The sequence below is a fragment of the Scyliorhinus torazame genome, chromosome 11, assembly GCF_047496885.1.
Source record: "Scyliorhinus torazame isolate Kashiwa2021f chromosome 11, sScyTor2.1, whole genome shotgun sequence".
Lineage (NCBI taxonomy): Eukaryota > Metazoa > Chordata > Chondrichthyes > Carcharhiniformes > Scyliorhinidae > Scyliorhinus > Scyliorhinus torazame.
In genome coordinates, this window is record NC_092717.1 from 57803310 (window position 1) to 57947488 (window position 144179).

At 52.7% G+C, this 144179-nt stretch overlaps 1 long non-coding RNA gene across 5 annotated transcripts; it reads right to left on the minus strand.

Moving 5' to 3' along the window:
• Positions 1 to 10397: 10397 nt before the first annotated feature.
• On the minus strand, positions 10398 to 77417 carry LOC140385992 (uncharacterized). 5 transcript variants are annotated; one of them, XR_011933514.1, is made up of 2 exons: positions 77394 to 77417; positions 10398 to 10648 (listed from the first exon to the last, which is right to left on the minus strand). It is a non-coding gene; the product is annotated as an uncharacterized lncRNA (long non-coding RNA). The 5 variants fall into 5 exon arrangements; XR_011933513.1 differs by lacking the exon at positions 77394 to 77417 and adding an exon at positions 77284 to 77306; XR_011933510.1 differs by lacking the exon at positions 77394 to 77417 and adding an exon at positions 36341 to 36402.
• Between the last annotated feature and the right edge of the window lie 66762 nt (positions 77418 to 144179).

Consider the following 144179-nt stretch of genomic DNA (forward strand, 5'->3'; position numbering starts at 1 on the left):
GGGTACCTCAAATGTGGGATGGCCCGCGATCGGTGCCCACCGATCGTCTGGCCGCCTTCTCTGAAGGAGGACCTCCTCCCTTCCGCGGCCCCGCAAGATCCGTCAGCCATCTTCTTGCGGGGCGGACTCGGAGAGGACGGCAACCACGCATGCGTGGGTTGGTGCCGGCCAACCCGCGCATGCGCGGGTGACGCCAGTTATGCTGCGCCGGCCGCGTCATGTATGCGGCGCCGCCTTTATGCGGCGACAAGGCCTGGCGCGTGTAGATGACGCGGCCCCACTCCTAGCCCATTGTCGGGCCCTGAATCGGTCGGGACAGGGGCCGTTTTGCGCCGTCGTGAACGGCGTAGGCACTTCGGCGCGGGAGTGGAGAATCCCGCCCTCTGTGCCTGTGTATAGTTTACCTTTGCCTGTTACAAAATAAACTCTTATTCGGTTTATACCGGAGGTCACCCTAGTATTGCCTCAAAACACCGTCTGGAAATTCACTATCACTGAGCTGGATGGTCAAACTGTCAGAAATTAGGAGAGAAGGTAAGGGAGCTTGTTACTGCTTCATTGACAACTTTTCCAGATGACTGTTTCAGCCGTGTATGTGCTGTATTAAATATATTTCAAAATGATTACTTTGCTCACATGATATTTATCTCCCCAAATGAATTCAGAAAGTATTTGTTTTGTTGATGTCTGAACCAAGTGCAACTTTTGTTTCTCGCTGGGATGATTAGATTCTGAAATATTCCATTGATTAACTTCTGAATATTCATTATCCATCTTGATGAGATATGATAGCACCTTTCCATGTAGCTGTTGTCCCAGTAGATTTTGTCTCTGCTTGAAAGGTACCCTTACAGTAATGCAAATGTGAGATCCAATACCAGTAAACCTTTCAGTAAACCCATTTTGAAGTACTTCTTGACACCATCAAGTATGAAATTCTAGAGAAGGATGTCGTGGCATGTCTGAATTATAATTCACATCAGAATTTTCCAGAAGTTGGTCATCTTGCAGTACCAGATGTCAGGTGACTCATGGCAGCCATTTTAACTCAGCCATAGAACCACCAGCTGTCTCCAAGCCCTGCCTTTCTTGCTTTTTAAAAGTCCTTTTAAATGTCCTTTTAAAAAGTTCAATATATGTTTCATCAGCCGGATAAATTAAAAATTGATTTCCCTCATGCACAAGTCACACCATTATGGCAACAGTGGTGTGACCTGGGAAACATCGGCAGAAGAAGTTTCCGCCTTTGCAGTCTCAGATATATCCTTGCCATCCCTTGGCAGGACAAAGACACCAGGTTAACGGTCCTGGAATATGCTGATTCCATCATCATCATGTCTGCACTGTCTAGGCAAGTTCATCAAATGGATGACTGCCGTACACCCAAAGACTTTCTGTGTGATGAACTGGCCACTGGGTCACAATTTGATAGATGCCCATACATCCACAACAAGGACACCTGTCAGTGAGTTGAGAACATGGTGAACACTGACACAGACAACAGGGAGACAATGGCATATGGCCATGACATCTGCAAGCTGACTGTTTAGAAGGCACTCAAAGAGGAACGGAGGAAGAGTAAGCTCAGCTGGTCAAGAGGAGGGCGTAGAGAAAGCAAATGCCAGCAGATCCTGCACCCCTCAGCCCACTGTTGATCATCTAAAACAAATGTGGCAACTGAGCCTCATCGAGTATTTTTTCTAAAGATAAATTTAGAGTACCCAATTTATTTTTTCCAATTAAGGGGCAATTTAGCTTGGCCAATCCAGCTCCCCTGCACATCTTTGGGTTGTGGGCGCGATACCCACACAAACACAGGGAGACTGTGCAAACTCCACACGGACAGTGACCCAGAGCTGGGATCGAACCTGGGACCTCGGCTCCGTGAGGCAGCAGTGCTAACCACTGCACCACCGTGCCCTACCTCGAGTAGTTTTTAACACAGAATTGACCACCAAGGCACAGAACATCGCCTCATGAGACTTACAGTGGTTGAATGTTACATAACTGAAAGCTTGCTCCCTGTGAGTACAGGTTTTCTAACCTACGGGGACCCTGAATGAATAACTCTGCAAGGAAGACCATTACCAGCTGTACACCAGAGACTTTGCTCAGCCAGCGTGCTGTGAGGAAAGCGTGCAAAAGAATCAGCATCTGAAGTTGACCTTCATCCTGATTATTTTTGCCCCTTTCCAACCCTCTGTGTTTGTCTGCCTTGTGTGTGTGGGTAAAGGATGGAACAGTTAAAGGGGGTGGGTAGGTATTAGCTTGTTGTATTTCCTGCATATTTCATGATAGTTCCTGGTGCAAATAAACAGTAATTGTGTTTCAACCTACAAACCTGGTGATTATTATGATTGGGCATCCAAGGGCCGCAGACGCCGGGAATATTTAGAAGAATTATTGGTTCATTCACTTGTGTTGTGACTCCGGGGCACTGGAGTTGGAATTCCATGGGACTGGAATTGACCGCGCACTTGTCCAGGGTTGTGCAACAACATGCACTGTGGCCTTTGGCACCCTCCCTGGCACATTGTCTCTCTCAGGGCAGAGGCCTCAACTATAACACTATCAGCTAGCCCACTCCATAGGACGCCAGATGTCGCCAAGCCCTGCCTGCCCGCAGCGCCCCTGCTCCCCTTCATCCTACCCCTGTGGGATTGTCACAACCTGTGTGTCACACCCAGGACCCACATCACACTGCAGCTATGCTGCCAGCAGACGCACACTTCCTGCCTCACCCCCATCCGTAGGACCTTCCCACAAGCCTCTAAGCTTGGAGGAGGTTGGTAGCAAATAGTGATCCTCTCCACCGCACAATCAGGTGCCACCCTGTTGGTGGGATAACACATGGCCCAGTCAACAAGGACACCCACGGTAGACCCCACTGAAGGAACAGGGCAGGGGCTGCAGAGCCTATCGCTGACATGGGCTGCTGCAGCCACCGTTACCCCATAGACAGGGATGGGTGATGAGAATAGAGGCTCCATGGTGCCATTTTCTGATAGGGACAGGGGTGCAGTGCGGACGACAACATATCAGGAGGAAAGGCTGAGGGGCGGAGGTGGGTTTGAAGGCACATGTCGAGGGTAGAGCTGAAGTGCAACTCAGGGCACCATGTAGCCTGTTGGATCTGGATGAGCAAGGGAATATTCATCTTGCTGACATGTCTTTTCTCCTCCTGCAGAGAATGAATTTTGGAGTACAGCCAGCAATGCTGGCTATCTGCCTGGCCACAGCTGGAGGCGCAGGGTCTGCTTGGGAAGGATCCTGCACAAGAGGAACCTGTCCCAGAAGAGCAGGGGCCAGCTGTTGAGGGTCACGTGCCAGCGATCCAACAGACCGTGGAGGAGGTGTGTAGGAGGCGAAGCATCACATGTATACCATCAGCACCTGTCCTTTGAGGAGGTGCCGGTCCATGTGTGTGGCCAAAGACTTTGGTTAGCCAGGGAGACAGTGCACAACCTGTGCCAGATGGTGGTATACCTGACATGGTGGGGTTACGGAGGAGAATAGTGGCTGTTGGTGGCCATCAAGGTAACGGTCGCCCTGAACGTTTATGCCTCTGGGTCTTTCCAGGGGCCAAGCGGGGGCCTGCCTCGGATCTGCCAGACATCCTCACACAGGTACATCCATGCTGTGATGGATGCCCTATGCACCCGGGCAGCAGACTATATAACCTTCGGTCTGGACCAGGCACACCAGGATGCACATGCAGCAGAATTTGCTTCTGCCATTGCTGGCATGTCCCAGGTTCAGGGAATGATCAATGGCATGTAAGTCCCCCTACGAGCACCGGTTCATCAGGGGGTGCCCTTCATCAATCCACTCCCTGGATGTGCAGTGTGTATGTGGCCACCAGCTGCACATCTTGCACGGCTGAGCCTAATACCTAGACAGCATGCATGATGCATACATCCTGGCGCACTTGTCGGTTCCCGGCATTTCCGAGGCACTCCCTCAGGTGAGGGGTTGGCTCTTGGGTGACAAGGGATATGGTAGCACAGTGGTTGGCATTGTTGCTTCGCAGCGCCAGGGACCCGGGTTCATTTCCCAGCATGGGTCACTGTCTGTGCGGAGTATGAACGTTCTCTCCGTGTCTGCGTGGGTTTCCTCCGGGAGCTCCGGTTTCCTCCCATAAGTCTCGAAAGATGTGGGGCGAAATTCTCCTACCCGCCCCGCCACATTTCTGCGCTGACCGGCCGGCGGGAGTCTCCGTAACGCTGGCCGGTCAATGGGGTTTCCCATTGTGGGGCAGCCCCACGCCGTCGGGAAACCCCCGGGCGCCGGCAGAACGGAGACTCCCGCCAGCGGAGAATGACGCCCGTGCTGTTAGTTGGACATTCTGAATTCTCCCTCTGTGTTCTCAAACAGGTGCTGGAATGTGGCAACTAGGGACTTTTCACAGTAACTTCATTGCAGTGTTAATGTAAGCCTACATGTGACTATAAAGATTATTTTAAAAAGTTTGTCAAAGAGAAGCATTTTTCAAAATGGTGCAAAGTTTATTCCTTCGTGAAGGGAAGTGGCCGTGCTTATATCCAACACAAAGGAAGGTGGTTGTGGTTTTCGAGGTCAATGATCTCAACCCTAGGTCATCATTGCAATAGTTCCTCAAGTTAGTGTCTGAGGTCCAACCATTTTCAATTGCTTCATCAATGACCTTCCCTTCAAAATTAGATTGTTCACCAATGTTTGCACAGTCTTCTGTACCATTTACAACACCTAGGCCATTGATGCAGCCATGCCCACATGCAAATTGTCCTGAACAACATGAAGGCTTTGGCTAATGTGTGGCGGGAATGTTGTTTGCTACTTAAGTCCTGGAAATGAAGATCTCTCACAAAAGAGAATTGAACAATATTCTCTTGACATTCAACAGATAAATTTCCAGCCATCGACCATCAATATCCTGGGGGTTATCACTGACCAGAAACTTAATTGGACCAGTTTATAAATACTCCAACTTCAAGAGCAGATCAGAGGCTGGGAATTCTACAGACAGTAGCCCACCTGCTGACTCCCCCTAGCCTGCCCACCATCTACAAGGCACAAGTCAGGAATGTGATGGAATACTCTCCATGTGACTGGATGACACCATGCATGAGAAAGAAAATCTCTTGATAGGCATCTCATCCACCATCTTAATCATTCACCCCTCCACCACTGGTACACACTTGCAGCAGTGTGTGCCATCTACAGGATGAACTGCAGTAACTTGTCATGTGAGGGTACCTTTAAGACATGGATGTTTAAGCAATGTACCTTTAAGAACACAGTGATGTCAGAGAGTGGGTGGAGCTGGGCTTTAGGTCAGCCATTTTGCAGGTTTTTAGTTTCAGTTTAAAAAGCAGCTTGTGTGTGTCTGTGTGTTTCCAGAGAGCTGCAAGTTTGAAAAGAGCTTGGGAGTGTCTGTGTTTGCAGGGAGCTGGATCTCTGCCATGAAAGACTATCTCTGGATCATTTGGGTGATTTAAAGTAAAGCTTTAACCTGATGTGATTTTGTTTAAAGGTGTTAAGTCTCTTGGAAGTTTGAAGGAACATTTTAAGGAATTATTTACTGTTGCACTATTTTCTGAGTTATCTTTGAAGTAAGGGGTGTTAAGGGATCCAATGTATATTTAAGATGTTAAGTTGAGTTCATGGAATAAACAGTGTTTTGTGTTTAAAAACCCACGTGTCCATAATTGTAATCCCACCCCTCGGGAACAAGCCGTGTGCTAGGAAAAGCAACAAATCCATTAAAGGGAGAGGTTGGTTGAACTCCATGATATATTTTGGGGTTCTGAAAACGCCTCGCCCATAACAAACTCAACATGGCTTCTTCAGCAGCAACTTCCAAATCCACAACCGCTACCCCTTAGGAGGTCAAAGGCAGCAGATGCATCGTGTAGTGATCTGCATATCTGTGTGTATAGGAGTGCCTATTCATGTTAGGAGTGACTAGTGATCAGAGGTAGAGAGAGATAGCTTAGTGTGCAGGTACAGTCAGTCATTATTATATATATTTAATCTAGTTAACCTAATCTATAGTTTTAGATCTTGAAGAGTGAACAAACTCATAGTTACATTATTATCGTTACTCAATAAACAGTATTTGCTTTTTTTGAAGACTTCAAGTGTTACTGAACATCCCACAAATAACCATTCTGGCAGTAGGCAAAGGAGTAACAAGATATTACACAAGGTAATATAACACATAGGAACACCAACACCTGCAAGTTCCCCTCCAAGCCCTGCACCATCCTGACTTCGAACTCCGTTCCTTCACTATCGCTGGGTCAAAATCCTGGAGCCCCCTCCCAACAGCACTGTGGGTGTACCTACACCACATGGACTACAATGGTTCAAGAAGGCAGCTCACCACCACCTTCTCAAGGGTAGTTAATGATGGGGAAAACAATGTTGGCCTAGCCAGTGACACTCAAATTCCATGAAATAATAAAAGGAAAGGAGAGGAACCTCGATGCATACATGGTGATCGGGAAGAGAGGAGATTGGTGGTTAGGAGCAGGCAGATCATGGATCTGAATTGGGAGATATTTGGGTTTGAAAGTGGGAGACTGGAGATCAAAGGTTGGACAGATCAGAAGTTATGATTGAGGGAGATCGGCATGGGAGGACTTCAGGTTGGAAATGAACAGATCATGAGTCACTGCCAAGATATTGGGAGTTGGGGCTGGGATTGGGAGCAAGGTGATTGGATGTCGGCATTGGAATGGTGACAATCAGTTTCTGTAATGCTGCGCTGGGAGTAACACTCCTGCTTTCCCAGGCTCCCCATTCAAGTAAGTTATTTACCCTTTTTGGTTGGGCCGAGCAGGCAATTCCTAGGCCTCATGTACCTAGGTGCGCCAGCACTGTGTCATCAGCCTTGGAGTCACTGCTTTCACGGTAACTTCATTTGAAGCCTACTTGTGACAATAAGCGATTTTCATTTCATTTCATTTCAAATAGGCTCAAAGGCCTTTCGTTACGTATAAAAAGGGTCTAAGGCCTGTTTCAAGTGTTGGCAAATGTTAAGTATTATTTTGCCTTTGCCCCAAGCTGGCAAGTACTATACCTCGGGCCAGAAATATACGTGCACTTCCTCCTGCCATACTGAGAGCAATTGCAGCTGAAAAACAGACATACTTTTAAGCCAGAAATTCTTATTATCACGCCAATAAGTAAGGTATTTATCAAGTGTTTGACATGTGTGGATGTAAGAAACTAATTTAATTAAACTGAGTTTGCACTATCTATTATTCAAGTGCAAGTTTAAATATAATCCAATGTAAACAACACCATCAATAATTCTTGGAAGCCAGCATTATATTTCTGTAAATAAGATATTAGAGATAAAATTGGTTGCTGAGCATACACATGTGAAAATAATTTCTGTCATGAAGATTCACTCACTGCCTATTACAGGAAAAAAAGCAACAAATTTATTGTCGCCGCTACAGATTTTAGATTACTTGTTTCTTCCTGAAGTCATTCAGGACACATGGTAAATCCAACAGCAATTGTGCCCTGGGCTCAGTGAGCAAGTCAAGCAAACACCTGAAGGGAACCTTCTCAAAGTAATAAGTTTATATTGGCTAGCAGCTGATGTCAACTTGATTTGGTTGTAACGTTCTCATCTCTGAGTCAGAAGATTGTAGGTTGAAGCATGTAGAAGGGACTTTAGTTGGCGGATTAGTTGCCTTTAATACCCTGTATTCATTTTAACCAGCTGCTTGACTATATTTCATGGAAATAGGCACTTGGCAAAGCATGATGGATATTTAGCCTTATTTCAGTCAAGAAGTTCTGTATGAAATAGACAGAAGGTCAGACCATATAAACAAGCGCACAGCTGCACATTGTTGCTGAGAGCAGACAATTGTTATTTTCCTTAGACTAGGAATTCAAGGCCTGTTGTTTAACTCTGCTAATGAAAACAGTCCAAGTTGATTCAGTCTCGCTGCATAGCTAACACCCTCCAGACCAGGCATCATCCTGGTAAACCTCCTCTGTACCCTCTACAAAGCCTCCACATCCTTCTGGTAGTGTATGGGCTGTTAGTCTCAATGGGCTGTTAGTCTTTGGAATTAGCTTCTGGGTCATTGAATTGATTCCAGGCTGAGGTAGGAAGATTTTTGATCTATAAGGTAAACAAGCATAATGGAGGCAGGCATAGTGGAGTTCAGGCCTCAATCAGATCAGCCATGATCTTATTGAAAGACAGAGCAGCCTCAAGAGGTCCAATGGCCTACACTTGCTCCTGTTCCTCATGATCCTATGATTCCTATAATGTTCATTCGGTTTGCTAGCCACCGCTCCCCCCTGCCCCTCCCCCCACTACCCCCATCCACAATGTACAAGGCACAAGTCAAGTGTGTGATGGAATACTCTCCGCTTGCCTGGATGTATGCAGGCCCGACAACACTCGAGAAGCTTGATACCATCCAAGAAAAAGCAGTTAGCTTGACTGGCACCCCTTCTACAACGCTCAACATTCACTCCCTCCACAACCCTCACACAGTGGCAGCAGTGGGCATCCTCTACAAGACTTCAAGGATTACAGCAACATCTCACCAAGGTTCCTTCAACAGCACCTTCAAAACCTGTGATCCCCACCACCTAGAAGAACAAGCGCAGCAGATGCATTGTAGTAACAGCACCGGTTCCCCATCAAGTCGCTCACCATCCTGACCTGGAACTATAATCGCTGTTCCTTCACTGTGGCTGGGTCAAAATTCTGTAACACCCTCCCTGACGGCACTGCAGGTGAACTTACATAACATGGACTGCAGCGATTCAAGAAGGTAGCTCACGATCTCAAGGGCAGTTAGGGCTGGGTAATAGGCGCTAGCCTAGCCAGGGTTGCCCACATCCCATAGAAGACTAGCATGAACCAAATGCCACTGTTACTTTGCTGGCTCCCCACCTACCAGCTGTTAATTGACTCTTCCTTGCAAAATTGCCCAGGAAAACCTGTCACTCATCCATGCGTGTCTCTGAACCACATATCCCCCCAACATCAGATCATCAACCAATTGGTAAAATTCAGTCAGAAGAGTTGGTATTGAGTACTGCAGTAGAGACCTCTCAGCAGCGATAAAACTACATCCCAGCAGGGAGTCAACACATTCCGGATGGAAGAGAACGTTGGTGGGGAGTTGAAGAAAGTGGCAGATCATTTTTCCAGAATTTTGAAATGAATCTGCATCAGAGGAAATACGTTCCCTTTCCTTCATTGTTTCTTTCCAACCTGGAACGTTTCGTAATGCTTAAGTGCAAGACTTACAGTAGGAGCACAGACATATTGAATAAAAGCAAAATACTGCAGATGCTGGAAATCTGAAACAAAACAGGAAGTGCTGGAAAAACGCAGCAGGTCTGGCAGTATCTGTGGAGAGAGCGACAGAGTTCACGTTTCGAGTGCATATGACTCTTTTTCAGAACGTATTGAGTGTTCCGTTACGACAAAGGATTCCATCAACTATAGTTAGATTAACTTTAATTTTGTAAGTAGTGCTAGGTTTGATAAGGAATTTAGTTAAAATGTGTTGTGTTTAAGAACTGCATATATTACCATTTAATTAAGAAGCCGATCTTAGAACATTGGTAAGCATTGACAGAAGTAGCTTGAACCAATAGGCGTTCATTTTAATCTCCGGCAAGTATATACAGCATGCAAATTAATCCCGACTCAGCAGGGGGAGAGTGGCCCAAAATAGAAAGATAGAAGCTGCTCTTTCATAGGCAGTTAATTATTCCTTTGAGAAAATGCCACTTCCTGGCCCCCTCTACTTCATACAGCTGCTTAATTGCTGATGAACTGATGTGAAAACGTGGACATCTTTCATGTTATTCCTACTCTGAGCTCTATTCTTTACACGGCCTGTCACGAAAAGAACACCTGCTCTTTAATATTACCAATTGGACCTTTTCAAAAACATGATTCTGTCTGAACACCCACGCAATATTTGTCATCTGTTTTTAACAGGAGAATATCAACTATCTTTCTTTCCCAGCATATCTTGACTAGCGAGTGAGAGTGGGAGACACCATTAGGTGTCATTTTCTGAAGTTTATTTGACTAACTATATAAGTTCTGTCAGCAGCTATGTGCAAAATGGAGCAACATGAATGGGGAGAGAAATGGACTTGGGTTCAGGGGATTGCCATTATTCACCATTGTGCCCAGATGACGAAAAGGGATAAAAAGTCAATTTTGATCACGTCACAGATAATGGAAAGCCCATCAAATGAACACGGGCTCAACACCTCAAAGACAAGCAATCTGTTGTTACCTGGTTACCAGACCTTAAAAGCAAAATGATTGATTTGTCAATGAACTCCCAGGGCCCTGATGTAGAAATAAAGTTGTTTTTTTGATGCCTTGCACAAAATTAGATTGGTAGCCCTTGACATTTTTGAGACTTTAATAGGTTAAGTGATGGCAGCCGCACTGACGTGCTGGTCTCTTTTGACATATTTCTTGAGATTGTGAACGGGATAGATGACTTCCTCAGCGGAGACAAATATCAGTGACAATAATTTGACATCTACCTTCTATTTGCAACAACATGATCAATTCATGCTTGCCTCCATTTTGTTTCTCATAAGTTCCATCAAAAGGGAATCTGGGGATCAGCCTGTCTGAATTTTGAACGATCTGAAAGACATGCAATAACCATACCACTGTCAGCAAACATGTAGAATTGTTCAATAATGCAAAGCAACATAGGAACAGGAGGAGGCCATTCAGCCCCTTGAGCCTGTTCTGCCATTCAATCCGATCATGACTGATCTGCGACCTAACTCCATATACCTGCCTTTGGCCCATATCTCTTAATATCTTTGCTAAACAAAAATGTATCTCTCTCAGGTTTAAAATTAAAAACCGTTCTAGTTTCAATTACCATTTGTGGAAGAGAGTTCCAAACCTCTACCACTCTCAGTGTGGAGAAATGCTTCTTAACTTCTCTCCAGGACAGTCCGGCCCTAACTTGTAGACTATGCCCCCTAGTTCTAAAATCTCCAACCAGTGGAAACAGTTTATCTTTATCTTCCCTGTCTTTTCCTGACAATATCTTGAAGACTTTGATCAGATCACTCCCTTGGGCTGGTTCTCCAATCCTGTGGCTATGTCCGCAGGATCTGTCTGGTCATACGACCAGAAAGTCGACGCTGCCCCGCACCGGACCTCCGCCCGGTGGGGGGATAGCAGCCACGCCACGTAAATTCCCCAGCTTTACCTGCGGGTACGGATGCAGAATGGCCGGGTCCGTGGCTGCGCCTGCGCACGGCGGTGGCCTGCGGCGGCCACGCTGTACAACATGGTGGCGGCCGCATGCGAACCCGGCCTGCCAAAACCTGCCCCCCGTATCAGCCTCGTCACCAGCCGACCACCCCCCACCAGTCCCTCCAGCCTACGCTGAAGCCCCCCCTGCCAGCGGAACAGCCCCCCCCCCCCGACTGTGGTGGCGCTGGACACAGTCCGCGAGGTCCCTGAAAGTTGTGAGGACATGTGTCCCACGCCTTCGGGGATTCGGCCCATCGGGGGTGGAGCATCCGGGGAGGGCCTCAGGTGACGTCCTGAGGCTGTCCTGACAGTGTGTGGTGTACTCCTCGAATATGCCGTTTTTGAGGGGATGGAGCATCGGGAAAAGGGTGCCGCCCTCAATTCCAGCATAAAAATGGATTCTCTGGCCGATTGCCGAACGCAATTTCAGTGTCGGCAATCGGTGAATCCAGCCCCTTAACTTTCTAAATTCCAGAAAATACAGGCCTAATTTGTATAATCTCTCCTCATAACCTAATCCCAAATGTCCAGAAAGCAGTCTTGTAAACCTATGTTGCACTCCCTCCAAGGTCAAAATATCCTTCCTAAGCAGAATTTTGTAAAGCTGCAGCATATCCTCTGCGTCCCTATATTCCCGTCCTCTAGATATAAAAGCTTGCATTCCATTAGCCTTCTTGATTACTTTCTGATATGCCATCAATGAACACACGACGAGTGGTGAACGTAACTGAGGCTTTAATACACTGAACAGAAATCCTCCTGGCCTCTGATCCCGAACTGAAGGAGAGGCGGAGACCAGCCACCTTTATACATGAGCCCGAGGGGAGGAGCCACAGGCGGAGTCAGCAGGGACAAGCCCAGGCATGTAACAATACAATACAATGCAATACAGTGGTTTACCACATTCACCCCCTATTAAAGAAAGAGTCCAGCGGGGGTGAAGTGGACTTAAAGATCAAGTCTGTCAGGGGCCTTGACCTTCCGCCGTGATCGCCTCAGTCCCAGCTGTGGTGTGGGCACCAGTGTCGAGACCTGCGGGTCCAGGAGCGTATTGTCCTCTTCTTCACCCAGTTGTTGAGTCGGTGGAGGGGGGGGGGGGGGGGGCGGGGGCGGTGTATGGGCGGGGGTGGTGGTGATGGTCGCCGGTGGGCCTGCGGGTGCCAATTCTTGAGGTAAGTGGGTAGAGGTGCAGGAAGACGGTGTAGGGTCGGGGGTGGTGGTGATGGTCGCTGGGGAACCTGCAGGTGCCAAATCCCAATGGCTTGGGCTTCCTTTTCGACGGAGGAGTGTCGAATATCGGAGGCATGGAGGGTACAAGAGAAGAAAGCCACGGGCCTGCCCGCCTGGTTGAGGGTAGCGGCCAGCGCAAAGTCCGACGCATTGCTCTCCACCTGGAATGGAATGGACTCGTCCACAGCGTGCAATATCTGCCTTGATGCAGTTTGTGGTAGTCACCTCTGTTGTATATAGTGCATTGCATGTGTGAGATGTAATACGGTAAGGCTCCTACAGGTACGGGGGTAGATCCCTGCCTGCTGGCTCCGCCCAGTAGGCGGAGTATAAATGTGTGTGCTCACCGAGCTGCAGCCATTTCGGCAGCAGCTGTAGGAGGCCACACATCTCTGCGTAATACAGCCTCGATTACTCTCCACTCTCGTCTCGTCGTAATTGATTGTGCATCAATTTATTACGCACAGATTTTACAGCGATGGACCTTCGCATCAAGCCAGATCACCTGCAGCTGCACCCTCAAGCAGACAATGCCACGTCGGCCTTCAACCACTGGCTAGCTTGCTTTGAAGCCTACATCGGACCAGCCACAGAACCACCCTCAGAGGCACAGAAACTACAGATCCTGTACACACAGTTGAGCTCCGATATTTTTCCTCTTATCCGGGACGAGCCCAACTACACTGAGGCCATGGCGCTTCTGAAAGAGAGCTACACACGGCCAAGCAACACACTCTACGCCAGGCACCTCCTGTCCACGCAGCACCAACTCACCGGTTGGAAGATTTCTGGCGTGCGCTGCACGCCCTGGCGAGGAACTGCGTTTGCCAGGCAGTTTCGGCCGTTCAGCATTTCGAACTCTTAATCAGGGACGCTTTTGTTACGGGCTGTTATTGAAAATATGGAAAGATGTGTCATTTGAAACATGGAAGTCTGGCAATATCTGGTCTGAGAGAAACATGAGAGGATACAGGGAAAGACCCCACAAAGAGTTAACAGCAGCTGCAAAGAGCAGGATTGTAAAATGCAGATAGCCTTGTTCATCAGGCTTAGCAAACAAGACAGACAGGATTTTGAATGAAGCCAAAAACAATGGCTCACACCTTCATTGAAAGTAACTATCTTAGTAAGCATCTGGAAAGGAAAGGATGAGGTTCAGTTGAATTAGGTGATAATTCTAGGTGTGAAACTTTGCTAATACCAGGTAAATTAAAGAAAACTGGAGACTATCAGTCTACGAGAAACATAATTCAAAGCCAAAATCAAAGTCAAAATTATGAGCAGAGGACTCAATTGGAAAATAAAACTATAGAAATGACAGGAATTAAAAGTAACACCTCTTGAAGCCAAAGCATTTTTGAATATCACAAAGGAACTTTGAACATCATAAAGAACACAATGTAATCAGATCTATGTTGTATTAGAATGTTTAGATCAAAGATACTTTTTACAATCAAAGAAAATAAGAGTTACTTTGCAATAAAGTCATAAAAACCTAATACCTGTTAGAAAGAGAATATAAACATAGAGACCAGACCAGAACCAGAACTCAGAAAGAGAAGCAAAGAAGGAACAAGCAGCTCAGAGTCAGATTACAGTCAGCTCGGCCATGGGAAAGATAAGGCATAGCAGCTGAGCTAAAATAGCTAAGGAAGACTAGAATTTAAAGAGTAGGCAGAGTCAGCTCAGAGATAGCTCTCACAGCTCGGTACATGGGAAAGATAGGACACAGCAACCGAGCTCATCAGCGAATACATCTAAAGAAGACCAGATTTTAAAAAGAAGATTGATTGTCAAGTTGGGCCTGAAGGTCCCTTCAACCAACCAGAAGGATCCAGAAGCAAGATCTTTGCACCTTTCTGTAAAGAAAGTAATTGCAGCTTTTAAAAGAAAAAATATAATAATAAAATAACTTAATTTAACCTGAAATAGTGGTTATTCCAACGTCTACTTTACTTACTTAGCAATGCGGGACCCAGGATCAATGCTACTAAGTGGTAAGTAGATGGAATCTTCTGTGAAGATATGGGTTATACTGGGGATAACTTGAAAATATAGTTTGACCTGAATAGCACCCACTGAAGCCTGCAATCCCTGTTCACCATTTAGAATGTCGGCACTTTTTGGTATAGGGGGACTTCTAAGAATAGTGGTGAGTTTTCAACAACAGGGCGTACATCCGCCAGCGCCTCTTAGAAGGGGGTACGCTCGACCTCGCGGCGATCAAGAAACTCGCGACCTCGCTAACGGTCGCCTCCCGTAATGTGCAAGCGTATGCCCCCGACCGCACGGCGACTCCCTCCTGGACATCATGGACCCCACCAGCGACCGTCCCCAGCCAACCCCAAGCCTGCGCCGCGCGGCAGCCAGCCAACCCCGGGGGGGCCCCAAGTGCTACTTCTGCGGGCAGAAAAAACACCCCCGCGAGCGCTGCCCGGCATGGAGTGCACTCTGCAAGGCCTGCGGGAAGAAAGGACATTTTGCTGCAGTGTGCCAGGCCCGGTCCTTCGCCACTGTAACCAGCCCCATTGTTCCTGCACCCCCCATGTGTGACCCGTGGGCGCCGCCATTTTCGTCCCCGCAACCCACGTGTGGCCCGTGGGCGCCGCCATCTTCCCCTCATCAGTCCTCGTGCGGCCTATGGGCGCCGCCATCTTCCCCCCATCCGACCTCGTGTGGCCCGTGGGCGCCGCAATCTTTAACAGCACCATCTTCGGCGCCATTTTGGACAGCGCCTCAGGACCCATGCTCGTCGGGCTCCTCATCGGGCCACTCATCGCCCGCAACCGCCGCTGACCAGCCCGGGGCCCACTAACACCAGCCGCAGCTCGCCTCCATCATGCTCGACCAGTCCCGGCCATACAACCTCGCAACCGCGACAACGATGGTGAAAGTCGATGGCCACAAGACACCTTGCCTTCTCGACTCCGGGAGCACGGAGAGCTTCATCCACCCCGATATGATAAGGTGCTGCTCCCTCATGGTACACCCCGCTAACCAAAGCATCTCCCTGGCCTCCGGATCCCACTCCGTGGACATCCGGGGTTACTGCGCCGCCACCCTGACCGTCCAGAGCGTAGAGTTCAACAACTTCCGGCTTTACGTCCTCCCCAACCTCTGCGCTGCATTGCTACTCGGCCTGGAGTTCTAGTGCAACATCCAAAGTCTGACCCTGAAATTCGGCGGGCCCCTATCACCCTTTACTGTATGCGCCTCATGACCCTTAAGGTCGACCCACCTTCCCTGTTTGCGAACCTCACCCCGGATTGCAAACCCGTTGCCACCAGGAGCAGACGGTACAGTGCCCAGGACAGGACCTTCATCAAGTCTGAGGTCCAGCGGATACTGCAGGAAAGCATTATCGAGGCCAGCAACAGGCCCTGGAGAGCCCAAGTGGTAGTTGGAAAAACTGGGGAGAAACACAGGATGATCATTGACTACAGTCAGACCATCAATCGGTACATGCAGCTCGACGCGTACCCCCTCCCATGCATATCTGATATGGTCAATCAGATTGCACAGTACCGGGTCTTTTCTCCAGTGGACCTAAAATCTGCCTACCACCAGCTCCCCATCCGCAAGGCGGACCGCCAATATACGTCGTACGAAGCTGACGGCCGCCTTTACCACTTCCTTAGGGTTCCCTTCGCCGTCACTGTCATAATATCCACTCATGTATATAATGAGATGCAGACAGGCAGTGATTGACACACAGGATGACCAGTAAGCATACAACACAGCGCAGCCAATCACCAGACAGGACACGACTACTAAAAAGCCAGAGGGCACTAGGTTTCCCGCTCTCTCGGGACCCAGCCACTGAGACAGTCAGAGTCCACGAGCCAACAAGTGCAAACACCATGCGGTAGCTAGTAAGTCTGGTCAGGCTACTACAAGATCTCCAGTCAGTTCAGTATGGTGTCGACCCACAGCTGAATATGTATATCAGTTCTATCGTTGAATAAAACAATGTTGGATCTTCCAGTGTTAGACGTCTGTTTCTAGCTTCCCTGCATCGAGTGCAGTCCACATCGAACCTACCTGCCTAACACATCATGGTAACAGAGTGATACTGATCTTGACGGACCTACCTCGAGTGAATCAGCATTGACCAGCAAGCAGCCATCCGGTGAAATGGAAAACATCCAGCCTCCTCCGCAGCTCCGCATCTCCGGCAACCTCGGCGCCAATTGGAAAATCTTCAAGCAAAAGTTCCTCTTGTACATCGAGCCCTCCGACCTCGAATCAGCATCGGATGCCAGGAAGATCGCGCTATTTCTCCCCACCGCGGGGGATCACGCCATCCACATCTACAACTCCCTTACGTTCGCTGACGGCGAAGACAAAACTAAATTCAAAACAGTCCTGCTGAAGTTTGACAGCCACTGTGACATTGAGGTGGATGAGAGCTTTGAATGGTACGTATTCCAGCAAAGGCTTCAGGGTAAGGATGAACCTTTTCAGTCCTTTGTGACCCATCTCCGCATCCCAGCGCAGTCATGTAACTATGACTCGACGGCTGATTCCATGATCCGGGATCAGATCGTTTTCGGGGTCCACTCCGACTCCCTTCGGCACCAGATCCTGAAAGTCAAACAGTTGACCCTCTCTGTCGCTATCGAGACGTGCGTTGTCCATGAGCATGCTAACAATCGTTACTCCCACATCAGGGCGGCAGAAACTGCAAAGCTGGCCTCCCACGAGGCGGAACGGGTGCAGGCCATTGCACAAATGCAGGGCCTGAGCATCGAGGAGTGTGGCCGTTTCACGTGCTTTTCCCAGGTCCCTGCGCATGCGCGCCACAACTGAGCGGACGACGAGCCCGACAACCCGACTGCGCAGGTTCTTACGTTGACCGATCGCACAGCGCATGCGCGATGGCACAAGGAACGCGCTGACGTCGGCGTCATGACGTGTCCAAATTGTGGCTCCGCCCATTTAAAGCGGCAATGTCCGGCAAAAGGACGTCGGTGTCTACAGTGTGGCAAGCTTGGCCACTACGCAGCCCTTTGCAGATCTGCTCCACCGCTCAGCAGCCAGCAATCCCAGCTGCAGCGCAGAAGTGTCCGCCCAATACAACAAGGCATGCCAGATTCCGATCCCGACAGCCCAACATACCCTGATGCTGAGTGCCTCAAGTCCCCATACCGGGTGGGCATCATAACTACACATGCGCTGCTTTCCACCACAGCGGCGAAACGCCTCTCGATCCTCAGTGTGGATCCCGACGACGAGTGGTGTGCTGTCCTCACAGTTAACAAGGCTCGCATCCGATTTAAACTGGACACCAGCGCATCAGCGAACCTCATCTCAATATCCGACCTCGACACTATCCGCGACAGACCAAGCATTCTTCCACTGGCCTGCCAGCTCCTTGACTACAATTGCAACGCCATTGCTGCCAGTGGCTCGTGTCAACTAGGTGTATCCAATAAGGCGATCAAGGCGACGCAGCGGTTTGAAATTGTCGGACCTGACAGGGCGTCCCTGCTCGGTGCTCGAGCCTGCAAGCTCCTGAACCTGGTTCAGCGAGTCCACACCATGTCATCATCACCGGCGACGGCCTCGCCTGATGGAAACTTGCAAGCCGACATAGATGACATTATCATGCAGTACCACAGCGTATTCGATGGGGTGGGCATGCCCCCATACCGATATAAAATCCTGCTCAAGCCAAACGCCACCCCTGTAATTCATGCACTACGCCGGGTGCCGGCACCCCTCAAGGATCGTCTGAAGAAGCAATTACAGGACCTCCAAGACCAGGGCATCATATCGAAGGTCACAGAGCCAACAGACTGGGTCAGCTCCATGGTCTACGTAAAGAAGCCGTCAGGGGAGCTTCGCATTTGCATTGACCCTAAGGATCTAAACTGCAACATCATGCGGGAGAATTACCCAATACCAAAACGTGAAGAGTTGACCAGTGAGATGGCTTACGCCAAATTCTTTACTAAGCTGGACGCCACCAAGGGTTTTTGGCAAAAAGAGCTGGACGCATCCAGTCGCAAGCTGTGCACGTTCAACACCCTGTTTGGTCATTACTGTTACAACCGGATGCCTTTTGGGATCATATCTGCCTCCGAAGTATTTCACCGCATCAAGGAGCAGATGATGGAGGGCATCGAGGGGGTACGAGTATACGTTGACGACGTAATTATCTGGTCCACAAAGCCCCAGGAACACAATCGCTCGCCTCAAGAAGGTATTCCAGAGAATTCATGAACATGGTCTCCAGCTCAACAGGGCCAAGCGCTCATTTGGTCAATCGGATATTAAGTTCCTGGGTGACCACATCTCGCAGCAGGGTGTGCGGCCAGATGCCGATAAGGTCTCGGCGATCAATGCCATGAAGACCCCGGAGGACAAGAAGGCAGTCCTCCGCTTCCTCGGGATGGTCAACTTCCTCGGGAAATTCATTCCCAATATAGCATCCCACACCACGGCCCTCCGCCATCTCGTCAAAAAGTCGACGGAATTCCAGTGGCTGCCCACACATGAAGAGGAATGGAGTGAGCTGAAAGCAAAGCTCACCACAGCCCCGGTTCTAGCGTTCTTCGACCCAACAAAGGAAACCAAGATACTGACTGATGCAGGCCAGGACGGCATTAGGGCGGTGCTCCTTCAGCGAGATGACTCCTTGTCCTGGGCTCCAGTGGCGTATGCCTGCAGGGCCATGATGCCCACTGAACAACGGTATGCTCAGATTGAGAAGGAGTGTCTGGGCCTCCTGACAGCGATAGTCAATTTTCACGACTACGTTTACGGCCTGCCAAAATTCACGGTAGAAACAGACCACAGGCCTCTAGTCCATATAATCCAGAAGGATTTAAATGACATGACACCTTGGTTACAAAGAATACTTCTTTAGCTACGCCGCTACGACCTCGAACTTGTCTACACGCCAGGCAAGAGCTGATCGTTGCAGAATTCCCTATCCAGGTCCATTACCACACCGTGTGAACCAAGTGACTTCATCTGCCACATAGAAGCGCAAGGGCACCAACCATCCGGCCTCTGACGAAGGGGTAGTCTAAATTCATGAGGAGACGGCCAAGGATCCTCTGCTGCAGCGTGTGATGCAGCACCTTACCAATGGCTGGCAGAAGGAACAATGTTCCCAGTTCTATAACGTAAAAGACGACCTGACGGTGGTGGAGGGAATCCTTCTGAAACTCGACAGGATCGTAATTCCTCAGAGCATGCGGGCTATGGTGCTAGGCCAACTCCATGAGGGTCACCTTGGGGTCGAGAAATGCCGAACCAGAGCTCAGGAGGCGGTCTATTGGCCGGGCATCAGCCAGGACATTGCCAACACAGTCCTCATCTGCCCTACTTGTCAGGAGTTTCAACCAGCTCAATCCAAGGAAACGCTGCAACAGCACGAGATTGTGACCTCTCCGTGGTCCAAAGTAGGTGTAGACCTTTTCCACGCCAAGGGGCGTGACTACGTACTCCTGGTCGACTACTTCTCCAGTTACCCAGAAGTAGTGAAACTGTCCGACCTCACGTCGAAGGCGGTAATCAAAGCCTGCAAAGAAACGTTCACCAGGCATGGGATTCCGCACACGGTAATGAGCGACAACGGTCCATGCTTTTACAGCCAGGAATGGTCTGATTTTGCACAGTCCTACAACTTCTGTCACGTAACCTCCAGTCCCCACTACCCGCAGTCAAACGGGAAGGCCGAGAAAGGGGTCTATATTGTAAAGCGGTTGCTGTGCAAAGCTGCAGACGCAGGCTCCGACTTCAACCTGGCGATGCTGGCGTACAGGGCAACCCCACTGTCCACTGGGTTGTCTCCAGCGCAGATGCTCATGAATCGCACTGTGAGGACCACAGTTCCAGCCATCCATGTTCCAAACCTTGACCACCTCACGGTCTTACAGAAAATGCAGCAGTCACGGGCCCAACAAAAGGCCACATACGATGCTCATGCCACAGATCGACCCGAGCTGGCCCCAACTGATAATGTTCGCGTACAGTTGCCTGAGGGCGGCTGGTCAGCCACAGCTGTTGTGATCAAACAAGTGGCTCCAAGATCGTTCCTTTTCCTTTCGTTCACCTTAGTAGCTTCCAGACCCAGTACGATAAAGCCTCCCAATATACACAGTGCGCAGTCCTGGTAAGAGAAGAAACAGAACACCAGGTCGCCCAGCTAACTAGTCAATGCGCAGATTTAAAAGCAGCTTTGAGAGCGCTCCACTAAGGAACAGAGGCAGAGTACCGTTGACCATGGCAAATGGCGACAGAAGATAGAAAAGTTACAGTCGCTACTCTCAGTACAAAATGGCTTCAGGTGCACTTCGGGCAGGATTTAGATGAGGAAGATGCCCCCGATTGGCAAGAATTAAATGAAAGTGCCCAAAGATACGTAGAGGACATGGGAAATCAAAATCGAGACCCCCATGCCCCAAAACGAAAAGCACCCGCGTGACCGACTGCACAGGCAGCACACCCCCACTCACAATTTGACCCCCATGAATCCGATTACCACACAATGCAAGTCATCGGATCAGGAGGAGCCTGATATCGTTTTCACCACCCCACTATCCATAACCCAATTAAAAGAAGCTTGCACGAAAATTAGTCCATTCCAGCCCATCACAGACCTGCCAGCTTCTTTGAGGAGGTGCGCCAACAAAACGTTATGTACGGCCTAGACGAGAGAGAGCAAGTAAAGCTAATAGTTATGAGCCTCAGCCAGTCCGTAAGATCTGCTTTGCCCAAACTCCAAAATGTAGCAGGAGGAACCCTGCAGGAAATGAAAACAGCCATATTAGATGCCATCGGGTATAACATAGAACATAGAAAAATACAGCACAGAACAGGCCCTTCGGCCCACGATGTTGTGCCGGACCTTTGTCCTAGATTAATCAGAGATTATCATTGAATTTACAGTGCAGAAGGAGGCCATTCGGCCCATCGAGTCTGCACCGGCTCCTGGAAAGAGCACCCTACCCAAAGTCAACACCTCCACCCAACACTCAGGGCAATTTTGGACACTAAGGGCAATTTATCATAGCCAATCCACCTAACCTGCACATCTTTGGACTGTGGGAGGAAACCGGAGCACCCGGAGGAAACCCACGCAGACACGGGGAGGATGTGCAGACTCCGCACAGACAGTGACCCAAGCCGGAATCAAACCTGGGACCCTGGAGCTGTGAAGCAATTGTGCTATCCACAATGCTACCGTGAATGAACGCTAGCACATCAGAGGCCTTCTTCACAGCTCTATCCACTTGAACGGCAACTTTCAAAGATGTATGAACATAGACCCCAAGATCTCTCTGCTCCTCCACATTGCCAAGAACTCTACCGTTAACTCTGTATTCCGCATTCATATTTCTCCTTCCAAAATGGACAACCTCACACTTTTCAGGGTTAAACTCCATCTGCCACTTCTCAGCCCAGCTCTGCATCCTATCTATGTCTCTTTGCAGCCGACAACAGCCCTCCTCACTATCCACAACTCCACCAATCTTCGTATCGTCTGTAAATTTACTGACCCACCCTTCAACTCCCTCATCCAAGTCATTAATGAAAATCACAAACAGCAGAGGACCCAGAACTGATCCCTGCGGTACACCACTGGTAACTGGGATCCAGACTGAATATTTGCCATCCACCACCACTCTCTGACTTCTATCGGTGAGCCAGTTCATTATCCAACTGGCCAAATTTCCCACTATCCCATGCCTCCTTACTTTCTGCAGAAGCCTACCATGGGGAACCTTATCAAATGCCTTACTAAAATCCATGTACACTACATCCATTGCTTTACCTTCATCCACATGCTTGGTCACCTCCTCAAAGAATTCAATAAGACTTGTAAGGCAAGACCTACCCCTCACAAATCCGTGCTGACTATCCCTAATCAAGCAGTGTCTTTCCAGATGCTCAGAAATCCTATCCTTCAGTACCCTTTCCATTACTTTGCCTACCACCGAAGTAAGACTAACAGGCCTGTAATTCCCAGGGTTATCCCTATTCCCTTTTTTGAACAGGGGTACGACATTCGCCACTCTCCAATCCCCTGGTACCACCCCTGTTGACAGTGAGGACGAAAAGATCATTGCCAACGCCTCTGCAATTTCATCTCTTGCTTCCCATAGAATCCTTGGATATATCCCGTCAGGCCCGGGGGACTTGTCTATCCACAAGTTTTTCAAAATGCCCAACACATCTTCCTTCCTACAAGTATTTCCTCGAGCTTACCAGTCTGTTTCACACTGTCCTCTCCAACAATATCGCCCCTCTCATTTGTAAATACAGAAGAAAAGTACTCGTTCAAGACCTCTCCTATCTCTTCAGACTCAATACACAATCTCCCGATACTGTCCTTGAACGGACCTACCCTCGCTCTAGTCATTCTCATTTTTCTCACATATGTGTAAAAGGCCTTGGGGTTTTCCTTGATCCTACCCGCCAAAGATTGTTCATGCCCTCTCTTAGCTCTCCTAATCCCTTTCTTCAGTTCCCTCCTGGCTATCTTGTATCCCTCCAACGCCTTGTCTGAACCTTGTTTCCTCAGCCTTACATAAGTCTCCTTCTTCCTCTTAACAAGACATTCAACCTCTCTTGTCAACCATGGTTCCCTCACTCGACCATCTCTTCCCTACCTGACAGGGACATACATATCAAGGACACGTAGTACCTGTTCCTTGAACAAGTTCCACATTTCACTTGTGTCCTTCCCTGACAGCCTATGTTCCCAACTTATGCACTTCAATTCTTGTCTGACAACATCGTATTTACCCTTCCCCCAATTGTAAACCTTGCCCTGTTGCACGCACCTATCCCTCTCCATTACTAAAGTGAAAGTCACAGAATTGTGGTCACTATCTCCAAAATGCTCCCCCACTAACAAATCTATCACTTGCCCTGGTTCATTACCAAGTACTAAATCCAATATTGCCCCTCCTCTGGTCGGACAATCTACATACTGTGTTAGAAAAGCTTCCGGGACAAACACCACCCCATCCAAACTATTTGATCTAAAGAGTTTCCACTCAACGTTTGGGAAGTTAGAGTCACCCCTGACGACTACCCTGTGACTTCTGCACCTTTCCAAAATCTGTTTTCCAATCTGTTCCTCCACATCTCTGCTACTATTGGGGGGCCTATAGAAAACTCCTAACAAGGTGACTGCTCCTTTCCTATTTCTGACTTCAACCCATACTACCTCAGTAGGCTGATACTCCTCGAACTGCCTTTCTGCAGCTGTTATACTATCTCTAATTAACAATGCCACCGCCCCCCCCCCCCAACCTCTTTTACCACCCTCCCTAATCTTATTGAAACATCTATAACCAGGGACCTCCAACAATCATTTTTGCCCCTCTTCTATCCAAGTTTCCGTGATGGCCACCACATCGTAGTCCCAAGTACCGATCCATGCCTTAAGTTTACCCACCTTATTCCTGATGCTTCTTGCATTGAAGTATGCACACTTCAACCCATCTCCGTGCCTGCAAGTACTCTCCTTTGTCAGTGTTCCCTTCCCCACTGCCTCATTACACGCTTTGGCGTCCTGAATATCGGCTACCTTAGTTGCTGGACTACAAATCCGGTTCCCATTCCCCTGCCAAATTAGTTTAAACCCTCCTGAAGAGTACTAGAAAACCTCCCTCCCAGGATATTGGTGCCCCTCTGGTTCAGATGCAACCCGTCCTGCTTGTACAGGTCCCACCTTCCCCAGAATGCGCTCCAATTATCCAAATACCTGAAGCCCTCCCTCCTACACCATTCCTGCAGCCACGTGTTCAGCTGCACTCTCTCCCTATTCCTAGCCTCGCTATCACGTGGCACCGGCAACAAACCAGAGATGACAACTCTGTCTGTCCTGGCTTTTAACTTCCAGCCTAACTCCCTAAACTCGTTTATTACCTCCACACCCCTTTACCTACCTACGTCGTTGGTACCAATGTGCACCATGACTTCTGGCTGCTCCCCCTCCCCCTTAAGGATCCTGAAGACACTATCCGAGACATCCCTGGCCCTGGCATCCAGGAGGCAACATACCTTCCGGGAGTCTCGCTCGCGACCACAGAATCTCCTATCTATTCCCCTAACCATTGAATCTCCTACAACTATTGCTTTTCTATTCTCCCCCCTTCCCTTCTGAGCCCCAGAGCCATACTCAGTGCCAGAGACCTGGCCGCTAGGGCCTCCCCCCAGTAGGTCATCCCCCCCAACAGCATCCAAAACGGTATACTTGTTTTGAAGGGGAACGGCCATGAGGGATCCCTGCACTGTCTGCCTGTTTGGTTTTTTCCCCCTGACTGTAACCCAGCTATTCTTGTCCTGTACCTTGGGTGTGGTTACCTCCCTGTAACTCTTCTCTATCACCCCCTCTGCGTCCTGGATGATCCGAAGTTCATCCAGCTTCAGCTCCAGTTCCCTAACACGGTCTTCGAGGAGCTGGAGTTGGGTGCACTTCCCGCAGGTATAGTCAGCGGGGACACCAGTGGTATCCCTCACCACCCACATCCTACAGGAGGATCATGCAACTGGCCTAGCCTCCATCCCCTCTTACCTTGCAGAATATAGCTGCCCTGTGGACCAACTGGATCTCCGTCCTCCGACTCTGCTCCCAGTCAGCTGCACTCTCTGTAAACTCCTGGCTCTCTTCTCACTCTTTGCGGAAATGTAGGAAACAAAATGAAAGGAGCACCTTACTCCCTCCTCACCTAACTCCCTCAGTCACCAAACTCTCACTTTAGCACTCAAATGCACCAAATTCAGCACTCCCTCAGTCACCAAACTCTCACTATAGCACTCAAATGCACCAAATTCAGCACTCCCTCAGTCACCAAACTCTCACTATCGCACTCAAATGCACCAAATTCAGCACTCAGTGCAAACAAAGTCTGCACTGTAGGGGATCACTTTTATACTGAATCTAGCCTCTGAAAACTGGCCTAATCCAATTAACTAATTAACAAGCTCCAGCTGCAAGTGCCTACAAGTAGAAACTTTGTTTAAAGCTGATTGAAAATTCACCTTCTTCTAAACCAAACAGCAACTTTTAAGTTAATTAACTAAATAAAAGAAAGACTAGACTTTAGATAAAAATGAAGCCTTATACTCCCTCGGTCACCAAACTCTCACTATAGCACTCAAATGCACCAAATTCAGCACTCAGTGCACTCATAACAAAGGAGATCCAGTCAAGGATTTAAATCACTGCAGGCAAAAAAAGGGAGAACATCCGACCGCATTTGCTGGTCGTCTATGGATTCATTTCATGGCAGTCTACGGACAATTGAACCGCGCACACCTAAATGAGGAGGACACCACTAAATGGTCCCGCACCTTAGTCTCGCATGCCACAGAAGCAGGTCAAAAGGCTTGTGTAAACTACGACCCCGCAGACCACACACACAATGAAGTTTGGGTATTGAAACGACTTTCTAGAGCATGGGAACAAACCCTACACCGACAGACAGATCAGGACGATATAGGAGCAAACATGCATCCAGTTAGGACTAGTCAGGGACCCGCATGGATAAACGAGGGTAGAGGAGAAGTCCAATATCCCAGGGAACCATACCCAAGGGAGTAATACACCAGAGAGCCTGCTCCACCATACGTGCCCCGGGGGTCATGTTACAACTGTGGGCAGTCAGGACACTTCGCCCGAGATTGCAGGAGACCCCCACCACCAGCTAGACTAGCCCCCAGATATGAAAGAGAACACCACCACAGCAGCTACAAGGTCCCAGCTGCCCCATGCAAATTGTGGGCGTTTACTCGCCACTTCTCATGGCAGGGACACCTCAGCAAGGCCACTTCATTTTTGTTTCACTCCTCCTTCCTCTCTCCTTCGGTCACACAACTCCATTTGCTAGTTACACCCCAGGCCAAATGTGATCGCGACTAACAAATATATAAAACTGGCCTCCCTAAATTCGGCTGGTTAAGATAAGCCTCAACCTCCCATTGTTGTGATTTAGGAAAAGACTGCGCGAGGAAATTATCATGCCACTCCCCGCCGATCACAAGCTGTGAGAATCTCTGCACTTAAAAATCGATATTTCTTGTCTTTCAAAACATTATTTCAAAAAAAAAAAATGAGTGAGTCACACATGGTGACAATCATAACGGATAATTGGAGTAAGGAGAGAAATACAAATAAAACGAGATATTAACCGAAGATAATAACAGATATTATGCTTGCAACCCCAGAAATACACGGAAGACGGAAGACAGAAGACAGGATGAAGCAGGGACTGCTGACATGCGTTTTGATCATCGTGGACTTCTGCAACTGTGCACGCAATGGACTATTTTAATGGACACCACACCAGGCCCGAACACTACCACACAACATGACACCCCTAGCCCTGACACCACACACAAAGACAGACACCGAAACCCCCACTTGGTGTGAAAACATTGCCAAATGGTACCCCCTTTCATACATAGTAGAGGCCCTTCTAGTAATTGCAATAATCTGCAGTGTCATTCAGACATTCCGACTCTGCAAATGGCGAGCAAAAGGCACCCGCTCCCCAATATAAACAGTCCGAGCCCCCTTCTTCGGAATTCAACAAAACTGAACAAATGTATTAACTGTTGCTAAGAATTAAAACCATGTACCTTTTGTGAGGGCCACGAAGAATCCAGCACGAGTTTTAAGGATACAAAGAATTAACATTTATTTACAATAACATATTGTAGCGCACAAAGACTCCGTGAGACGAATAGAGTGAAGTCGATGAGGCTTTATTAAGCGTGTCTGTTCCCCCGCAGCTCGATAGTAGAATGGCCTGCGGGGGAGGACTCCGGCTTCTAATACTCCACCTTCAGGGCGAAGCTAGAGGTCAACGGCCAACCAGGACCCGGGATCTGTCAGCCAATGACATTAGGGCTTCCAGTCCCACATGACCCCCAATACATGCTACCACATTCACCCCTTGTCAAAAATGAACCCGGCGGGGTGATGCTTCGTATGGTGGTAAGGGTTTACAGGGCTGGTCCTGGGAGGAAAAAAAACATTCACATGGCAATAGAGTATTGTACAATTTTGTCCTGTTTCAACTATTTACAGAGGGTATAGGGAGAAAAGCAAAATGTTCTTGTGAAAAGTCCATATTTTGATTTAGATCGACGCCACGAGTCGGTCGGGCGGTCTGGTCGTCCGTGTCGATCGCCTCGGCCCCGGTGGTGGTGGTGGTGCTTGTACCGGTGTTGTCGTCTCCGGGAGCCTTATGGTTTCAGCTTGGGCTTTATTCTTGGTCGGGCCTGAGGGGAGGGGAACCGATCCTCCTGGGAAGGGGGCGGTCGCGGGGTGCGGCGGTGGCAGGAAGGGTGAATGGTGTCGGGGGGGTGTGTGTGTTGCCGGCGGGCGCCAGATCCCGCAGGGAGACCGTGTCCTGTCGGCCGTCGGGGTACTCCACGTAAGCGTACTGCGGGTTCGCGTGGAGGAGGTGAACCCTTTCGACCAACGGGACCGCCTTATGTGCCCGCACATGCTTTCGGAGCAAGATGGGTCCTGGGGCCGCCAGCCAGGTCGGCAGCGACGTTCCAGAGGAAGACAAGGAGACGCTCATGAGGCGTTTGATTAGTGCTCGTACATAATAACGACCGGATGGAGTGGAGAGCGTCCGGGAGGACCTCCTGCCACCGTGAAACTGGGAGGTCCCTGGACCGTAGGGCCAGTAGGACGGTCTTCCAGACCGTGCCGTTCTCCCTCTCTACTTGCCCGTTCCCCCGGGGGTTGTAGCTGGTCGTCCTGCTTGAGGCTATGCCCTTACTGAGCAGGAACTGGCGCAGCTCGTCACTCATGAAAGAGGAACCCCTGTCGCTGTGGACGTATGCGGGGCAACCGAACAGTGTGAAGATGGTGTTCAGGGCTTTAATGACTGTGGCCGCGGTCATGTCAGAGCAGGGAATGGCGAATGGGAAGCGGGAGTATTCGTCCACCACATTAAGAAAATATGTGTTGCGGTCGGTGGAGGGGAGGGGCCCTTTGAAATCGAGACTAAGGCGTTCAAAGGGGCGGGAAGCCTTAAACAGGTGCGCACCATCCGGCCTGAAAAAATGCGGTTTGCATTCCGCGCAGATGTGGCAGTCCCTTATGACTGTACGGACCTCCTCTAAAGAGTATGGGAGATTGCGGGACTTGATGAAGTGGAAAAACCGAGTGACCCCCGGGTGGCAGAGGTCCTCGTGGAGGGTTTGGAGGCGGTTAATTTGTGCGTTGGCACATGTGCCGCGGGATAGGGCATCGGACGGCTCGTTCAGCTTTCCGGGACTATACAAAATCTCGTAGTTGAAGGTGGAGAGCTCGATCCTCCACCTTAAGATCTTGTCGTTTTTGATTTTGCCCCGCAGTGCATTATCGAACATGAAGGCTACCGACCGTTGGTCAGTGAGGAGAGTGAATCTCCTGCCGGCCAGGTAATGCCTCCAATGTCGCATAGCTTCCACTATGGCTTGGGCTTCCTTTTCCACTGAGGAGTGGCGGATTTCTGAGGCGTGGAGGGTCCGGGAGAAAAAAGCCACGGGTCTGCCCGCTTGGTTAAGGGTGGCCGCTAGAGCTACGTCGGAGGCGTCGCTCTCGACCTGGAAGGGGAGGGACTCGTCGATGGCGCGCATCGTGGCCTTTGCGATATCCGCTTTGATGCGGCTGAAGGCCTGGCAAGCCTCTGTTCACAGAGGGAAGGTCGTGGTCTGTATTAGGGGGCGGGCCTTGTCTGCGTACTGGGGGACCCACTGGGCGTAGTATGAAAAGAACCCCAGGCAGCGTTTCAGGGCTTTTGGGCAGTGCGGGAGGGGGAATTCCATGAGGGCGCGCATACGTTCGGGGTCGGGGCCTATTATCCCATTGCGCACTACGTAGCCCAGAATGGCTAGCCGATTGGTGCTAAAAACGCACTTGTCCTCGTTGTACGTGAGGTTCAAGGCTTTGGCGGTCTGGAGGAATTTTTGGAGGTTGGCGTCGTGGTCCTGCTGGTCGTGGCCACAGATGGTTACATTGTCGAGAAACGGGAACGTGGCCCGCAACCCATGTTGATCAACCATTCGGTCCATCTCCCGTTGGAAGACCGAGACCCCGTTTGTGACGCCAAATGGGACCCTTAGGAAATGGTATAATCGCCCGTCTGCCTCGAAGGCTGTGTACTTGCGGTCACTTGGGCGGATGGGGAGCTGATGGTAGGCGGACTTGAGGTCCACGGTGGAGAAGACTTTATATTGGGCAATCCGATTGACCATGTCGGATATGCGGGGGAGAGGGTACGCGTCTAGTTGTGTGTACCTATTGATGGTCTGGCTATAGTCTATGACCATCCTTTGTTTCTCCCCTGTCTTCACTACTACCACCTGCGCTCTCCAGGGACTATTGCTGGCCTGGATTATGCCCTCCTTTAGTAGCCGCTGGACTTCGGAGCGAATGAAGGTCCGGTCCTGGGCGCTGTACCGTCTGCTCCTAGTGGCGACGGGTTTGCAATCCGGGGTGAGGTTCGCAAACAAGGACGGGGGTTGCACCTTGAGGGTTGCGAGGCCGCAGATAGTGAGTGGGCGTATTGGGCCGCCGAATTTGAACGTAAGGCTCTGTAGATTGCATTGGAAATCTAATCCCAGTAAGGTGGGGGCGCAGAGTTCGGGAAGGACGTTTAGTTTGTAGTTTTTGAACTCCCTCCCCTGCACCGTTAGGATAACTATGCAGAATCCTTGGATCTGTACGGAGTGGGATCCTGCAGCTAGGGAACTCTTTTGTGCGCTGGGGTAGGTGGTCAAGGAACAGCGTCTTACCGTGTCGGGGTGGATAAAGCTCTCCGTGCTCCCGGAGTCGACTAGGCATGGTGTCTCGTGGCCGTTTATTAGCACCGTTGTCGTCGTCGTCTGGAGTGTCCGGGGCCGAGCTTGATCGAGCGTAATTGAAGCGAGACGTGGTTGTAGTAGTGGAGTGGGGTCCGTTGTTGCCGTTATCCGTGACCAGCACCTCGGGGAGGCCATGTGTACTAAAAGACAAACGCATCTTTTCAATTGTTGCGCAGGACGTTGTGCCCAGCATCTTATGCACCTCTAGCCATTTAGACTGGGCGTCGATTAATAAAAGCAACATGGATCCTTGAAAAGGGCCGGTGAAATCCGCAGACAAGCGTGCCCAAGGTCGCTTGGCCATTCCCAGTAATGTAGGGGCGTGGCCGGCGGAAGTTTCTGATGCTCCTGACAAATGGAGCTGTTTTGGGCCACCTTCTCAATGTCGGTGTCGAGGCCTGGCCACCAAACATGACTCCGGGCCAACATTTTCATTTTGGTCACATCTGGATGCCCATTGAGCAAGTCTCTTAGTATCAGCTCCTGTCCTTTTTCCGGGACAATCACACACGCCCCCACAAGAGGATGCCGTCTTCCACGCTGAATTCTGACAGCTTGGAGGAAAATGCCCACAACTCGCCTGGGAGCTGTCTATGCTGCCCACCATACAGGACTATGTGCCGAACCTTTGACAGGATTGGCTCCGTCTGGGTCCTCGCACGGATCTGTGATGCCGTGACAGGCAAGGTGTCCATAAAATTTAGGGTTGCAACCACCTCACCGGTCGTGGGGGTCGACATGGGGCAGGTCAATAAAGGCAATCGGCTCAGTGCGTCGGCACTTGCTATCTGCGTTCCTGGTTTGTGCTCCAGAGAATACTCGTATGCAGCAAGCAACAAAGCCCAGCGCTGGATCCGTGCGGAAGCAATGGGCGGTATTGGCTTATCCTCTCTGAAAAGTCCCAGCAGAGGCTTATGATCAGTCACGATAGTGAAGTGGCGGCCATACACTGCAGTCAATGTGCGGGAGGCGAAAGCTATCGGCCGTTCGGCCCCGTTCTCCATCTTGTGGGACAGGACGGCCCCAATACCATACGGGGATGCATCACATGTGACGAACAAAGGCTTTCCAGGATCATAGTGGGTTACTAACCCAGACGACGACAATTGTTGTTTTACCCGCCGGAAAGCGGTTTCTTGCGGCTGACCCCAAACCCAGGTGTGATTTTTCTTTAGCAGAAGATGCAATGGGGCCAACGTAATTGCCAGATTGGGGAGGAACTTCCTGTAATAGTTTACGAGGCCGAGAAAAGAACGAAGATGCGAAGTGTCAGTCCAGGCGGGGGCCTGTTGAATCGCGCGCACCTTCTCTGCGACGGGGTGCAAACCTTCGCGGTCCACCCGATAACCCAGGTCGACTACTTCCTTCGCCTGAAAGACGCACTTTGTGCAACGTAAACGGACTCCAGCCTCTGAAAAGCGTCTAAGGACAGCCTCCAGATTTTCCAAATGTTCCTGCTCCGACGTCCCTGTGATCAAAATGTCATCTAAGTAGACAGCGACACGTGGTAAACCTCTCAAAATGCCCTCCAGAACGCGATGAAAAATAGTGCAGGCAGAGGATACTCCAAAGGGCAAACGTGTATATTTATACATGCCCCGGTGTGTATTAATCGTTACATATGGTCGGGAGGCAGGGTCCAGCTCCAACTGTATGTAGGTAGGTGGGACTCATATCTAATTTTGTGAACGAGAGTCCACCTGCAAGCTTTGCGTAGAGATCCTCTATGCGAGGCATTGGATATCAGTCGAGTCGGGAAGCCGTATTCACTGTCAGTTTATAGTCGCCACACAAGCAAACAAGCACAGGTACAATTGGTGCTGCCCAGTCAGCGAAACAGACGGGCCTGATAATACCCAAAATTTCCAAACGAGTGAGCTCCCCTTCTACCTTCTCGAGCAAGGCGTAAGGCACTGGGCGCGCCCGGAAATAGCGCGGCGTGGCTCCTGGTTCGACTTGGATACGGGCTATTTTCCCCAAACCGGGCTGGAATACATCTGGGTATCGTCCTAGCACCACAGTCAACCCTCCAGAAACTGTTTGGAGGATGTGCTGCCACTGCAAGCGCAAATGGCGCAACCAGTCCCGACCCAACAGGCTGGGCCCATGGCCGCGCACCACGATAAGTGGGAAACGCCCCTCCTGGCGTCCATAAACAACAGAGGTCATCGTAGTTCCTGCAATGTCCAATGGTTCCCCCGTGTAGGTGGCCAACCTGGCCTGTGTGTCGGTTAATGTAAGGGTCTGTATACCCTGCTTGATGCGGTCGAATGTCATCTGGGCGATCACGGAGACCGCTGCACCAGTGCCAACTCCATCTCAAGCGGGTGACCATTGACCCGTACTGTCACCTTAATGGGAGCCACACGGGGAGCTACCACACAATGCAGCTGCAGGCAGTTGTCCTCTGTCTCCACCTCCTCAGGAGTAGTCGCCGCAGGTTCATCCACATGGAAGGTACGGCCCCTGGGCTGGTCCCAGTTTTGGTCGGAACGACGGCACCTCTGGCAGCCCCAGGGCCGGCGTCCACGAACGGGGTCGGCGCCTACAAGTCTGACACGGACATGGCTCCTCATCCATCGGTTATGGAGAAGGCTCCCTGCGGGGAGGAATGTCCGACGGCCACTGGCATCGATCCGGACGTCGTCTCAAGGTTCCGCTTTCGGATGGATGGGGTTGCGCCCCAAGGCATGCACGTCCATTCCCTGTATCTCCTGCACTCCTCGTTCTGTGCTCTCTCGGGACAATACTATTTGAATGGCCTGTTGAAAAGTCAATGTTGGCTGAGCTAACAACTTTCTCTGGGTGGCTGCATTGTTAATACCGCAAACCAAACGGTCACGTAACATTTCTGACAAGGTCTCACCATAGTTACAGTACTCCGCAATCCTGCGTAGCCTGGACAGAAAGTCGGCAAGGGATTCTCCTGGGGTCCTCTCAGCGGTATTAAACCGGTAATGTTGGACTATCGTGGATGGGGTTGGGTTAAAATGCTGCCCCACTAAATTCACAAGTTCATCAAACGTTTTGGTGACCGGCGCAGCTGGGTACGTAAGGCTCCTAATCACCCCAAACGTATGCGGGCCGCAGGCGGTGAGCAATATGACCACCTGGCTCTCGTTTTCGGTGATATTGTTTGCCCGGAAATAGTAACGCATCACTTGTGCGTACTGGTTCCAGCTTTCCAGCGCAGCATCAAAAACATCCAAACGTCCGTACAGAGGCATGGTATAATAGAAAACAACTTCCAACCTGTATCCACAAAAATCCAGGGAGGTGGCTTCAGCAGTGTAGACAGCTATTCACTTTAACCCTCGTCACCAGTTTTGTAAGGGCCACGAAGAATCCAGCATGAGTTTCAAGGATACAAAGAAATAACATTTATTTATAATAACATATGTACACACAACAGCAGCAACCTCGCTTGCTGCTTACTCCTTCCTGCTGGTTCCAAACTGGCCAGCTTTATTGAGACAGGGAGTCTGCTAATGATTTATCCGCCCCCCTCATTGGGGAAGCTCATACTCCCACAGGATTGTGGGATTGTCATTAGTCCCCAGCCAATGGTAAGCAGGCAGGTTATAACAGTACCTTTGTAAATGTTACCAGAATTAAGTAGAAATGTGATGCTGCTGTTTTAAAATTTTTGTACTGTACTTAAGTTCTTTTTGATATTTGCCAGCAGCATGAGAGTAGCTTAGATAGTGTTAGTTAGTAATCAACAGTACGGATAAGTTAAATGATTAATAGTGAAATGTTTTATAGTGACCCGTTAGAGAATAATTAATGTATGATGTGTTAATAAATATCAGGTAAATGCACCAAAACATAGCAGAGGATCGAGTAGAACCTGGCCTTGACCAAGGGTGACCGGTACACCAAGGATGGATAGGGATCAATAGTGTGAACTACCACGATTCACGTTCAGGATCAAGAGGATGGGATGTAGCCATCTAAGATGGCCACCTGCAAAGGACAATGGGAATTATGGCCAACCCAGGACTCAGACAGACACAGAGCTTATGTGTATCTGAAACACAGGTAGCGAGAGCTGATCGAAATCCCCGCTCGTTTGCATTCTTAATAGCCTGTTTCCCAGGACAATAGGACTCTAATCAAGAAACCGATACAGCCACAGACGGATCGGCGCCACTCCCTTTACTCAGAGAGCCCAACTGCCAAGGTCAATGACCGCTAAGGACCCGCCCAGCCTCCAAGGCACCCGCCCCTTTATTGGCCGACATCAACGGCAGTGGTCAGAGCCCAGTCGGACTATGGGGTCCAAGGTGAAGGAACGCTCCAAAGAACGCAAAATCCCAGAGGGATAAAACAGGACACAGCCATGTGTTCTGTCTCTTTTGGATCCGGCCTGTGCCAGCAAACTGTAGCAAGAACAGCCAGTCAAGTTCAAGACAAACGATCGCTACCTGACGGCTGAGCCCAGCAGAGACAGAGCCAGCTTCTTCGAACCAGCCAAGTGAACTCCAGATAAAGGCCTTATCCATTTGCAAAGTGCCGGTCGCCCTGAAGTTAAGTATAGGTTATTGGAGCTGATAGGTGTAGCTTAACTCGTAGTAGATATTGTGTTTGCATGTCGAGGTAAATACACAATCTTTTAAACTAACTGACTGGTTGTGTGGTCATTTGATCGATATGAGGAAAGGCCTGTGGTTCATCACAGAGGGCAGTCTCCATTATCAGAGAGAGCAGAATAACGTACCACAGGGACAGCAGCACCGGTATCCCAGAGAGCAGACTTCCGTACCACAGAGAGCAGACTCCCGTACCACAGAGAGCAGACTCCCGTATCACAGAGAGCAGACTCCCGTATCACAGAGAGCAGATACCAGTACCACAGAGAGCAGGCTCCCGTATCACAGAGAGCAGAATCCTTTACCACAGAGAGCAGTCTCCCGTATCACAGAGAGCAGACTCCCGTATCACAGAGAGCAGAATCCCGTATCACAGAGAGCAGACTCCCGTATCACAGAGAGCAGACTCCCGTATCACAGAGAGCAGACTCCCGTATCACAGAGAGCAGACTGCTTTACCAGAGAGAGCAGACTGCCGTACCACAGAGAGCAGACACCCGTGTCACAGAGAGCAGACTCCCGTATCACAGAGAGCAGACTCCCGTATCACAGAGAGCAGACACCCGTATCACAGAGAGCAGACTCCCGTATCACAGAGAGCAGACTCCCGTACCAGAGAGAGCAGACTCCCGTATCACAGAGAGCAGACTCCCGTATCACAGAGAGCAGACTCCCGTATCACAGCGAGCAGACTCCCGTATCACAGCGAGCAGACTCCCGTATCACAGCGAGCAGACTCCCGTATCACAGAGAGCAGACTCCCGTATCACAGAGAGCAGACTCCCATATCACAGAGAGCAGATACCAGTACCACAGAGAGCAGGCTCCCGTATCACAGAGAGCAGAATCCTTTACCACAGAGAGCAGTCTCCCGTATCACAGAGAGCAGACTCCCGTATCACAGAGAGCAGAATCCCGTATCACAGAGAGCAGACTCCCGTATCACAGAGAGCAGACTCCCGTATCACAGAGAGCAGACTCCCGTATCACAGAGAGCAGACTGCTTTACCAGAGAGAGCAGACTGCCGTACCACAGAGAGCAGACTCCCGTGTCACAGAGAGCAGACTCCCGTATCACAGAGAGCAGACTCCCGTATCACAGAGAGCAGACACCCGTATCACAGAGAGCAGACTCCCGTATCACAGAGAGCAGACTCCCGTACCAGAGAGAGCAGACTCCCGTATCACAGAGAGCAGACTCCCGTATCACAGAGAGCAGACTCCCGTATCACAGCGAGCAGACTCCCGTATCACAGCGAGCAGACTCCCGTATCACAGCGAGCAGACTCCCGTATCACAGCGAGCAGACTCCAGTATCACAGAGAGCAGACTCCCGTATCACAGAGAGCAGACTCCCGTATCACAGAGAGCAGACTCCCGTATCCCAGAGAGCAGACTCGCGTACCAAAGAGAGCAGACTCCCGTATCAAAGAGAGCAGACTCCCGTATCACAGAGAGCAGACTCCCGTATCACAGAGAGCAGACTCACGTATCAGAGAGAGCAGATTCCCATACCACAGAGAGCAGACTCCCGCATCACAGAGAGCAGACTCCCGCATCACAGAGAGCAGACTCCCGCATCACAGAGAGCAGACTCCCGCATCACAGAGAGCAGACTCCCGTACCCAAGAGAGCAGACTCCCGTACCCAAGAGAGCAGACTCCCGTATCAAAGAGAGCAGACTCCCGTATCACAGAGAGCAGACTCCCGTATCACAGAGAGCAGACTCCCGTATCACAGAGAGCAGACTCCCGTATCACAGAGAGCAGGCTCCCGTACCACAGAGAGCAGACTCCCGCATCACAGAGAGCAGACTCCCGCATCACAGAGAGCAGACTTCCGTCTCACAGAGAGCAGAATCCCGTATCACAGAGAGCAGAATCCCGTATCACAGAGAGCAGACTCCCGTACCACAGAGAGCAGACTCCCGCATCACAGAGAGCGGACTCCCGCATCACAGAGAGCAGACTCCCGTATCACAGAGAGCAGACTCACGTACCACAGAGAGCAGACTCCCGTACCACAGAGAGCAGACTCCCGTACCACAGAGAGCAGACTCCCGCACCACAGAGAGCAGACCCCCGTATCACAGAGAGCAGACTCCCGTATCACAGAGTGCAGACACCCGTATCACAGAGAGCAGACACCCGTATAACAGAGAGTAGACTCACGTATCACAGAGAGCAGACTCCCGCATTACAGAGCGTAGACTCACGTATCACAGAGAGCAGACTCCCATATCACAGAGAGCAGACTCCCGTATCACAGACAGCAGACTCCCATCTCACAGAGAGCAGACACAGATACCACAGAAAGAAGACTCCCGTATCACATAGAGCAGACTCCCGTATCACAGAGAGCAGACTCCCGTATCACAGAGAGCAGACTCCCGTACCACAGAGAGCAGATCCAGTATCACAGAGAGTAGAATCACATATCACAGAGAGCAGTCTCCCGTACCACAGGGAGCAGGCTCCCGTATCACAGAGAGCAGATCCAGTATCACAGAGAGTAGACTCACGTATCACAGAGAGCAGACTCCCGTATCACAGAGAGTAGACTCACGTATCACAGAGAGCAGACTCCCGCATCACAGAGAGTAGACTCCCGCATCACAGAGAGCAGACTCCCGTATCACAGAGAGCAGACTCCCGTACCACAGAGAGCAGTATCCCATATCACAGAGAGCAGACCCCCGTACCACAGAGAGCAGAGTCACGTACAACAGAGAGCAGAATCCCGTATCACAGAGAGCGGAATCCTGTATCACAGAGAGCAGACTCCCGTACCACTGAGAGCAGACTCCCGTACCACAGAGAGCAGACTCCCGTATCACAGAGAGCAAACTCCTGTACCACAGAGACCAGACTCACGTACCACAGAGATCAGATCCCGTATCACAGAGAGCAGACTCCCGTATCACAGAGAGCAGACTCCCGTATCACAGAGAGCAGAATCCCGTATCACAGAGAGCAGACCCCCGTACCCCGAGAGCAGACTCACGTACCACAGAGGGCAGACTCCCGTACCACAGAGAGCAGAATCCCGTATCACAGAGAGCAGACTCCCGTACGACAGAGAGCAGAGTCACGTACCACAGAGATCAGATCCCGTATCACATAGAGCAGACTACCGTAACACAGAGAGCAGACTCCCGTACCACAGAGAGCCGAATCCCGTATCAAAGAGAGCAGACTCCCATACCAGAGAGATCAGAGTCACGAACCACAGAGAGCAGAATCCCGTATCACAGAGAGCGGTATCCCGTATCACAGAGAGCGGAATCCTGTATCACAGAGAGCAGACTCCCGTACCACAGAGAGCAGACTCCCGTATCACAGAGAGCAGACTCCCATATCACAGAGAGCACACTCCCATATCACAGAGAGCAGACTCCCGAATCACAGATAGCAGACTCCAGTATCACAGAGAGCAGACTCCCGTATCACAGAGAGCAGACTCCCGTATCACAGACAGCAGACTCACGTACCCCAGAGAGCAGACTCACGTACCACAGAGAGCAGACTCACGTATCACAGAGAGCAGACTCCCGTACCATAGATAGAAGACTCCCGTATCACAGAGAGCAGACTCCCGTATCACAGAGAGCAGACTCCCGTACCACAGAGAGCAGACTCCCGCATCACAGAGTGCAGACTCCCGTATCACAGAGAGCAGACTCCTGTACCACAGAGAGCAGAGTTACGTACCACAGAGAGAAGAATCCCGTATCACAGAGAGCGGAATGCTGTATCATAGAGAGCAGAATCCCGTACCACAGAGAGCAGACCCCCGTACCACAGAGAGCAGGCTCACGTATCACAGAGAGCAGACTCCCGTACCACAGAGAGCAGACTCCCGCCTCACAGCGTGCAGACTCACGCATCACAGAGAGCAGACTCCCATATCACAGAGAGCAGACTCCCGTACCACAGAGAGCAGACTACCGTATCACAGAGAGCAGACTCCCGTATCACAGAGAGCAGACTCCCGTACCACAGAGAGCAGACTCCCGCATCACAGAGTGCAGACTCCCATATCACAGAGAGCAGACTCCTGTACCACAGAGAGCAGAGTCACGTACCACAGAGAGAAGAATCCCGTATCACAGAGAGCGGAATGCTGTATCATAGAGAGCAGAATCCCGTACCACAGAGAGCAGACCCCCGTACCACAGAGAGCAGACTCCCGTCTCACAGAGAGCAGACACCGGTACCACAGAAAGAAGACTCCCGTATCACAGAGAGCACACTCCCGTACCACAGAGAGCAGACTCCCGTATCACAGAGAGCAGACTCCCGTATCACAGAGAGCAGACTCCCGTTTCACAGAGAGCAGACTCCTGTACCACAGAGAGCAGATTCCCATACCACAGAGAGCAGACTCCCATATCACAGAGAGCAGACTCCCGTATCACAGAGAGCAGACTCCAGTATCACAGAGAGCAGACTCCCGTATCACAGAGAGCAGACTCCCGTATCACAGACAGCAGACTCCCGTACCCCAGAGAGCAGACTCACGTACCACAGACAGCAGACTCCCATCTCACAGAGAGCAGACACAGATACCACAGAAAGAAGACTCCCGTATCACATAGAGCAGGCTCCCGTATCACAGAGAGCAGACTCCCGTATCACAGAGAGCAGACTCCCGTACCACAGAGAGCAGACACCCGCATCACAGAGTGCAGACTCCCGCATCACAGAGAGTAGAATCACATATCACAGAGAGCAGTCTCCCGTACCACAGGGAGCAGGCTCCCGTATCACAGAGAGCAGATCCAGTATCACAGAGAGTAGACTCACGTATCACAGAGAGCAGACTCCCGTATCACAGAGAGTAGACTCACGTATCACAGAGAGCAGACTCCCGCATCACAGAGAGTAGACTCACGTATCACAGAGAGCAGACTCCCGTATCACAGAGAGCAGACTCCCGCATCACAGAGAGTAGAATCACATATCACAGAGAGCAGTCTCCCGTACCACAGGGAGCAGGCTCCCGTATCACAGAGAGCAGATCCAGTATCACAGAGAGTAGACTCACGTATCACAGAGAGCAGACTCCCGTATCACAGAGAGTAGACTCACGTATCACAGAGAGCAGACTCCCGCATCACAGAGAGTAGACTCACGTATCACAGAGAGCAGACTCCCGTATCACAGAGAGCAGACTCCCGTACCACAGAGAGCGGTATCCCGTATCACAGAGAGCGGAATCCTGTATCACAGAGAGCAGACTCCCGTACCACAGAGAGCAGACTCCCGTACCACAGAGAGCAGACTCCCGTATCACAGAGAGCAAACTCCTGTACCACAGAGACCAGACTCACGTACCACAGAGATCAGATCCCGTATCACAGAGAGCAGACTCCCGTATCAATGAGAGCAGACTCCCGTATCACAGAGAGCAGAATCCCGTATCACAGAGAGCAGAATCCCGTATCACAGAGAGCAGACTCCCGTACGACAGAGAGCAGAGTCACGTACCACAGAGATCAGATCCCGTATCACATAGAGCAGACTACCGTAACACAGAGAGCAGACTCCCGTACCACAGAGAGCCGAATCCCGTATCAAAGAGAGCAGACTCCCATACCAGAGAGATCAGAGTCACGAACCACAGAGAGCAGAATCCCGTATCACAGAGAGCGGTATCCCGTATCACAGAGAGCGGAATCCTGTATCACAGAGAGCAGACTCCCGTACCACAGAGAGCAGACTCCCGTATCACAGAGAGCAGACTCCCATATCACAGAGAGCACACTCCCGTATCACAGAGAGCAGACTCCAGTATCACAGAGAGCAGACTCCCGTATCACAGAGAGCAGACTCCCGTATCACAGACAGCAGACTCCCGTACCCCAGAGAGCAGACTCACGTACCACAGACAGCAGACTCCCATCTCACAGAGAGCAGACACAGATACCACAGAAAGAAGACTCCCGTATCACATAGAGCAGACTCCCGTATCACAGAGAGCAGACTCCCGTATCACAGAGAGCAGACTCCCGTACCACAGAGAGCAGACACCCGCATCACAGAGTGCAGACTCCCGCATCACAGAGAGTAGAATCACATATCACAGAGAGCAGTCTCCCGTACCACAGGGAGCAGGCTCCCGTATCACAGAGAGCAGATCCAGTATCACAGAGAGTAGACTCACGTATCACAGAGAGCAGACTCCCGTATCACAGAGAGTAGACTCACGTATCACAGAGAGCAGACTCCCGCATCACAGAGAGTAGACTCACGTATCACAGAGAGCAGACTCCCGTATCACAGAGAGCAGACTCCCGTACCACAGAGAGCAGTATCCCATATCACAGAGAGCAGACCGCCGTACCACAGAGAGCAGAGTCACGTACAACAGAGAGCAGTATCCCGTATCACAGAGAGCGGAATCCTGTATCACAGAGAGCAGACTCCCGTACCACTGAGAGCAGACTCACGTACCACAGAGATCAGATCCCGTATCACAGAGAGCAGACTCCCGTATCACAGAGAGCAGACTCCCGTATCACAGAGAGCAGAATCCCGTATCACAGAGAGCAGACCCCCGTACCCCGAGAGCAGACTCACGTACCACAGAGGGCAGACTCCCGTACCACAGAGAGCAGAATCCCGTATCACAGAGAGCAGACTCCCGTTTCACAGAGAGCAGACTCCTGTACCACAGAGAGCAGATTCCCATACCACAGAGAGCAGACTCCCATATCACAGAGAGCAGACTCCCGTATCACAGAGAGCAGACTCCAGTATCACAGAGAGCAGACTCCCGTATCACAGAGAGCAGACTCCCGTATCACAGACAGCAGACTCCCGTACCCCAGAGAGCAGACTCACGTACCACAGACAGCAGACTCCCATCTCACAGAGAGCAGACACAGATACCACAGAAAGAAGACTCCCGTATCACATAGAGCAGGCTCCCGTATCACAGAGAGCAGACTCCCGTATCACAGAGAGCAGACTCCCGTACCACAGAGAGCAGACACCCGCATCACAGAGTGCAGACTCCCGCATCACAGAGAGTAGAATCACATATCACAGAGAGCAGTCTCCCGTACCACAGGGAGCAGGCTCCCGTATCACAGAGAGCAGATCCAGTATCACAGAGAGTAGACTCACGTATCACAGAGAGCAGACTCCCGTATCACAGAGAGTAGACTCACGTATCACAGAGAGCAGACTCCCGCATCACAGAGAGTAGACTCACGTATCACAGAGAGCAGACTCCCGTATCACAGAGAGCAGACTCCCGCATCACAGAGAGTAGAATCACATATCACAGAGAGCAGTCTCCCGTACCACAGGGAGCAGGCTCCCGTATCACAGAGAGCAGATCCAGTATCACAGAGAGTAGACTCACGTATCACAGAGAGCAGACTCCCGTATCACAGAGAGTAGACTCACGTATCACAGAGAGCAGACTCCCGCATCACAGAGAGTAGACTCACGTATCACAGAGAGCAGACTCCCGTATCACAGAGAGCAGACTCCCGTACCACAGAGAGCAGAATCCCATATCACAGAGAGCAGACCCCCGTACCACAGAGAGCAGAGTCACGTACAACAGAGAGCAGTATCCCGTATCACAGAGAGCGGAATCCTGTATCACAGAGAGCAGACTCCCGTACCACTGAGAGCAGACTCCCGTACCACAGAGAGCAGACTCCCGTATCACAGAGAGCAAACTCCTGTACCACAGAGACCAGACTCACGTACCACAGAGATCAGATCCCGTATCACAGAGAGCAGACTCCCGTATCAATGAGAGCAGACTCCCGTATCACAGAGAGCAGAATCCCGTATCACAGAGAGCAGACCCCCGTACCCCGAGAGCAGACTCACGTACCACAGAGGGCAGACTCCCGTACCACAGAGAGCAGAATCCCGTATCACAGAGAGCAGACTCCCGTACGACAGAGAGCAGAGTCACGTACCACAGAGATCAGATCCCGTATCACATAGAGCAGACTACCGTAACACAGAGAGCAGACTCCCGTACCACAGAGAGCCGAATCCCGTATCAAAGAGAGCAGACTCCCATACCAGAGAGATCAGAGTCACGAACCACAGAGAGCAGAATCCCGTATCACAGAGAGCGGTATCCCGTATCACAGAGAGCGGAATCCTGTATCACAGAGAGCAGACTCCCGTACCACAGAGAGCAGACTCCCGTATCACAGAGAGCAGACTCCCATATCACAGAGAGCACACTCCCGTATCACAGAGAGCAGACTCCAGTATCACAGAGAGCAGACTCCCGTATCACAGAGAGCAGACTCCCGTATCACAGACAGCAGACTCCCGTACCCCAGAGAGCAGACTCACGTACCACAGACAGCAGACTCCCATCTCACAGAGAGCAGACACAGATACCACAGAAAGAAGACTCCCGTATCACATAGAGCAGACTCCCGTATCACAGAGAGCAGACTCCCGTATCACAGAGAGCAGACTCCCGTACCACAGAGAGCAGACACCCGCATCACAGAGTGCAGACTCCCGCATCACAGAGAGTAGAATCACATATCACAGAGAGCAGTCTCCCGTACCACAGGGAGCAGGCTCCCGTATCACAGAGAGCAGATCCAGTATCACAGAGAGTAGACTCACGTATCACAGAGAGCAGACTCCCGTATCACAGAGAGTAGACTCACATATCACAGAGAGCAGACTCCCGCATCACAGAGAGTAGACTCACGTATCACAGAGAGCAGACTCCCGTATCACAGAGAGCAGACTCCCGTACCACAGAGAGCAGTATCCCATATCACAGAGAGCAGACCCCCGTACCACAGAGAGCAGAGTCACGTACAACAGAGAGCAGTATCCCGTATCACAGAGAGCGGAATCCTGTATCACAGAGAGCAGACTCCCGTACCACTGAGAGCAGACTCCCGTACCACAGAGAGCAGACTCCCGTATCACAGAGAGCAAACTCCTGTACCACAGAGACCAGACTCACGTACCACAGAGAGCAGACTCCCGTATCACAGAGAGCAGACTCCCATATCACAGAGAGCACACTCCCGTATCACAGAGAGCAGACTCCAGTATCACAGAGAGCAGACTCCCGTATCACAGAGAGCAGACTCCCGTATCACAGACAGCAGACTCCCGTACCCCAGAGAGCAGACTCACGTACCACAGACAGCAGACTCCCATCTCACAGAGAGCAGACACAGATACCACAGAAAGAAGACTCCCGTATCACATAGAGCAGACTCCCGTATCACAGAGAGCAGACTCCCGTATCACAGAGAGCAGCCTCCCGTACCACAGAGAGCAGACACCCGCATCACAGAGTGCAGACTCCCGCATCACAGAGAGTAGAATCACATATCACAGAGAGCAGTCTCCCGTACCACAGGGAGCAGGCTCCCGTATCACAGAGAGCAGATCCAGTATCACAGAGAGTAGACTCACGTATCACAGAGAGCAGACTCCCGTATCACAGAGAGTAGACTCACGTATCACAGAGAGCAGACTCCCGCATCACAGAGAGTAGACTCACGTATCACAGAGAGCAGACTCCCGTATCACAGAGAGCAGACTCCCGTACCACAGAGAGCAGTATCCCATATCACAGAGAGCAGACCCCCGTACCACAGAGAGCAGAGTCACGTACAACAGAGAGCAGTATCCCGTATCACAGAGAGCGGAATCCTGTATCACAGAGAGCAGACTCCCGTACCACTGAGAGCAGACTCACGTACCACAGAGATCAGATCCCGTATCACAGAGAGCAGACTCCCGTATCACAGAGAGCAGACTCCCGTATCACAGAGAGCAGAATCCCGTATCACAGAGAGCAGACCCCCGTACCCCGAGAGCAGACTCACGTACCACAGAGGGCAGACTCCCGTACCACAGAGAGCAGAATCCCGTATCACAGAGAGCAGACTCCCGTTTCACAGAGAGCAGACTCCTGTACCACAGAGAGCAGATTCCCATACCACAGAGAGCAGACTCCCATATCACAGAGAGCAGACTCCCGTATCACAGAGAGCAGACTCCAGTATCACAGAGAGCAGACTCCCGTATCACAGAGAGCAGACTCCCGTATCACAGACAGCAGACTCCCGTACCCCAGAGAGCAGACTCACGTACCACAGACAGCAGACTCCCATCTCACAGAGAGCAGACACAGATACCACAGAAAGAAGACTCCCGTATCACATAGAGCAGGCTCCCGTATCACAGAGAGCAGACTCCCGTATCACAGAGAGCAGACTCCCGTACCACAGAGAGCAGACACCCGCATCACAGAGTGCAGACTCCCGCATCACAGAGAGTAGAATCACATATCACAGAGAGCAGTCTCCCGTACCACAGGGAGCAGGCTCCCGTATCACAGAGAGCAGATCCAGTATCACAGAGAGTAGACTCACGTATCACAGAGAGCAGACTCCCGTATCACAGAGAGTAGACTCACGTATCACAGAGAGCAGACTCCCGCATCACAGAGAGTAGACTCACGTATCACAGAGAGCAGACTCCCGTATCACAGAGAGCAGACTCCCGCATCACAGAGAGTAGAATCACATATCACAGAGAGCAGTCTCCCGTACCACAGGGAGCAGGCTCCCGTATCACAGAGAGCAGATCCAGTATCACAGAGAGTAGACTCACGTATCACAGAGAGCAGACTCCCGTATCACAGAGAGTAGACTCACGTATCACAGAGAGCAGACTCCCGCATCACAGAGAGTAGACTCACGTATCACAGAGAGCAGACTCCCGTATCACAGAGAGCAGACTCCCGTACCACAGAGAGCAGAATCCCATATCACAGAGAGCAGACCCCCGTACCACAGAGAGCAGAGTCACGTACAACAGAGAGCAGTATCCCGTATCACAGAGAGCGGAATCCTGTATCACAGAGAGCAGACTCCCGTACCACTGAGAGCAGACTCCCGTACCACAGAGAGCAGACTCCCGTATCACAGAGAGCAAACTCCTGTACCACAGAGACCAGACTCACGTACCACAGAGATCAGATCCCGTATCACAGAGAGCAGACTCCCGTATCAATGAGAGCAGACTCCCGTATCACAGAGAGCAGAATCCCGTATCACAGAGAGCAGACCCCCGTACCCCGAGAGCAGACTCACGTACCACAGAGGGCAGACTCCCGTACCACAGAGAGCAGAATCCCGTATCACAGAGAGCAGACTCCCGTACGACAGAGAGCAGAGTCACGTACCACAGAGATCAGATCCCGTATCACATAGAGCAGACTACCGTAACACAGAGAGCAGACTCCCGTACCACAGAGAGCCGAATCCCGTATCAAAGAGAGCAGACTCCCATACCAGAGAGATCAGAGTCACGAACCACAGAGAGCAGAATCCCGTATCACAGAGAGCGGTATCCCGTATCACAGAGAGCGGAATCCTGTATCACAGAGAGCAGACTCCCGTACCACAGAGAGCAGACTCCCGTATCACAGAGAGCAGACTCCCATATCACAGAGAGCACACTCCCGTATCACAGAGAGCAGACTCCAGTATCACAGAGAGCAGACTCCCGTATCACAGAGAGCAGACTCCCGTATCACAGACAGCAGACTCCCGTACCCCAGAGAGCAGACTCACGTACCACAGACAGCAGACTCCCATTTCACAGAGAGCAGACACAGATACCACAGAAAGAAGACTCCCGTATCACATAGAGCAGACTCCCGTATCACAGAGAGCAGACTCCCGTATCACAGAGAGCAGACTCCCGTACCACAGAGAGCAGACACCCGCATCACAGAGTGCAGACTCCCGCATCACAGAGAGTAGAATCACATATCACAGAGAGCAGTCTCCCGTACCACAGGGAGCAGGCTCCCGTATCACAGAGAGCAGATCCAGTATCACAGAGAGTAGACTCACGTATCACAGAGAGCAGACTCCCGTATCACAGAGAGTAGACTCACGTATCACAGAGAGCAGATCCAGTATCACAGAGAGTAGACTCACGTATCACAGAGAGCAGACTCCCGTATCACAGAGAGTAGACTCACGTATCACAGAGAGCAGACTCCCGCATCACAGAGAGTAGACTCACGTATCACAGAGAGCAGACTCCCGTATCACAGAGAGCAGACTCCCGTACCACAGAGAGCAGTATCCCATATCACAGAGAGCAGACCCCCGTACCACAGAGAGCAGAGTCACGTACAACAGAGAGCAGTATCCCGTATCACAGAGAGCGGAATCCTGTATCACAGAGAGCAGACTCCCGTACCACTGAGAGCAGACTCCCGTACCACAGAGAGCAGACTCCCGTATCACAGAGAGCAAACTCCTGTACCACAGAGACCAGACTCACGTACCACAGAGAGCAGACTCCCGTATCACAGAGAGCAGACTCCCATATCACAGAGAGCACACTCCCGTATCACAGAGAGCAGACTCCAGTATCACAGAGAGCAGACTCCCGTATCACAGAGAGCAGACTCCCGTATCACAGACAGCAGACTCCCGTACCCCAGAGAGCAGACTCACGTACCACAGACAGCAGACTCCCATCTCACAGAGAGCAGACACAGATACCACAGAAAGAAGACTCCCGTATCACATAGAGCAGACTCCCGTATCACAGAGAGCAGACTCCCGTATCACAGAGAGCAGACTCCCGTACCACAGAGAGCAGACACCCGCATCACAGAGTGCAGACTCCCGCATCACAGAGAGTAGAATCACATATCACAGAGAGCAGTCTCCCGTACCACAGGGAGCAGGCTCCCGTATCACAGAGAGCAGATCCAGTATCACAGAGAGTAGACTCACGTATCACAGAGAGCAGACTCCCGTATCACAGAGAGTAGACTCACGTATCACAGAGAGCAGACTCCCGCATCACAGAGAGTAGACTCACGTATCACAGAGAGCAGACTCCCGTATCACAGAGAGCAGACTCCCGTACCACAGAGAGCAGTATCCCATATCACAGAGAGCAGACCCCCGTACCACAGAGAGCAGAGTCACGTACAACAGAGAGCAGTATCCCGTATCACAGAGAGCGGAATCCTGTATCACAGAGAGCAGACTCCCGTACCACTGAGAGCAGACTCACGTACCACAGAGATCAGATCCCGTATCACAGAGAGCAGACTCCCGTATCACAGAGAGCAGACTCCCGTATCACAGAGAGCAGAATCCCGTATCACAGAGAGCAGACCCCCGTACCCCGAGAGCAGACTCACGTACCACAGAGGGCAGACTCCCGTACCACAGAGAGCAGAATCCCGTATCACAGAGAGCAGACTCCCGTTTCACAGAGAGCAGACTCCTGTACCACAGAGAGCAGATTCCCATACCACAGAGAGCAGACTCCCATATCACAGAGAGCAGACTCCCGTATCACAGAGAGCAGACTCCAGTATCACAGAGAGCAGACTCCCGTATCACAGAGAGCAGACTCCCGTATCACAGACAGCAGACTCCCGTATCACAGAGAGTAGACTCACGTATCACAGAGAGCAGACTCCCGCATCACAGAGAGTAGACTCACGTATCACAGAGAGCAGACTCCCGTATCACAGAGAGCAGACTCCCGTACCACAGAGAGCAGTATCCCATATCACAGAGAGCAGACCCCCGTACCACAGAGAGCAGAGTCACGTACAACAGAGAGCAGTATCCCGTATCACAGAGAGCGGAATCCTGTATCACAGAGAGCAGACTCCCGTACCACTGAGAGCAGACTCCCGTACCACAGAGAGCAGACTCCCGTATCACAGAGAGCAAACTCCTGTACCACAGAGACCAGACTCACGTACCACAGAGATCAGATCCCGTATCACAGAGAGCAGACTCCCGTATCACAGAGAGCAGACTCCCGTATCACAGAGAGCAGAATCCCGTATCACAGAGAGCAGACCCCCGTACCCCGAGAGCAGACTCACGTACCACAGAGGGCAGACTCCCGTACCACAGAGAGCAGAATCCCGTATCACAGAGAGCAGACTCCCGTACGACAGAGAGCAGAGTCACGTACCACAGAGATCAGATCCCGTATCACATAGAGCAGACTACCGTAACACAGAGAGCAGACTCCCGTACCACAGAGAGCCGAATCCCGTATCAAAGAGAGCAGACTCCCATACCAGAGAGATCAGAGTCACGAACCACAGAGAGCAGAATCCCGTATCACAGAGAGCGGTATCCCGTATCACAGAGAGCGGAATCCTGTATCACAGAGAGCAGACTCCCGTACCACAGAGAGCAGACTCCCGTATCACAGAGAGCAGACTCCCATATCACAGAGAGCACACTCCCATATCACAGAGAGCAGACTCCCGAATCACAGATAGCAGACTCCAGTATCACAGAGAGCAGACTCCCGTATCACAGAGAGCAGACTCCCGTATCACAGACAGCAGACTCACGTACCCCAGAGAGCAGACTCACGTACCACAGAGAGCAGACTCACGTATCACAGAGAGCAGACTCCCGTACCATAGATAGAAGACTCCCGTTCACTGAGAGCAGACTCCCGTATCACAGAGAGCAGACTCCCGTACCACAGAGAGCAGACTCCCGCATCACAGAGTGCAGACTCCCGTATCACAGAGAGCAGACTCCTGTACCACAGAGAGCAGAGTCACGTACCACAGAGAGAAGAATCCCGTATCACAGAGAGCGGAATGCTGTATCATAGAGAGCAGAATCCCGTACCACAGAGAGCAGACCCCCGTACCACAGAGAGCAGGCTCACGTATCACAGAGAGCAGACTCCCGTACCACAGAGAGCAGACTCCCGCCTCACAGCGTGCAGACTCACGCATCACAGAGAGCAGACTCCCATATCACAGAGAGCAGACTCCCGTACCACAGAGAGCAGACTACCGTATCACAGAGAGCAGACTCCCGTATCACAGAGAGCAGACTCCCGTACCACAGAGAGCAGACACCCGCATCACAGAGTGCAGACTCCCGCATCACAGAGAGTAGAATCACATATCACAGAGAGCAGTCTCCCGTACCACAGGGAGCAGGCTCCCGTATCACAGAGAGCAGATCCAGTATCACAGAGAGTAGACTCACGTATCACAGAGAGCAGACTCCCGTATCACAGAGAGTAGACTCACGTATCACAGAGAGCAGACTCCCGCATCACAGAGAGTAGACTCACGTATCACAGAGAGCAGACTCCCGTATCACAGAGAGCAGACTCCCGCATCACAGAGAGTAGAATCACATATCACAGAGAGCAGTCTCCCGTACCACAGGGAGCAGGCTCCCGTATCACAGAGAGCAGATCCAGTATCACAGAGAGTAGACTCACGTATCACAGAGAGCAGACTCCCGTATCACAGAGAGTAGACTCACGTATCACAGAGAGCAGACTCCCGCATCACAGAGAGTAGACTCACGTATCACAGAGAGCAGACTCCCGTATCACAGAGAGCAGACTCCCGTACCACAGAGAGCAGAATCCCATATCACAGAGAGCAGACCCCCGTACCACAGAGAGCAGAGTCACGTACAACAGAGAGCAGTATCCCGTATCACAGAGAGCGGAATCCTGTATCACAGAGAGCAGACTCCCGTACCACTGAGAGCAGACTCCCGTACCACAGAGAGCAGACTCCCGTATCACAGAGAGCAAACTCCTGTACCACAGAGACCAGACTCACGTACCACAGAGATCAGATCCCGTATCACAGAGAGCAGACTCCCGTATCAATGAGAGCAGACTCCCGTATCACAGAGAGCAGAATCCCGTATCACAGAGAGCAGACCCCCGTACCCCGAGAGCAGACTCACGTACCACAGAGGGCAGACTCCCGTACCACAGAGAGCAGAATCCCGTATCACAGAGAGCAGACTCCCGTACGACAGAGAGCAGAGTCACGTACCACAGAGATCAGATCCCGTATCACATAGAGCAGACTACCGTAACACAGAGAGCAGACTCCCGTACCACAGAGAGCCGAATCCCGTATCAAAGAGAGCAGACTCCCATACCAGAGAGATCAGAGTCACGAACCACAGAGAGCAGAATCCCGTATCACAGAGAGCGGTATCCCGTATCACAGAGAGCGGAATCCTGTATCACAGAGAGCAGACTCCCGTACCACAGAGAGCAGACTCCCGTATCACAGAGAGCAGACTCCCATATCACAGAGAGCACACTCCCGTATCACAGAGAGCAGACTCCAGTATCACAGAGAGCAGACTCCCGTATCACAGAGAGCAGACTCCCGTATCACAGACAGCAGACTCCCGTACCCCAGAGAGCAGACTCACGTACCACAGACAGCAGACTCCCATCTCACAGAGAGCAGACACAGATACCACAGAAAGAAGACTCCCGTATCACATAGAGCAGACTCCCGTATCACAGAGAGCAGACTCCCGTATCACAGAGAGCAGACTCCCGTACCACAGAGAGCAGACACCCGCATCACAGAGTGCAGACTCCCGCATCACAGAGAGTAGAATCACATATCACAGAGAGCAGTCTCCCGTACCACAGGGAGCAGGCTCCCGTATCACAGAGAGCAGATCCAGTATCACAGAGAGTAGACTCACGTATCACAGAGAGCAGACTCCCGTATCACAGAGAGTAGACTCACATATCACAGAGAGCAGACTCCCGCATCACAGAGAGTAGACTCACGTATCACAGAGAGCAGACTCCCGTATCACAGAGAGCAGACTCCCGTACCACAGAGAGCAGTATCCCATATCACAGAGAGCAGACCCCCGTACCACAGAGAGCAGAGTCACGTACAACAGAGAGCAGTATCCCGTATCACAGAGAGCGGAATCCTGTATCACAGAGAGCAGACTCCCGTACCACTGAGAGCAGACTCCCGTACCACAGAGAGCAGACTCCCGTATCACAGAGAGCAAACTCCTGTACCACAGAGACCAGACTCACGTACCACAGAGAGCAGACTCCCGTATCACAGAGAGCAGACTCCCATATCACAGAGAGCACACTCCCGTATCACAGAGAGCAGACTCCAGTATCACAGAGAGCAGACTCCCGTATCACAGAGAGCAGACTCCCGTATCACAGACAGCAGACTCCCGTACCCCAGAGAGCAGACTCACGTACCACAGACAGCAGACTCCCATCTCACAGAGAGCAGACACAGATACCACAGAAAGAAGACTCCCGTATCACATAGAGCAGACTCCCGTATCACAGAGAGCAGACTCCCGTATCACAGAGAGCAGCCTCCCGTACCACAGAGAGCAGACACCCGCATCACAGAGTGCAGACTCCCGCATCACAGAGAGTAGAATCACATATCACAGAGAGCAGTCTCCCGTACCACAGGGAGCAGGCTCCCGTATCACAGAGAGCAGATCCAGTATCACAGAGAGTAGACTCACGTATCACAGAGAGCAGACTCCCGTATCACAGAGAGTAGACTCACGTATCACAGAGAGCAGACTCCCGCATCACAGAGAGTAGACTCACGTATCACAGAGAGCAGACTCCCGTATCACAGAGAGCAGACTCCCGTACCACAGAGAGCAGTATCCCATATCACAGAGAGCAGACCCCCGTACCACAGAGAGCAGAGTCACGTACAACAGAGAGCAGTATCCCGTATCACAGAGAGCGGAATCCTGTATCACAGAGAGCAGACTCCCGTACCACTGAGAGCAGACTCACGTACCACAGAGATCAGATCCCGTATCACAGAGAGCAGACTCCCGTATCACAGAGAGCAGACTCCCGTATCACAGAGAGCAGAATCCCGTATCACAGAGAGCAGACCCCCGTACCCCGAGAGCAGACTCACGTACCACAGAGGGCAGACTCCCGTACCACAGAGAGCAGAATCCCGTATCACAGAGAGCAGACTCCCGTTTCACAGAGAGCAGACTCCTGTACCACAGAGAGCAGATTCCCATACCACAGAGAGCAGACTCCCATATCACAGAGAGCAGACTCCCGTATCACAGAGAGCAGACTCCAGTATCACAGAGAGCAGACTCCCGTATCACAGAGAGCAGACTCCCGTATCACAGACAGCAGACTCCCGTACCCCAGAGAGCAGACTCACGTACCACAGACAGCAGACTCCCATCTCACAGAGAGCAGACACAGATACCACAGAAAGAAGACTCCCGTATCACATAGAGCAGGCTCCCGTATCACAGAGAGCAGACTCCCGTATCACAGAGAGCAGACTCCCGTACCACAGAGAGCAGACACCCGCATCACAGAGTGCAGACTCCCGCATCACAGAGAGTAGAATCACATATCACAGAGAGCAGTCTCCCGTACCACAGGGAGCAGGCTCCCGTATCACAGAGAGCAGATCCAGTATCACAGAGAGTAGACTCACGTATCACAGAGAGCAGACTCCCGTATCACAGAGAGTAGACTCACGTATCACAGAGAGCAGACTCCCGCATCACAGAGAGTAGACTCACGTATCACAGAGAGCAGACTCCCGTATCACAGAGAGCAGACTCCCGCATCACAGAGAGTAGAATCACATATCACAGAGAGCAGTCTCCCGTACCACAGGGAGCAGGCTCCCGTATCACAGAGAGCAGATCCAGTATCACAGAGAGTAGACTCACGTATCACAGAGAGCAGACTCCCGTATCACAGAGAGTAGACTCACGTATCACAGAGAGCAGACTCCCGCATCACAGAGAGTAGACTCACGTATCACAGAGAGCAGACTCCCGTATCACAGAGAGCAGACTCCCGTACCACAGAGAGCAGAATCCCATATCACAGAGAGCAGACCCCCGTACCACAGAGAGCAGAGTCACGTACAACAGAGAGCAGTATCCCGTATCACAGAGAGCGGAATCCTGTATCACAGAGAGCAGACTCCCGTACCACTGAGAGCAGACTCCCGTACCACAGAGAGCAGACTCCCGTATCACAGAGAGCAAACTCCTGTACCACAGAGACCAGACTCACGTACCACAGAGATCAGATCCCGTATCACAGAGAGCAGACTCCCGTATCAATGAGAGCAGACTCCCGTATCACAGAGAGCAGAATCCCGTATCACAGAGAGCAGACCCCCGTACCCCGAGAGCAGACTCACGTACCACAGAGGGCAGACTCCCGTACCACAGAGAGCAGAATCCCGTATCACAGAGAGCAGACTCCCGTACGACAGAGAGCAGAGTCACGTACCACAGAGATCAGATCCCGTATCACATAGAGCAGACTACCGTAACACAGAGAGCAGACTCCCGTACCACAGAGAGCCGAATCCCGTATCAAAGAGAGCAGACTCCCATACCAGAGAGATCAGAGTCACGAACCACAGAGAGCAGAATCCCGTATCACAGAGAGCGGTATCCCGTATCACAGAGAGCGGAATCCTGTATCACAGAGAGCAGACTCCCGTACCACAGAGAGCAGACTCCCGTATCACAGAGAGCAGACTCCCATATCACAGAGAGCACACTCCCGTATCACAGAGAGCAGACTCCAGTATCACAGAGAGCAGACTCCCGTATCACAGAGAGCAGACTCCCGTATCACAGACAGCAGACTCCCGTACCCCAGAGAGCAGACTCACGTACCACAGACAGCAGACTCCCATTTCACAGAGAGCAGACACAGATACCACAGAAAGAAGACTCCCGTATCACATAGAGCAGACTCCCGTATCACAGAGAGCAGACTCCCGTATCACAGAGAGCAGACTCCCGTACCACAGAGAGCAGACACCCGCATCACAGAGTGCAGACTCCCGCATCACAGAGAGTAGAATCACATATCACAGAGAGCAGTCTCCCGTACCACAGGGAGCAGGCTCCCGTATCACAGAGAGCAGATCCAGTATCACAGAGAGTAGACTCACGTATCACAGAGAGCAGACTCCCGTATCACAGAGAGTAGACTCACGTATCACAGAGAGCAGATCCAGTATCACAGAGAGTAGACTCACGTATCACAGAGAGCAGACTCCCGTATCACAGAGAGTAGACTCACGTATCACAGAGAGCAGACTCCCGCATCACAGAGAGTAGACTCACGTATCACAGAGAGCAGACTCCCGTATCACAGAGAGCAGACTCCCGTACCACAGAGAGCAGTATCCCATATCACAGAGAGCAGACCCCCGTACCACAGAGAGCAGAGTCACGTACAACAGAGAGCAGTATCCCGTATCACAGAGAGCGGAATCCTGTATCACAGAGAGCAGACTCCCGTACCACTGAGAGCAGACTCCCGTACCACAGAGAGCAGACTCCCGTATCACAGAGAGCAAACTCCTGTACCACAGAGACCAGACTCACGTACCACAGAGAGCAGACTCCCGTATCACAGAGAGCAGACTCCCATATCACAGAGAGCACACTCCCGTATCACAGAGAGCAGACTCCAGTATCACAGAGAGCAGACTCCCGTATCACAGAGAGCAGACTCCCGTATCACAGACAGCAGACTCCCGTACCCCAGAGAGCAGACTCACGTACCACAGACAGCAGACTCCCATCTCACAGAGAGCAGACACAGATACCACAGAAAGAAGACTCCCGTATCACATAGAGCAGACTCCCGTATCACAGAGAGCAGACTCCCGTATCACAGAGAGCAGACTCCCGTACCACAGAGAGCAGACACCCGCATCACAGAGTGCAGACTCCCGCATCACAGAGAGTAGAATCACATATCACAGAGAGCAGTCTCCCGTACCACAGGGAGCAGGCTCCCGTATCACAGAGAGCAGATCCAGTATCACAGAGAGTAGACTCACGTATCACAGAGAGCAGACTCCCGTATCACAGAGAGTAGACTCACGTATCACAGAGAGCAGACTCCCGCATCACAGAGAGTAGACTCACGTATCACAGAGAGCAGACTCCCGTATCACAGAGAGCAGACTCCCGTACCACAGAGAGCAGTATCCCATATCACAGAGAGCAGACCCCCGTACCACAGAGAGCAGAGTCACGTACAACAGAGAGCAGTATCCCGTATCACAGAGAGCGGAATCCTGTATCACAGAGAGCAGACTCCCGTACCACTGAGAGCAGACTCACGTACCACAGAGATCAGATCCCGTATCACAGAGAGCAGACTCCCGTATCACAGAGAGCAGACTCCCGTATCACAGAGAGCAGAATCCCGTATCACAGAGAGCAGACCCCCGTACCCCGAGAGCAGACTCACGTACCACAGAGGGCAGACTCCCGTACCACAGAGAGCAGAATCCCGTATCACAGAGAGCAGACTCCCGTTTCACAGAGAGCAGACTCCTGTACCACAGAGAGCAGATTCCCATACCACAGAGAGCAGACTCCCATATCACAGAGAGCAGACTCCCGTATCACAGAGAGCAGACTCCAGTATCACAGAGAGCAGACTCCCGTATCACAGAGAGCAGACTCCCGTATCACAGACAGCAGACTCCCGTACCCCAGAGAGCAGACTCACGTACCACAGACAGCAGACTCCCATCTCACAGAGAGCAGACACAGATACCACAGAAAGAAGACTCCCGTATCACATAGAGCAGGCTCCCGTATCACAGAGAGCAGACTCCCGTATCACAGAGAGCAGACTCCCGTACCACAGAGAGCAGACACCCGCATCACAGAGTGCAGACTCCCGCATCACAGAGAGTAGAATCACATATCACAGAGCGCAGTCTACCGTACCACAGGGAGCAGGCTCCCGTATCACAGAGAGCAGATCCAGTATCACAGAGAGTAGACTCACGTATCACAGAGAGCAGACTCCCGTATCACAGAGAGTAGACTCACGTATCACAGAGAGCAGACTCCCGCATCACAGAGAGTAGACTCACGTATCACAGAGAGCAGACTCCCGTATCACAGAGAGCAGACTCCCGCATCACAGAGAGTAGAATCACATATCACAGAGAGCAGTCTCCCGTACCACAGGGAGCAGGCTCCCGTATCACAGAGAGCAGATCCAGTATCACAGAGAGTAGACTCACGTATCACAGAGAGCAGACTCCCGTATCACAGAGAGTAGACTCACGTATCACAGAGAGCAGACTCCCGCATCACAGAGAGTAGACTCACGTATCACAGAGAGCAGACTCCCGTATCACAGAGAGCAGACTCCCGTACCACAGAGAGCAGAATCCCATATCACAGAGAGCAGACCCCCGTACCACAGAGAGCAGAGTCACGTACAACAGAGAGCAGTATCCCGTATCACAGAGAGCGGAATCCTGTATCACAGAGAGCAGACTCCCGTACCACTGAGAGCAGACTCCCGTACCACAGAGAGCAGACTCCCGTATCACAGAGAGCAAACTCCTGTACCACAGAGACCAGACTCACGTACCACAGAGATCAGATCCCGTATCACAGAGAGCAGACTCCCGTATCACAGAGAGCAGACTCCCGTATCACAGAGAGCAGAATCCCGTATCACAGAGAGCAGACCCCCGTACCCCGAGAGCAGACTCACGTACCACAGAGGGCAGACTCCCGTACCACAGAGAGCAGAATCCCGTATCACAGAGAGCAGACTCCCGTACGACAGAGAGCAGAGTCACATACCACAGAGATCAGATCCCGTATCACATAGAGCAGACTACCGTAACACAGAGAGCAGACTCCCGTACCACAGAGAGCCGAATCCCGTATCAAAGAGAGCAGACTCCCATACCAGAGAGATCAGAGTCACGAACCACAGAGAGCAGAATCCCGTATCACAGAGAGCGGTATCCCGTATCACAGAGAGCGGAATCCTGTATCACAGAGAGCAGACTCCCGTACCACAGAGAGCAGACTCCCGTATCACAGAGAGCAGACTCCCATATCACAGAGAGCACACTCCCGTATCACAGAGAGCAGACTCCAGTATCACAGAGAGCAGACTCCCGTATCACAGAGAGCAGACTCCCGTATCACAGACAGCAGACTCCCGTACCCCAGAGAGCAGACTCACGTACCACAGACAGCAGACTCCCATTTCACAGAGAGCAGACACAGATACCACAGAAAGAAGACTCCCGTATCACATAGAGCAGACTCCCGTATCACAGAGAGCAGACTCCCGTATCACAGAGAGCAGACTCCCGTACCACAGAGAGCAGACACCCGCATCACAGAGTGCAGACTCCCGCATCACAGAGAGTAGAATCACATATCACAGAGAGCAGTCTCCCGTACCACAGGGAGCAGGCTCCCGTATCACAGAGAGCAGATCCAGTATCACAGAGAGTAGACTCACGTATCACAGAGAGCAGACTCCCGTATCACAGAGAGTAGACTCACGTATCACAGAGAGCAGACTCCCGCATCACAGAGAGTAGACTCACGTATCACAGAGAGCAGACTCCCGTATCACAGAGAGCAGACTCCCGTACCACAGAGAGCAGTATCCCATATCACAGAGAGCAGACCCCCGTACCACAGAGAGCAGAGTCACGTACAACAGAGAGCAGTATCCCGTATCACAGAGAGCGGAATCCTGTATCACAGAGAGCAGACTCCCGTACCACTGAGAGCAGACTCCCGTACCACAGAGAGCAGACTCCCGTATCACAGAGAGCAAACTCCTGTACCACAGAGACCAGACTCACGTACCACAGAGATCAGATCCCGTATCACAGAGAGCAGACTCCCGTATCACAGAGAGCAGACTCCCGTATCACAGAGAGCAGAATCCCGTATCACAGAGAGCAGACCCCCGTACCCCGAGAGCAGACTCACGTACCACAGAGGGCAGACTCCCGTACCACAGAGAGCAGAATCCCGTATCACAGAGAGCAGACTCCCGTACGACAGAGAGCAGAGTCACGTACCACAGAGATCAGATCCCGTATCACATAGAGCAGACTACCGTAACACAGAGAGCAGACTCCCGTACCACAGAGAGCCGAATCCCGTATCAAAGAGAGCAGACTCCCATACCAGAGAGATCAGAGTCACGAACCACAGAGAGCAGAATCCCGTATCACAGAGAGCGGTATCCCGTATCACAGAGAGCGGAATCCTGTATCACAGAGAGCAGACTCCCGTACCACAGAGAGCAGACTCCCGTATCACAGAGAGCAGACTCCCATATCACAGAGAGCACACTCCCATATCACAGAGAGCAGACTCCCGAATCACAGATAGCAGACTCCAGTATCACAGAGAGCAGACTCCCGTATCACAGAGAGCAGACTCCCGTATCACAGACAGCAGACTCACGTACCCCAGAGAGCAGACTCACGTACCACAGAGAGCAGACTCACGTATCACAGAGAGCAGACTCCCGTACCATAGATAGAAGACTCCCGTTCACTGAGAGCAGACTCCCGTATCACAGAGAGCAGACTCCCGTACCACAGAGAGCAGACTCCCGCATCACAGAGTGCAGACTCCCGTATCACAGAGAGCAGACTCCTGTACCACAGAGAGCAGAGTCACGTACCACAGAGAGAAGAATCCCGTATCACAGAGAGCGGAATGCTGTATCATAGAGAGCAGAATCCCGTACCACAGAGAGCAGACCCCCGTACCACAGAGAGCAGGCTCACGTATCACAGAGAGCAGACTCCCGTACCACAGAGAGCAGACTCCCGCCTCACAGCGTGCAGACTCACGCATCACAGAGAGCAGACTCCCATATCACAGAGAGCAGACTCCCGTACCACAGAGAGCAGACTACCGTATCACAGAGAGCAGACTCCCGTATCACAGAGAGCAGACTCCCGTACCACAGAGAGCAGACTCCCGTATCACAGAGAGCAGACTCCCGTATCACAGACAGCAGACTCCCGTACCCCAGAGAGCAGACTCACGTACCACAGACAGCAGACTCCCATCTCACAGAGAGCAGACACAGATACCACAGAAAGAAGACTCCCGTATCACATAGAGCAGGCTCCCGTATCACAGAGAGCAGACTCCCGTATCACAGAGAGCAGACTCCCGTACCACAGAGAGCAGACACCCGCATCACAGAGTGCAGACTCCCGCATCACAGAGAGTAGAATCACATATCACAGAGAGCAGTCTCCCGTACCACAGGGAGCAGGCTCCCGTATCACAGAGAGCAGATCCAGTATCACAGAGAGTAGACTCACGTATCACAGAGAGCAGACTCCCGTATCACAGAGAGTAGACTCACGTATCACAGAGAGCAGACTCCCGCATCACAGAGAGTAGACTCACGTATCACAGAGAGCAGACTCCCGTATCACAGAGAGCAGACTCCCGCATCACAGAGAGTAGAATCACATATCACAGAGAGCAGTCTCCCGTACCACAGGGAGCAGGCTCCCGTATCACAGAGAGCAGTTCCAGTATCACAGAGAGTAGACTCACGTATCACAGAGAGCAGACTCCCGTATCACAGAGAGTAGACTCACGTATCACAGAGAGCAGACTCCCGCATCACAGAGAGTAGACTCACGTATCACAGAGAGCAGACTCCCGTATCACAGAGAGCAGACTCCCGTACCACAGAGAGCAGAATCCCATATCACAGAGAGCAGACCCCCGTACCACAGAGAGCAGAGTCACGTACAACAGAGAGCAGTATCCCGTATCACAGAGAGCGGAATCCTGTATCACAGAGAGCAGACTCCCGTACCACTGAGAGCAGACTCCCGTACCACAGAGAGCAGACTCCCGTATCACAGAGAGCAAACTCCTGTACCACAGAGACCAGACTCACGTACCACAGAGATCAGATCCCGTATCACAGAGAGCAGACTCCCGTATCAATGAGAGCAGACTCCCGTATCACAGAGTGCAGAATCCCGTATCACAGAGAGCAGACCCCCGTACCCCGAGAGCAGACTCACGTACCACAGAGGGCAGACTCCCGTACCACAGAGAGCAGAATCCCGTATCACAGAGAGCAGACTCCCGTACGACAGAGAGCAGAGTCACGTACCACAGAGATCAGATCCCGTATCACATAGAGCAGACTACCGTAACACAGAGAGCAGACTCCCGTACCACAGAGAGCCGAATCCCGTATCAAAGAGAGCAGACTCCCATACCAGAGAGATCAGAGTCACGAACCACAGAGAGCAGAATCCCGTATCACAGAGAGCGGTATCCCGTATCACAGAGAGCGGAATCCTGTATCACAGAGAGCAGACTCCCGTACCACAGAGAGCAGACTCCCGTATCACAGAGAGCAGACTCCCATATCACAGAGAGCACACTCCCGTATCACAGAGAGCAGACTCCAGTATCACAGAGAGCAGACTCCCGTATCACAGAGAGCAGACTCCCGTATCACAGACAGCAGACTCCCGTACCCCAGAGAGCAGACTCACGTACCACAGACAGCAGACTCCCATCTCACAGAGAGCAGACACAGATACCACAGAAAGAAGACTCCCGTATCACATAGAGCAGACTCCCGTATCACAGAGAGCAGACTCCCGTATCACAGAGAGCAGACTCCCGTACCACAGAGAGCAGACACCCGCATCACAGAGTGCAGACTCCCGCATCACAGAGAGTAGAATCACATATCACAGAGAGCAGTCTCCCGTACCACAGGGAGCAGGCTCCCGTATCACAGAGAGCAGATCCAGTATCACAGAGAGTAGACTCACGTATCACAGAGAGCAGACTCCCGTATCACAGAGAGTAGACTCACGTATCACAGAGAGCAGACTCCCGCATCACAGAGAGTAGACTCACGTATCACAGAGAGCAGACTCCCGTATCACAGAGAGCAGACTCCCGTACCACAGAGAGCAGTATCCCATATCACAGAGAGCAGACCCCCGTACCACAGAGAGCAGAGTCACGTACAACAGAGAGCAGTATCCCGTATCACAGAGAGCGGAATCCTGTATCACAGAGAGCAGACTCCCGTACCACTGAGAGCAGACTCCCGTACCACAGAGAGCAGACTCCCGTATCACAGAGAGCAAACTCCTGTACCACAGAGACCAGACTCACGTACCACAGAGATCAGATCCCGTATCACAGAGAGCAGACTCCCGTATCACAGAGAGCAGACTCCCGTATCACAGAGAGCAGAATCCCGTATCACAGAGAGCAGACCCCCGTACCCCGAGAGCAGACTCACGTACCACAGAGGGCAGACTCCCGTACCACAGAGAGCAGAATCCCGTATCACAGAGAGCAGACTCCCGTACGACAGAGAGCAGAGTCACGTACCACAGAGATCAGATCCCGTATCACATAGAGCAGACTACCGTAACACAGAGAGCAGACTCCCGTACCACAGAGAGCCGAATCCCGTATCAAAGAGAGCAGACTCCCATACCAGAGAGATCAGAGTCACGAACCACAGAGAGCAGAATCCCGTATCACAGAGAGCGGTATCCCGTATCACAGAGAGCGGAATCCTGTATCACAGAGAGCAGACTCCCGTACCACAGAGAGCAGACTCCCGTATCACAGAGAGCAGACTCCCATATCACAGAGAGCACACTCCCATATCACAGAGAGCAGACTCCCGAATCACAGATAGCAGACTCCAGTATCACAGAGAGCAGACTCCCGTATCACAGAGAGCAGACTCCCGTATCACAGACAGCAGACTCACGTACCCCAGAGAGCAGACTCCCGTACCACAGAGAGCAGACTCCCGTATCACAGAGAGCAGACTCCCATATCACAGAGAGCACACTCCCATATCACAGAGAGCAGACTCCCGAATCACAGATAGCAGACTCCAGTATCACAGAGAGCAGACTCCCGTATCACAGAGAGCAGACTCCCGTATCACAGACAGCAGACTCACGTACCCCAGAGAGCAGACTCACGTACCACAGAGAGCAGACTCACGTATCACAGAGAGCAGACTCCCGTACCATAGATAGAAGACTCCCGTTCACAGAGAGCAGACTCCCGTATCACAGAGAGCAGACTCCCGTACCACAGAGAGCAGACTCCCGCATCACAGAGTGCAGACTCCCGTATCACAGAGAGCAGACTCCTGTACCACAGAGAGCAGAGTCACGTACCACAGAGAGAAGAATCCCGTATCACAGAGAGCGGAATGCTGTATCATAGAGAGCAGAATCCCGTACCACAGAGAGCAGACCCCCGTACCACAGAGAGCAGGCTCACGTATCACAGAGAGCAGACTCCCGTACCACAGAGAGCAGACCCCCGCCTCACAGCGTGCAGACTCACGCATCACAGAGAGCAGACTCCCATATCACAGAGAGCAGACTCCCGTACCACAGAGAGCAGACTACCGTATCACAGAGAGCAGACTCCCGTATCACAGAGAGCAGACTCCCGTACCACAGAGAGCAGACTCCCGCATCACAGAGTGCAGACTCCCATATCACAGAGAGCAGACTCCTGTACCACAGAGAGCAGAGTCACGTACCACAGAGAGAAGAATCCCGTATCACAGAGAGCGGAATGCTGTATCATAGAGAGCAGAATCCCGTACCACAGAGAGCAGACCCCCGTACCACAGAGAGCAGACTCCCGTCTCACAGAGAGCAGACACCGGTACCACAGAAAGAAGACTCCCGTATCACAGAGAGCACACTCCCGTACCACAGAGAGCAGACTCCCGTATCACAGAGAGCAGACTCCCGTATCACAGAGAGCAGACTCCCGTTTCACAGAGAGCAGACTCCTGTACCACAGAGAGCAGATTCCCATACCACAGAGAGCAGACTCCCATATCACAGAGAGCAGACTCCCGTATCACAGAGAGCAGACTCCAGTATCACAGAGAGCAGACTCCCGTATCACAGAGAGCAGACTCCCGTATCACAGACAGCAGACTCCCGTACCCCAGAGAGCAGACTCACGTACCACAGACAGCAGACTCCCATCTCACAGAGAGCAGACACAGATACCACAGAAAGAAGACTCCCGTATCACATAGAGCAGGCTCCCGTATCACAGAGAGCAGACTCCCGTATCACAGAGAGCAGACTCCCGTACCACAGAGAGCAGACACCCGCATCACAGAGTGCAGACTCCCGCTTCACAGAGAGTAGAATCACATATCACAGAGAGCAGTCTCCCGTACCACAGGGAGCAGGCTCCCGTATCACAGAGAGCAGATCCAGTATCACAGAGAGTAGACTCACGTATCACAGAGAGCAGACTCCCGTATCACAGAGAGTAGACTCACGTATCACAGAGAGCAGACTCCCGCATCACAGAGAGTAGACTCACGTATCACAGAGAGCAGACTCCCGTATCACAGAGAGCAGACTCCCGTACCACAGAGAGCAGAATCCCATATCACAGAGAGCAGACCCCCGTACCACAGAGAGCAGAGTCACGTACAACAGAGAGCAGTATCTCGTATCACAGAGAGCGGAATCCTGTATCACAGAGAGCAGACTCCCGTACCACTGAGAGCAGACTCCCGTACCACAGAGAGCAGACTCCCGTATCACAGAGAGCAAACTCCTGTACCACAGAGACCAGACTCACGTACCACAGAGATCAGATCCCGTATCACAGAGAGCAGACTCCCGTATCAATGAGAGCAGACTCCCGTATCACAGAGAGCAGAATCCCGTATCACAGAGAGCAGACCCCCGTACCCCGAGAGCAGACTCACGTACCACAGAGGGCAGACTCCCGTACCACAGAGAGCAGAATCCCGTATCACAGAGAGCAGACTCCCGTACGACAGAGAGCAGAGTCACGTACCACAGAGATCAGATCCCGTATCACATAGAGCAGACTACCGTAACACAGAGAGCAGACTCCCGTACCACAGAGAGCAGGCTCCCGCATCACAGAGAGCAGACTCCCGTATCACAGAGAGCAGACTCCCGTTTCACAGAGAGCAGACTCCTGTACCACAGAGAGCAGATTCCCATACCACAGAGAGCAGACTCCCATATCACAGAGAGCAGACTCCCGTATCACAGAGAGCAGACTCCAGTATCACAGAGAGCAGACTCCCGTATCACAGAGAGCAGACGACTCCCGTATCACAGACAGCAGACTACCGTACCCCAGAGAGCAGACTCACGTACCACAGACAGCAGACTCCCATCTCACAGAGAGCAGACACAGATACCACAGAAAGAAGACTCCCGTATCACATAGAGCAGACTCCCGTATCACAGAGAGCAGACTCCCGTATCACAGAGAGCAGACTCCCGTACCACAGAGAGCAGACACCCGCATCACAGAGTGCAGACTCCCGCATCACAGAGAGAAGAATCACATATCACTGAGAGCAGTCTCCCGTACCACAGGGAGCAGGCTCCCGTATCACAGAGAGCAGATCCAGTATCACAGAGAGTAGACTCACGTATCACAGAGAGCAGACTCCCGTATCACAGAGAGTAGACTCACGTATCACAGAGTGCAGACTCCCGCATCACAGAGAGTAGACTCACGTATCACAGAGAGCAGACTCCCGTATCACAGAGAGCAGACTCCCGTACCACAGAGAGCAGAATCCCATATCACAGAGAGCAGACCCCCGTACCACAGAGAGCAGAGTCACGTACAACAGAGAGCACTATCCCGTATCACAGAGAGCGGAATCCTGTATCACAGAGAGCAGACTCCCGTACCACTGAGAGCAGACTCCCGTACCACCGAGAGCAGACTCCCGTATCACAGAGAGCAAACTCCTGTACCACAGAGACCAGACTCACGTACCACAGAGATCAGATCCCGTATCACAGAGAGCAGACTCCCGTATCACAGAGAGCAGACTCCCGTATCACAGAGAGCAGAATCCCGTATCACAGAGAGCAGACCCCCGTACCCCGAGAGCAGACTCACGTACCACAGAGGGCAGACTCCCGTACCACAGAGAGCAGAATCCCGTATCACAGAGAGCAGACTCCCGTACCACAGAGAGCAGAGTCACGTACCACAGAGATCAGATCCCGTATCACAGAGAGCAGACTACCGTAACACAGAGAGCAGACTCCCGTACCACAGAGAGCAGACTCCCGCATCACAGAGTGCAGACTCCCGTATCACAGAGAGCAGACTCCTGTACCACAGAGAGCAGAGTCACGTACCACAGAGAGAAGAATCCCGTATCACAGAGAGCGGAATGCTGTATCATAGAGAGCAGAATCCCGTACCACAGAGAGCAGACCCCCGTACCACAGAGAGCAGGCTCACGTATCACAGAGAGCAGACTCCCGTACCACAGAGAGCAGACCCCCGCCTCACAGCGTGCAGACTCACGCATCACAGAGAGCAGACTCCCATATCACAGAGAGCAGACTCCCGTCCCACAGAGAGCAGACTACCGTATCACAGAGAGCAGACTCCCGTATCACAGAGAGCAGACTCCCGTACCACAGAGAGCAGACTCCCGCATCACAGAGTGCAGACTCCCATATCACAGAGAGCAGACTCCTGTACCACAGAGAGCAGAGTCACGTACCACAGAGAGAAGAATCCCGTATCACAGAGAGCGGAATGCTGTATCATAGAGAGCAGAATCCCGTACCACAGAGAGCAGACCCCCGTACCACAGAGAGCAGACTCCCGTCTCACAGAGAGCAGACACCGGTACCACAGAAAGAAGACTCCCGTATCACAGAGAGCACACTCCCGTACCACAGAGAGCAGACTCCCGTATCACAGAGAGCAGACTCCCGTATCACAGAGAGCAGACTCCCGTTTCACAGAGAGCAGACTCCTGTACCACAGAGAGCAGATTCCCATACCACAGAGAGCAGACTCCCATATCACAGAGAGCAGACTCCCGTATCACAGAGAGCAGACTCCAGTATCACAGAGAGCAGACTCCCGTATCACAGAGAGCAGACTCCCGTATCACAGACAGCAGACTCCCGTACCCCAGAGAGCAGACTCACGTACCACAGACAGCAGACTCCCATCTCACAGAGAGCAGACACAGATACCACAGAAAGAAGACTCCCGTATCACATAGAGCAGGCTCCCGTATCACAGAGAGCAGACTCCCGTATCACAGAGAGCAGACTCCCGTACCACAGAGAGCAGACACCCGCATCACAGAGTGCAGACTCCCGCTTCACAGAGAGTAGAATCACATATCACAGAGAGCAGTCTCCCGTACCACAGGGAGCAGGCTCCCGTATCACAGAGAGCAGATCCAGTATCACAGAGAGTAGACTCACGTATCACAGAGAGCAGACTCCCGTATCACAGAGAGTAGACTCACGTATCACAGAGAGCAGACTCCCGCATCACAGAGAGTAGACTCACGTATCACAGAGAGCAGACTCCCGTATCACAGAGAGCAGACTCCCGTACCACAGAGAGCAGAATCCCATATCACAGAGAGCAGACCCCCGTACCACAGAGAGCAGAGTCACGTACAACAGAGAGCAGTATCCCGTATCACAGAGAGCGGAATCCTGTATCACAGAGAGCAGACTCCCGTACCACTGAGAGCAGACTCCCGTACCACAGCGAGCAGACTCCCGTATCACAGAGAGCAAACTCCTGTACCACAGAGACCAGACTCACGTACCACAGAGATCAGATCCCGTATCACAGAGAGCAGACTCCCGTATCAATGAGAGCAGACTCCCGTATCACAGAGAGCAGAATCCCGTATCACAGAGAGCAGACCCCCGTACCCCGAGAGCAGACTCACGTACCACAGAGGGCAGACTCCCGTACCACAGAGAGCAGAATCCCGTATCACAGAGAGCAGACTCCCGTACGACAGAGAGCAGAGTCACGTACCACAGAGATCAGATCCCGTATCACATAGAGCAGACTACCGTAACACAGAGAGCAGACTCCCGTACCACAGAGAGCAGGCTCCCGCATCACAGAGAGCAGACTCCCGTATCACAGAGAGCAGACTCCCGTTTCACAGAGAGCAGACTCCTGTACCACAGAGAGCAGATTCCCATACCACAGAGAGCAGACTCCCATGTCACAGAGAGCAGACTCCCGTATCACAGAGAGCAGACTCCAGTATCACAGAGAGCAGACTCCCGTATCACAGAGAGCAGACGACTCCCGTATCACAGACAGCAGACTACCGTACCCCAGAGAGCAGACTCACGTACCACAGACAGCAGACTCCCATCTCACAGAGAGCAGACACAGATACCACAGAAAGAAGACTCCCGTATCACATAGAGCAGACTCCCGTATCACAGAGAGCAGACTCCCGTATCACAGAGAGCAGACTCCCGTACCACAGAGAGCAGACACCCGCATCACAGAGTGCAGACTCCCGCATCACAGAGAGAAGAATCACATATCACTGAGAGCAGTCTCCCGTACCACAGGGAGCAGGCTCCCGTATCACAGAGAGCAGATCCAGTATCACAGAGAGTAGACTCACGTATCACAGAGAGCAGACTCCCGTATCACAGAGAGTAGACTCACGTATCACAGAGTGCAGACTCCCGCATCACAGAGAGTAGACTCACGTATCACAGAGAGCAGACTCCCGTATCACAGAGAGCAGACTCCCGTACCACAGAGAGCAGAATCCCATATCACAGAGAGCAGACCCCCGTACCACAGAGAGCAGAGTCACGTACAACAGAGAGCACTATCCCGTATCACAGAGAGCGGAATCCTGTATCCCAGAGAGCAGACTCCCGTACCACTGAGAGCAGACTCCCGTACCACCGAGAGCAGACTCCCGTATCACAGAGAGCAAACTCCTGTACCACAGAGACCAGACTCACGTACCACAGAGATCAGATCCCGTATCACAGAGAGCAGACTCCCGTATCACAGAGAGCAGACTCCCGTATCACAGAGAGCAGAATCCCGTATCACAGAGAGCAGACCCCCGTACCCCGAGAGCAGACTCACGTACCACAGAGGGCAGACTCCCGTACCACAGAGAGCAGAATCCCGTATCACAGAGAGCAGACTCCCGTACCACAGAGAGCAGAGTCACGTACCACAGAGATCAGATCCCGTATCACAGAGAGCAGACTACCGTAACACAGAGAGCAGACTCCCGTACCACAGAGAGCCGAACCCGTATCAAAGAGAGCAGACTCCCATACCAGAGAGATCTGAGTCACGAACCACAGAGAGCAGAATCCCGTATCACAGAGAGCGGTATCCCGTATCACAGAGAGCGGAATCCTGTATCACAGAGAGCAGACTCCCGTACCACAGAGAGCAGACTCCCGTATCACAGAGAGCAGACTCCCATATCACAGAGAGCACACTCCCATATCACAGAGAGCAGACTCCCGAATCACAGATAGCAGACTCCAGTATCACAGAAAGCAGACTCCCGTATCACAGAGAGCAGACTCCCGTATCACAGACAGCAGACTCACGTACCACAGAGAGCAGACTCACGTACCACAGAGAGCAGACTCACGTATCACAGAGAGCAGACTCCCGTACCACAGATAGAAGACTCCCGTATCACAGAGAGCAGACTCCCGTATCACAGAGTGCAGACTCCCGTATCACAGAGAGCAGACTCCTGTACCACAGAGAGCAGAGTCACGTACCACAGAGAGAAGAATCCCGTATCACAGAGAGCGGAATGCTGTATCATAGAGAGCAGAATCCCGTACCACAGAGAGCAGACCCCCGTACCACAGAGAGCAGGCTCACGTATCACAGAGAGCAGACTCCCGTACCACAGAGAGCAGACTCCCGCCTCACAGCGTGCAGACTCACGCATCACAGAGAGTAGACTCACATATCACTGAGAGCAGACTCCCGTACCACAGAGAGCAGGCTCCCGTATCACAGAGTGCAGATCCAGTATCACAGAGAGTAGACTCCCGTATCACAGAGAGCAGACTCCCGTATTACAGAGAGCAGACTCCCGTACCCCGAGAGCAGATTCACGTACCACAGAGAGCAGTATCCCGTATCACAGAGAGCGGAATCCTGTATCACAGAGAGCAGACTCCCGTACCACTGAGAGCAGACTCCCGTACCACAGAGAGCAGACTCCCGTATCACAGAGAGCAAACTCCTGTACCACAGAGAGCAGACTCACGTACCACAGAGAGCAGACTCCTGTACCACAGAGAGCAGAGTCACGTACCACAGAGAGAAGAATCCCGTATCACAGAGAGCGGAATGCTGTATCATAGAGAGCAGAATCCCGTACCACAGAGAGCAGACCCCCGTACCACAGAGAGCAGGCTCACGTATCACAGAGAGCAGACTCCCGTACCACAGAGAGCAGACACCCGCCTCACAGCGTGCAGACTCACGCATCACAGAGAGCAGACTCCCATATCACAGAGAGCAGACTCCCGTACCACAGAGAGCAGACTACCGTATCACAGAGAGCAGACTCCCGTATCACAGAGAGCAGACTCCCGTACCACAGAGAGCAGACTCCCGCATCACAGAGTGCAGACTCCCATATCACAGAGAGCAGACTCCTGTACCACAGAGAGCAGAGTCACGTACCACAGAGAGAAGAATCCCGTATCACAGAGAGCGGAATGCTGTATCATAGAGAGCAGAATCCCGTACCACAGAGAGCAGACCCCCGTACCACAGAGAGCAGACTCCCGTCTCACAGAGAGCAGACACCGGTACCACAGAAAGAAGACTCCCGTATCACAGAGAGCACACTCCCGTACCACAGAGAGCAGACTCCCGTATCACAGAGAGCAGACTCCCGTATCACAGAGAGCAGACTCCCGTTTCACAGAGAGCAGACTCCTGTACCACAGAGAGCAGATTCCCATACCACAGAGAGCAGACTCCCATATCACAGAGAGCAGACTCCCGTATCACAGAGAGCAGACTCCAGTATCACAGAGAGCAGACTCCCGTATCACAGAGAGCAGACTCCCGTATCACAGACAGCAGACTCCCGTACCCCAGAGAGCAGACTCACGTACCACAGACAGCAGACTCCCATCTCACAGAGAGCAGACACAGATACCACAGAAAGAAGACTCCCGTATCACATAGAGCAGACTCCCGTATCACAGAGAGCAGACTCCCATATCACAGAGAGCAGACTCCCGTACCACAGAGAGCAGACACCCGCATCACAGAGTGCAGACTCCCGCATCACAGAGAGTAGAATCACATATCACAGAGAGCAGTCTCCCGTACCACAGGGAGCAGGCTCCCGTATCACAGAGAGCAGATCCAGTATCACAGAGAGTAGACTCACGTATCACAGAGAGCAGACTCCCGTATCACAGAGAGTAGACTCACGTATCACAGAGAGCAGACTCCCGCATCACAGAGAGTAGACTCACGTATCACAGAGAGCAGACTCCCGTATCACAGAGAGCAGACTCCCGTACCACAGAGAGCAGAATCCCATATCACAGAGAGCAGACCCCCGTACCACAGAGAGCAGAGTCACGTACAACAGAGAGCAAACTCCTGTACCACAGAGACCAGACTCACGTACCACAGAGATCAGATCCCGTATCACAGAGAGCAGACTCCCGTATCACAGAGAGCAGACTCCCGTATCACAGAGAGCAGAATCCCGTATCACAGAGAGCAGGCCCCCGTACCCCGAGAGCAGACTCACGTACCACAGAGGGCAGACTCCCGTACCACAGAGAGCAGAATCCCGTATCACAGAGAGCAGACTCCCGTACCACAGAGAGCAGAGTCACGTACCACAGAGATCAGATCCCGTATCACAGAGAGCAGACTACCGTAATACAGAGAGCAGACTCCCGTACCACAGAGAGCCGAATCCCGTATCAAAGAGAGCAGACTCCCATACCAGAGAGATCTGAGTCACGAACCACAGAGAGCAGAATCCCGTATCACAGAGAGCGGTATCCCGTATCACAGAGAGCGGAATCCTGTATCACAGAGAGCAGACTCCCGTATCACAGAGTGCAGACTCCCGTATCACAGAGAGCAGACTCCTGTACCACAGAGAGCAGAGTCACGTACCACAGAGAGAAGAATCCCGTATCACAGAGAGCGGAATGCTGTATCATAGAGAGCAGAATCCCGTACCACAGAGAGCAGACCCCCGTACCACAGAGAGCAGGCTCACGTATCACAGAGAGCAGACTCCCGTACCACAGAGAGCAGACTCCCGCCTCACAGCGTGCAGACTCACGCATCACAGAGAGTAGACTCACATATCACTGAGAGCAGACTCCCGTACCACAGAGAGCAGGCTCCCGTATCACAGAGTGCAGATCCAGTATCACAGAGAGTAGACTCCCGTATCACAGAGAGCAGACTCCCGTATTACAGAGAGCAGACTCCCGTACCCCGAGAGCAGATTCACGTACCACAGAGAGCAGTATCCCGTATCACAGAGAGCGGAATCCTGTATCACAGAGAGCAGACTCCCGTACCACTGAGAGCAGACTCCCGTACCACAGAGAGCAGACTCCCGTATCACAGAGAGCAAACTCCTGTACCACAGAGAGCAGACTCACGTACCACAGAGAGCAGACTCCTGTACCACAGAGAGCAGAGTCACGTACCACAGAGAGAAGAATCCCGTATCACAGAGAGCGGAATGCTGTATCATAGAGAGCAGAATCCCGTACCACAGAGAGCAGACCCCCGTACCACAGAGAGCAGGCTCACGTATCACAGAGAGCAGACTCCCGTACCACAGAGAGCAGACACCCGCCTCACAGCGTGCAGACTCACGCATCACAGAGAGCAGACTCCCATATCACAGAGAGCAGACTCCCGTACCACAGAGAGCAGACTACCGTATCACAGAGAGCAGACTCCCGTATCACAGAGAGCAGACTCCCGTACCACAGAGAGCAGACTCCCGCATCACAGAGTGCAGACTCCCATATCACAGAGAGCAGACTCCTGTACCACAGAGAGCAGAGTCACGTACCACAGAGAGAAGAATCCCGTATCACAGAGAGCGGAATGCTGTATCATAGAGAGCAGAATCCCGTACCACAGAGAGCAGACCCCCGTACCACAGAGAGCAGACTCCCGTCTCACAGAGAGCAGACACCGGTACCACAGAAAGAAGACTCCCGTATCACAGAGAGCACACTCCCGTACCACAGAGAGCAGACTCCCGTATCACAGAGAGCAGACTCCCGTATCACAGAGAGCAGACTCCCGTTTCACAGAGAGCAGACTCCTGTACCACAGAGAGCAGATTCCCATACCACAGAGAGCAGACTCCCATATCACAGAGAGCAGACTCCCGTATCACAGAGAGCAGACTCCAGTATCACAGAGAGCAGACTCCCGTATCACAGAGAGCAGACTCCCGTATCACAGACAGCAGACTCCCGTACCCCAGAGAGCAGACTCACGTACCACAGACAGCAGACTCCCATCTCACAGAGAGCAGACACAGATACCACAGAAAGAAGACTCCCGTATCACATAGAGCAGACTCCCGTATCACAGAGAGCAGACTCCCATATCACAGAGAGCAGACTCCCGTACCACAGAGAGCAGACACCCGCATCACAGAGTGCAGACTCCCGCATCACAGAGAGTAGAATCACATATCACAGAGAGCAGTCTCCCGTACCACAGGGAGCAGGCTCCCGTATCACAGAGAGCAGATCCAGTATCACAGAGAGTAGACTCACGTATCACAGAGAGCAGACTCCCGTATCACAGAGAGTAGACTCACGTATCACAGAGAGCAGACTCCCGCATCACAGAGAGTAGACTCACGTATCACAGAGAGCAGACTCCCGTATCACAGAGAGCAGACTCCCGTACCACAGAGAGCAGAATCCCATATCACAGAGAGCAGACCCCCGTACCACAGAGAGCAGAGTCACGTACAACAGAGAGCAAACTCCTGTACCACAGAGACCAGACTCACGTACCACAGAGATCAGATCCCGTATCACAGAGAGCAGACTCCCGTATCACAGAGAGCAGACTCCCGTATCACAGAGAGCAGAATCCCGTATCACAGAGAGCAGACCCCCGTACCCCGAGAGCAGACTCACGTACCACAGAGGGCAGACTCCCGTACCACAGAGAGCAGAATCCCGTATCACAGAGAGCAGACTCCCGTACCACAGAGAGCAGAGTCACGTACCACAGAGATCAGATCCCGTATCACAGAGAGCAGACTACCGTAATACAGAGAGCAGACTCCCGTACCACAGAGAGCCGAATCCCGTATCAAAGAGAGCAGACTCCCATACCAGAGAGATCTGAGTCACGAACCACAGAGAGCAGAATCCCGTATCACAGAGAGCGGTATCCCGTATCACAGAGAGCGGAATCCTGTATCACAGAGAGCAGACTCCCGTACCACAGAGAGCAGACTCCCGTATCACAGAGAGCAGACTCCCATATCACAGAGAGCACACTCCCATATCACAGAGAGCAGACTCCCGAATCACAGATAGCAGACTCCAGTATCACAGAGAGCAGACTCCCGTATCACAGAGAGCAGACTCCCGTATCACAGACAGCAGACTCACGTACCCCAGAGAGCAGACTCACGTACCACAGAGAGCAGACTCACGTATCACAGAGAGTTGACTCACGTATCACAGAGAGCAGACTCCCGCATCACAGAGAGTAGACTCACGTATCACAGAGAGCAGACTCCCGTATCACAGAGAGCAGACTCCCGTACCACAGAGAGCAGAATCCCATATCACAGAGAGCAGACCCCCGTACCACAGAGAGCAGAGTCACGTACAACAGAGAGCAAACTCCTGTACCACAGAGACCAGACTCACGTACCACAGAGATCAGATCCCGTATCACAGAGAGCAGACTCCCGTATCACAGAGAGCAGACTCCCGTATCACAGAGAGCAGAATCCCGTATCACAGAGAGCAGACCCCCGTACCCCGAGAGCAGACTCACGTACCACAGAGGGCAGACTCCCGTACCACAGAGAGCAGAATCCCGTATCACAGAGAGCAGACTCCCGTACCACAGAGAGCAGAGTCACGTACCACAGAGATCAGATCCCGTATCACAGAGAGCAGACTACCGTAATACAGAGAGCAGACTCCCGTACCACAGAGAGCCGAATCCCGTATCAAAGAGAGCAGACTCCCATACCAGAGAGATCTGAGTCACGAACCACAGAGAGCAGAATCCCGTATCACAGAGAGCGGTATCCCGTATCACAGAGAGTGGAATCCTGTATCACAGAGAGCAGACTCCCGTACCACAGAGAGCAGACTCCCGTATCACAGAGAGCAGACTCCCATATCACAGAGAGCACACTCCCATATCACAGAGAGCAGACTCCCGAATCACAGATAGCAGACTCCAGTATCACAGAGAGCAGACTCCCGTATCACAGAGAGCAGACTCCCGTATCACAGACAGCAGACTCACGTACCCCAGAGAGCAGACTTGCGTACCACAGAGAGCAGACTCACGTATCACAGAGAGCAGACTCCCGTACCACAGATAGAACACTCCCGTATCACAGAGAGCAGACTCCCGTATCACAGAGTGCAGACTCCCGTATCACAGAGAGCAGACTCCTGTACCACAGAGAGCAGAGTCACGTACCACAGAGAGAAGAATCCCGTATCACAGAGAGCGGAATGCTGTATCATAGAGAGCAGAATCCCGTACCACAGAGAGCAGACCCCCGTACCACAGAGAGCAGGCTCACGTATCACAGAGAGCAGACTCCCGTACCACAGAGAGCAGACTCCCGCCTCACAGCGTGCAGACTCACGCATCACAGAGAGTAGACTCACATATCACTGAGAGCAGACTCCCGTACCACAGAGAGCAGGCTCCCGTATCACAGAGTGCAGATCCAGTATCACAGAGAGTAGACTCCCGTATCACAGAGAGCAGACTCCCGTATTACAGAGAGCAGACTCCCGTACCCCGAGAGCAGATTCACGTACCACAGAGAGCAGTATCCCGTATCACAGAGAGCGGAATCCTGTATCACAGAGAGCAGACTCCCGTACCACTGAGAGCAGACTCCCGTACCACAGAGAGCAGACTCCCGTATCACAGAGAGCAAACTCCTGTACCACAGAGAGCAGACTCACGTACCACAGAGAGCAGACTCACGTACCACAGAGATCAGATCCCGTATCACAGAGAGCAGACTCCCGTATCACAGAGAGCAGACTCCCGTATCACAGAGAGCAGACTCCCGTACCCCGAGAGCAGATTCACGTACCACAGAGAGCAGTATCCCGTATCACAGAGAGCGGAATCCTGTATCACAGAGAGCGGAATCCTGTATCACAGAGAGCAGACTCCCGTACCACTGAGAGCAGACTCCCGTACCACAGAGAGCAGACTCCCGTATCACAGAGAGCAAACTCCTGTACCACAGAGAGCAGACTCACGTACCACAGAGATCAGATCCCGTATCACAGAGAGCAGACTCCCGTATCACAGAGAGCAGACTCCCGTATCACAGAGAGCAGAATCCCGTATCACAGAGAGCAGACCCCCGTACCCCGAGAGCAGACTCACGTACCACAGAGGGCAGACTCCCGTACCACAGAGAGCAGAATCCCGTATCACAGAGAGCAGACTCCCGTACCACAGAGAGCAGAGTCACGTACCACAGAGATCAGATCCCGTATCACAGAGAGCAGACTACCGTAACACAGAGAGCAGACTCCCGTACCACAGAGAGCAGAATCCCGTATCAAAGAGAGCAGACTCCCGTACCAGAGAGAGCAGAGTCACGAACCACAGAGAGCAGAATCCCGTATCACAGAGAGCGGAATCCCGTATCACAGAGAGCGGAATCCTGTATCACAGAGAGCAGACTCCCGTACCACAGAGAGCAGACTCCCGTATCACAGAGAGCAGACTCCCATATCACAGAGAGCAGACTCCCATATCACAGAGAGCAGACTCCCGAATCACAGATAGCAGACTCCAGTATCACAGAGAGCAGACTCCCGTATCACAGAGAGCAGACTCCAGTATCACAGACAGCAGACTCACGTACCCCAGAGAGCAGACTCACGTACCACAGAGAGCAGACTCCCGTATCACAGAGAGCAGACTCCCGTACCACAGATTGAAGACTCCCGTATCACAGAGAGCAGACTCCCGTATCACAGAGAGCAGACTCCCGTACCACAGAGAGCAGACTTCCGCATCACAGAGTGCAGGCTCCCGTATCACAGAGAGCAGACTCCTGTACCACAGAGAGCAGAGTCACGTACCACAGAGAGAAGAATCCCGTATCACAGAGAGCGGAATGCTGTATCATAGAGAGCAGAATCCCGTACCACAGAGAGCAGACCCCCGTACCACAGAGAGCAGACTCACGTATCACAGAGAGCAGACTCCCGTACCACAGAGAGCAGACTCCCGTTTCACAGAGAGCAGACTCCCGTACCACAGAGAGCAGACTCCCGCCTCACAGCGTGCAGACTCACGCATCACAGAAAGTAGACTCACATATCACAGAGAGCAGACTCCCATACCACAGAGAGCATGCTCCCGTATCACAGAGAGCAGATCCAGTATCACAGAGAGTAGACTCCCGTATCACAGAGAGCAGACTCCCGTATTACAGAGAGCAGACTCCCGTACCCCGAGAGCAGATTCACGTACCACAGAGAGCAGCCTCTCGTATCACAGAGAGCAGACTCCCGTACCACAGAAAGCAGACTCCCGTATCACAGAGAGCAGACTCCAGTATCACAGAGAGCAGACTCCCGTATCACAGAGAGCAGACTCCCGTACCACAGAGAGCAGACTCCCGTACCACAGAGAGCAGACACCCGTATCACAGAGAGCAGACTCCCGTATCACAGAGAGCAGACTCCCATACCACAGAGAGCAGACTCCAGTATCACAGAGAGCAGACTCCCGTATCACAGAGAGCAGACTCTCGTATCACAGACAGCAGACTCCCGTATCACAGAGAGCAGACTCCCATAGAACAGAAAGCAGACTCCCGTATCACAGAAAGAAGACTCCCGTATCACAGAGAGCAGATTCCCGTATCACAGAGAGCAGACTCACGTACCACAGAGAGCAGACTCCCGTATCACAGAGAGTAGACTCACGTATCACAGAGAGCAGACTCCCATATCACAGAGGGAAGAGTCCCGTACCACAGAGAGCAGACTCCCGCATCACAGAGAGTAGACTCACGTATCACAGAGAGCAGACTCCCATATCACAGAGGGAAGAGTCCCGTACCACAGAGAGCAAACTCCTGTATCACAGAGAACAGACTCCAGTATCACAGAGAGCAGACTCCAGTATCACAGAGAGCAGACTCCAGTATCACAGAGAGCAGACTCCAGTATCACAGAGAGCAGACTCCCGTATCACAGAGATCAGACTCCCGTATCACAGACAGCAGACTCCCGTACCCCAGAGAGCAGACTCACGTACCACAGAGAGCAGACTCCCGTATCACACAGAGCAGACTCCCGTACCACAGAAAGAAGACTCCCGTATCACAGAGAAAAGACTCCCGTATCACAGAGAGCAGACTCCCGTACCACAGAGAGCAGAGTCACGTACCACAGAGAGCAGATCCAGTATCACAGAGAGTAGACACCCGCATCACACAGTGCAGACTCACGCATCACAGAGAGTAGACTCACATATCACAGAGAGCAGACTCACATATCACAGAGAGCAGACCCCCGTACCACAGAGAGCAGACCCCCGTACCACAGAGAGCAGACTCACGTATCACAGAGAGCAGACTCCCGTACCACAGAGACCAGACTTCCGTTTCACAGAGAGCAGACCCCCGTACCCCGAGAGCAGACTCACGTACCACAGAGGGCAGACTCCCGTACCACAGAGAGCAGAATCCCGTATCACAGAGAGCAGACTCCCGTACCACAGAGAGCAGAGTCACGTACCACAGAGATCAGATCCCGTATCACAGAGAGCAGACTACCGTAACACAGAGAGCAGACTCCCGTACCACAGAGAGCAGAATCCCGTATCAAAGAGAGCAGACTCCCGTACCAGAGAGAGCAGAGTCACGAACCACAGAGAGCAGAATCCCGTATCACAGAGAGCGGAATCCCGTATCACAGAGAGCGGAATCCTGTATCACAGAGAGCAGACTCCCGTACCACAGAGAGCAGACTCCCGTATCACAGAGAGCAGACTCCCATATCACAGAGAGCAGACTCCCATATCACAGAGAGCAGACTCCCGAATCACAGATAGCAGACTCCAGTATCACAGAGAGCAGACTCCCGTATCACAGAGAGCAGACTCCAGTATCACAGACAGCAGACTCACGTACCCCAGAGAGCAGACTCACGTACCACAGAGAGCAGACTCCCGTATCACAGAGAGCAGACTCCCGTACCACAGATTGAAGACTCCCGTATCACAGAGAGCAGACTCCCGTATCACAGAGAGCAGACTCCCGTACCACAGAGAGCAGACTTCCGCATCACAGAGTGCAGGCTCCCGTATCACAGAGAGCAGACTCCTGTACCACAGAGAGCAGAGTCACGTACCACAGAGAGAAGAATCCCGTATCACAGAGAGCGGAATGCTGTATCATAGAGAGCAGAATCCCGTACCACAGAGAGCAGACCCCCGTACCACAGAGAGCAGACTCACGTATCACAGAGAGCAGACTCCCGTACCACAGAGAGCAGACTCCCGTTTCACAGAGAGCAGACTCCCGTACCACAGAGAGCAGACTCCCGCCTCACAGCGTGCAGACTCACGCATCACAGAAAGTAGACTCACATATCACAGAGAGCAGACTCCCATACCACAGAGAGCATGCTCCCGTATCACAGAGAGCAGATCCAGTATCACAGAGAGTAGACTCCCGTATCACAGAGAGCAGACTCCCGTATTACAGAGAGCAGACTCCCGTACCCCGAGAGCAGATTCACGTACCACAGAGAGCAGCCTCTCGTATCACAGAGAGCAGACTCCCGTACCACAGAAAGCAGACTCCCGTATCACAGAGAGCAGACTCCAGTATCACAGAGAGCAGACTCCCGTATCACAGAGAGCAGACTCCCGTACCACAGAGAGCAGACTCCCGTACCACAGAGAGCAGACACCCGTATCACAGAGAGCAGACTCCCGTATCACAGAGAGCAGACTCCCATACCACAGAGAGCAGACTCCAGTATCACAGAGAGCAGACTCCCGTATCACAGAGAGCAGACTCTCGTATCACAGACAGCAGACTCCCGTATCACAGAGAGCAGACTCCCATAGAACAGAAAGCAGACTCCCGTATCACAGAAAGAAGACTCCCGTATCACAGAGAGCAGATTCCCGTATCACAGAGAGCAGACTCACGTACCACAGAGAGCAGACTCCCGTATCACAGAGAGTAGACTCACGTATCACAGAGAGCAGACTCCCATATCACAGAGGGAAGAGTCCCGTACCACAGAGAGCAGACTCCCGCATCACAGAGAGTAGACTCACGTATCACAGAGAGCAGACTCCCATATCACAGAGGGAAGAGTCCCGTACCACAGAGAGCAAACTCCTGTATCACAGAGAACAGACTCCAGTATCACAGAGAGCAGACTCCAGTATCACAGAGAGCAGACTCCAGTATCACAGAGAGCAGACTCCAGTATCACAGAGAGCAGACTCCCGTATCACAGAGATCAGACTCCCGTATCACAGACAGCAGACTCCCGTACCCCAGAGAGCAGACTCACGTACCACAGAGAGCAGACTCCCGTATCACACAGAGCAGACTCCCGTACCACAGAAAGAAGACTCCCGTATCACAGAGAAAAGACTCCCGTATCACAGAGAGCAGACTCCCGTACCACAGAGAGCAGAGTCACGTACCACAGAGAGCAGATCCAGTATCACAGAGAGTAGACACCCGCATCACAGAGTGCAGACTCACGCATCACAGAGAGTAGACTCACATATCACAGAGAGCAGACTCACATATCACAGAGAGCAGACCCCCGTACCACAGAGAGCAGACCCCCGTACCACAGAGAGCAGACTCACGTATCACAGAGAGCAGACTCCCGTACCACAGAGACCAGACTCCCGTTTCACAGAGAGCAGACTCACGTATCACTGAGAGCAGACTCCCGTTCCACAGAGAGCAGACTCCCGCATCACAGAGAGCAGACTCCCGCATCACAGAGAGTAGACTCAGGTATCACAGAGAGCAGACTCCCGTACCACAGAGAGCAGACCCCCGTACCACAGAGAGCAGACTCCCGTATCACAGAGAGCAGACTTCCGTATCACAGAGAGCAGACTCCCATATCACAGAGAGCAGACTCCCGCACCACAGAGAGCAGACTCCCGTACCACGGAGAGCAGACTCCCGTATCACAGAGAGCAGACTCCCGTATCACAGAGAGCAGACTCCCGTACCACAGAGAGCAGACTCCCGCATCACAGAGAGCAGACTCCCGTATCAGACAGAGCAGACTCCCGTATAACAGATAGCAGACTCCCGTATCACTGAGAGCAGACTCCCGTATCACTGAGAGCAGACTCCCGTATCACTGAGAGCAGACTCCCGTACCACAGAGAGCAGACTCCCGCATCACAGAGAGCAGACTCCCGCATCATAGAGAGTAGACTCACGTTTCACAGAGAGTAGACTCCCGTATCACAGAGAGCAGACTCCCGTATCACAGAGAGCAGACTCCCGTATCACAGAGAGCAGACTCCCGTATCACAGAGAGCAGACTCACGTATCACAGAGAGCAGACTCCCGTATCACAGAGAGCAGACTCTCGTATCACAGAGAGCAGACTCCTGTACCACAGAGAGCAGATTCCCATACCACAGAGAGCAGACTCCCATATCACAGAGAGCAGACTCCAGTATCACAGAGAGTAGACTCCCGTATCACAGAGAGCAGACTCCCGTATCACAGACAGCAGACTCCCGTATCCCAGAGAGCAGACTCACGTACCACAGAGAGCAGACTCCTGTATCACAGAAAGCAGACTCCCGTATCACAGACAGCAGACTCACGTACCCCAGAGAGCAGACTCACGTACCACAGAGAGCAGACTCCCGTATCACAGAGAGCAGACTCCCGTACCACAGAAAGAAGACTCCCGTACCACAGAAAGCAGACTCCCGTATCACAGAGAGCAGACTGCCGTATCACAGAGAGCAGTCTCCCGCATCACAGAGAGTTGACTCACATATCACAGAGAGCAGACTCCCATATCACAGAGAGCAGACTCCCGTACCACAGAGAGCAGACTCCCGTACCACAGAGAGCAGACTCCCGTATCACAGAGAGTAGACTCCCGTATCACAGAGAGCAGACTCCCATATCACAGAGGGAAGAGTCCCGTACCACAGAGAGCAAACTCCTGTATCACAGAGAACAGACTCCAGTATCACAGAGAGCAGACTCCAGTATCACAGAGAGCAGACTCCAGTATCACAGAGAGCAGACTCCAGTATCACAGAGAGCAGACTCCCGTATCACAGAGATCAGACTCCCGTATCACAGACAGCAGACTCCCGTACCCCAGAGAGCAGACTCACGTACCACAGAGAGCAGACTCCCGTATCACACAGAGCAGACTCCCGTACCACAGAAAGAAGACTCCCGTATCACAGAGAAAAGACTCCCGTATCACAGAGAGCAGACTCCCGTACCACAGAGAGCAGAGTCACGTACCACAGAGAGCAGATCCAGTATCACAGAGAGTAGACACCCGCATCACAGAGTGCAGACTCACGCATCACAGAGAGTAGACTCACATATCACAGAGAGCAGACTCACATATCACAGAGAGCAGACCCCCGTACCACAGAGAGCAGACCCCCGTACCACAGAGAGCAGACTCACGTATCACAGAGAGCAGACTCCCGTACCACAGAGACCAGACTCCCGTTTCACAGAGAGCAGACTCCCGTATCACTGAGAGCAGACTCCCGTTCCACAGAGAGCAGACTCCCGCATCACAGAGAGCAGACTCCCGCATCACAGAGAGTAGACTCAGGTATCACAGAGAGCAGACTCCCGTACCACAGAGAGCAGACCCCCGTACCACAGAGAGCAGACTCCCGTATCACAGAGAGCAGACTTCCGTATCACAGAGAGCAGACTCCCATATCACAGAGAGCAGACTCCCGCACCACAGAGAGCAGACTCCCGTACCACGGAGAGCAGACTCCCGTATCACAGAGAGCAGACTCCCGTATCACAGAGAGCAGACTCCCGTACCACAGAGAGCAGACTCCCGCATCACAGAGAGCAGACTCCCGTATCAGACAGAGCAGACTCCCGTATAACAGATAGCAGACTCCCGTATCACTGAGAGCAGACTCCCGTATCACTGAGAGCAGACTCCCGTATCACTGAGAGCAGACTCCCGTACCACAGAGAGCAGACTCCCGCATCACAGAGAGCAGACTCCCGCATCATAGAGAGTAGACTCACGTTTCACAGAGAGTAGACTCCCGTATCACAGAGAGCAGACTCCCGTATCACAGAGAGCAGACTCCCGTATCACAGAGAGCAGACTCCCGTGTCACAGAGAGCAGACTCACGTATCACAGAGAGCAGACTCCCGTATCACAGAGAGCAGACTCTCGTATCACAGAGAGCAGACTCCTGTACCACAGAGAGCAGATTCCCATACCACAGAGAGCAGACTCCCATATCACAGAGAGCAGACTCCAGTATCACAGAGAGTAGACTCCCGTATCACAGAGAGCAGACTCCCGTATCACAGACAGCAGACTCCCGTATCCCAGAGAGCAGACTCACGTACCACAGAGAGCAGACTCCTGTATCACAGAAAGCAGACTCCCGTATCACAGACAGCAGACTCACGTACCCCAGAGAGCAGACTCACGTACCACAGAGAGCAGACTCCCGTATCACAGAGAGCAGACTCCCGTACCACAGAAAGAAGACTCCCGTACCACAGAAAGCAGACTCCCGTATCACAGAGAGCAGACTGCCGTATCACAGAGAGCAGTCTCCCGCATCACAGAGAGTTGACTCACATATCACAGAGAGCAGACTCCCATATCACAGAGAGCAGACTCCCGTACCACAGAGAGCAGACTCCCGTACCACAGAGAGCAGACTCCCGTATCACAGAGAGTAGACTCCCGTATCACAGAGAGCAGACTCCCGTATTACAGAGAGCAGACTCCCGTACCCCGAGAGCAGATTCACGTACCACAGAGAGCAGACTCTCGTATCACAGAGAGCAGACTCCCGTACCACAGAAAGCAGACTCCCGTATCACAGAGAGCAGACTCCAGTATCACAGAGAGCAGACTCCCGTATCACAGAGAGCAGACTCCCGCACCACAGAGAGCAGACTCCCGTACCACAGAGAGCAGACTCCCGTATCACTGAGAGCAGACTCCCGTACCACAGATAGCAGACTCCCGCATCACAGGGAGCAGACTCCCGCATCATAGAGAGTAGACTCACGTTTCACAGAGAGCAGACTCCCGTATCACAGAGAGCAGACTCCCGTATCACAGAGAGCAGACTCCCGTATCACAGAGAGCAGACTCCCGTATCACAGAGAGCAGACTGCCGTATCACAGAGAGCAGTCTCCCGCATCACAGAGAGTTGACTCACATATCACAGAGAGCAGACTCCCATATCACAGAGAGCAGACTCCCGTACCACAGAGAGCAGACTCCCGTACCACAGAGAGCAGACTCCCGTATCACAGAGAGTAGACTCCCGTATCACAGAGAGCAGACTCCCGTATTACAGAGAGCAGACTCCCGTACCCCGAGAGCAGATTCACGTACCACAGAGAGCAGACTCTCGTATCACAGAGAGCAGACTCCCGTACCACAGAAAGCAGACTCCCGTATCACAGAGAGCAGACTCCAGTATCACAGAGAGCAGACTCCCGTATCACAGAGAGCAGACTCCCGCACCACAGAGAGCAGACTCCCGTACCACAGAGAGCAGACTCCCGTATCACTGAGAGCAGACTCCCGTACCACAGATAGCAGACTCCCGCATCACAGGGAGCAGACTCCCGCATCATAGAGAGTAGACTCACGTTTCACAGAGAGCAGACTCCCGTATCACAGAGAGCAGACTCCCGTATCACAGAGAGCAGACTCCCGTATCACAGAGAGCAGACTCCCGTATCACAGAGAGCAGACTCCCGTATCACAGAGAGCAGACTCTCGTATCACAGAGAGCAGACTCCTGTACCACAGAGAGCAGATTCCCATACCACAGAGAGCAGACTCCCATATCACAGAGAGCAGACTCCAGTATCACAGAGAGCAGACTCACGTTTCACAGAGAGCAGACTCCCGTATCACAGACAGCAGACTCCCGTATCCCAGAGAGCAGACTCACGTACCACAGAGAGCAGACTCCTGTATCACAGAAAGCAGACTCCCGTATCACAGACAGCAGACTCACGTACCCCAGAGAGCAGACTCACGTACCACAGAGAGCAGACTCCCGTATCACAGAGAGCAGACTCCCGTACCACAGAAAGAAGACTCCCGTACCACAGAAAGCAGACTCCCGTATCACAGAGAGCAGACTGCCGTATCACAGAGAGCAGACTCCCGTATCACAGAGGGCAGACTCCCGTATCACAGAGAGCAGACTCCCGTATCACAGAGAGCAGACTGCCGTATCACAGAGAGCAGACTCCCGTATCACAGAGGGCAGACTCCCGCATCACAGAGAGTTGACTCACATATCACAGAGAGCAGACTCCCATATCACAGAGAGCAGACTCCCGTACCACAGAGAGCAGACTCCCGTATCACAGAGAGCAGACTCCCGTATCACAGAGAGCAGACTCCCGTATCACAGAGAGCAGACTCCCGCACCACAGAGAGCAGACTCCCGCACCACAGAGAGCAGACTCCCGTACCACAGAGAGCAGACTCCCGTATCACTGAGAGCAGACTCCCGTATCACAGAGACCAGACTCCCGTATCACATAGAGCAGACTCCCGTATCAGAGAGAGCAGACTCCCGTATCAGAGAGAGCAGACTCCCGTACCACAGAGAGCAGGCTCCCGTACCACAGAGAGCAGACTCCCGTATCACAGAGAGCAGACTCCCGTACCACAGAGAGCAGACTCCCGTATCACAGAGAGCAGACTCCCGTACCACAGAGAGCAGGCTCCCGTACCACAGAGAGCAGACTCCCGTATCACAGAGACCAGACTCCCGTATCACAGAGAGCAGACTCCTGATGCGCAATCAATTACTCTCGAGACAAGGTGAGTCATAACTAATAGGCTTTTATCTGCTCGAACTGTTCCCCAGCAGCTTCGATACAGAGGGAAGGCTGCTGCGACGGCATCGGTTCTTATACCCCGCCTCTCAGGGCGGAGCTATGTACATCAGTCCATGGTAGACATCTGGGTCTAGCCAATGGTCATCCACCTCTCAGATACCGCAATACCTGGCATTACCACTTTCACCCCCTGTTAAAAAGAACCCGGCGGAGTGATGGCCAGCGTTAATGTCACCTTTCGCATGGTAGGACCAGGTATGGAGGTGCCGTGATGTCGAGGGTAATAGCTAAGTGTTCATGGTGCAGCAATCAGTCGATCGGGTGGCCTGGTTGTCCTTCTGGAGCGTCTGGGCTTTGGCGGTGATCCTGATGGGGGCTCCGGCGGTTGTGACTATGGGAACGTGGTGTCGTCCTCCCAGGCAGCTTCATCACCCCTAGGCAGCGCTGTTGGGGCGAAAAGTGGGCAGGGGGGAGGGGCGCCTGTAGGGGGCGCCGGTGCTTGTTCTGGCCTAGGTAGAAGCGGCGATGGTACTGACCCTCCGGTCAGGTGCTGCGGGGAGGGTGGGGGTGGGGGCAATGGTGCGGGTGCGCGTGGGGCTCCGGCGGGCGCCGGGTCCCAAAGGGAGACCATGCCTTGGCGGCCGTCAGGGAACGCTACATAGGCGTACTGGGGGTTGGCGTGCAGCAAGTGGACCCTCTCGACCAACGGCTCCGCCTTGTGCGCCCTCACATGTCTCCGAAGCAGGATGGGTCCGGGTGTCGCTAGCCAGGTTGAGTGCGAGGTCTCGGAGGAGGACGTCCTGGGGAAAACAAGGAGACGTTCATGAGGTGTTTGATTTGTGGTAGTACAGAGCAGCGACCGGATGGAGTGAAGGGCCACCGGGAGGACGTCCTGCCAGCGGGAGACTGGGAGATTCCTAGACCATAGGGCCAGCAGGACGGTCTTCCAGACCGTGCCGTTCTCCCTCTCTACCTGCCCGTTTCCTCGGGGGTTGTAACTGGTCGTCCTGCTCAAGGCGATGCCTTTGCTGAGCAGGAATTGACGCAGTTCGTCACACATAAAGGAGGACCCCCTATCACTGTGAATGCGTGCGGGGAAACCGAACAGTGTAAAGATACCCTGGAGGGCCTTGATGATGGTGGTTGTGGTCATGTCGGGGCAGGGGATGGTGAATGGGAACCGGGAGTACTCGTCAATCACGTTAAGGAAGTACGTGTTGTGGTCGGTGGAGGGGAGGGGGCCTTTGAAATCCATGCTGAGGCGTTCAAAGGGATGGGAAGCCTTTATCAGGTGCGCCCTCTCTGGCCGGTAGAAGTGTGGTTTGCACTCTGTGCAGATTTGGCAGTCCCTGGTGACTGTCCTGACCTCCTCGATGGAGTTGGGCAGGTTGCGGGTCTTGATAAAATGAAAGCCACGAGTGACCCCCCGGCTGGCAGAGGTCCTTGTGGAGGGATCGGAGGCGGTCCACTTGTGCGGTGGCACAAGTGCCGCGGGACAGGGCATCAGGAGGCTCGTTCAGCTTCCCCGGACGGTACAAGATCTCGTAATTGTAGGTGGAGAGTTCTATCCGGCAGGCTGCACCCGGGCTGCATGCTGGCCCATGCTGTATTCAGGCTGGGGGGGGAGGGGGGGAGGTCGGGGATTTTTTGTGGGCCTCGGAGATTGGGACCCGTGTTCCCCATTCAGGCCTCTTATTCAAAGTGAGTCGTGTTGAATAACCATGTGTTTCCCAGCACTGCAAGTGTCGAGAAACACGTGGCTAAAGGCGTTCGCTCGGGGACTTTGTTCCCTCTTGGGAAGATCGTGCCCCTTTCTCCACAGCTGCTGCCTAACCTGTTGAGCATTTGTTGTTTTTATTTTGTTTTTCTTTCAGATATACTTTAGTATTTTGACATTTCATTATAAATTTATTCTTTGGGCTAATCGTTCATGTATCCAGCAGAATCAACAGCGTCCTCCTTTCCTGATGAGGCACTGGATTTAAATCCGATTCCTCATGTATGCTGACCCATGTGTAATGATTAGAAAGTGCAGAGCCCTGCTTTGGGCTGCAGAGAGAAATCTCTCGTGCTTATTATATCACTGCAATGAAATGATATAAAATACAACACGTGATTTCCAACAGAGATGGACTGGGATACGCAATTATTGTACAAGATACATGTGCTTGTGTTCTTTATGAATATGTGGCTGAAACTGAGAATGGAAATTCTCAACTGTGCCTGTGACATTCGATTTCTAAGGCAGGAAAACTGAAGGCTCCAAACAGCTTTCATTTGATAAACGTGGAGCAATCCTTCAGAATCTAATTTGTCGCGCAGATTCATTGATGTCATTCATTTACATTGTCTCTTGGTGAAGATCTTGTACTTGCAGCCCTGAAGAGATCATCATTAGCTCTTTGTCATTAAATCATGCCACACTGCTTGCAGCTGGCCTTAATTATATGGAGATCTCGACATTTGGATGCAGAAAATGATATTTTGAAGTTTTGCCTAACTGCAGGATGGCCATTAACACGGGAGAAGCTCACATCCTCTTTTAATCACCACCAGAAACCTGCTTTAATGAGTTCTCACAACGCGGCAGTGTTATTTTTCTGACAGGCAGTCTTCTAACAACAACTTACATTTATAAAAGCACAATATTGCAGATGCTGGAATCGTCCAATCCCACCAGAAGTCAATGGAATTTTGGTTGGGCCACTGAATCTCTGGCGGCATTTGCCGCCATGACGGATGGAAAATCCCAACAGGTACAGCGGCATCTGTGGAGGGAAAGACAGAGTTAACATTTTGGGCTGGATTCTCCACTGCCGGCATTCTCAGTTGCACAGGCAGTGTACCCTCGCTCGGGGATTTCCCGATGGCGTAGGGCTGCCCACAGTGGGAAACCCCATTGGCTGGCTGGCGGGACGGAGAATCTCACTGCCGGCGGGACAGAGAATCCCGCCCTTTGAGTCTGTATGATTCTTCGTCAGAGCTTCCGTCTTCCATCAGGACAGAAGTGGGGGATGTTTGTTGATAATTTCACAATATTCATGACCATTCAAACTCGTCAAATACTGAAGGAGTCCATTCACACATGCGGCAAGACCTGGACAATATTTAGGCCTGGGCCGAAAAGTAGCAAGTACCATTTAACTGCCAGGCAATAACCATTTCCAACAACAGAGAATTAAGCCATTTTCTCTTAACATTCAATGGCATTGCCAACGCTGAATTTCCCGCCAACAACACTCTGGCGGGGGGGGGGGGGGGGGGGGGGGGGGCGTTACCATTGGCCAGAAACGCGTTTGGATGAAACAAATAAATACTGTGCCTACATCAAGCTCAGTACAGCCATCCATGAACTGCAGGTGAACCTGGACCATTATCATGTTACTGCACAATTCTCAAAAGGCCCTAAGAACTAGCAGAAGAAAAGAAAAATTGACATCAAAAGAATTGATACCTGGAATGTTAGAAGATAGTATTGTGCGGGGAAATCAGAAATGTGTCATCCAAAAGATGTGCATGTCGTCAACCAATACCAGGACCTTGGAAACAGCGCGGGAGTTTCAAAAAGCGCGGGAGCTGCGAGGCAGAGGGGACAGTTTAAAAGGGCGCGCTGTGGGTGAGGTAAGTACTGCTTAACCACTTCCTTACCTTGCAGGTCAGCTGTTCGGGAGAGAGAGGGAGCCAGGACCTTGGAAACAGCGCGGGAGTTTCAAAAAGCGCGGGAGCTGCGAGGCAGAGGGGACAGTTTAAAAGGGCGCGCTGTGGGTGAGGTAAGTACTGCTTAACCACTTCCTTACCTTGCAGGTCAGCTGTTCGGGAGAGAGAGGGAGCCAGGACCTTGGAAACAGCGCGGGAGTTTCAAAAAGCGCGGGAGCTGCGAGGCAGAGGGGACAGTTTAAAAGGGCGCGCTGTGGGTGAGGTAAGTACTGCTTAACCACTTCCTTACCTTGCAGGTCAGCTGTTCGGGAGAGAGAGGGAGCCAGGACCTTGGAAACAGCGCGGGAGTTTCAAAAAGCGCGGGAGCTGCGAGGCAGAGGGGACAGTTTAAAAGGGCGCGCTGTGGGTGAGGTAAGTACTGCTCAACCACTTCCTTACCTTGCAGGTCAGCTGTTTGGGAGAGAGATCAGTTTTGGGAGCAGGCCTATTGGCTGACTGTAAATCAGGAAGGATACAAAGGGTGTGGCTGAAGTGCCTTTAGAAACAGAGTGCTGAAGGCAAACAGAGTGTATCTGAGTTTGGGTAAGGCTGAGTTCGGGTAAGAGGGGAGTGACAAAAAAAAAAAAAATCAAGTTAATTAAGTAAAGTAATTAACTAGTTAAGGGAATTTGGTGCTCACCTGAAGGAGGTGCAGAGAAGCAGACCTGTGAGGGAGTCTCTGGAGCAATTGTATCACAGCCAGCAGGTAAGTGATTGGCTTGTAACTGGTAAGTGATTTCTCTCTCTTTGACTTTCTCCTAGCTGTGTAGTGTAGTTCAAATTTAACTTCAGGTTTAAGTCATGGCAGGAGAGCTCAGACCCGTGTCATGCTCCTCTTGTGAGATGTGGCAAGTCAGGGACCCTTCTGGTGTCCCTGACTCCTTCATCTGCAAGAAGTGTGTCCAACTGCAGCTCCTGTTAGACCGCTTGACGGCTCTGGAGCTGCGGATGGACTCACTTTGGAGCATCCGCGATGCTGAGGAAGTTGTGGAAAGCACATTCAGTGAGTTGGTCACACCGCAGATTAAAATTACTGAGGCAGATAGGGAAAGGGTGACCAACAGACAGAGGAAGAGTAGGAAGGCAGTGCAGGGATCCCCTGCGGTCATCTCACTCCAAAACAGATTTACCGTTTTGGAAACTGTTGGGGGAGATGGCTCACCAGGGGAAGGTGGCAGCAGCCAGGTTCATGGCACCGTGGCTGGCTCTGCTGCACAGAAGGGCGGGAAAAAGAGTGGCAGAGCTATAGTGATAGGGGATTCAATTGTAAGGGGAATAGACAGGCGTTTCTGCGGACGCAAACGAGAATCCAGGTTGGTATGTTGCCTCCCTGGTGCAAGGGTCAAGGATGTCTCGGAGCGGCTGCAGGGCATTCTGGAGGGGGAGGGTGAACAGCCAGCTGTCGTGGTGCATATAGGCACCAACGATATAGGTAAAAAACGGGATGAGGTCCTACAAGCTGAATTTAGGGAGTTAGGAGTTAAACTAAAAAGTAGGACCTCAAAGGTAGTAATCTCAGGATTGCTACCAGTGCCACGTGATAGTCAGAGTAGGAATGACAGGATAGCTAGGATGAATACGTGGCTTGAGAGATGGTGCAAGAGGGAGGATTTCAAATTCCTGGGACATTGGGACCGATTCTGGGGGAGGTGGGACCTGTACAAATCGGACGGTCTGCATCTGGGTGGGACCGGAACCAATGTTCTCGGGGGGGTGTTTGCTAGTGCAGTTGGGGAGGGTTTAAACTAATGTGCCAGGGGGATGGGAACCGATGTAGGAAGTCAGTGGGGACAGAAACAAAAGGCAGGAAGGGAGAGTGTGTAAAGCATGACCAGAGAAAGCAGGGCAGAGAGCAAGGAAGGTCTACATTAAACTGCATTTATTTCAATGCAAGGGGCCTGACGGGCAAAGCGGATGAACTCAGGGCATGGACGGGCACATGGGACTGGGATATTATAGCTATGACTGAAACATGGCTAAGGGAGGGGCAGGACTAGCAGCTCAATGTTCCGGGGTACAGATGCTATAGAAAGGATAGAACAGGAGGTAAGAGAGGAGGGGGAGTGGCGTTTTTGATTAGGGAGAACATCACGGCAGTACTTAGAGGGGATATATCCGAGGGTTCGCCCACTGAGTCTATATGGGTGGAACTGAAAAATAAGAAGGGAGAGATCACCTTGGTAGGACTGTACTACAGGCCCCCAAATAGTCAGCGGGAAATTGAGGAGCAAATATGTAAGGAGATTACAGATAGCTGCAAGAATAATAGGGTGGTAGTAGTAGGGGACTTTAACTTTCCCAACATTGACTGGGACAGCCATAGCATTAGGGGCTTGGATGGAGGGAAATTTGTGGAGTGTATTCAGGAGGAATTTCTCATTCAGTATGTGGATGGACCGACTAGAGAGGGGGCAAAACTTGACCTCGTCTTGGGAAATAAGGAAGGGCAAGTGATAGAAGTGCTAGTGAGGGATCACTTTGGGACAAGTGACCATAATTCCATTAGTTTTAAGATAGCTATGGAGAATGATAGGTCTGGCCCAAGAGTTAAAATTCTTAATTGGGGCAAGGCCAATTTTGATGGTATCAGACAGGAACTTGCAGAGGTAGATTGGGGGAGACTATTGGCAGACAAAGGGACGGCTGGTAAATGGGAGGCTTTTAAAAATGTGTTAACCAGGGTGCAGGGTAAGCACATTCCCTTTAGAGTGAAGGGCAAGGCTGGTAGAAGTAGGGAACCCTGGATGACTCGAGATATTGAGACTCTGGTCAAAAAGAAGAAGGAGGCATATGACGTACATAAGCAACTGGGATCAAGTAGATCCCTTGAAGAGTATAGAGATTGTCGAAATAGAGTTAAGAGGGAAATCAGGAGGGCAAAAAGGGGACATGAAATTGCTTTGGCAAATAATGCAAGGGAGAATCCAAAGAGATTCTACAGATACATAAAGGGGAAAAGAGTAACTAGGGACAGAGTAGGGCCTCTTAAGGATCAACAAGGGCATCTATGTGCAGAGCCACAAGAGTTGGGTGAGATCCTGAATGAATATTTCTCATCGGTATTCACGGTGGAGAAAGGCATGGATGTTAGGAAACTAAGGGAAATAAATAGTGATGTCTTGAGAAGTGTGCATATTACAGAGGAGGAGGTGCTGGAAGTCTTAAAGCGCATCAAGGTAGATAAATCCCCGGGACCTGATGAAATGTATCCCAGGATGTTGTGGGAGGCTAGGGAGGAAATTGCGGGTCCCCTAACCGAGATATTTGAATCATCGGCAGCCACAGGTGAGGTGCCTGAAGATTGGAGAGTGGCGAATGTTGTGCCCTTGTTTAAGAAGGGCAGCAGGGAAAAGCCTGGGAACTACAGACCGGTGAGCCTAACGTCTGTAGTAGGTAAGTTGCTAGAAGGTATTCTGAGAGACAGGATCTACAAGCATTTAGAGAGGCAAGGACTGATTCGGGGCAGTCAGCATGGCTTTGTGCGTGGAAAATCATGTCTCACAAATTTGATTGAGTTTTTTGAGGGAGTGACCAAGAAGGTAGATGAGGGTAGTGCAGTAGACGTTGTCTACATGGACTTTAGCAAAGCCTTTGACAAGGTACCGCATGGTAGGTTGTTGCAGAAGGTTAAAGCTCACGGGATCCAGGGTGAGGTTGCCAATTGGATTCAAAATTGGCTGGACGACAGAAGGCAGAGGGTGGTTGTAGAGGGTTGTTTTTCAAACTGGAGGCCTGTGACCAGTGGTGTGCCTCAGGGATCGGTGCTGGGTCCACTGTTATTTGTGATTTATATTAATGATTTGGATGAGAATTTAGGAGGCATGGTTAGTAAGTTTGCAGATGACACCAAGATTGGTGGCACAGTGGATAGTGAAGAAGGTTATCTAGGATTGCAACGGGATCTTGATCAATTAGGCCAGTGGGCCGACGAATGGCAGATGGAGTTTAATTTAGATAAATGTGAGGTGATGCATTTTGGCAGATCGAATCAGGCCAGGACCTACTCAGTTAATGGTATGGCGTTGGGGAGAGTTATAGAACAAAGAGATCTAGGAGTACAGGTTCATAGCTCCTTGAAGGTGGAGTTGCAGGTGGACAGGGTGGTGAAGAAGGCATTCGGCATGCTTGGTTTCATTGGTCAGAACATTGAATATAGGAGTTGGGACGTCTTGTTGAAGTTGTACAAGACATTGGTACGGCCACACTTGGAATACTGTGTGCAGTTCTGGTCACCCTATTATAGAAAGGATATTATTAAACTAGAAAGAGTGCAGAAAAGATTTACTAGGATGTTGCCGGGACTTGATGGTTTGAGTTATAAGGAGAGGCTGGATAGACTGGGACTTTTTTCCCTGGAGCGTAGGAGGCTTAGGGGTGATCTTATAGAGGTCTATAAAATAATGAGGGGCATAGATAAGGTAGATAGTCAACATCTTTTCCCAAAGGTAGGGGAGTCTAAAACTAGAGGGCATAGGTTTAAGGTGAGAGGGGAGAGATTCAGAAGGGCCCAGAGGGGCAATTTCTTCACTCAGAGGGTAGTGAGTGTCTGGAATGGGCTGCCAGAGGTAGTAGTAGAAGCGGGTACAATTGTGTCTTTCAAAAAGCATTTAGATGGTTACATGGGTAAGATGGGTATAGAGGGTTATGGGCCAAGTGCGGGCAACTGGGACTAGCTTAATGGTAAAAAAACTGGGCGGCATGGACTGGTTGGGCCGAAGGGCCTGTTTCCATGCTGTAAACTTCTATGATTCTATACTCTTGGCTTGTTTGAAGTAAGGTGGGTCAGGAGCTGAGAAGTGGCAACACAAAGTCTAGCAAACAGGCATCAAATCCAGGGCCACATTTTCGTGGCCCAAATTGTGTCCAAATGGAGGCAGCTGGTCGAATGTGGTGGCGGCAATGTCATGTGTGCCACTGTCCCACATCCGTTCTGGACATGAGAAATGTTTGTGTGGGCATTGGGGAGTTGTGGCCTGTCTGCGTACTGGGGAACCCACTGGGCGTAATACGAAAAGAAGCCCAGGCAGCGTTTCAGGGCTTTGGAGCAGTGGGGGACGGGAAATTCCATAAGGGGGTGCATGCGTTCGGGGTCGGGGCCTATCACTCCATTGCGCACTACGTATCCCAGGATGGCCAGACGGTTGGTGCTAAAAACGCACTTGTCCTCGTTATAGGTGAGGTTCAGGGCGTTAGCGGTCTGGAGGAATTTGCGGTGGTTGGCGTCGTGGTCCTGCTGGTCATGGCCGCAGATGGTTACGTTGTCGAGGTATGGGAACGTGGCCCGTAAACCGTGCTGGTCAACCATTCGGTCCATCTCCCGTTGGAAGACCGAGACTCCGTTTGTGACGCCAAATGGGACCCTTAAAAAATGGTAGAGCCGCCCGTCTGCCTCGAAGGCCGTGCACTTGCGGTCACTCGGGCGGATGGGGAGCTGGTGGTATGTGGACTTGAGGTCCACGGTGGAAAGGACCTTGTGCTGTGCAATCCGATTGACCATGTCGGATATGCGGGGGAGAGGGTACGCATCTAGCTGCGTGTACCTATTGATGGTCTGACTATAGTCTACGACCATCCTCTGCTTCTCCCCGGTCTTTACAACTACCACCTGGGCTATCCAGGGACTATTGCTGGCCTGGATTATGCCTTCCTTCAGCAGCCGCTGGACTTCGGACTGGATAAACGTCCGATCCTGGGCGCTGTATCGTCTGCTCCTAGTGGCGACGGGTTTGCAATCCGGGGTGAGGTTCGCAAACAAGGAAGACGGTTGAACCTTGAGGGTTGCGAGGCTGCAGATAGTGAGTGGGGGTATTGGGCCGCCGAATTGGAATGTTAGGCTCTGGAGGTTACACTGGAAATCTAACCCCAATAGAGTGGGAGCGCAGAGATGGGGGAGGACGTAAAGCCTATAATTTTTAAACTCCCTCCCTTGCACTGTTAGGTTCGCGATGCAGAACCCTTTGATTTCTACTGAATGGGACCCCGCTGCCAGGAAAATCTTTTGGGTGATCGGACGAATGGAAAGAAAACAGCGTCTTACCGTATCCGGGTGGATAAAACTTTCCGTGCTCCCAGAGTCGATCAAGCATGGCGTCTCGTACCCGTTGATCAGCACCGTTGTTGTTGCCATCTGGAGCATCCGGGGCCGCGATTGGTCCAAGGTCACCGAAGCCAGTCATGGTTGTTGCGTCGCAGCGTTTTCTTCCGACCCCGTGGAGCCGTCTATGCTGGGGTCCTTGGCTATCAGCCAAGATGGCGGCGTCCATGGATCGCACGCGGTCAGGGGTGGACAAAATAGCCGCCCCCATGAATTGCACGTGGCCGGGGGGTCACAAGATGGCGGCGCCCATCCTCCCCGCGTGGTGTCCGGGGCCCAGAATGGCAGCGCCCGCGGGTCGCACATGGAGCGCTGGGGGGGTTGAGTCTGCTGTCCCCATTCTCCCCCAGGGATTGCAGCGACCCCCCGGGACTGGCACACCGCTGCGTAATGCCCCTTTTTGCCACAGCTTTTACAAATAGCTGAGCGGGCCGGGCAGCCCTGCCGCGGGTGTTTTGCCTGCCCGCAAAAATAGCAGCGGGGCCCACCGGGATGGTCTGGTTCTCTAGCCGCGCAGGCTTGCGGGGGGGGGGGGGGTGCCGGGGAGTCGGTCGCAACGGGGGTTCACGGAGCCCAAGGGGCTGCCGCGCGGTGGGGGCCGTAGGCTCGGGCGTTTTGTGAGGCCACATCGAGGGAGGCCGCAAGGGCCCGTGCCTCTGTGAGTCCTATCGAGTCTCTCTCTAACAGTCTTTGGTGAATTTGAGAAGAAGTCATACCTGCCACAAACGCATATCTGATTAGTAGCTCGGTGTGCTCGATCGCGCTCACCGACGGGCAGTTGCAGTTCCTCCCCAAAATCAAGAGTGCGTTGCAGAATTTGTCGAGCGATTCTGCGGGGATATGCCGTCTCGTCGCGAGTTGGTGGCGTGCGTAGACCTGGTTTATGGGCCGAATGCAGACCCTTTCAGCATGGCGAGCGCCGTCGGAAATCCTCCGCGTCGTCAATGAGCGTGTAGATCTCCGGACTCACCCTGGAATGTAGGATCTGCATTTTCTGATCTTCCGTGGTCCAGCCGGGGGCCGTTCGAAGGTAACCTTCGAAGCATGCTAGCCAATGTTTAAACACGGCCGCCGGGTTTGCTGCATGGGGGCTGATTCGCAGTCACTCCGGGGCGATCCGGAGCTCCATCGTCTTTTAAGCTTGCTTAATAAATTGTAGCGCAACAATTACTCACTCAAGTCGCGAAGAGATTAAATCAATCGAGGCTTTATTAAGCAAGACTTGTTCCCCAGCAGCTCAGTTACAGAATGCGGCTGCTGGGAGAACTCGAGCTCTTATACTCCGCCTTCTGGGCTGAGCCAGCAGGCAGCAGATCCTTCCAGGACCCGGGACCTGTCAGCCAATAGCCCCAAGGCTTTACACGTACCATACTACCCCTAATACATACCACCACACTGCTCTCTGTGATACGGGGGTCTGCTCTCTGTGATACGGGAGTCTGCTCTCTGTGGTACGGGAGTCTGCTCTCTGTGATACGGGAGTCTGCTCTCTGTGATACGGGGGTCTGCTCTCTGTGATACGGGAGTCTGCTCTCTGTGATGCCGGAGTCTGCTCTCTGTGATACGGGAGTCTGCTCTCTGTGATACAGGAGTCTGCTCTCTGTGATACGGGAGTCTGCTCTCTGTGATACGGGAGTCTGCTCTCTGTGATACGGGAGTCTGCTCTCTGTGATACGGGAGTCTGCTCTCTGTGATACGGGAGTCTGCTCTCTGTGATACGGGAGTCTGCTCTCTGTGATACGGGAGTCTGCTCTCTGTGATACGGGAGTCTGCTCTCTGTGATACGGGAGTCTGCTCTCTGTGATACGGGAGTCTGCTCTCTGTGATACGGGAGTCTGCTCTCTGTGATACGGGAGTCTGCTCTCTGTGATACAGGAGTCAGCTCTCTGTGATACGGGAGTCTGCTCTCTGTGATATGGGAGTCTGCTCTTTGTGATACCGGAGTCTGCTCTCTGTAATACGAGAGTCTGCTCTCTGTGATACGGGAGTCTGCTCTCTGTGATACGTGAGTCTGCTCTCTGTGATACGGGAGTCTGCTCTCTGTGATATGGGAGTCAGCTCTCTGTAATGCGGGAGTCTGCTCTCTGTGATACGGGAGTCTGCTCTCTGTGATACGGGAGTCTACTCTCTGTGTTACGGGAGTCTACTCTCTGTGTTACGGGAGTCAGCTCTCTGTGGTACCGGAGTCTGCTCTCTGTGATACGGGAGTCAGCTCTCTGTAATGCGGGAGTCTGCTCTCTGTGATACGGGAGTCTGCTCTCTGTGATACGGGAGTCTGCTCTCTGTGATACGGGAGTCTGCTCTCTGTGATGCAGGAGTCTGCTCTCTGTGATACGGGAGTCTGCTCTCTGTGGTACGGGAGTCTGCTCTCTGTGATACCTGAGTCTGCTCTCTGTGGTACGGGAGTCTGCTCTCTGTGATACGGGAGTCTGCTCTCTGTGATACCGGAGTCTGCTCTCTGTGATACGGGAGTCTGCTCTCTGTGGTACGGGAGTCTGCTCTCTGTGATACTTGAGTCTGCTCTTTGTGGTGCGTGGGTCTGCTCTCTGTGATACGGTTGTCTGCTCTCTGTGATACGGGAGTCTGCTCTCTGTGATACCGGAGTCTGCTCTCTGTGGTACGGGAGTCTGCTCTCTGTGATACTTGAGTCTGCTCTCTGTGGTGCGGGGGTCTGCTCTCTGTGATACGGTTGTCTGCTCTCTGTGATACGGGAGTCTGCTCTCTGTGATACGGGAGTCTGCTCTCTGTGATACCTGAGTCTGCTCTCTGTGATACGGGAGTCTGCTCTCTGTGATACGGGAGTCTGAACTCTGTGATACGGGAGTCTGCTCTCTGTGATACCAGAGTCTGCTCTCTGTGATACGGGAGTTTGCTCTCTGTGATACAGGAGTCCGCTCTCTGTGATACGGGAGCCTGCTCTCTGTGATACGGGAGTCTGCTCTCTGTGATACCGGAGTCTGCTCTCTGTGATATGGGAGTCTGCTCTCTGTGATACAGGAGTCTGCTCTCTGTGATATGGGTGTCTGCTCTCTGTGATACAAGAGTCTGCTCTCTGTGATACGGGAGTCTGCTCTCTGTGATACGGGAGTCTGCTCTCTGTGATACGGGAGTCTGCTCTCTGTGATACCGGAGTCTGCTCTCTGTGATACGGGAGTCTGCTCTCTGTGATACGGGAGTCTGCTCTCTGTGATACCGGAGTCTGCTCTCTGTGATACGAGAGTCTGCTCTCTGTGATACGGGAGTCTGCTCTCTGTGATACGGGAGTCTGCTCTCTGTGATACGGGAGTCTGCTCTCTGTGATACGGGAGTCTGCTCTCTGTGATACGGGAGTCTGCTCTCTGTGATACCGGAGTCTGCTCTCTGTGATCCGAGAGTCTGCTCTCTGTGATACGGGAGTCTGCTCTCTGTGATACGTGAGTCTGCTCTCTGTGTTACGGGAGTCAGCTCTCTGTGATACCGGAGTCTGCTCTCTGTGATACGGGAGTCTGCTCTCTGTGATACGGGAGTCCGCTCTCTGTGATACCGGAGTCTGCTCTCTGTGATACCGGAGTCTGCTCTCTGTGATACTGGAGTCTGCTCTCTGTGATACTGGAGTCTGCTCTCTGTGATACGGGAGTGTAGCGCACAAAGACTCCGTCAGACGAATAGAGTGAAGTCGATGAGGCTTTATTAAGCATGTCTGTTCCCCAGCAGCCCGATAGTAAACTGGCCTGCGGGGGAAGGCACCGGCTTCTTATTCTTCGCCTTCAGGGCGGAGCATGAGGTCAACGGCCAACCAGGACCCGGGATCTGTCAGCCAATGACATTAGGGCTTCCAGTCCCACATGACCCCCAATACATACTACCACATTCACCCCTTGTCAAAAATGAACCCGGCGGGGTGGTGCTTCGTATGGTGGTAAGAGTTTACAGGGCTGGTCCTGGGAGGATAGAACAGTTACATGGTAGTACAGTATTGGACAGTATCGTCCTGTTACAACTATTTACAGAGGGTATAGGAAAAACAAAATGTTCATTGGACAGTCCATCTTTGTTTTACATCGACGCCACGAGTCGGTCGGGCGGTCTGGTCGTCCGTGTCGATCGCCTCGGCCCCGGCGGTGGTGGTGGTGCTTGTACCAGTGTTGGCGCCTCCGGGAGCCGCACGGTTTCAGCTGTCGGTGCAAAGGGGAGGGGGACTGATCCTCCTGGGAAGGGGGCGGTCGCGGGGTGCGGCGGTGGCAGGAAGGGGGGCGGTTGGGTTGATGGTGTCTGGGGGGTGTGCGTGGTGCCGGCGGGCGCCAGATCCCGCAGGGAGACCGTGTCCTGTCGGCCGTCGGGGCACTCCACGTAGGCGTACTGGGGATTTGCGTGGTGGAGGTGAACCCTTTCGACCAACGGGTCCGCCTTATGTGCCCGCACGTGCTTTCGGAGCAGGATGGGTCCTGGGGCCGCCAGCCAGGTCGGCAGCGACGTTCCAGAGGAGGACCTCCTAGGGAAGACAAGGAGACGCTCGTGAGGCGTTTGATTAGTGCTTGTACATAATAACGACCGGATGGAATGGAGAGCGTCCGGGAGGACCTCCTGCCACCGTGAAACTGGGAGATCCCTGGACCGTAGGGCCAGTAGGACGGCCTTCCAGACCGTGAAGTTCTCCCTTTCTACTTGCCCGTTCCCCCGGGAGTTGTAGCTGGTCGTCCTGCTTGAAGCTATGCCCTTGCTGAGCAGGAACTGGCGCAGCTCGTCACTCATGAAAGAGGACCCCCTGTCGCTGTGGACGTATGCGGGGTAACCGAACAGCGTGAAGATGCTGTTCAGGGCTTCAATGACTGTGGCCGTGGTCATGTCGGAGCAGGGAATGGCAAAAGGAAAGCGGGAGTATTCGTCCACTACATGAAGGAAATACGCGTTGCGGTCGGTGGAGGGGAGGGGCCCTTTGAAATCGAGACTGAGGCGTTCAAAGGGGCGGGAAGCCTTAATCAGGTGCGCTCCATCTGGCCTGAAAAAATGCGGTTTGCATTCTGCGCAGATGTGGCAGTCCCTTGTGACTGTACGGACCTCCTCTAAAGAGTATGGGAGATTGCGGGACTTGATGAAGTGGTAAAACCGAGTGACCCCTGGGTGGCAGAGGTCCTCGTGGAGGGTTTGGAGGCGGTCAATTTGTGCGTTGGCACATGTGCTGCGGGATAGGGCATCGGACGGCTCGTTCAGCTTTCCGGGCCGGTACAAGATCTCATAGTTGAAGGTGGAGAGCTCGATCCTCCACCTTAAGATCTTGTCATTCTTAATCTTGCCCCGCTGTGCATTATCGAACATGAAGGCTACCAACCGTTCGTCAGTGAGGAGAGTGAATCTCCTGCCGGCCAGGTAATGCCTCCAATGTCGCACAGCTTCCACTATGGCTTGGGCTTCCTTTTCCACTGAGGAGTGGCGGATTTCTGAGGCGTGGAGGGTTCGGGAGAAGAAGGCCACGGGTCTGCCCGCTTGGTTAAGGGTAGCCGCTAGAGCTACGTCAGAGGCATCGCTCTCGACCTGGAAGGGGAGGGACTCGTCGATGGCACGCATCGTGGCCTTTGCGATGTCCGCTTTGATGCGGCTGAAGGCCTGGCAAGCCTCTGTCGACAGAGGGAAAGTCGTGGTCTGTATTAGGGGGCGGGCCTTGTCTGCGTACTGGGGGACACACTGGGCGTAGTACGAAAAGAACCCCAGGCAGCGTTTCAGGGCTTTTGGGCAGTGCGGGGGGGGAAATTCCATGAGTGCGCGCATACGTTCGGGGTCGGGGCCTATTATCCCATTGCGCACTATGTAGCCCAGAATGGCTAGCCGATCGGTGCTAAAAACGCACTTGTCCTCGTTGTACGTGAGGTTCAAGGCTTTAGCGGTCTGGAGGAATTTTTGGAGGTTGGCGTCGTGGTCCTGCTGATCGTGGCCGCAGATGGTTATATTGTCGAGGTACGGGAACGTGGCCCGTAACCCATGTTGATCAACCATTCGGTCCATCTCCCGTTGGAAGACCGAGACCCCGTTTGTGACGCCAAAAGGGACCCGTAGGAAATGGTATAATCGCCCGTCTGTCTCGAAGGCTGTGTACTTGCAGTCACTTGGGCGGATGGGGAGCTGATGGTAGGCGGACTTGAGGTCCACGGTGGAGAAGACTTTATACTGGGCAATCCGATTGACCATGTCGGATATGCGGGGGAGAGGGTACGCGTCTAGTTGTGTGTACCTGTTGATGGTCTGGCTATAGTCAATGACCATCCTTTGTTTCTCCCCTGTCTTCACTACTACCACCTGCGCTCTCCAGGGACTATTGCTGGCCTGGATTATGCCCTCCTTTAGTAGCCGCTGGACTTCGGAGCAAATGAAGGTCCGGTCCTGGGCGCTGTACCGTCTGCTCCTAGTGGCGACGGGTTTGCAATCCGGGGTGAGGTTCGCAAACAAGGACGGGGGTTGCACCTTGAGGGTGGCGAGGCCGCAGATAGTGAGTGGGGGTATGGGGCCGCCGAATTTAAACGTAAGGCTCTGTAGGTTACATTGAAAATCTAAGCCCAGCAAGGTGGGGGCACAGAGTTGGGGAAGGACGTTAAGTTTGTAGTTTTTGAATTCCCTCCCCTGTACCGTTAGGGTAACTATGCAGAATCCCTGGATCTGTACGGAGTGGGATCCTGCAGCTAGGCAAATCTTTTGTGCGCTGGGGTAGGTAGTTAAGGAACAGCGTCTTACCGTGTCGGGATGTATAAAACTTTCCGTGCTCCCGGAGTCGACTAGGCATGGCGTCGCGTGGCCGTTAATTAGGACCGTTGTCGTCGTCGTCTGGAGAGTCCGGGGCCGAGCCTGATCGAGCGTAACCGAAGCGAGCCGTGGTTGTAGTAGTGGGGTGGGGTCCGTTGTTGCCGTCCAAGATGGCGTCGGGGATGGACAAAATGGCCGCCCCCATTCATCGCACGTGGCTGAGGGGTCACAAGATGGCATCGGGGGTGGACAAAATGGCCGCCCCCATGCGTCGTACAGGTCGGGGGCGGTCCAAGATGGCGGCGCCCCTCCTCCCCTCGTGGTGGTCGGGACCCAAAATGGCGGCGTCTGCGGGTCGCACATGGTGTGCTGGGGGGTCTGGGGAGCGCTAGGACCGCGCGGAGTTCCTGCACTGCGAGCGGCAGGGCCGCGGGCGCTAGGACCGCGCGGAGTTCCTTCACTGCGAGCGCCAGGGCCGCGGGCGCTAGGACCGCGCGGAGCTCCCTCGCCGGGGACAGCGGTGGTCGGGGCCCAGGTCGGCGGCGCCGGCGGGTCAGTCGTGGGGCCGCGAGCGCTGGGACCGTGCGGAGCTCCCTCGCCGGGGACAGCGGTGGTCGGGGTCCAGGTAGGTTGCGCCGGCGGGTCAGTCGTGGGGCCGCGAGCGCTGGGACCGCGCGGAGCTCCCTCGCCGGGGACAGCGGTGGTCAGGGCCCAGGTAGGTTGCGCCGGCGGGTCAGGCGTGGGGCGCGGAACGGGGGTGAGGGTGGCGTTCGGGACGCGAAAAACCCCTTCCTCTCCGTGGAGAGTGTTGGCCGGCACCCAAATCGGGAGCGCCGGCGGCGGGTCGTACATGGACTGCGGGGAGGGGGGTTGGGGAGCGTAGGCGGCGTGCAGGGCTCCCAGTTCTCCCGGGACCGCAGTGGTCGGGACCCAAAATGGCGGCGTCTGCGGGTCGCACATGGCGTGCTGGGGGAGTTGGGAGGCATAGACTGCCTGTAGGGCTCCCTGTGGCCCCGGGACGGCGGCGACCTCGCGGGATCGGCACACCACCGCATAGTGGCCATTTTTCCCGCAGCTTTTGCAGATGGCTGCGCGGGCCGGACAGCGTTGTCGGGGGTGCTTCGCCTGGCCGCAGAAATAACAGCGGGCGCCCCCGGTGCGACTCGGCGTTTGGACTGCGTAAGCCTGTGGGGTGTCCGGGGGGGGGTAGGGGGTTTGCCGCGACGGGTATGTACGGGGCCCAATGGCCTGCCGCGCGGTCGGGGCCGTAGGCGCAGGTATTACGCGCGGCTACGTCCAGGGAGGCTGCCAGGGCCCGTGCCTCTGAGAGTCCTAGCGACTCTTTTTCTAGAAGTCTTTGGCGGATTTGGGAGGATTGCATACCTGCCACAAAAGCGTCGCGCATTAACATGTCCGTATGTTCGTTTGCATTCACCGACGGGCAGCTGCAGGCTCGTCCCAAAATCAGCAGCGCGGCGTAGAACTCGTCCATCGATTCTCCGGGAGCTTGCCGTCTTGTCGCGAGCTGGTAGCGAGCGTAGATTTGGTTAACTGGGCGAACGTAGAGACTTCTCAGTGCTGTGAACGCCGTCTGGAAATCGTCGGTGTCTTCAATGAGGGTGAAAATCTCCGTGCTCACCCTCGAGTGCAGGACCTGCAGTTTTTGTTCGTCTGAGACTCGGCCTGTGGTCGATCTGATGTAGGCCTCGAAGCAAGTCTGCCAGTGTTTGAAGGCTGCTGCCGCATTCACTGTGTGGGGGCTGATCCTCAGGCATTCTGGAATGATCCTGAGCTCCATAGTCCTTTTTAGGCACGCTTAATAAATTGTAGCGCACAAAGACTCCGTGAGACGAATAGAGTGAAGTCGATGAGGCTTTATTAAGCGTGTCTGTTCCCCAGCAGCCCGATAGTAAACTGGCCTGCGGGGGAAGGCACCGGCTTCTTATACTTCGCCTTCAGGGCGGAGCATGAGGTCAACGGCCAACCAGGACCCGAGATCTGTCAGCCAATGACATTAGGGCTTCCAGTCCCACATGACCCCCAATACATACTACCACAGGGAGTCTGCTCTCTGTGATACGGGAGTCTGCTCTCTGTGATACGGGAGTCTGCTCTCTGTGATACCGGAGTCTGCTCTCTGTGATACGGGAGTCTGCTCTCTGTGATACGGGAGTCTGCTCTCTGTGATACGGGAGTCTGCTCTCTGTGATACGGGAGTCTGCTCTCTGTGATACGGGAGTCTGCTCTCTGTGATACCGGAGTCTGCTCTCTGTGATCCGAGAGTCTGCTCTCCGTGATACGGGAGTCTGCTCTCTGTGATACGTGAGTCTGCTCTCTGTGTTACGGGTGTCAGCTCTCTGTCATACCGGAGTCTGCTCTCTGTGATACGGTAGTCCGCTCTCTGTGATATGGGAGGCAGCTCTCTGTAATGCGGGAGTCTGCTCTCTGTGATACGGGAGTCTGCTCTCTGTGATACGGGAGACTCCACTCTGTGGTACGGGAGTCTGCTCTCTGTGATACGGGAGTCTGCTCTCTGTGATACGGGAGTCTGCTCTCTGTGATAAGGGAGTCTGCTCTCTGTGATACGGGAGTCTGCTCTCTGTGGTACGGGAGTCTGCTCTCTGTGATACGGGAGTCTGCTCTCTGTGATACGGGAGTCTGCTCCCTGTGATACGGGAGTCTGCTCCCTGTGATACGGGAGTCTGCTCCCTGTGATACGGGAGTCTGCTCTCTGTGATACGGGAGTGTGCTCTCTGTGATGTGGGAGTCTGCTCTCTGTGATACGGGAGTCTGCTCTCTGTGATACGGGAGTCTGCTCTCTGTGATACGGGAGTCTGCTCTCTGTGATACGAGAGTCTGCTCTCTGTGATACGGGAGTCTGCTCTCTGTGATACGGGAGTCTGTTCTCTGTGATACGGGAGTCTCCTCTCTGTGGTGCGGGAGTCTGCTCTCTGTGATACGGGAGTCTGCTCTCTGTGATACGGGAGTCTGCTCTCTGTGATACGGGAGTCTGCTCTCTGTGATACGGGAGTCTGCTCTCTGTGATACGGGAGTCTGCTCTCTGTGATACGGGAGTCTGCTCTCTGTGATACGGGAGTCTGCTCTCTGGGGTACGGGAGTCTGCTCTCTGTGATGCGGGAGTCTGCTCTCTGTGATGCGGGAGTCTGGTCTCTGTGATGCGGGAGTCTGGTCTCTGTGATACGGGAGTCTGCTCTCTGTGATACGGGAGTCTGCTCTCTGGGGTACGGGAGTCTGCTCTCTGTGATGCGGGAGTCTGGTCTCTGTGATACGGGAGTCTGCTCTCTGTGACACGGGAGTCTGCACTCTGTGGTACGGTAGTCTGCTCTCTGTGATATGGGAGTCTGCTCTCTGGGGTACGGGAGTCTGCTCTCTGTGATGCGGGAGTCTGCTCTCTGTGATACGGGAGTCTGCTCTCTGGGGTACGGGAGTCTGCTCTCTGTGATACGGGAGTCTGCCCTCTGTGATACGGGAGTCTGCTCTCTGGGGTACGGGAGTCTGCTCTCTGTGATGCGGAAGTCTGCTCTCTGTGATGCGGGAGTCTAGTCTCTGTGATACGGGAGTCTGCTCTCTGTGATACGGGAGTCTGCTCTCTGGGGTACGGGAGTCTGCTCTCTGTGATGCGGGAGTCTGCTCTCTGTGATACGGGAGTCTGCTCTCTGTGATACCGGAGTCTGCTCTCTGTGATACCGGAGTCTGCTCTCTGTGATCCGAGAGTCTGCTCTCTGTGATACGGGAGTCTGCTCTCTGTGGTACGGGAGTCCACTCTCTGTGATATGGGAGGCAGCTCTCTGTAATGCGGGAGTCTGCTCTCTGTGATACGGGAGTCTGCTCTCTGTGATACGGGAGTCTGCTCTCTGGGGTACGGGAGTCTGCTCTCTGTGATGCGGGAGTCTGGTCTCTGTGATGCGGGAGTCTGGTCTCTGTGATACGGGAGTCTGCTCTCTGTGATACGGGAGTCTGCTCTCTGGGGTACGGGAGTCTGCTCTCTGTGATGCGGGAGTCTGGTCTCTGTGATACGGGAGTCTGCTCTCTGTGACACGGGAGTCTGCACTCTGTGGTACGGTAGTCTGCTCTCTGTGATATGGGAGTCTGCTCTCTGGGGTACGGGAGTCTGCTCTCTGTGATGCGGGAGTCTGCTCTCTGTGATACGGGAGTCTGCTCTCTGGGGTACGGGAGTCTGCTCTCTGTGATACGGGAGTCTGCCCTCTGTGATACGGGAGTCTGCTCTCTGGGGTACGGGAGTCTGCTCTCTGTGATGCGGAAGTCTGCTCTCTGTGATGCGGGAGTCTAGTCTCTGTGATACGGGAGTCTGCTCTCTGTGATACGGGAGTCTGCTCTCTGGGGTACGGGAGTCTGCTCTCTGTGATGCGGGAGTCTGCTCTCTGTGATACGGGAGTCTGCTCTCTGTGATACCGGAGTCTGCTCTCTGTGATACCGGAGTCTGCTCTCTGTGATCCGAGAGTCTGCTCTCTGTGATACGGGAGTCTGCTCTCTGTGGTACGGGAGTCCACTCTCTGTGATATGGGAGGCAGCTCTCTGTAATGCGGGAGTCTGCTCTCTGTGATACGGGAGTCTGCTCTCTGTGATACGGGAGTCTGCTCCCTGTGATACGGGAGTCTGCTCTCTGTGATACGGGAGTGTGCTCTCTGTGATGTGGGAGTCTGATCTCTGTGATACGGGAGTCTGCTCTCTGTGATATGGGAGTCTGCTCTCTGTGATACGGGAGTCTGCTCTCTGGGGTACGGGAGTCTGCTCTCTGTGATGCGGGAGTCTGGTCTCTATGATACGGGAGTCTGCTCTCTGTGATACGGGAGTCTGCTCTCTGTGATACGGGAGTCTGCTCTCTGTGATACGGGAGTCTGCTCTCTGTGATACGGGAGTCTGCACTCTGTGGTACGGGAGTCTGCTCTCTGTGATACGGGAGTCTGCTCTCTGGGGTACGGGAGTCTGCTCTCTGTGATGCGGGAGTCTGATCTCTGTAATACGGGAGTCTGCTCTCTGGGGTACGGGAGTCTGCTCTCTGTGATATGGGAGTCTGCTCTCTGCGATACGGGAGTCTGCTCTCTGTGATACGGGAGTCTGCTCTCTGTGGTACGGGAGTCTGCTCTCTGTGATGCGGAAGTCTGCTCTCTGTGATGCGGGAGTCTGCTCTCTGTGATACGGGAGTCTGCTCTCTGGGGTACGGGAGTCTGCTCTCTGTGATGCGGGAGTCTGCTCTCTGTGATACGGGGGTCTGCTCTCTGGGGTACGGGAGTCTGCTCTCTGTGATACGGGAGTCTGCTCTCTGTGATACGGGAATCTGCTCTCTGGGGTACGGGAGTCTGCTCTCTGTGATACGGGAGTCTGCTGTCTGGGGTACGGGAGTCTGCTCTCTGTGATACGGGAGTCTGCCCTCTGTGATACGGGAGTCTGCTCTCTGGCGTACGGGAGTCTGCTCTCTGTGATACGGGAGTCTGCTCTCTGGGGTACGGGCGTCTGCTCTCTGGGGTACGGGAGTCTGCTCTCTGTGAAACGGGAGTCTGCTCTCTGTGATACGGGAGTCTGCTCTCTGTGATACGGGAGTCTGCTCTCTGGCGTACGGGAGTCTGCTCTCTGTGATACGGGAGTCTGCTCTCTGTGATACGGGATTCTGCTCTCTGTGATACGGGAGTCCACCACCCTACTTATTTCCCTGGCCGCTTCCCTGTTCCTGAGTTGCTGAGCTAGCAATCTGCTGGCCTTCTCCCCATGCTCATACACCACTCCCCTTGCCTTCCTAAGTTGTTCCACGGCCCTACTCGTGGATAGCACTCCCAGTTCCGCCTGCAGTCTCCGTCTCTCCCTGAGTAGATCCTCCCCCGGGGACCGCGCATGCTCCTCGTCTATCCGGTAAATCGCCTTCACCAATCTATCCGTTTCTGCTCTGTCCGTCCTATCCCTGTGAGATCAACTCCCCCCTCACTACTGTCTTCAGCGCTTCCCACAGGGTCGCTGCTGAAACCTCCCCTGTATTGTTCACCTGCAAGTAATTTTGCATACACTTCCGAAGTCTCTCACATATCCCCTCCTCTGACAACAATCCTACGTCTAATCTCCATTGCGGGCGTTGGTAATTCGCCCCCCCCGACCTGCAGGTCCACCCAATGTGGGGCATGGTCAGAAATAGTGATTGCCGAGTATTCCGTGTTCTTTACCTGCCCCACACAGTCCCTGCTTCATATAAAGAAATCAATCCTAGAGTATACTTTATGAACATGCGAGTAGAACGAGTAGCCCCTTCCCGTCGGCTGTCTGGCTCTCCATGGGTCCACTGCCCCCATTTGCTCCATGAACCCTTTCAACTCCCTTGGCATTGCTGGGAGCCTACCTGTTCTGGGACATGACCGGTCTATCCCGGGTCGAGGACCGTATTAAAGCCCCCCCCCCCCCCCCACCCCCCCATCACCAACTTGCGTGAGTCTAGGTCCGGGATCTTCCCCAGCACTCTTTTAATAAAGTCAGCGTCGTCCCAGTTCGGAGCATATATGTTCACCAGCACCACTCCTCCCCTCCAGCTTGCCCCTTACCATAAGGAATCTGCCCCCGCCATCTGCGATTATGCCCTCCGCCTCAAATTGAACCCATTTATTGATCATAATTGCTACCCCCCTGGACTTAGAATCCAAGCCTGAGTGGAAGACCTGGCTGATCTAGCCCTTCCTTAGCCTAGCCTGGTCAGACACTTTCAAATGTGTCTCCTGCAACATAATTACATCTGTCTTTAGAGCCCGCAAGTGCGTGAACACACATGCCCTTTTGACTGGCCCATTTAGTCCTCTGACATTCCAGGTGATCAGCCTGGTTGGGGGGCACACCCCCCCCCCCCCCCAACCCACGCCGGTCAGCCATAACCTATCTTGGGCCCGCCCCCGGCCCATGCGCCGCACCGCTCTTGGCTCGCCTCTTGGCTATTTCCACTCCCGACCTCCGCTCCATTACCTACTTCAGACCCCTCCCACATCAGCAGAATAACTCTCCCCCCCCCCCCCCCCCCCAAGCAACATCTCCCGATAGCCCCACTCCTGCCATCTACTGGCTGTATTCACACCCCCCCCACCTGACTCCTTTGACTAGCCAATCTGCTAGCCCGGTAACTCATCCCTCCGGCGCCCACTTGTCTCACTCCCATTGTTTCCCCGACCTCATCTCCCCACTCATCAACACACCATCCCCCACTCCGACCCACTGGAGCAGTCTCACTAAAATGGGAAAGATCAAACAAGATGGAAACAACAAACAGCACCGTGAGGCTGCTCTAGGTGCAATACAGTTCCAGCTGTGTACACAGATAAGTGTTAACCCACGTCCCTTTCTGAGCATTAATAAAATAGCAACACAGTAACACAGTACCCGTATATCACCCACCTGAAACAAACATAAAAAACCATAGACATAAAAAACCCTCAACCAACATCTTTAATCCCCATTGATTACCGGCCACCTTTATGTTACAATGAAGGCTCCAGCACACCCAGAGAACATGATAAAAGGCACCCACCACAGCAGAAAAACGAGAAAAGCAACAAAAAAGGAAAAGAACATACGAGAGGGGGATCCGCCCCCCCCCACACTCCCCGTAGGCAAAAGCTGCCCAAAAATACAACACATGGCACCTTTAAAGCAGTAAACAGTCGACCGTCCATCCAGGCACAGTAGGCATCCCCCCAAACGATAACTCTCAGGACCCTAGCTTGCGTCCATGGGTCCTTTTTTCGGGACCAGCCCCTGGTCCCTCGCGAAGTCCATCGCTTCTTCGGGCTCGGAGAAGTAGTAGTGTTGGCCCTGATGCGTGACCCAAAGACGAGCTGGGAAGAGCAGACCAAACTTCACGTGCTTTTAAAATAACACCTCCTTAACTTGTTTAAAGGCTGCTCGACGCCTGGCCACCTCCTGGCTTAGGTCCTGATAGATGCGACGAACACTGTTATTCCACATGCTGCTCTTAGCGCTCTTTGCTCACTGCAACACCTGCTCCTTCTCCACAAACCTGTGGAACCTGATCACCATCGGACCCCCCCCCCCGGACGCACCTGCCTTGCCTGTACTCTATGTGCCCCCTCCAGCTCCGGCGTCGCGGAAGGGCGCCAGCCCCCATCAGCTGCATCAACAGGTCAGCCACAAACGCTGTGGCATCGGCTCCCTCCACCCCCTCCGGGAGGCCGATGATCCTAAGAATTTGTCTGCGGTCTCTATTTTCCAGCTCCTCCACTCTGTCCAGCAATCTTCTCTGTCTCTCCTTCAGCCCATCAACTTCTAGCGCAGCAAATGTCTGCGCGTCCGCCTGCTCCTCCACCGCCTCCCCCAGCTCCTTAACTTTTTCATCCTGGGCATCCAATCTCTGGTTCAACTGATCCACTGCCTTCTGAAGTGGGTCCAAGTTATCCCGCTTCAATGACTCAAAACTGCTTTTTATCACCTGCAGCATGTTTTCCAGCGCTCCAGCGCTTGCTGGATCACCGGGTCCGAGGTCCATAGGTCCGCCATCTTTGCTCCTTGGTCAGCTTCCCCTGCACCTTGCCTTTGTCCCTTTCTCTCCCATTTTCGCTGCTTTCTGCTCTCCCGCGGTCCCATGCAGCTCTGCCCGTTCCTCAGCACCTCTGTGGCCGTCTTTCCAGCGCTCCCCAGTCCCGCAAAACCGGGGAACCAGGGGCGGGATTCTCCAACCCCCCGCCGGGTCGGAGAATCGCCGGGGGCTGGCGTGAATCCCGCCCCCGCCGGTTGCCGAATTCTCCGGCACCGGATATTCGGCGGGGGTGGGAATCGCGCCGCGCCAGTTGGCGGCCCCCCCCCCCCGGCGATTCTCCGGCCCGCGATGGGCCGAAGTCCCGCTGCTGGAAAGCCTGTCCCGCCGGCGAGAATCAAACCACCTCTCTTACCGGCGGGCCAAGGCGGCGCGGGCGTGCTCCGGGGTCCTGGGGGGGCCGCGGGGTGATCTGGCCCCGGGGGGTGCCCCCACGGTGATCTGGCCCGCGATCGGGGCCCAGCGATCCGCGGGCGGGCCTGTGCCGTGGGGGCACTCTTTTCCTTCCGCCTTCGCCATGGTCTCCACTATGGCGGAGGCGGAAGCGACCCCCTCCACTGCGCATGCGCGGGGATGCCGTGCGCGGCCGCTGACGCTCCCGCACATGCACCGCCCGGCAAAGTCATTTCCGCGCCGGCTGGCGGGGCACCAAAGGCCTTTCCCGCCAGCTGGCAGGGCGGAAATCAGTCCGGCGCGGGCCTAGCCCCTCAAGGTAAAGGCTTGGCCCCTCAAGATGTGGAGAATTCCGCACCTTTGGGGCGGCGCGATGCCGGACTGATTTGCGCCGTTTTTGGCGCCGGTCGGCGGACATCGCGCCAATTACGGAGAATCCCGCCCCAGGTCCTCAAATCCCACTGGAGTGAGAGCCACCGAATGTGCGGTTCATTCACTCATCGCCGCCACCGGAAGTCTTGAACCATGCATTTAATCCTCTAATCTGCTTAACCCTGTGACAATTTGTGCGCAGCTCAGTTAATAATCAAGACACATTCTGTGCATTAATTATTTTTAATCTCTCAGCAGAATGATCATTCCTAGTTCTATCTATATCATTGATCCCTACATGGACTCTGACAACTGGATCTACCTCCATCCACTCCAGACTTGTCTCCAGTCCTGAGGAGATGTCTTTAACCCAAACAACACAACCATCAGAACTCCAGTCATGGCCACAGAGAACAATACCTAGCCCCTGGCTGCATGTCCCCTGTGACTACCACATTCCTTTTCACTCCCCCCACATGAATGGCTTCCTGCACCATGCAGTGATGGTCAGTTTGCACATCTCCCCTGCAGTGCTTGTTCTCATCCACAAAGATAGCCTGTTGGTCAAAGCCAGGGGCCGAGGCTCCTCCATTACTGCATCCTGGATTCCCCATACCTCCCTGGCTGGCAGTCAAACACTCCAGTCCCTGACCATTAACTAACTCTCCTGGAAGAGCGAGTTCAGGTATCTTTCCCTCCACCAGATACGCTGACGTCCAAATGCACGTTTGCTCACAAGCACCCTCCATTGCAGGGAACTTGTGAGCAAATGAACACACATTATGAACCTGATATTTTTTGTAGGGTTTCTAGTAGCAGGCTCAGAAAGGATCAGTTTTTCACCCTGGTTCCACTGACAAATTCAAGGGTCCCAAATTTAGGCATCTCCAGGACACATGATGCAGAAATACAGGACTTTCAAATATAACTGTGCAGCTGGATACATGTCAAAGAACCCTTTTCATTAGTTAGTCTCCGATGTTCTTCTCATACTCTTCACTTTATGATAATTGCTGATTTAACTTTTTTTTAATAAAGGGAGCCAGGTGAATTGCATTCCCAACTCCAGAGTCCTGCCCAGTCACCCTCTCCAACCACCCTTCCAGCAACTTATCTAAGAGCTGACAGTTTGGGCATCATTTTACTTATGGAGCGAGGTATTCGCGGAAACACAATCAGGACCAGCATTATTTTTATCTAAGAGGATCCGAAGTCCAGCTTAGAGTTGAAGAAGCCAACAGGTTGTAAATAATCTGGTTCAAATTGAGGTGGAGATGCCAAGAGAATGAGGTTTGTGGTGAGGGCCTAAGTCAATGGGCGGAATTCTCCGTAGGCGGGATCCTCCACTCCGCTGGCAGTTTCCCCACGGCATGGGATGGCCACAATTGGAAATCCCACTGGCCGGCTGCCGGACTGGAGGGTCCTGCTGCTGGCAAGGGTGTACCAGGCAGGAAAACGCGGATGGCAGACCCGAGAATTCCGCAGAAGGATTTCAATGTTGTCAGGGGTTCCAGCTATGGTTCAGTCGCTAGCACTCTCACCACTGATTCTGAAGATTTAAGAATTTGAGCACAAAACCGATGCTCCAGTGTAGTATTTTTTTTAAATTCAGTGTACCCAAATTTTTTTCCCAATTAAGGGGCAATTTAGTGTGGTCAATCCACCTAACCTGCAAATCTTTGGGTTGTGGGGGTGGAACCCACGCAGACAAGGGGAGAATGTGAAAACTCCACACGGACAGTGACCCAGGGCTGGGATCGAACCTGGGTCCTCAGCGCTGTAGGCAGCAGTGCTAACCACTTCACCACCGTGCCGCCTTCCAGTGTAGTATTGAGGCAAGACTGCACAATCTGAGGTGCTGAGCTAATGATGAGGCATTGAGCTGAGGCCCCGTCTGCTTCCTCAGGTAGACGTAAACCATTCCATGGCACTATTCTGTTGTCCTGGCCTATAATTGTTCCTCAACCAACATCTAATAATAGATGATCTGGTCATTACCATATTGTGGAACACAGCCTGTGCTCCTAAATTACAACAGTGCCTAAATTTCGAAAGTACTTCATTGGATGTAAAGCACTTTGAAAAATACTGATGTCATAATTTCAATGCTGAAATTATGAGTTTTGGACAAACAACCTGATAATGCAGAGGTAAAGGGAAGTGGAGGAGTAAGTGGAGATCATTGGCAGATGCTTGGAAGGTGATCATGAATGCAAGCAATCTTACCAATGGCAGCATGTATTATCTAAAATGTGCAGGTTAGATGGATTGGCCATGCTAAATTGTCTCTTTGTGTGCAAAAGGTTACAAAGAACAAAGGTACAGCACAGGAACAGGCCCTTTAGCACTCCAAGGCTGCACAGACCATGCTGCCCGTCTAACCTAAAACCTTCTACACTTCTGGGGTCTGTATCCCTCCATTCCCATCCTATTCATGTATTTGTCAAGATGCCCTTAAACATTACTATCATAACTGCTTCTACGACCTTCTCCGGAGCGAGTTCCAGGCACTCACTACCCTTTGTGAAAAAAGCCTCCCTTGCACATCTCCTCTCCACTTTGCCCCTCACACCATAAACCTATGTCCCCTATAGTTTTATTCCTTTTTCTGTGGAACCATTACTAGCAGAATAATATCCCATCTATTATATTGCTGATTGGACACAGGAGTATGAAGGTGAATGAATATCTTGATTGGCTGACTGGTTTGTGTTATTTTCTTGTTGGGTGGCCTGATATATATTACAAGAACACGTGTAGCTAAAGCAATAAATGATTTATTAACAAACTGTGCGTCAAAAATACAGAAAACAACAGATGAATCACAGTATGATCACGCATAAGCAAGCTCTCTCCCAGGTCTCCAGTCAGTCTGACGTCACCTGACTCTAACATTCACTTATACACTAATGAGATTCCTAGTGGTCAGTCAGTGAATTACATCACAACCATGATATCACTACATACCCTTTCCTTTGAAGGAATAAATTAACACATTGTCTTCAATGTGTTTACATGTGACATGATTAGCCTGTGAGTCTGACAGTATTCACTTTTTTCTTAAAATGTTTTAAAAATGGTTCAACAAATATAATATATATATTATACACACACAAGAAGAGCAAGTATGTACAAATAGTATGTACAAGTAGTCCAAATCTACAAATTGAGTCAATCAGGTTTTCTACTGACTCTGGTTAATCTTTTCAAAGTTTGACCTTGCTGCTCAGAACTTGTAGATTCAATGTTCTCCATGACATTCTCGTGCTCAGGAATTGCTGAACTATCTGACATTGCAGCTGACATTGATTCTGACGTAGATTCGTCATTCATCGTGTTGTTGTGAAAGTCTTCTCTGGTTTTCGGTTTTCAAGAGCGCGCAACAATTTCTTCGTAAAACCAACCCTTCCTCTGTCTGTACACTGTAGGAACGAGGTCCTACTTCTTCAAGTACAATGGCTTTTCTCGACGAATTGCCTGAATCTTCTATTCTTGCAATATCATCACTACTCAGAGGTGGTAATGTTCCAGTCTCTCTATCATAGAACCGCTTTTGTTTTGCTTTAATGTTTTGCATTTCCTGCAGTACCACTGCATTCTCCTCCTTCTTTGCCAAGTATGGAGGTATGTTACGCTCTGTAACTTAATAGTGTGAGATATGGATCAGATTAGCTGTCCATTGCCTTCTTCAACAATTGCTTTCCAATGTGTACACTTTTTGGCTTTGACATTGGCTTGTGAGTACAATGGACTTGACATGATGTGATTGAAATCATACGTGACTGTGACGTGTTGCCACAATTTACAGCTAAACTAGGTACTGTTGTCACTCACGACGACTTGAGGAATTCCATGTCCAGCAAAAATTGACTTGGTATGCATTATTATATTATTATGATTGGCAGTAGAGCCATTTCTGTTTGAAAAATTGTCTATAGAACATAGAACATTACAGCGCAGTACAGGCCCTTCAGCCCTCAATGTTGCGCCGACCTGTGAAACCACTCTAACGCCCACCTACACTATTCCCTTATCGTCCATATGTCTATCCAATGACCATTTGAATACCCTTAGTGCTGGCGAGTCCACTACTGTTGCAGTCAGGGCATTCCACGCCCTTACTACTCTCTGAGTAAAGAACCTACCTCTGACATCTGTCTCATATATATCTCCCCTCAATTTAAAGCTATGTCCCCTCGTGCTAGACATCACCATCCGAGGAAAAATGCTCTCGCTGTCCACCCTATCCAATCCTCTGATCATCTTGTATGCCTCAATTAAGTCACCTCTTAACTTTCTTCTCTCGAACGAAAACAGCCTCAAGTCCCTCAGCCTTTCCTCATAAGATCTTCCCTCCATACCAGGCAACATTCTGGTAAATCTCCTCTGCACCCTTTCCAATGCTTCCACATTCTTCCTATAATGCAGCGACCAGAATTGCATGCAATACTCCTAATGCGGTCGCACCAGAGTTTTGTACAGCTGCAACATGACCTCATTGCTCCGAAACTCAATCCCTCTACCAATAAAAGCTAACACACCGTACGCCTTCTTAACAACCCTCTCAACCTGGGTGGCAACTTTCAGGGATCTATGTACATGGACACCGAGATCTCTCTGCTCATCCACACTGCCAAGAATCTTACCATTAGCCCAGTACTCAGTCTTCCTGTTATTCCTTCCAAAATGAATCACCTCACACTTTTCTGCATTAAACTCCATTTGCCACCTCTCAGCCCAGAGCTGCAGCTTATCTATGTCCCTCTGTAACTTGTAACATCCTTCCGCACTGTCCACAACTCCACCGACTTTAGTGTCATCTGCAAATTTACTCACCCATCCTTCTACGCCCTCCTCCAGGTCATTTATAAAAATGACAAACAGCAGTGGCCCCAAAACAGATCCTTGTGGTACACCACTAGAAACTGGACTCCAGGCTGAACATTTCCCATCAACAACCACCCTTTGTCTTCTTCCAGCTAGCCAATTTCTGATCCAAACTGCTAAATCACCCAGAATCCCATGCCTCCGTATTTTCTGCAGTAGTCTACCCTGGGGAACCTTATCAAACGCTTTACTGAAATCCATATACACCACATCAACTGCTTTACCCTCAGCCACATGTTTGGTCACCTTCTCAAAGAACTCAATAAGGTTTGTGAGGCACGACCTACCCTTCACAAAACTGTGTTGATTATCTCTAATCAAATTATTCCTTCCCAGATGATTATACATCCTATCTCTTATAATCCTTTCCAAGATTTTGCCCACAACAGAAGTAAGGCTCACTGGTCTATAGTTACCTGGGTTGTCTCTACTCCCCTTCTTGAACAAGGGGACAACTTTTGCTATCCTCCAGTCTTCTGGCACTATTCCTGCAGACAAAGATGACGTAAAGATCAAAGCCAAAGGCTCAGCAATCTCCTCCCTAGCTTCCCAGAGAATCCTAGGATAAATCCCATCTGGCCCAGGGGACTTATCTATTTTCACACTTTCCAGACTTGCCAACACCTCCTCCTTATGAACCTCAAGCCCTTCTAGTCTAGTAGCCTGAATCTCAGTATTCTCCTCGACAACATTGTCTTTTTCCTGTGTGAATACTGACAAAAAATATTCATTTAGCACCTCTCCTATCTCCTCGGACTCCAAGGACAACTTCCCACTACTGTCCTTGACTGGCCCTACTCTTACCCTAGTCATTTGTTTATTCCTGACATATCTACAGAAAGCTTTAGGGTTATCCTTGATCCTACCTGCCAAAGACTTCTCATGTCCCCTCCTGGCTCTTCTTAGCTCTCTCTTTCGGTCCTTCCTAGCTAATTTGTAACTCTTGAGTGCCCTAACTGAACCTCATGTCTCCTCTTTACATAAGCCTCCTTCTTCCTCTTGACAAGTGTTTCGACTGCTTTAGTAAACCACGGTTCCCTTGCTCGACCACTTCCTCCCTCCCTGACAGGTACATACTTATCAAGGACACGCAGTAGCTGTTCCTTGAACAAGCTCCACATTTCCATTGTGCCCATCCCCTGCAGTTTTCCTCTCCATCCGATGCATCCTAAGTCTTGCCTCATGAAATGAAAATGAAATGAAATGAAATGAAAATCGCTTATTGTCACAAGTAGGATTCAATGAAGTTACGTGAAAAGCCTCATCGCATCATAATTGCCTTTCCCCCAGATATAACTCTTGCCCTGCGGTATATACCTATCCCTTTCCATCACTAAAGTAAATGTAATCGAATTGCGGTCACTATCACCAAAGTGCTCACCTACCTCCAAATCTAACACCTGTCCTGGTTCATTACCCCGGACCAAATCCAATATGGCCTCGCCTCTCGTTGGCCTATCTACATACTGTGCCAGGAAACCATCCTGCACACATTGGACAAAAACGGACCCATCTAAAGTACTCGAACTATAGCGTTTCCAGTCAATATTTGGAAAGTTAAAGTCTCCCATAACAACTACCCTGTTGCTTTCTCTCCTATCCAGAATCATCTTTGCAATCCTTTCCTCTACATCTCTGGAACTTTTCAGAGGCCTATAGAAAACCCCTAACAGGGTGACCTCTCCTTTCCTGTTTCTAACCTCAGCCCATGCTACCTCAGTAGACGAGTCCTCATAAAACGTCCTTTCTGCCACCATAATACTGTCCTTGACTAACAATGCCACCCCTCCCTCTTTTACCACCTTCCCTGAGCTTACTGAAATATCTAAACCCCGGCACCTGCAACAACCATTCCTGTCCCTGCTCTATCCATGTCTCCGAAATGGCCACAACATCGAAGTCCCAGGTACAAACCCACATTATTCCGGATGCTCCTGGCATTGAAGACACACTTTAAACCACCTTCCTGCCTGCGTGTACACGCCTGCAACTTTGAAACCTTACTCATGACCTCACTACTCTCAACCTCCTGTATACTGGAGCTACAATTCAGATTCCCAAGCCCCTGCTGAACTAGTTTAAATCCTCCCGAAGAGCATTAGCAAATTTCCCCCCCAGGATATTGGTACCCCTCTGGTCCAGGTGTAGACCATGCCATTTGTCGAGGTCCCACCGACCCCAGAATGAGCCCCAATTATCCAGAAATCTGAAACCCTCCCTCCTGCCCCGTCCCTATAGCCACATGTTTAACTCCTCTCTCTCCCTATTCCTCGTCTCGCTATCACATGGCACGGGTAACAACCTAGAGATAATAACTCTGTTTATCCTAGATCTAAGTTTCCACCCTAGCTCCCTGAATTCCTGCCTTACATCCCTATCCCTTTTCCTACCTATGTCGTTGGTACCTATGTGGACCACGACTTGGGACTGCTCCCCCTCCCCCTTAAGGATCCTGAAAACACGATCCGAGACATCACGCACCCTGGCAACTGGGAGGTAACACACCAACCGCGAGTCTCTCTCGTTCCCACAGAATCTCCTATCTATCCCCCTAACTATGGAGTCTTCAATGACTAATGCTCTACTCCTCTCCCCCCTTCGCTTCTGAGCAACAGGGACGGACACTGTGCCAGAGACCTGTACCCTATGGCTTACCCCTGGTAAGTCCCCCCCCCAACAGTATCCAAATTGGTATACTTGTTACTAAGGGGAACGACCACAGGGGATCCCTGTACTGACTACTTCCACCCAGCCCTTCTCACTGTCACCCTTCTTCGGAGTAACTACATCCCTGAAGCTTCCTCTATGACCACCTCGGCCTCCTGAATGATCCGAAGTTCATCCAGTTCCCTAACGCGGTTTCTGAGGAGCTGGAGATGGGTGCACTTCCCACAGATGAAATCAGCAGGGACACTGACGGTGTCCCTCACCTCAAACATTCTGCAGGAGGAACATTGCACTACCTTCCCTGCCATCCCCTCTAGATAAAAAAAAAGAAAGAAAGAGCTTACCTGTTATTCACTCCCCTTCTCAGCAAGCACTCACTCAGCAACGTCTGCACCCCACACGATAACACCTGAGGGAAAATCAAAGAAAAACTACTTACCAGTCACCAGCCAATCCCTTACCTGCAGGCTGTGACATCACGGCTCAACTTCTTTCTACTTCTGCCTGCCCTCGGGCCTTCCTCGTGACCTTTACAGCGGTTGTTTTTTTTTTTGGTTAGAGGAGGGGGTAGGGAGGGAAACACTGAAGAAGTGTTTCGGGTTTAAGTGTCACTTGACAACAGCTCCTCCACAAACCACCTTCAAGTTAGGGTGAGCACATCGGAAGTATGCAAATTCCCCCCGCAACAGCCAATCAGCAGCTCCACTCTACTGCCCTCTCTGGTAATGAAATAATCTTTCCCTCAGAGGTGAAAGAGATCCATAGCTACTTTCTGCCATGGTGCTGTAGGTAAATCAGATATTTGCATAGGTTTTCTTGTTTGCTTGCATCAATGCGCCTGGCATGTGTCACAACAACTGACCATCCTGTCAATATCCTGGTTTATACCTGCCAGTAAACAGAGTCACGAGCTCTCCGTTTACACTTCTCAATCCAGAGATGTCCTTCATGTATCCTCTTAAGTATATCTTTGCGCAGAGATTGAGGTGTAACTATAGTGTTCAAATGAAGTACCACTCCATTAATAATACTGAGTTCGGATCTTATATTGTAGAACTCCATACATTGACCTCTGGGCCAGTGTGAGTTGATGTTCCTCATCACCTCTTGAAGTGTTTGATCTTTCTCGTGTCTTCTTGGATCTCGTATCGGATACTGGTAGTAGTGTGGATATAAGATTGACATGCAGATCTGCATCTTCAGCAATTTCACTACTAATATTTAGTATCAGCGTCCTCGATAATGCATTTGCGAAGGACAAATATTTGCCTGGCGTGTAGATGAGATTGAAGTCATCACGTTGTAACTTCATCATCAACCTCTGAATTCACGGAGACATTTTGTTGAGATTCTGCCTGATGATGTTAACCAAAGGACAATGATATGTCTCAACTGTGAAAGTTGGAAGCCCATACACGTAGCCGTGGAATTTCTCCAAGCCTACAACTAAACCCAGGCATTCTATTTCGATTTGAGAGTACCTCTGCTCTGTTGTCATCGTGGATCATGATGCATATGCGACTGGTTTCCGATCGTCTTGCTCGAGTTGCAGAAGAACTGCTCCCAGACCATCTTTTGATGCATCTGTTGACACTTTAATCTGCTTAGATAGGTCAAAAGTGTGAGAACTGGCATAGTGGTTTGTGATGTCTTGAGCTTCTTCCACTCTTGCTCATGTTGCTCAGTCCAAGTGAAATCCGTTGTCTTGTGCAGTAGATCACATAGATGTGTTGTTTTTGCTGACAGTTTTGCCATGAATTTCCTTCTAAAATTGATCATACCCATCACTCTTAAGGTGGCTTTCTTGTCGTGTGGTTTTGGCATGTTGAGAATTTATTTTTTTAAATACATTTTGAGTACCCAATTCATTTTTTCCAATTAAGGGGCAATTTAGCTTGGCCAATCCACCTAGCCAGCACATCTTTGGGTTGTGGGGGTGAAACCCACGCAAACACAGGGAGAACGTGCAAACTCCACACGGACAGTGACCCAGAGCAGGGATCGAACCTGGGACCTCGGCGCCGTGAGGCAACAGGGCTAACCCACTGCACCACTGTGCTGCCCTGGCATGTTGAGAATTGCTTGGATTTTGTCCTCGTCAGGTCCAATGCCATGTGATGAGAGCTTGTCACCGAGGAATGTGTCCTCAGTTACTCCAAATTGGCACTTTTGCTTGTTGAGCTACAGCCCATTTCTCCGGATGTTCGTTAGAACTTTAACCAACCTCGTATTGTGCTCTTCTATGGTTGAGCTCCAAACAATGATCTCATCCACGTACACACGTACACCTTCAATGCCTTCAATTATGTGCTCCATGGCATGGTAAAAGTTTCTGATGCCGTAAATTATGCCAAACAGCATTCTCAGAAAGCAGTACCGTCCAAATGGCATATTGAAAGTGCAGCATTTTGTACTTTGTTTCTCTAGCTTTAGTTGCCAGAAACCGTGAGATGTGTCAAGTTTCGTAAAGAATTGTGCACCAGCCATCTCAGATGTGATTTCCTCATTCTTTGGTATTTGGTAGTGCTCGCTTTTGATATTTTTGTTAAGAAATCTTTTTGCAAATATCACCATTATTTTTCTTTACACAAACCAGAGTTGACTTACTGGGCTGCTACCTCACTTGCTCTTCAATAATAGAAATAGTTTCTGGACTTTTAACACTGTTTTCATTTGTTGACCTGACTCCAAATTTTCGAAGGGTACGAGACCCCAAGGAACATGTCAGTATTTTCAGGTAAATTAAAATACAACTCAGTTAAAGAAGGCTTCTTTGTGATTTTTGCAAATGTAGCTTTGCTGAATTACATGTAAAAAAAAAGAGCAGTTGCCTCACACTCAACAGATCGAGTACACACTTTCCTGCATGTTTTGGGCAAACCTGGATATTTCCCATGTGTTATTATCATGTCAGAGCTTATCCCATGTGGTGTCATCATGCCAGCTCCTTTTCCGCATGTTGCCCACCTGGAAAAAAGCAAATGACTGCGGATGCCGGAATCTGAAACCAAAGAGAAAATGCTGGAAAATCGCAGCAGTCTGTCAGCATTTGTAGGGAGAGAAAAGAGCTAACGTTTCGAGTCCAGGTGACCCTTTGTCAAAGCAGAGAAAGTGGGAAATATTTATGCTGTGGAGTGAGAATGAAAGATGAGAATGTTACCCACCTGTTAGTTTCTTTTCCATATGTTAACATCATGTCAGGCTCTTTTCTGTGAGTTATCAGCATGTCTGAAAATGTTCCTGTATATTATCCATATACTGGGCAGGATTCCCTGGTCCCCCAGCTGCGTGTTTCTCGCCGGTGCGCTGTTCATTGCCACTGGGATACTCTCTTCCTGCCGCTTGTCAATGGGATTTCCATTGAAGCCACCCCATGCTGCTAGGAAATCCACAGGTGGGGGTGCACTGCCAGTGGGAAAAGAAAATCCCAATGGCCAGAGAATTACGGCCATTATATTCTGTTCCATGTGGGTTTTTCTTTATAAATTTAGAGTACCCAATTATTTTTATTTCAATAAGGGGCAATTTAGCATGGCCAATCCACCTACCCTGCACATATTTGGGTTGTGGGGGTTAAACTCTCGCAGACACGGGGAGAATGTGCAAGTCCACACGGACAGTAACCCAGGGCCGGAATCAAACCAGGGTCCACAGCGGCGTGAGACAGCAGTGTTAACCACTGTGCCATCACGCCGCCCTTGTTCCATGTGTTAGCATCAAATCAGACCCTTTCTGTCGTGTTTGGGTCATGTCAGACTCTTTTCTATATATTGTTCTCATGTTAGATTCTTTTTCATGCTAACACCATGTCTGATGTTTTTCCACATGTCTCAAGTGTGTTCACATCGTGCCAACGTTTTCTCATGTTTACCATGTTGGACCATTTACCATAGGCTATCACAATATCAGATTCATTTCCGTGTCTTGAAGCAACAACAACTTGATTCCTGTGGTGACTTCAATGTCGTAAAATGCTCCGAGACACTTCACAAGTGTTCTCAAAGTGTTCCACACCAAGAGATTTTGGGACAGGTGACCAAAGCTGAGTTGTTGGACAGGTCAAACACTTTTCTCTCTGTGTTGGCAGGGGGAATGCTCCATAATAATGCTGCAGACAACTTTTATTATCGTCTTCAGGCTTGGCTCACTCACAATGATGCCTGACCTCTCAGATCTCCCAAGCTGCTCGTTAACATTCAACAAATGCTTGGTGACTTGCCAGAATCATGCTGCCGATGCCCCGTCCAAATTCATGTCACCCACCACTGGCTTCTGGAGGTTGCTCCATTAATTCCACTTTTAATGCAGCTTAAAAATTGCCTCCTTGTTTCGATAAGCTACTTGGCATACTATTGCCTCGAAATCTGGCTCTTTGAGCATGAGTGTAGGATTGATTCCTGAAAGATACCAACACTGCATCGAGCGACAGGCAAAACATCAAGAGAACAAAGTGCGACGGTGAAAGGGACATGAACTAAACAGTGATGAAGAACCAGTTAAAGAAAGAGAGAAAAACATGAGCAGGGTCTTTTGAAAGAAATAGGGGTCACGTTTGCTGGCTCTCCAGCTGGCGAGACCCATGCATCACCACTTTTAGGGAAGAATGGCTGTATTTTGTGCCACAGACCAGCGGCAGACCTCCCCCTCACACCACCACCCTCCCGCCCCCAAGGATCAAGAATGCGGGCAGCACGATGGTGCAGTGGGTTAGCCCTGTGCTGAGGTCCCAGGTTCGATCCCAGCTCTGGATCACTGTCCGTGTGGAGTTTGCACATTCTCCCTGTGTTTGTGTAGGTTTCGCCCCCACAACCCAAAGATGTGCTGGCTAGGTGGATTGAACACGCTAAATTGCCCCTTAATTGGAAAAAAATGAATTGGGTACACTAAATTTATTTTTTAAAAAGGATCAATAACGTGCACATCTCTTACCCCTGACAATCTTTTTGCAATCTGGCCAGTTTCTCCATGACTCATGGTTCATGGCTCCTCAGGGGTGTCATGAACCATAGTCTGGATTCACTAAGGTTAAGAGGTCTTATTCATACTCCCTATCCCCTCCGGCCCGTGCCCCCTCCACTCCAGCTCATGTAACACCTTTGGGCTTTGCCTGTAAGAAACTGGAGGGGGAGGGGAGGTATGTGTGGGTAGGGCGCAAAATAGATAATGATCAATTACTTACCCCAGATACCACTGTTCCATTGGAAAAGCCAAAGGGGCCAATTGGGAAAACCTACAATTTATGTTTACCAGAATTGTATCAAGGAACCGCAGCCTTATGCCCACATATAAATACTGACATCCACTGGCATCATTTAAAGCGGGAAATCAAATGTAACAGATAATGTAGTCTCAACAGGCTTATTCTGGAGAATGTAACAATATTAGAATAATTGGTAAATTTATCATTGTTAGTGAAGACATCCATCTTTCTATCAGTGACCGTGTTGCTAGTGTTACATGACAGTGGATCATACATCCCTGATGGAACTCCAGTGAAATAGCAAGCTATTGCTGCAAGTTTACTTTACACAAGTACAGATTCAGGGCCCATGTGACACAATACATTTCTACATTAACATCAGTTAGAAGAAGAACTTGGCCAGAATATTTGGCTCCGTAGTACCATTGGCTTTGGCACTACGGGAACCAAAGATTAATGAAATGGCAAGTGATCCACTCCTGACAACACCTAATGGCATGATACAACGGACAGAAGGTGCCTTCGTCCCATGTGACTTCTATACGAACAAGGAACAGGAGTAGGCCATTCAGCCCCTCGAGCCTGCACCGCCATTTAATAAGATCATGGTTTATCTGATACAAATCTGCAGCTGACCTAGCCTCAATAACCTATATCCACCTTGCTTACCAAGAATCTATTTGCTTCTCCCTTTAAAACGTTCAGATTCTGCCTTTTCAGGAAGAGAATTCCAATAACTCTCGACACTCTGAAAGAGAAAAATTCTCCTCGTCGCTGTTTTAAATGAGTTACCCTTTATGTTTAAACAGTGACCCCTAGTTCTAGATTCTCCCACATGAAGAAACATCCTATCCACATCCACCCTGTCAAGACCCCATGGGATCTGATATGTTTCAATCAAGTCGCCTCTCACTCTTCTAAAGACTAGCCTGTCAAAGCTTTCCTCAAAACACAACTCGCCCATTCCAGTGTGCTCAGGTGCCCATTACCTCCAGGATTGTTACAGGAATATTGATATTTTCTCATGAATGTGGATAAAAACTCGAAATGTGGGAGCCAAGTTTAAACCTAGCCGGACTCTGCAATTTGTAAACTGCAGAGCTGGACCAGAAGCAATCACGTAGCCGGGCCATAGACAATCAACTTCCTGTCGAAATCAGACAGGCCTGGAACTGCCTGACCAGTGCTAACGGCCACATTGTTTCAGAACAAACTATTGTTTACACCTCCAGTGGAGCTGTTAGAAGAATGCTGCACAGACTTGGTGGCACCCAACTCAGTAGGAGGCCAGCAACTGACAGATGAAGGTTCAAAACCATGTTCAGCGACCTCCAAATATGGAAAGTAGTCACCTCATTGGATCTTCCTGCCATTGTCCGATGCGAGTATGGAACACAGGCCACAGAATCTTCGAAAACAACTCAAGGAGGGATGGGGGAGGGGGGTTTAAGGGGTAACCTGGACCCCAGGGCTCTTCTTTTTGCACCTTCTTCAATGGCATCTCTCAACTGGCAGCCAAGCAGTACAGCATCTCCAGCTCCTTGTACCTCATGTAGAGCATCATCATGCTGACCAGAGCCAGAAGACCACCCCGGTGAGACTACCCGAAGACCAGGATCAGCCCTAGTCGAGGGGGGAAGTCAAATCGATGGCTGCTGATCCTGAAACGTCAGCCAACACTCAAAGCCTGAGGGACAGTCTGTCCCCATCTTATCCAGTAGTATTATCAGTCTTTTCAGAGAACCAATTCAAACATAGGGGGCGCGATTCTCCACTCCCGCGCCGAAGTGGCCGTGCCGTAGTGAACGCCGCCGAGGTTCACGGCGACGGGAAACGGCCCCGATTCAGGGCCCAAAAATGGGCTAGGATCGGGGCCGCGAGAACCTTGGAGGGACGTGCCGCGAAGGCCGCGTCGTCACCGTGCGACGCCCGAATGACGCGGCGCTGCGTCATAAATTGCGCGATCCGCGCACAGAGGACCCGGAGGAGAAGAGAGGAGATGGCTGAGCCCCAAAGAGCCGCACCGAGGTTCCGGGACACGGACCTGGACACCCTGGTGGATGAGGTGGAACGGAGAAGGGACACCCTCTGCCCAAGACGCGGGCATCGCCAGCCATTCAGCGTGGTGAGGCGTGGCTGGCGGGAGGTGGGCACCGCAGTCAGTGCTGTGGGGCAGACCCCCCGGACGGTGGAGTAGTGCCGCAAGAAGCTGCACGACCTCACCCGGGCTGCCAAGGTAAGTGCCATGAGGGTGCCCCCAGGCCCCCCCCCCCATGCCGGGGGGGGGGGGGGGGGAGTGGGGTGTGGGGAGGGTTGGGAGTGCTGGGGGGGACTGGGGCATCAGGGGCGATGTTGGGGGGGTCAGGGGGGTTTGGAGGGGTCACGGTGCCCAACTATCTACTCGACCCACATGAGCCCCGGGGCCACCCCTGGAGCGAAGCCATGGCGTGCTGTCTCCTGAACCAGCAACAATGTTGTCTATATCTGCATGCCCTGATGATACCCGCCTAATGGTGATGCTTTATCAAACCCCCCCCCCCCGGACAAGACAGCGCACAACCAGCGGGAGAGCATGAGAACCGGAAGGGGTTCTCCGGTCCTGCACCCCCTAACCATTCATGAGCAGAGGGCCCTGGACCTCGCTGGGGGCTCCGCCACCCGGGAGGTCGCGCCATGCCAGGTCGGAGGCGCAGAAGCAAGTGAGAGAACCCTGCATGTCCTCTCCACCCCCAACCCGTCATCGCCCCCCTCACACTCTGGCCACTGCACCCCTCCCCCCCACACTCTGGCAACTGCACCCCCGATCCCATCCCCTCACACTCTGGTCACTGCACCCCCGATCCCATCCCCCCTCACACTCTGGCCACTGCACCCCCGATCCCATCCCCTCACACTCTGGCAACTGCACCCCCGATCCCATCCCCTCACACTCTGGTCACTGCACCCCCGATCCCATCCCCCCTCACACTCTGGCCACTGCACCCCCGATCCCATCCCCCCTCACACTGTGCACCCACCACCACCATACACCCGGGCCACCATGTCTAACAAACCCCGAATCTTTTATGTTCCCCAGGGCCATCCGCCGAACCTTCAGGGACGTCTCGCCCAGGAAGCAGCGCAACGCCACCCACCGCAACTGCACCCAGAGACACACGCCAGAGGTTGGCAGTCGGTCGGACAGGAGGGCAGACCTCACAGTCTGGGACACAGGACCGGGACGCTGAGACCACCGGGACAAACATTAGTGAGGGGGGCACAGGGTGGACAGTCATGCTGAAGCCCACATCACGGCCACACACCCGCTGGATCCACCTGGAGGTCAAGACGACATGGCCCGCATGGAGTTTGCGCCGGCCCATGAGGGGGACCAATACACACCAGACTTCTTGACGGATGATGACCTCGAGCTTGCGGCACTGCTGTCTCCCACACCGTTCACCATCACAGAGACGCCCACCTCGGTTGGGCATATAAGTGATGAGGCTCCCGGATCACTGTCTGGTGCGCACCCCACAGCCGAGCCGGTACAGCAGGTGGAGTTTGGAGCAGCCGAGGGGCTGGACGGTCGGAGGGCAGCCCAGGCACAGCAACCAGCTGCCACCCAGATGGTTCCCGGGTTCCTGGATGTAATTGACCCACCCGGACAACCGATGCATGTGGACGCACAGGGACTGAGTAACGGGATGAGGGCCATCTTCCAGGACCTGCACACGCAGCTGGAGGAGTCTATCCGCGCCCAGGAGCAGGGAGTGGTGCCGCTCATCGCAGCCACCCAGGCCAACACCGCACGGGTGGCGTCCGCGGTGGAGGCAATGGGTGAAGGGATTTTGGCCATAGGTCAGGTTCTGCAAGGCATTGGGCTTACCGTGCACGCGTCATCCATGGCCCAGGAGAGGGCTGCCCTCTCACAGGTAGCCATGCGGCAGAGCCAACACGACATTGCCGCCGCTCTCCGGGCCCTGGCTGAGTCTCACCATGCTATGGCCCGGTCCCAGCAAGCGATGGCACTGTCCCAGCAGTCGGTTGCGGAGAGCATTGACCGCCTGGCGCACGTGGTGGATAGCGTCGCGCACTCACAGGTCGAGATCGCACAGTCCTTGGCAGGAATGTGGCACTCCCTGGGCTCCGTCTCGGCGAACATTTGGACCGTGGTCGATACCGCTGCAGGCCTCCAGGACTGGCAGCGCCAGGTGTCGGGGGTGCGATGGGGCATGTCTCCGAGCGCATCTCCATCCTACAGTGAGGCCCGGGGGCCACCGGGCTCCCCGAGGGAGGAGGAGGTTCTGGGGCCCGTCCCGGTAGCTCCATCAAGGGACGTCCCGGTACACTCGGCCTCCCCCCGTTCCGTCCCTGGCGCATCTGGTGGGGAGCGGGCAGGTCAGGGTGGCACCACGCCATCCAGCACGCCCGCAGAGCAGCCTGGCCCATCGAAGCCGGGCCGCCCCAGGAAACATGTGCCGACGGGGAGCCATGTCGAAGGGCGTGATTCACAGCAGTCCACCTCCACTCCTGCTGTACCATCTGGGAACACACCTAGACGTAGTGGTAGGGCCCGTAAGGCAAAGTCGTTCGGCACGTAAGAAGTTGGCACGGGTGCAGGGCACAGTCTAGTTGTAGTGGGTAGGGCACCTATGTTTACCACACAAATAAACTTACTGTTAAATTTGACCTGTAAGACTGTGCTATGTCCAGTGCCAGGGGGCTCGTGAGGGTGCCCGATTGGCGTAGTGGTATACGAGCCGTTCAAGGTCTGTTCCGGATGTGCTGACCCTTTCCCCCCCGCCCCCCATAATCGGACACCGTTGTCCTCGGTACACCGACGCCAGCCACCCCACAGGCATGTGATGAAATATCCGTCACGAAGGCTGTGACCACCGGAGTGCATGGTTCAGCTATAGCCATTAGTCAGACCTTGGCTGGCGAATCTGAGCACACAGCTCATCGCAGAGCGGGCTGTCATCATTCAGCATGGCACTGATCACACCCGCTTACCCAATCATCAATGTTGTGCAATCCCGTAGTGCCGCAGTGGTAAGGTGATGTGGAATTGTTGCCGTGAACGCGGTGTGGGGGTGCAGGGGGGAGGAGGTGGTGGGTGCTGTGTGGTGCCCGTGTACAGGAGTGATGGTGCAAGTGGCAGTGTTCAGCGAATCCCACCCCCACAGTGCGTGAACCGTGTGGCCACCAACGCGTCGCGTGCCCGCTGTCATTGCGCAGCCTCCTGGACGTAACGAGCAGCCGGGCAGTGTCTGCGTCCTGCGCCCCTCCCCCCACCCTGATGCGCCCCATCATCCTCATCCTCCGCATCCTCCTCTTCCCCATTCCCCTCGTTTGCGTTGGCTCCGGTGCTGTCGGCTCCTCCCTCCAACTCCTCCACCAGGTCATCTCCCCTCTGCATGGCAATGTTGTGCAGTGCACAGCAGACCACAACCATGCGACCGACCCTGTCGGGCCGGTACTGCAGGGCCCCTCCTGATCGGTCCAGGCATCTGAAGCGCATCTTCAGCAGCCCGAAGCACCGCTCCACCACACCCCTGGTTGCTGCATGTGCCTCGTTGTATCAGCTCTCCGTGTTGGTGTGAGGCATCCGTATTGGCGTCAGCAGCCACAATCTCAATGGATAGCCCTTGTCGCCCAGCAACCAGCCCCTCAGCCGGGGGGTGGGGGGGGGGGGGTTGGCGGGGGGGGCATCCATCGAACATTGCGGGGATGAACGACTGTGCCAGAATGTAGGCGTCATGCACACGGCCGGGGTACTTTGCACACACGTGCATGATCTTCATGTGGGGGTCGCACACCACCTGAATGTTCATGGAGTATGCGCCCTTTCTGTTCATGAATACTTCCCTGTTGTCTGCAGGCAGGCGCATGGGGACATGCACAGCATCGATGACACCCTGGACCATCGGTATCCCGGACACCTTGGCGAATCCACGTGCCCGTGCTTCCTGCTGTGCTCGGTCCTCGGGGAATTGAATGTACCTGTCCGCGATGGCGCACAAGGCATCGGTGATGGCCCTGATGCACCTGTGGACCGATGCCTGTGAGATCCCGCAGGTCCCCGCTCGGCGCCTGGAAGGAACCGGTCGCATAAAAGTTTAGGGCCACCGTCACCTTGACGGAGACTGGTATCGCGTGTCCTCCTCCCATTCCACGTGGTGCGAGGTGCGCCATGAGCTGGCATATATGTGCGACCGTCTCCCTGCTGAACCGTAGTCTCCTCCTGCATGCGATGTCCGTTAGGGCCTCGAACGACATTCTGTCACGGTACACCCTTGGCCTTGCTGAACGCCTGTGGCGCCCTGGCACCCCCATCAGTGGATCCTCCTGCTCCACCTGCTCCTGCTCCTCCTCCTGCTCCCCCCAAGCACTGCCTCTGCATTCTGCGCGCCCATCAATCCTTTAAAAAGCAGGTGTGAACGGCGACGGCGTGAACTGGGGTCACGCTGTCGGGACTTCGGCCCATCCGGGCCTGAGAATAGCAGGGGTGCCGGAGAATCGCCGTTTTGGGTGTCTCGGGCGATTCTCCGGCCTGCACAGCGCGGAACTCAACGGGGCCGCTCTCGCCGCTTGGGAGAATCGCGGGAGGGCGTCGGACCGGTGTCGCGGGAAATTTTGGCGGCCCAGACGATTCTCCCAACCGTCGCGGGAGTGGAGAATCGCGCCCAGGGATAGGGTGTAGCGAATCCCTCGGAACCGCGTGTCAGAAGTAGATAGCTAGTGTAGAATAGAAACTGTTTACTTAGAGATTTAAGGCTGCTTACTGAAGAGTCCTGTGAAGAGATTGATAGAATTTCACAGAGTTTAATTAAAGTACAATAGTAAAGTCTGATAAATATTGGATGGGATTCTCTGTTCCCTGAAGCCGATATCGTAATTGGCGATGGGGCGGAGAATCCCCTCCAACACCAAATTGGTGCCGGCACCGGTTTGACGCCGATCAGCCATGCTCCGCCCCCTCGGCCATTGCAACGACGTTGGCGCGTCATTGGCTGGCCTTCCTGCTATGCTCCGCCCCGATGGGCCGAGTTCCTAACCACACGAGGGAGGTGTGGTTTCAGTGGTCGGGAACCTGGCGTGGCAGCTGCGAACTGTGTCCAGCGCCGCCACACTTAACCGGGATCCCCACTGGGTGGGGCGGCTTCCGTGATGGCTGGGTGACTGGTGGTAGGTGGTCAGGGGGTGGCCTGTGAGGTCGTGGATGGCAGGTCGGGTCCGCGCAAGGCCGGTGCCATGTTGTACAGTGTGACCGCTGCAGGTCTGCAGTGTGCAAATGCACGGCAAGGGACCCGACCATTCTCCAACCGTTTTCGGAATTTCACCAGGCGCCGCTGCTAGCCCCTCACTGGTCCTGGAATCGATGAGGGTTCGGCGCCGATTATCTGGTCGTAAAACGCCCGTGAATTCTCCGTTTGAGCTGGCACTTAGCCGCTGAAACGGAGAATCCAGACCATTGTTTTTCCTTGATGAAGTGTTCAATAAAATTGTATTGGACCTTCACCTGGTTCTTATCCCCTTTGTCTATCGCACCGTGTAACAGGCCTGGGTTGAAAAGGGTTACTGCAAACTACTCAAGGTTAGTCAGGGTACATTTACCCACCTTTCACTTTACTGTAGGCATTCTATGATGATAATAAATGACGACTTTCTATTAGATTTCCTGATTACTTGCTGTACCTGTACACTAACCTTTTGTGATTCATGCAGTAGGACACCCAGATCCCTCTGTACCTCAGAGCTCTGCAATCTCTCACCATTTGGATAATAAACGTCTTTTTATTCTTCCTGCCAAAACGGACAATCATACATTTTCCCACATTATATTCCATTTGCCAGATCTTTGCCCATTCACTTAACCCTGAATCTATTTATGTCTTTTTGTAATCTCATTATATCCTCATGCAGAAGCGTGCAGAGTGGGTGAAATCATTACATTAATCAGTCGCTGATGTTCATTTGGAGCTCAGCCATCTATTTTTGGGTCCTGTTAATAGGCTTTCTCAAACACCAGTACTATTTAAAAGCATCACCATTCAACTTTGAGAGGATATATCTTTGACTACCTTTTTGCTGCTGCAGAGTTATTGGAGGTATTGAGCACTGTGTTGTTGAAGGAGCTGACAGAATTTGCTTTTGCCAGAATGGAGTGTGCTGGATCTTTGGAAGGAATGGTGTGATTTTGAAAGGTCTCTGAAGTCACCAGTTGCTCTCAGTCATGGGGGTTGTGGATATTGCCTCTCTTGGGCTGCATCACATGGAGATGGTGTGGAGGTAGCAGAGAGGAGAAGCTTGTCATAGCAGAGGAAAAGGAGGAAGGGAAGAGATATTCAACACATCATCACTTCTGATGGGCTGCATGTGAGCTTCACATTTTCCTCACCTTTCCATTTCTATATCGTGGACCAGTTTGTGATCAAAATCCTGACATATCGACACCACAAAACAATCAATACTTACTAACTTTATTCAACAATACCTCCAATAATATGTATGATACTTAAGTATTCAGCTATCTACAATCCCTTGGCGTGAGTCTTACACTTGCCTATTGTAGTTCTCCGATTCAACGATATATCAGTGGTTACAACATGGCTGGGGGAAGGGTAGCACGGTGGCACAGTGGTTGGCACTGCTGCCTCACAGCGCCAGGCACCCAGGTTCAATTCTGGCCTTGGGTTCCGGTCTGTGTGGAGTTTGCACTTTCTCCCCGTGTCTGCGTGGGTTTCCTCTGGGTGCTCCGGTTTCCTCCCACAGTCCAAAGATGTGCAGGTTTGGTGGATTGGCCATCCTAAATTGACTTAGTATCCAAAAGGTTAGGTGGGGTTGCTGGATTACAGGGATGGGGTGGGGCTCTTTCAGTACGTCGGTGCAGACTTGATAGGCCGAATGGCCTCCTTCTGCACTGTAGGGAGTCTATGATTCTATTACATTCATTGGAGGTGACTGCGGCTGGCCCTGCAGGACACTCTCGAACAGCACTGGTCCTTCAGAGCTAGACTTTGGACTGTACCACCTCAACACGGGTGGGTACAGTCCATGTGGGTCGGCTGGCCTGACAGGCAAGGTTGAGGGGCAGCAAAGAGAGAACCAACATCAGCAATCTTAAAAGTGGACAGTGAGTTTGTGCTCCATGGGGCCACTGCCACTCCCCCAAACCCCCATCCCAACCCCATCTCCACTACCACCCCCAGCCCCGCAGTTACGCTTCAGCAATCCTAGTAATCTGCTAGATTACCAGATCATTGTGTGACATTCTGCAAGCCCCTATTAACACTGGTGTCTGCAGTACGATGGCAGCATTCGGAAGGTGCATGGGTACAGGCTGTGCCTGCATGGCATTAAGCAGAGGTCTCATAACCTCAGGCTGAGCTTCCATTTCATCATTCAGTCATTGAGTGGCTTCCACCTCTGATGCAATGGAAACTGATAGGTCGGCAATCAGACTCTGCATCATGCTCCAGTCTGCCACTGCTGGCATGGAGTTGGCCACCAATTCCACACTGGAAAGGTTGGGCCCCAGGCTCTGCGCCAATCCCTGTGCCAAGTTCAAACCAGATTCCTTCATGTTCTACGATAGTGGTAACAGGTTCTCTGGCAGGCCTGTCTAAGCACCAAGTGTTTCTGTGAGCGCACTCATCAATCCTTTACTCAACTCTTACCCATTGATGACCTTACCTGAGATCTCTGCAGCACTGCTCACCTCCTGCGGAGCTGGTACAAGTGCTACCCTTTCCCCTGTACTTCTTACTGCCCACTTTCGCCTAGTGACTCATCTCGTATGGATCCCACCTTCTGCATCATCCTGAAAAGTACATATAGTGCCATATCTAAGCAGGTGCCTTAAAGTGTCAGATTAAGTTATAGCGCATCTTCAGAGTTGTGTGTTCCTCAAGCTCCTCATCATGAGGCTGCACTGGCTCACAAGGTAACACCTCTTGTGTGTCTGACAGCATGTGCAGAGCGACATTTAACCAAAAGAAATTCCAGTCCATTCTGCGGGGGATTAACGGAGTCGTTCCCGGCAGTAATGACCCCACTATTTAACGGCACTCTGTTGCTATTGTGTGTGCTGATGCCACACTCAGCGTCATTTCCTGCATTGAGGAATTCTAGACGAGCGGAGCTCCTCAAAGCAGGAAGAGATGGGGACGCCATTTTTAAATGGCATCCCGATCTCTCAACCCCTCGATGCGACCCCCGGAACCCCCAACGCCCCACCTCACCTGTTGGGGGAGGTCCTCGAGCCCCCCCACACCCGTTTACATAACGGCCCCGATCCCAGGCATGGGCAAAATGCCAGCCTGGCACTTCGGTACTGTCAGTCTGACACCCTAGCAATGCCCGTTTAATCTGGCAGCACCACCTGGCCACTCTGACGGTGCCAAGATGACACCCAGGTGGTACTGTCAGGGTACCAGGTGGCACTGCCAGGGTGCCAGACTGAAGTGTCAAGCTGGCCAGGTAACACCAGCAGTGCCAGAGAACCAGCTTGGCAGAGGCCAACCATCCGGCAGCCTCTGATATCCTAGGAGACCTACTGAAGTGCCGGCACGCCTGGTCTCTGTTTGTGGGGACCAGTGCTAATTGCCACTCGGCTAAGGTCTCCTCGGCGAGGTCGATAGATGCCGGGTGGCCGTCCCAAACAGCATCAGCCAGGCTACGTGGGTTTTTAAATGGGTGGGACCTAGATTGTAACGTTTCCTGGGATCTGGTTAGATCTCGTGAGGCGTAATGGCCGTCGGGAATCTCAGGAGTGGCCGCTTCCCAGATCTACCGGTTGCGGTCCACCCTGATTCTGGCGGGACACGGCCACCGAGATGTGGCCGGTAGATCACGCCCGCAGAAACAGAATTGTGATGAGTGAAGTTCAGAGTGGGTGGCCCCTTTTAGATAGCACATTAAACCTCTGAAATGTGGTCATTGTTATTAGGACACAATTAACACACAGCAGGACCGCACAAATGACAATTAAATAAATGGTTAAATTAACAATTTAAGCATGTTACTTGATAAATATATTGGCAAGATTGATTTGTGGGATCTTTTACATTCAGCCTGACAGGACAGCCAGAGCTTGTCATAGGTTATCAGAAGAACAGCACTTCTGCCAACACTTCTCTCTCTGTACCGCACTAACATGACAGCCCAGATTCTGTTCTCAAGTGACTAATCCGTACTAGGATCCCACAACATTCTCACTTGAAGGTGAGAGTGCTACAATTAAGACAAGACTAAAGTCCCAGTGAACAGCTGATTTGAGTATCAGAGATGGTGACATATGGGATAGCTTCTCTGTGCTTGAGAAATAATTATTGACATTATTTATGAGAGTTAAGTGTGTCATTAATGAACCAGTTCTGACACTATTTATAATACATAGATACATAGAACATACAGTGCAGAAGGAGGCCATACGGCCTATCGAGTCTGTACCGACCCACTTAAGCCCTCACTTCCACCCTGTCCCCGTAACCCAATAACCCCTCTTAATGCTATTATTGTTCTTTTGAAAATCCATGGCAAAAGAAATAAGCTGGGACAATAAGGGCAAAGGTATTTCTATTTGGATTTATCCAACATCACACGATTACAATATGATGATCATTCCTTTCTACCAAACAATCACTTTGCTTTTAATTAAGGGGCAATTTAGCGTGACCAATCCACCACCCCTGCACATTTTTTGGATTGTGAGGGTGAGACCCACACAGACATGGGGAGAATGTGCACACTCCACACAGTGACCCGGGGCCGGGATCGAACCCAGGTCCTCAGCGCCGTAAGGCAGCAGTGCTAACCATTGAACCACCGACTGCCCCAACAATGACTCGTTTACAGAAATTAAAAAGGCATTAAAGACTGTGGGCGGACTCTTACCAGAATTTGGCAAAGTGTCAGGCTCAGAATGAAAACCACTTGTAACTCCAGTTGCACAGACCAGGGGCGTCATTCTCCGACCCCCCAGAGGGTCGGAGAATGGCCGTTGGCCGCCGTGAATCCCGCCCCCGCCGGTTGCCGAAGTCTCCGAAGGGAGAAAAGTCGGCGGGGCGTTAATGTCGCCGCTGCCGTCGGAGAATGGCACGGGTCTGCGCAAGGCAGCCGATTTTCGGCCTGCCGATATTCTCCCTTCCGGATGGGCCGAAGTCCCGTCGACGTGATGACCGTTCACGTCAACGTAAATCAAACCTCCTTTTCATCGGCGTGACCCTGTGCTCCAGGTTCACGCCGACCAGCGTGGAGGTGAGTGATGGCCTGCGGGGTTGGCCACTGGGCAGGCGATGGCGTGGCCGCAGTCTGAATGTGTGGGGAGAGGTGTGTCTCGGGTTGTGTGTGTGTGTGTGCGGCGGGGGGGGTGGTTAGAGTGGGCTGGGCTCCGGGGGAGTGCCGGGAGGGGGGTCCCTGCCGGGGAGGAGGATGGGAGGGTCCGTGCCGGGGAGGAGGTTGGGGGGGTCCGTGCCGGGGAGGGGGATGGGGGGGGTCCGTGCCGGGGAGGAGGTTGGGGGGGTCCGTGCCGGGGAGAGGGATGGGGGGTCTGTGCCGGGGAGGGGGATGGGGTGTCCGTGCTGGGGAGGAGGATGGGGGGTCCGTGCCGGGGAGGGGGATGCGAGGGCAAGTGAGTTGGTCCACCTGGCCAGGTGTCAGCCTCCAACAGTTGGACCCATGCGGTCCATGCCACCTGGCTGGGGGGAGGAGGGGATATGGGCAATGATGACATGTCGTCGTTCCCCTCCCTCCCACCAGGCCGTCATGTTTTCCGATCATCCAGCGATGTTGGCCGCCGTGGCGGCAGCCTCTAATGTCTATGTTGCCCTGGAGGAGGAGGAGGAGGAGGAGCGTTCCAGAGAGGCGGCACAGGCTGCCGTAGAGGGACAGGCGGCAGCCGTCCAGGCTGGAGGGACACCTGACCGACAGGACGAGGAGGGGGAGGAGGACGTCGCGGCCCCACGGCAACGGAGGCACCCGAGGGCGCCCCGTGTGTACCGGCTCCGGCAGTCATACCAGGACCTCACGGACCGGGAATGCAGGAGGAGACTCCGGATGAGGCGGGAAACCGTGGCACACATCTGCCACCTGCTGGCACACTTGTCACCGCGTGGCACTGGCGGGGGACACCCTCTCCCCGTGTCCATCAAGGTTACGGTGGCCCTGAACTTTTATGCAACGGGGTCATTCCAGGCACCGAGTGGGGACCTGTCCGGCATATCGCAGACATCGGTGCATCCGGGCAGTGACAGATGCCCTATATGCCATGGCGCACCACTACATCCGCTTCCCTGTGGACCGGGCCAGCCAAGATGCCCGGGCCGTGGGCTTCTCTGCCGTGGCAGGGTTCCCCATGGTCCAGGGCGCGATTGATGGGATGCACGTCGCCGTGCGGCCACCTGCAGATAACAGGGCCGTGTTCACCAATAGGAAGGGGACCTATTTGATGAACATACAGGTGGTCTGCGACCACCGCATGATGATCCTGCAAGTCTGCGCCCGTTACCCAGGCAGTGTACACGACTCACACGTGTTGTCGCGGTCATCCATCCCCAGCATGTACGAGGGACGCCATCCCCGGCTGAGGGGCTGGTTGCTGGGCGACAGGGGCTACCCATTGCGATCGTGGCTGATGACGCCTATACGGAGGCCACGCAATGAGGCGGAGAACCGCTACAATGATGCCCATGTAGCGACAAGGGGAGTGATAGAGAGGTGCTTTGGCGTGCTGAAGATGCGTTTCAGGTGCCTGGACCTCTCTGGGGGCGCCCTCCAGTATCGGTCAGATAGGGTCGGCCGCATCATTGTGTTGTGCTGCGTCCTGCACAACATAGCCCAGCAGAGGGGCGATGTGCCGCAGGCAGAGGAGGGCGGAGTGGAGGAGCAGCAGGAAGAGGCCCAGTCCTCCCCAGGTGAGGGGGATGGGGGTAATGGTCAGGGCAGACGGGGTAGACACAGGCGGGTGGCTGTCCACCGTTACCGGCTGGCCCAGCGGGCACGGGACAGACTGATAGCCGCCCGCTTCACTGACTAGATGGGCGTGGGAATCGGGTAGTATGGCCACAGACCGCACACCATGGCAACAGCCGACCACCCACACCCCCCACCCATCCACCCACCCAGCACCCTCACCCCCCTCCCCAACCCCACCCACCCCACCCGCATGCACACCACCCCCCCATTGCCGATCCACCTGCGGCACAACGGGCCGGGCTCACACAGTTGCGGGTGGACGCGTGTCTATTGCAGGCCATGGAGGATGATGACAACTCGCCCTGCGGTGAGCTCCTGGCTCCACATCGTTGGACTATGTCTGACCCACGGCCACAGTACCACCATCCACCCGGACCATCCCTGCATGCGGCTGTGACACTGCAGCGCACGGTCCCGTCCTCTGCCCGGGGGGGTTGTTGATGGCGGCCCAGGGGGAATGGGGCAGACTCACCTGGGGCTGAGGTAAGACCGCCCCTCACACACACACTTGCGCTCAACGTACATGACACCCCCGCACGCTTTGGACAGAGCACAAAGGCAGCTTCTGTAGGTGTAACATTGACTTTAATAACCAAACGAGTTCATGCACGTGCCCTAGCCCCTAAAACTCATCTGTGCCCTGAACCTGTGCCAACTTACTCAGTGTCTAATTGTTTGGCCTTACGGGCCCTTTGACTACGTCTACGTGATTCCCCAGACGGTACAGCAGAACTGGAGGTGGACTCCTGTGATTCCTGCCCTCTGACACTGGATCCCTTTGGCGGCCGTTTCCTGGGGCGTCCTGGCCTAGATGGGCCAGGCTGCGGTCTGGGCGACTGGGATGGCGAGCTGCCAGCCTGTCCTGCCCGTTGCCCACCCGATGCATCTGGGACGGAAGGGGGGGGGGGAGTCCAAGGTGTCGCGGTGTTCCTGGACCTCCCCTACAGGGGGACCCGGGACGGACCACACCGCCTCCTCCTCCCTCGGGGTGCCCGATGGCCCCCAGGCCTCTACATGGGTGGGGGATGCGAACGGACTGGCCATCCGACGCCCCCCCAGCATCTGGCGCTGCCAGTCCTGGAGACCCGTGCTGGTATCGACAGGGGTCTGCAGGTTTGCAGCCATGGAGCCCAGGGGGTTGGCAAACCCTGTCTGTGACAGTGCGACGCCGGCTCGCACATGGCCAATGGCGCTGATGCCCTCAGCGATGGCCTGCAGAGACTGGGCCATGGCCTGCAGAGACTGGGCCATGGCCTGCTGAGACTGGGCTATGGCCTGCTGAGACTGGGCTATGGTGTTGAGCGCCTCTGCCATCTGGCGCTGGCACTGGCTCATGGCCTCCTGTGAGAGGGCAGCCATGTCCTGGGCCACAGACGCCGCTTGCACGGAAAGCCCCAGGCCTCGCAAACCGTTCCCCATGTCTGACACCGTCGCACCCATTGCCTCCACCGCGGACGCCACCCGTGCGGTGTCGGCCTGGGTGGTACGTATGACCGGCACCACTTCCAGCTCCTGAGTCACCCTCTTCGCTCGTCTCCGGGTCGGTGGTTGCATCGGATCTATGTGTGGGTGTGGTAACTCCAGGAACCCGGGATCCATCTGGGCGGCAGATGTTCGCTTGGGCTGGGCTGCCCTCCGACCGCCCGGCCCCTCTGCTGCTCCTACCTCCACCTGCTGTACCGGGACGGCTGTGTTGTGCGCACCAGTGAGTGTACCAGACGCCTCATGACTAAAGTGCCCAACTGAGGTGAGTGTTTCTGCGATGGTGGAGGGTGTTGGTGACAGCAGTGGCGTTGTGTCGTGCTCTTCGTCCCACTCTGAGTCCATGGCACTTTGGGGTGGGGGTTCGTCTCCACCCATCCACTCTGTGTCACTGTCCGGTATTTTGTCTTCCTGGGTAGTGGTGTCCCGGGTAGGGGTGTCCTGGGCAGTGCTGTCCCGGGTAGGGGTGTCTTGGGTAGTGGTGTCCTGGGTAGTGGTGTCCAAGGTAGTGGTGTCCTGGGTAGTGGTGTCCTGGCTCGGATGTGACGGGGGCCTGTGGCTGCCCCCCTCGTCGCTGGGTGGTCGCTCCCGCACGTGACGGGGGTGTCGTCTCCCTGTTGCTCCAGGTCTCTCCGTCTCCCGTGGTGTGCGAGGGGCATCCTGCGGGCGTCGCATGCTTGAGGGTCCGGGTCTCTCTGTCTCCCGTGGCCTCCGAGGGGCATCCTGCGGGCGTCGCATGCTGGAGGGTGCGGGTCTCTCCGTCTCCTGTGGCCTCCGAGGGGCATCCTGCGGGCGGTCTGCATCTGCGGGGATGGGTGCCTGGACGTTTGGTCCTGCGATACACAATGAAGCATGCATGGTTAGACATCAGGCAGTGATCAGGTGATATGGGGGAGGGGGATATAGGGGAGGGGGGATATGGGGACGGGCTGTCGGTGGCTCACTTGCTAGTACGCGCCCGACCTCTGCATCAGCAACCTCCCGGTCCTCAGGTCCGCCAGCCAGTTCCAGGCCTTTCCTCTTGTTCGGTCAGTGGCCTCTCATCAGCGGGGCTTCCTCCAGTCCTCACATGCTCCCTATTGTTGTGTGCGCGCTTCTCCTGTGGGGGGGGGGGGGGGTGGTGGCAGGGGTAAAAGGCAACACTGTTAGGCAGGTATATGAATGCACGCCATCGGTTGCGCGTGCATTGCAGAGGTTAAGGTTAGGGCTGGATTCACTTGGGGATATGGGGGAGGGGGATATGGGGGAGGGGGGATATGGGGGATATGGGGGAGGGGGGATATGGGGGAGGGGGATATGGGGGAGGGGGGATATGGGGGAGGGGGGATATGGGGGAGGGGGGATATGGGGGAGGGGGGATATGGGGGAGGGGGATATGGGGGAGGGGGGATATGGGGGAGGGGGGATATGGGGGAGGGGGGATATGGGGGAGGGGGGATATGGGGAGGCTCACCCTGCCTGCTCTGACGAGGTCGTTCACCTTCTTGTGGCACTGGGTGCCTGTCCGTGGTGTCAGGGCCGCAGCGGTGACGGCCTCTGCCACTTCCCTCCACAGACGCCGGCTGTGGCGTGGGGCAACTCTGCGGCCGTGCCCGGGATACAGGGCGTCCCTCCTCTGCTCCACTGCGTCCAGGAGCGCCTCCACATCCCGTGACTCGAACTTCGGGGCTGAGCGGCGGCCAGCCATCCAGTCGGGTGTTCCGGTCGGGTGTTTCGGGTGGGGGGGAGCAGCGGGGCCTTATGAGCCGTCACGCCGTGCGGTGCGTATGACGCTGCACGGCGTGAACCACGTGCGCAAGCGCGGATCCCGTTACGTCGCTGCTAGCCCATTTCGGGCCGGAGACTTTCGACCCATTTTTCCGATGTGACGCAAGTCGGATTTGCGCCGTTTTTTGCGCCGATCGGCGGACTTTCCGCCGATAACGGAGAATTTTGCCCCAGTTTCCTCTCCAGATCTTGAGCGGACGGAGTTTATGCCATCACTATGGCAGGGCACGGCCTCATAGAACCAGCACTGGGCTCCTCAGAAATCCGACCACCCTATCAGAACTGAAACTGAACGGTCCCCAGCCCCCACCATGCAGGAATGGGCATTCTCCACCCCAGACAATCATCAGGGGCTCCCAACCCCCGAGCACCACGGTGGAAGAATCGCAGGCATTCTCCCCCTCAGTGCCCATTCCCCTTGTGCCTGCAAGATCCCTCCTCCACCTGCCGCCACACATTAATGGAAACCGACCCCTCCATGGGGCTCCCACAAGGACCATGCCCTGGCACAGACCCTGGCACAGACTGACTCTGCCAGGTTGCCACTGGCAACCTGTGCCTGGGGCAATATAAGGGGAGGCCTGGGCATGTCCTTCTCCCCTTAGAAACTATATTTACCTTTGCGCCCCCCCAGAGAGACCCCCTTGACTCTTTATCATTTTTAAAAAGCTACTGTAAGCCTCGCTGATGTGCCGAAAGATCAGCGATGTATGAATAGTTAGTGACGGGGGGGTTCATATGGCATGGAGTCGCATTAATAATATTAAAATTTATTAAAATCCATTGAAATAAAGTTCCCACATATTGTGGACAAGGACCTCATGGTGTCACTAGTGAGGGGCGTAGAAAATTGGGGAATGAAATTTCTTGGGAGAGAATAATTTTTGCTGATTCTGTCTGGATTTTCCGCCTGGTTTGCTTTTCTCTATTACGGCCATCGCAGGCTGAAAATGACCCCCATTTTCATTAATCTGTTAGCTACAAGTCTTTACCTTTTATTAGCTTCAGATATTGGGCTGGACTCTCCAGTCACCCAGCCTCATGTTTCTTGGCGGCATGCCATTCACTGGACGGGATTCTATCTTCCTTTCGCTTGCCAATGGGATTTCCCATTGTAACCACTCCACGCCACCAAGAAACCCATGGGCAGGGGTGTGCTGCCGGCGGGAAATGTGAATTGCAATGGCCGGAGAATTCAGGTCATTAGTTTTACCTTGAACAAAATCTTATAATGCTCCATAGTACTTGGTGGGATTCTCTGTCAGCCAATGCCGGGATCGGGAAATGCGATTGGACAAAGAATTGGTTCCGATGCCAAAATCATGGCGGGTGCCAATTTTACTCCAAATTGCGATTTTCACCTCGACTACGGCACTAATGAACACACGTGGAGTAGTCACTGTTTGCATGTCATTAGCTGGCTTGACCCGGTATTCTCCGGGGCCTCCCAGATTCTCCGCCTTTCGGCAGAGTTCATGATGGCGCGGTTCACGTGTGCTTTCAAAAATCATAAAACCGGCATCATGGCTGCTGAGGGAGAGAGAGAGGAGGTAGGACATGGAGAGGAGAGACCGCGGGCTGCCGGGCCAGGCACTGGCCGGACTGGTTGAGGTGGCCGAGGCCAGGAGTGAGGGCGGTGACGGGGGAACAGGTCCGAGTGGTTGGGGTGACCCCCCACTATACTGGGTCGGTGTCCAGGCACGGAGGAAGGAAACTGCAGCAGCGAAGCGGGTAGCAAAGGGGCAGGTGGCAGCCACCCAGGTTGGAGAGCCGGCTGCCCAACAGGCCGAGAAGGAGGAGGTGCCAAAGAGGTGCCGCAAGAGGCCTCCTGTGTACCGGCACCAGCTGTCATTCGAGTACCTGCCAGACTGGCTATGCCGTCAAAAACTCCAGCTGAGCAGAGAGACAGAGCGAGACATCTGCCAGATGATGGCACACCTGGCACCATGGGTTATGGGGGAGGACAACAGCTTTGGATGGCCATCCGGATGACGGTCGCCCTGAACATTTGCGCGACAGGGTCCTCCCAGTCGCCCAGTGGGGACCTGTCCAGAATCTCACAGATCTCAGTGCACAGGCGCATCCTTGCCATCTCGGAGGCCCTATATGCCCAGGCAGCTGAATGCATCCACTTCAATATGGACCGAGCCCACCAGGATGCCCGAGCAGTGGGGTTCACTGCCATCAATGGGATGCCTTGAGTCCAGGGGGTGATCAACGGAATGCATGTTCCCCTATGGGCACCTGTGAATAACAGGCCGCTGTACACAAACCGAAAGGGGTTCCACTTGATGAATGTGCAGCTGATATGTGACCATCAGATGCGCATCATACACATCTGTGCCCTGTACCCAGGCAGTGTGCACGATGCCTTCATCATCGCACACTCGACGATTCCTGACATGTTTGAGACGCACCCCCTCCCCCGCTGGGGGGTTTGGCTTCTGGGCGACAGAGGTTATCCACTGCAGTCGTGGATGATGACGCCTATCCGGAGACTACAGACCGACGCGGAGACCCGCTACAACGGAGCCCATGC